Source organism: Nicotiana tabacum, chromosome 22, assembly GCF_000715075.1.
Source record: "Nicotiana tabacum cultivar K326 chromosome 22, ASM71507v2, whole genome shotgun sequence".
Lineage (NCBI taxonomy): Eukaryota > Viridiplantae > Streptophyta > Magnoliopsida > Solanales > Solanaceae > Nicotiana > Nicotiana tabacum.
In genome coordinates this window covers 198,822,498-198,966,676 of record NC_134101.1, presented here as the reverse complement: position 1 = coordinate 198,966,676, position 144,179 = coordinate 198,822,498, and the positions used below count along the sequence as shown (strand labels likewise).

At 37.9% G+C, this 144,179-nt stretch overlaps 5 protein-coding genes and 1 long non-coding RNA gene across 15 annotated transcripts in view; 5 read left to right on the top strand and 1 right to left on the bottom strand.

Moving 5' to 3' along the window:
• The window catches only part of LOC107827442 (5-methyltetrahydropteroyltriglutamate--homocysteine methyltransferase), a 5,442-nt gene extending 3,220 nt beyond the window's left edge, over positions 1 to 2,222 (top strand). The window contains exons 6-12 of the mRNA XM_016654585.2: positions 1 to 121; positions 304 to 384; positions 477 to 643; positions 722 to 827; positions 956 to 1,206; positions 1,312 to 1,513; positions 1,603 to 2,222. The exon at positions 1 to 121 is cut by the window's left edge and continues 43 nt beyond it. Coding sequence (XP_016510071.1) covers positions 1 to 121; positions 304 to 384; positions 477 to 643; positions 722 to 827; positions 956 to 1,206; positions 1,312 to 1,513; positions 1,603 to 1,971 — 1,297 coding nt within the window. The 3' untranslated portion in view covers positions 1,972 to 2,222. The remainder of the gene's footprint in view (positions 122 to 303; positions 385 to 476; positions 644 to 721; positions 828 to 955; positions 1,207 to 1,311; positions 1,514 to 1,602) is intronic.
• Positions 2,223 to 55,399: 53,177 nt separating this feature from the next.
• On the top strand, positions 55,400 to 79,305 carry LOC107827437 (double-stranded RNA-binding protein 1). Of its 5 annotated transcripts, none has more exons than XM_075244666.1 (8): positions 55,400 to 55,784; positions 60,825 to 61,060; positions 61,949 to 62,165; positions 62,600 to 62,773; positions 73,473 to 73,601; positions 74,648 to 75,970; positions 78,356 to 78,791; positions 78,885 to 79,305. In XM_075244666.1, the coding sequence occupies exons 1-6, from the start codon at positions 55,430 to 55,432 to the stop codon at positions 74,953 to 74,955; spliced, it is 1,419 nt and encodes a 472-aa protein (XP_075100767.1). In that variant the 5' UTR covers positions 55,400 to 55,429; the 3' UTR covers positions 74,956 to 75,970; positions 78,356 to 78,791; positions 78,885 to 79,305. The 5 variants fall into 5 exon arrangements, with proteins under 5 accessions (XP_075100767.1, XP_075100766.1, XP_075100769.1 ...); XM_075244669.1 differs by adding an exon at positions 56,878 to 57,014 and having other exon boundaries at positions 55,426 to 55,784; positions 78,356 to 79,305; XM_075244667.1 differs by adding an exon at positions 56,870 to 57,014 and having other exon boundaries at positions 55,469 to 55,784; positions 78,356 to 79,305.
• On the top strand, positions 62,780 to 73,601 carry LOC107827441 (uncharacterized). Its single transcript, XM_075244670.1, has 2 exons — positions 62,780 to 66,220; positions 66,315 to 73,601. The coding sequence occupies exons 1-2, from the start codon at positions 66,157 to 66,159 to the stop codon at positions 66,923 to 66,925; spliced, it is 675 nt and encodes a 224-aa protein (XP_075100771.1). The 5' UTR covers positions 62,780 to 66,156; the 3' UTR covers positions 66,926 to 73,601.
• Positions 79,306 to 79,398: 93 nt separating the features above from the next.
• LOC107827440 (uncharacterized) lies at positions 79,399 to 80,016 on the bottom strand. Its single transcript, XR_001657524.2, has 2 exons — positions 79,747 to 80,016; positions 79,399 to 79,658 (listed from the first exon to the last, which is right to left on the bottom strand). It is a non-coding gene; the product is annotated as an uncharacterized LOC107827440 (long non-coding RNA).
• A 9,609-nt stretch (positions 80,017 to 89,625) lies between these two features.
• LOC107816520 (uncharacterized) lies at positions 89,626 to 111,618 on the top strand. 2 transcript variants are annotated; one of them, XR_012704830.1, is made up of 16 exons: positions 89,628 to 89,810; positions 89,978 to 90,134; positions 90,234 to 90,319; positions 90,907 to 92,056; positions 92,176 to 92,243; positions 94,401 to 94,483; positions 95,214 to 95,313; positions 95,522 to 95,607; positions 97,357 to 97,439; positions 98,174 to 98,301; positions 98,410 to 98,511; positions 106,617 to 106,910; positions 107,070 to 107,192; positions 107,868 to 108,247; positions 110,024 to 110,152; positions 111,161 to 111,618. XR_012704830.1 is itself a non-coding variant. In XM_075243511.1 (14 exons), the coding sequence occupies exons 2-14, from the start codon at positions 90,131 to 90,133 to the stop codon at positions 108,249 to 108,251; spliced, it is 2,691 nt and encodes an 896-aa protein (XP_075099612.1). In that variant the 5' UTR covers positions 89,626 to 89,810; positions 89,978 to 90,130. The 2 variants fall into 2 exon arrangements, 1 of the variants encoding a protein (XP_075099612.1); XM_075243511.1 differs by lacking the exons at positions 110,024 to 110,152; positions 111,161 to 111,618 and having other exon boundaries at positions 89,626 to 89,810; positions 107,868 to 108,251.
• A 329-nt stretch (positions 111,619 to 111,947) lies between these two features.
• On the top strand, positions 111,948 to 119,332 carry LOC142176332 (uncharacterized). 5 transcript variants are annotated; one of them, XR_012704832.1, is made up of 5 exons: positions 111,948 to 112,104; positions 113,881 to 114,009; positions 115,018 to 115,961; positions 117,738 to 117,866; positions 118,875 to 119,332. XR_012704832.1 is itself a non-coding variant. In XM_075243513.1 (3 exons), exons 1-3 carry the CDS (start codon positions 115,943 to 115,945, stop codon positions 119,180 to 119,182), a joined length of 456 nt encoding a protein of 151 aa, XP_075099614.1. In that variant the 5' UTR covers positions 115,805 to 115,942; the 3' UTR covers positions 119,183 to 119,332. The 5 variants fall into 5 exon arrangements, 2 of the variants coding, with proteins under 2 accessions (XP_075099614.1, XP_075099613.1); XR_012704831.1 differs by lacking the exon at positions 111,948 to 112,104 and having other exon boundaries at positions 113,753 to 114,009; XM_075243513.1 differs by lacking the exons at positions 111,948 to 112,104; positions 113,881 to 114,009 and having other exon boundaries at positions 115,805 to 115,961.
• The last annotated feature ends 24,847 nt before the right edge of the window (positions 119,333 to 144,179 follow it).

Genomic DNA, 144,179 nt, shown 5'->3' with positions numbered 1-144,179 from the left:
TGTTGATCTTGTCAATGAGACTAAGCTAGATGATGAAATCAAGTCATGGTTGGCATTTGCTGCCCAAAAAGTCGTTGAAGTTAACGCTTTGGCCAAGGCATTAGCTGGTCACAAGGATGAGGTATAGTTGATCTTAACTAAGTCATCTTTAAAAAAGTGGCTCCCAAAAATATATCTTTGTCCATTCTTATATAAAACATATTGAGAAAAGCGACTTCCAATAACTAAAGTTATTTTATTAACTCTTGTTATATGTGAAATGGTATCTCTTTCATGGTTAAATTTCTTGGATTTTACTTTCAGGCGTTCTTCTCTGCAAATGCTGCCGCTCAGGCTTCCAGGAAATCCTCTCCCAGAGTGACAAATGAAGCTGTCCAAAAGGCTGTAAGTGAAGAACTAAGAGATTGTTAACTCCTGATGACCTTGTTTTGAGGATCACGTTGTACTTACCAATTTATGCTCTTTTGATTTCTCAGGCTACTGCTCTTAAGGGTTCCGACCACCGCCGTGCTACAAATGTCAGTGCTAGACTTGATGCCCAACAAAAGAAACTTAACCTCCCAGTTCTCCCAACCACCACCATTGGGTCCTTCCCTCAGACGGTGGAGCTTAGGAGAGTTCGCCGTGAATACAAGGCCAAGAAGTGAGTATTATCACCTGTTATTTACTTGTCGTTGTCAGATTCCTGGAACCTGGCTTCTGATAATGTCTTATGCTCTAGGATCTCTGAGGAAGAGTATGTTAAGGCCATCAAGGAAGAAATCAAGAAGGTTGTTGTTCTCCAGGAAGAGCTCGACATCGATGTGTTGGTTCACGGAGAGCCCGAGGTAAGGCAAATTACCTTGATTTACTGGCAAAGCTAAGCTGTACTTTACTCCTTATTACTTTCATGCCTATTTTCCTGCCTTAATCTTTTTTATGGATTTTAGTAACTCTGGATGTTCAATGCTTACAGAGGAATGATATGGTTGAATACTTCGGGGAGCAGCTTTCTGGTTTTGCCTTCACTGCTAATGGATGGGTTCAATCTTATGGATCTCGATGTGTGAAGCCACCAATTATCTATGGTGATGTGAGCCGCCCCAACCCAATGACCGTATTCTGGTCCACAACAGCTCAGAGCATGACCAAGCGCCCAATGAAGGGAATGCTTACCGGACCAGTTACCATTCTCAACTGGTCTTTTGTCAGAAATGATCAGCCAAGGTAACCTTTTACCTCCTTATAAGTTGGGAACAGGGGAGAAGATTTCTTATAATAAATTCTTATAGTGTTACAAGTCAATGTTGATTTGTATATCTCCGTTTCCAGATTTGAAACTTGCTACCAGATTGCTTTGGCCATTAAGGATGAAGTGGAAGATTTGGAGAAGGCAGGCATCACTGTTATCCAAATTGATGAAGCGGCTTTGAGAGAGGGGTTGCCTCTAAGGAAGGCTGAGCACGCTTTTTACTTGAACTGGGCTGTCCACTCCTTCAGAATCACCAACGTAGGCATTCAAGACACCACCCAGGTCCTCAATCTGACATTGTTACTTCAACTTTGAACTTGTTTATTATTATCTCTGCTTCTTGTTCACGAGACGTTTTTTATGTCCTTCAGATCCACACACACATGTGCTACTCCAACTTCAATGACATTATCCACTCTATCATTAACATGGATGCTGATGTGATCACAATTGAGAACTCACGATCCGATGAGAAGCTTCTCTCAGTTTTCAGGGAGGGGGTGAAGTATGGTGCTGGAATTGGCCCCGGTGTCTATGACATCCACTCCCCTAGAATACCATCAACGGAGGAGATTGCTGACAGAGTTAACAAGATGCTTGCTGTTCTTGACACCAACATCTTGTGGGTCAACCCAGATTGTGGTCTCAAGACTCGCAAGTACGCTGAGGTAAAGCCAGCCCTCGAGAACATGGTTTCTGCTGCCAAGGCCATCCGCACCCAACTTGCCAGCACCAAGTGAGTCAGATGAAGGAGTCGCGACATATCAAGATTCCCTTTTTCATGAAGCAGAAAATTCTATGTTGATTTTTAATCATTGTGTTGGCAACAAAATATTGTTGTGTAGGTTAGCTCTGCCCGCTGGGCATTTTCTTCTTGTCTTTGAGCCATTTCCTTTTCGGAAGAAATTATATCCAATGTATTATGATGTTTATGGGTCGATTTTGTTACTATGCGTTATTTCATACATTTTGATAGTGACATTTTCATTCATATTGCAATCTCTCACCCACAATCCCCTCATATCAAGGTGGATTGCAATCTAACTTATGCAGTTGCTCCTTGATTCTCTACTACTCATATCAATCAAAAAACTTATTCCTAGTTTAGGGAATTGTGGTATCCGTACATGTATCAACCCCTAAAAATTAGTTTGCATTGGTTTCCTCACGGCCTTAACTATACCATGTCCTGCAAATCCTTAATTACTTAACGCACTTCTTAAGAATGAAGACTTTCAATTAATGTGGTTATAAAATCATATCAACCTTTAATATATAAATGTCATTCCTTTTTAAAATAGGCTAAAAGGAATGGTGTCACATACGATAGAACAAAGAGATTTTCTTAAAATTAGCTCTATTTCAGTAGACCAAAAATTTTAGAGTGCGGAAATTCGTTTTTTCTTTTGATTAATTAGAGTTTCTTTTGACAATAATGTTGTGCTAAAAAACAAGTTAGTTTGCTCAAAAATAAAAAATAAAAAATAAATCTACTTTTACAAAGATTAAATAAGTTTCGTTAACCCTGAAATTGGTAGAAGCTACAAATGTGATAATGAGTAAAGACCGTAAGAGACGAATTCTTATTAGCAGTCCCCCTTTCGACATGCATAATATTTGCATCAACAACAACAACAACATACCCATTATAACCTTACAGGTAAAGTCTGAAACGGATAATGTGTACGTAGACCTTATCCCTATCTAGAGAGGTAAAGGGGTTATTTCCAATAGGCCTTCGGCTCAAAAAAGGTGGAAAGAAAGAAAAGGGAAGAAGAAGAAAGAAGGGGAAGAAAGAAAGAAGAGGGAGACAAAAGACGATAAGGAAAAAAAGGAGAAAAAGTAGCATCAAATAGTAATAAGGAGCAACAATTTTCAGTAAAAGGAGAGAAAAAGTAGCATCAAATAGTACAATCAAGGAGCAACAATTTTGAGTAGCAGTTTTCAAAAACAATGGACATGGTTGCTAAGCACTAGATATAATAACAAACTAGAAGGAATTATCTTTCAACCAACAACAAGAATATTACTAGTACTATTAGTAAACCTAGGAGAAACTCACAACTACTTGTCAATCCATCACCTTAATCTTCGACCTCCACACCTTCTTATCGCTAGTCATGTCCTTCGTTAGGTGAAGCACCGACATGTCCTGCTTAGTCACTTCTCCCCAATATTTCTTTGGCCTACCCCTGCCCTTCCTCAAGCTCGTCATGGTCAATTTCTCACACCTCCTGAGCGGGACATCTATGTCTATCCTCCTGACATGCCCAAACCATTATAGTCTCGATTCCCGCAACTTATCTTCTACTGGTGTCACTTCCACCTTGTTCCTAATAACTTCTTTCTAATCTCTGTCTTTCCTAACTTGAAAACCATCACATGCATAATATTTGCAAATACTGGAGAAAAGTATTTGAAAATTTCATGTATGTTTCACAAATTAGAAGGAATTTTCAGCTTCAGCTTGAAACTGAAATGGGTTTTCTGAATCAAAATATTTCAACTACAATAATAATGTTCACGTAAGGCCACTTAGAGAATTTTTCAATAGTACATACTAGGTTATAGATTTTTTATGTATTTATTTAATTATTTATTTTATATATTTACTAGAAAAATTAATACCTTTTCTATCTCAATTTATGTAAAACACTTTTTTTAATCTAGGTTGTTTACCATTAAAATGAGTAATAATTAAATCTGTACAAGATTAAAGATACGTGATTTAATTTAATATGAATGATCTATGAACAGAAAATAATTAAAGTACACAGAAGCAAAATGATCAAACCAAACGTGATGAACAATTAAGTCTGGCTTTCAGATGAACACTAAAGATTGACTTCGGTCCAGCCCTCGAGACGGGCTCGGTTGCAGCCAAATAATTAAGCAGCTGAAGAACACTATTAACATTAACTAGAGAACAAAAATAAACTTTTATTGCTTTGATATGTGTGCCAATAATGGTTTTAAAATAAAAAGGTTATTCCCTTTATATAGCAGGAGAGTTTCAATCCTAGTACAAGTCTAAATAAGGTAAAAATCTTCTCTTCCCAGTAAATGATGATTTGTAGTTGATATCGGGTAGGATTTACATCATTATATCATGTTGATAGAGGATATTACGGCTCTCCGCTTATCGTGCTTAACCATTTTTTCCCTTAATCTCGAACCTTCACTCTGCTTGGACCAGATGTTCAGTCGTATGCGGTCCTAGGTGCACCATTCGTCCTCCCCTAGTTCTGAGATGTGGAACCCCTCGATTTTACTTGAGGTCATACCAGATCATGCTTCCCTCTCGTTTCTTTACCAGGAAATCGGAGGTAACTTTATCCCCGATTTTACCCACACATAGATAGTCCCCGCACTTTTCGAAGATCAGATTTATCGAAATGACGAAAAGTGATTAATTGACCCCGGTTCCTTCCTCCGTACGTTACAATCGCGTCAACGAGATAGTGAAACATCCCATCAATCGAGTCGTTCTAACTTCGGACACATGTCAGTCGTCGATTGACCGTCCTCGAATGCGAAACGTCACACATTAATTACCTCCCTCCTATAAAAGCTTTGGTTCTTTTTTCACTTTTTTACTTTCCGATTTCAAACCTTCTTAAGTTACCCCCGAACTTTTTACTTGCTCATAATTCCTTCAAATCTTCATACATTGTTCTTCACGTCTTATATCTTCATCTCCCATCTTCATATTTTGTCTTTGAATCTAAGTTTTACCTTTATATCTTCATACTCTTCTTCAAACCTTTATATCCGCCTTCAAACATTCATATTCCCAAAATTCGATGGCGAAAACCTTGAGATTCGTGCCTCATAATACCGCCCCTTCAGCTGCCACCCCAGTCGCTGGCATTGAAGCGACTTCACCGGCAGCAGCCCCAGAACCTCCCCTTAAAGACTTTATTCCCGGAGGCCTGCTCCATAGACAATGATTTTAAAGTTGAGAAGGCCTCCAAACAAGGGGATTGTGGTGAAGAGGTGTGGAGGTATATCTGCTCTATAACCGAAGAAATGCTCTCAACGGTCCGAGAGGACTGCAAGTGGGAAGGTAAGGAAATAGTCATCCCCGATCCCAACGAGGACATTACAACTTACGTGGAGAGGTACTTAAGCATTTATACGTTCCCCTTCACGTTTGGCCCTATGGACCTAGTGGTCCTCGACTTTTGTAAAAGGTACTAGGTGTGCCTCGGGCAAATCTATCCATCTTTTTGGAGGATCGTGATCCTCCTATGTAACTTTGTTAATAACACGGAGGAGTCCCAGTTCACTATCGACCATTTACTCTATATCTATGTCCCCCGAATCTTTCGAGGGAAGTTGATCAAGCTTGCCCGACGGGCAAAGAAGGCTCGCTTCTCAAGCATTGATGAAGATAAGGATTGAGGCTGGCAGGAGAGATTCGTTTAAGTGAAGATCGAGGATCTCATTCCCTCTAATTTCATGTCGTTCCCTGAGAAGTGGAGCTCAAAACGTAAGTTTGTCTCCTCATGAGTTGTTAAAATAGTTCTTTGATTTTATTCTTGTTTCTCATTACCTAGTTTTCCCGTTGTGCAGCGATCGCCCGAGTCCCAATGCAATTCCCTATTTCAAGGAGTGGGTCGATAGAATCTGCAAGAAATTAATGTACTTCAAGCGTGAGTGGTGCAAACTCTCAAAAGGCAAGTGGGAGGCCCGTTCCCATGGTGAGTGTCATTCTTCCCTCGATTGAATTTCCTTTTAGTTTTATTGCCGTTTTGACTGGGTCACTTTTTTTCTTCTATAGATTTGCCCAAGACCACCAAGCTACATGTAGTGGATAAGGACGAGGCCTTTTCCCCATCTACAAAACCCTCCCCGTCGAGACAGCCTACCGCCGAAGGCGCTGTGAAGAAGGAGGAGAAGAAGACAAGAAAGAAGGGGTCTTCTGGCTCTCTGGATGCGGACGCCGAGGCCAAGAAAAAGGGTTGTGATCAGGGTCCGAAAGAGCAACAAAAAGAGTACTCGGGTCAAGGTACTGGACCGTGATTCCCTTTACCAGCTCAGGGACTACCCTGAAGATGACAACTTGGAGTTTGTTGCTCACAAGCCGGAAATCCCTGCAGAGGAATGGGTGGCGCCGGAGGCAAGCGACCGTATGACCGAACCCTCTTCAGCTCGGGAGCCCAAGGAAAAGCCTGTGGCCATGGCCTCTCGAGAAACTGCTCCTGCTTCGAGAGAAGTCTCCGACATCATTGACATCCCGGAGTCGCCGTCTCATACGGAGTCTCTATTTGACGAGGCTCAGGCCATTAAAGAAAAGCCAACCAAGACATCCAGGCCGTAGATGAGGCCCGCAACCTGTTCTTTGAAGGCAAGGACAACGGTGCGCTAGAGGACTACTCTGGGTTTGGATACCTAGTGATCCAGAAAAAGGATGTGTTGTTGGAGTTATACGGGCTGAGCTCGAGCCCAAATCAGGTAAAGCAGTTCCCCACCCTGAGCGTGGATCTCAACCGTAAAAGAACGATCATGTTTACAATCCTGGTGGATACGGGAGTGTTTTCTGGGCCGGTTGCACTGCCAGCTAACTTCGTTGCTTAGTGACCGAAGAGGACCAAACGAAGATGAACGAAATGGATGCACCAAGCCTTTTTCAACGAGGCACAATAGGCGTTGAACAGGGTATATTCCTTTTATCCCCTAAAGGGTTCATTTAACCTTAGCATATTTTTATGATTTCATCATTTATGTTTCTCACGCCTTGGTGCTTCATCATGAGAGCTTTCATCGATCTCGGATGGAGGTGAGCCATCTCGAATTTGAGCTCAATGAGCAGGTCTCGCAGAAGGACATGTACAAAGCTATTAGTGAGCAAAGATATGAGGCCATCAAGGGTCTCCCCATCCTCCAAACCAAACTGGAAAAAAACTTAAAAGGAGGCATCGTCGGTAAAACAGCAGCACGGTGTTGTTGCCAAAAAGGTAAGGGTGTTTGAGATTAATAACGAGAGGCTAAGTGCAACTGCTAACACCATAACCTAGTAGGTCCAAGAGAAGATAGACCTGATCGACCAGCTCTGGTTCGAAATGAACGAAGTCCAAGCCTCGACCAAGGCGTTGAGGAGCAAGATGGATCTTCTAACCTTAGAAAAGGAGGCCACCAAAGAGGATTTGGCATCTAACAAGGACCGGCTCTAGGTGATGAAGGATAAATCCTACAAATGATCTCGGTTGAATGATGAGCTCCGAGCACAATTGGAATCGACCGTCTCGGAACGGGACACCCTTGGCCGAGAGTACACTGCACTGAAGTATAAGCTAGAGATGTCTTCGAATGAGTCTTCAGAGGTCCAGGATATGCTGGCTCAATATAAGAATGATATGGAGGTGGCCAAGGCTTATATAATAACAAAGGCTGAGTATGTGAAGCGGTTATCCCCGAGGGAGACCCTCAAGGAGATTCATGCCCGGGTGTTCGATCTAACGGCCGAGATCGAAGAGGCGAAGAGGTCGAGGCTAAGGAGATATACGAGCTCGAAGGTTCGGGCAGCGAGTCGGGATCCGGCGAAGACTAGGCGGAAAATGCCTTAGTTGATTTTTTGTTTTCCTTAGTACACTTTTTTATTATTATTTTGGGGTTGCCTCATAGTGCCTCGGTAAATACTTTTGATATATGTAAAAAAATCCCTTCAGCTATATTGTGTCCTTTACTTTTCAGCGTTTGCTTACAACTTTTTATTTAAAATATGCCATTAATGCCTTAGTGTAATAATTTGACATAACTTAGAGTGTTCGTTCCCCTAGAGCCCGAATGAGGCCTGGTTTAGGTAACAACTCTGAGTTTCTTTGATTTCGGAATATCTAATAAAAATGAAGTCTTTAACATACTTGAATATTTTGACCGGACCCGACTATTCTTTGTCGATGGTGGCTTTTTTTATGGTCAATTATGAAGTATTCTTTTCATAGGTTTTAATCACGCGTAAGGACCTTACTTTCTATGTATGGACTCGGACGTCTCCGAGCCATTTTAAGTTGGTTGTAGCCTTTAATATTTGGGCCTTGCCTAATAAGCTTGGTGCTTTTGGGACTTGGTAGCCCAAATTGTCCGACCTTATTGTATGATAGTAGTCCCCGATTCGGGGAGGCCTGTGAGCTTTAGGTCTTTGAACCTACTATTTGTTCTAAGTAACTTAACGATAATATCGCAGGTGCAAATATGAACTGACGAAATATAGAAGGCAAACTTCTTTTATTACTTTGAATGTAAAGTACATAATCAAGGTACAAAAGCTTTCTGCCATGGCAAGAATGAGCTACACGGGCACTGTTTGTTTGACTGCTTGGCCCTTACAATTGATTCTAATATTCAAGCCTTGGCTTTCAATATCAAATAAAAAATGCCTTCTATGTTTTTGAACTCAGGATCTTGACTTAGGGTGTGATGGCCCCCCTAGTATTCAAGACCGAGCTCGTGAGGGCTCAAATACTATTGATTCAATACAGGTGATCTGCAATCCCGGCCTCAGGTCGGTCTTCAAAACTAGTATAACATATTTTACTATTGCCCCATTAAAAACCTTCGTAAAACCCACTTCGGGAAAAAACCGGTCCAAGGGAAAGAGAGTGCAACACGTGCTTTCAGACTAAATCCTCAAATTTGACCTCGACCGAATACCTACACGGGTTAGTTCAAAGAATAATAAACTACAAAGGAGATCATGTTCGTACCTTAGCAGTAGTATGATAAGTGTGGATTTGGACCACTTATTAGTCATTTTTACTTTTGTTTTAGACCGAAAGTGTTGATTTATGTTCCCAAAACTAATGAAAGTGTGCAAATTACAGGAATGTTGGAAATTTGGGCTCTAATGAAGAAATCCAACTCAAAAAGAAGTGTTCCGACTCACAAGGCAAGAAGGGGCATAGCAGACTAGAAGTGCGATCCGCAAAAGTATTTGTGCGGTCGCAAAAGCAAGTGCAGACCGCAGAATTCTCTCTGCGACTGCAAATCTGATAAAGAAGTCCAGAAGTAATTGAGGCTGAAGTGCGGACTACATATAAATTGTGTGGCGGCAGAACATGGTCCGCATTAATAAGAATTCAAAAAGTTCAGAGAGTGTGCAAAATGATCAAGACTGAAGCCTTGCCAGAAGTGTGAATCCCACATGAATTGTGCGGCCGCGGAAGCTGAATGGCAGCCGCCGATTGAAATGTGCGGCCGCAGAATCATTTCCCCTGCAAACTTAACCAATATGCAGACCGTACATGGAATTGTGTAGCCGCAGAACCTCCCGAGGGGCATTTTTATCAGCAAATTTTGGGCCACTATAAATAGACGAGAATCACATTTTTAAGTCAAGTTTTGAAATTTATCAGTTGTAGCCGTTGTAGTAGGAAATTTGTGATTATTTGGGGATAAAAACATCATAGTTTATCATTTTAATTTAGTATTATGTCTTTAATTAGTATTTCTTCTTTGTTTTATTTATTTTCTACTATGAGTAGCTAAACATTTACTAGGGTTGTGACTCAACTCTAGTGTTAAACCCTTATAGGTATTTAATTTATTGCTTGTTTATGATTGAGTGTTTGTTATTTAGCCTTGTTCATGCTTTAATTTTAGAATTAATGGTTGCAAACATTGATTCATTCCTTTTTGACTTGGTCTTTACTTGAGAAAGAGGGACCTAGTCTACGAAAATTTGGCTAACAAGAAATTGGGCTAGTTAAGGATATAACTAGCCTAATTAAAGGGTTTGAACTAGAAATAGGAAAAACCCGACTTGAGCTCATATCAACTATTTATCTTTATACCTATTTGCATTTGAGAAAGCCAAATTGAGCAAAATCACTATATGACCGAGAGGTATTGATTGGGTAACTTAGAATTGAGAGAAATAATACACCCCAATAAATAAAATAAGTGTTAATGTACTTAACCTATTAGGCGAACACCTAGGTGAAGGTTACATCCCTAGACTTTTACCTATTTGAAAACAACCAAAAACAATTAGGCAATTTCTAGTTTCATTTCTCTTATTGAGCATTGATTGTATAGTTGATAGTAATAGATTGCAAAACCAACGTGATTGGAAGTGTATTTAAGTTGTTTCATCTTCACGCATCAAGTGTACACTCTAACATCCATTGTTAAATCCTTGTGGAAATCGATCCCGACTTATAGTTGCGTACTATTATTCCAACGACCTCTTCCACTCATCGTTGAGTGAGGTTTGGGAGTGGACCAATTTTTAGCGTCGTTAACGGGGAGTTAAAATAGTGTTAGCTATATATTTGAGTGTGTTTTTGGAAAATCTTCTTTCCTTTATGTGTTACTAATTTGTTTAAGAAATTTTGGGTACAAACATGGCGAACAATAAGCTTGAAAATTTGCCTTTGGGGGAGTTGGACGGCGAGGAGGAACAAGTAGAAGAGGTACCTCAAGAGCCACAAGTCAATCGGGGAGGCTGGGTACCACATGACAATATTCCCGTTCCTCCCCCACCTCCACCAAGAGCGGCTCAACAACAGATATTACCCAACTAAGGTTATGCTAGTGCAATAGTCCCTCCCCGTATTAGGGCGGGCAACTTCCAAATCACCAATGTGATGCTCACTTTACTTGAGCAACGGGGTTTCTTTACCGATTCTCTAACTCAAAATACTTATAAACATTTGAAGGGATTTGTGGATACATGTTGGGATAGCAAGCAAACTAATGTTTCGGAGGATGCATTGAGGCTAAGCCTTTTTCCCTTCTCTTTACGGGTGAAGCTTCAGATTGGTTGGAACGATTGCCGAACCATTCAATTCACACTTGGGATGAGTTGGCGGGAAAGTTCATTGCTAAGTTTTACTCTCTCGGGCACATGGCTACACTTCGAGATGAGATCTTGGCATTCAAGCAAGAGCCGAATGAGCCACTACATGAAATATGGGAGCGATATACAACAATGGTTAAGGAATGTCCCAACAATGATATGAAGAAAAACATAATTCAACAAACCTATTATCGTGGGATTAACACAACCAACCAATATATAGTGAATCAACTAGTTGGTGGGAACTTTATGACTACACCTTATGTGGAGGCGTGGAAAATCTAAGATGAGATAGAGGAAACATCATCGGCTTGGCAGTCCCGGGCCAATGTTCTGAAAGGTGATCCGAATATGATCCACCTTCACAAAGGATTGCAAGACCATGGGCAAGCCATTGCCAAATTGACCACTACCATGACTCAACTAGCAAAGGCCCAAATAAATCAAGTGCAAGCCCCTAAGCAAGTTAATGCTATGGAGGGGGTGAATATTTTGGTGAACAAGAGGAGGACCAAGGTTCCACAATGGCAAACCTGAGTGGAGAACTATGTGAAAGATTGTGGTGGTTTTGAGCAAGATGATTCTTATAATGAGCAAGAGGAGGAAATGCAATATGTGAACAATTTTCAAGGGCAAAGAAACAACTTCCAAGGCCCAAACCAACAACAATGGAAACCGCAAAACAATCGTGACAATTGGAATTCTAACAATTAGGGTAATTGGCATAATAACAACAATCAAGGAAATTAGAGTGGAAACAACCAAAGAAATTGGGGAGGCAACAACCAAGGGGGTTGGAGTAACAATTAAGGCAACCGAGGGTCAAGTTTTCAAAGGCCTATCAACAACCGAGAAACCCACCTCCTTATCCTTCCCATGGTTCAAGTTCTTTAAACAATGAGATGGGCCATATTGAGAATATGTTCAAGAAAATGATGGAAAAGAATTCCAATTTGGATGCCCAAATTTCCTTACACAACACATCAATCCACAATCTAGAAGTTCAAATGGGGCAAATTTCTCAAGCTCTAAATTCTCATCCTAAGGGTGCACTACCTAGTAACACGGTACTGAACCCAAATGGTGGTAACAATACGGGGCATGCTATGGTGGTTATTACAAGAAGTTGAAGAGGAGGGAATGCACCCACCTTAAGTGGAAGGCGACTTGTTGATGATGACCAAGTAATGCAAGAAGAAGAGATCCCAAAAAATGTTGTTCAACCTAATGAGGAAGTTTAGATTGACATTGATAATAGTGTGGAAGAGACTCAATTGGAGGTGAACTCATGTAACACATTATTGACATACTGAAGCCAATAGTGCAAAAGGTAAAGGCACTATTGCCTAAGCCTCCATACCCTCAAAGACTTGCCAAGCAAAATACTGAGAATCAATTCAAGAAGTTCATTCTAATGATAAAGTCTTTTAATCAATGTGTCATTGGTCGAAGATTTGGATCAAATGACCGCTTATGAAAAGTTTATGAAAGATCTTGTGACAAAGAAGCGATCAATGAATTTTGAGACTATCAAAGTCACTCATCAAGTGAGTGCAATTGTTCATTCAATGGCTCCTAAGTTGGAGGATCCTGGTACTTTCACAGTTCCTTATACAATTGGAAGTGTCAAGTTTGCTAAAGCTCTTTGTGATCTTGGGGCAAGTATAAATTTGATGCCTTATTCGATTTTCAAGACTTTAGGGATTGTGAAGCCAAGACCCACCTCTATGAGATTTCAAATGGCCGATTGTACCATAAAACGGTTGTTGGGTGTCATTGAAGATGTTTTGGTCCGGGTTGATAAATTCATTCTTTCGGAGGAATTTGTCATTCTAGATTGTGAAGTTGATTATGAAGTGCCAATCATTCTTGGGAGAACTTTCCTTGCTATAGGTAAGGCTCTTTGTGATGTTGAAGCCGAAGAACTTACTTTCCTGGTTGGTGATGAAAAAGTGGTATTCCATATGTGTAAGTCCATGCGGCAACCAAATAGAAATGAGGTGTGTTCTTTTGTGGATTTTGTGACCGATATCATTGTTGATGATACAAGTGCTACTATTAATGTTGGTGATATGTTGGAGGCTGCCTTGCTCAACTTTGATGATGACGAGATGGATGGTTTTATGGAATATGTGAACTCCTTGCAAGGAATGGGGTCGTACAACTATGCACCCCAAAAATTGTCTTTGGAACTTGAAAATATGACTCCTCCTTCTCCTACAAAGCCTTCTATTGAAGAGCCATCCACTTTGGAGTTGAATCCATTGCCTCCACATCTTTGGTATGAATTTCTTGGCCCATGTAATGCTTTACCAGTTATTCTCTCCTCTTGGTGTACTAGCGTGCAGGTAAATTTCACATTGGCAGTATTACAAAAGAGGAAGAAGGCTATTGGTTGGACCTTGGCGGATATTCGGGGTATAAGTCCCGGCTTTTGCATGCATAAGATCAAGTTGGAGGATGGTGCCAAACCATCTATTAAAGATCAAAGAAGACTCAATGAGGCTATGCAAGAAGTTGTCAAGAAGGAGATTATCAAGTGGTTGGATGTCGGGGTTGTCTACCCCATCTCCAATAGTTCATGGACTTCTCCAGTTCAATGTGTCTCAAATAAGGGAGGGCATGAAGGTGGTCACAAATTACAAGAATGAATTGATTCCTACAAGAACGGTGACCGGTTGGAGGGTGTGTATGGATTATCGCAAGCTCAACAAAGTAACAAGAAAGGATCACTTTCCACTTCCTTTCTTAGATCAAATGCTCGATATATTGGTTGGTCGTGCTTTCTATTACTTTCTTGATGGGTACTCGGGCTACAACCAAATTCTCATTATTCCTGAAGATCAAGAAAAAACAACCTTTACATGCCCTTAAGGTCCTTTTGCTTTCAAGCAGATGCCTTTTGGTTTGTGCAATGCACCGACAACTTTTTAGTAGTGTATGATGGCTATTTTCATGGACATGGTGGAAGACTACCTTGAAGTTCGTGTGGATGACTTCTTAGTGGTTGGGGATTATTGTCCACATGGATCATGCGGTGCTTCGTTATCTTATGAGCAAAAAGGGCTCCAAGGCTCGGTTGATGAGACGGGTACTCCTGCTACAAGAATTTGAAATTGACATCCATGATAGGAAAATGTAGTGAAAACCAAGTTGCGGACCACTTGTCTTGTTTGGAGGAGGAGGGGAGGCAGCATGATGGCCTTGAAATCAATGACTTCTTCCCCTATGAGCAACTTTTGGCTATTTCAATGAAAGAGTTGCCTTGGTTTGCGGACTTGGCAAATTTTCTTGTGTGTGGAATCATTCCGGATGAGTTCTCTTCAAGCGAAAGAAAGAAGCTCAAAAGGGATTGTCAAGATTATTATTGGGATGAACCATACCTTTTCCAGATTTGTATGGATGGGGTGATTAGGAGGTGTGTACCGGAAGAAGAGCAAGGTGATATTCTTCGGGCTTGTCATTCCTCGCCATATGGGGGAGCAAGCACGACAGTCAAAGTGCTTAGTTGTAGTTTCTATTGGCATACCCTTTACAAGGATGCTAGCGATTTGGTGAAAAGATGTGATGAATGTCAACGGACCGGTGGAATCTCAAAGAAAAATGAAATGCCTCTCACAACCATCTTGGAGATTGATATTCTTTATGCTTAGGGCATTGACTTCATGTGCCCTTTTGTGAGTTCTTGTGGAAACACCTACATCTTGGTCGCAATGGATTATGTGTCCAGATGGGTTGAGGTCATTGCTTTACCCAACAAAGAGGCGAGGAGTGTAGTGGCCTTCTTGAAGAAGAATATTTTCACAAGATTTGGTACTCGACGTGCAATCATAAGTGATGGGGGTCATACTTTTGCAACAAAGCTTTTGACACTTTACATAGCAAGTATGATGTTACTTACAAGGTCACTACTCCCTATCATCCACAAGCTAGTGGGCAAGTGGAAGTCTCCAACAGGGAGATAAAGAGTGTGAGCACGTGATTTTTGCCCTACGAGAACTACTCCCAGAAAATTCAAAATAAAATAAATTTTGTGTTATTTGCAATTGTTGTGAATTTTTGTATTGTCTGCATTCGTTCGTGCCTGTTTATTTGTTAAGTTAAGAATAAAATCACAAAAAATATGTACTTTGCATTTTAGACATTTAAGGTCTAGTTGTGTGATCTTATATTTTAATTGGTACTTAATCATGTTTGATAATTATTATTAAGAGCTAATTAGTATTTTAATAAGTTAATTTAATTTATAATTCAACTTAGAATTTTAGTTTTTAAAAGAAAAAGAAAATAAAATAAAGAAGAAAACAAGAAAATTTTCGGATTGGGCCAGCTTTACAAGAAAACAGCCCAGACCCAATGTCACCCCCCCAATCCAGCTCGTCTCCAGCCTCAACCAAACGACGTCGTTTCAGGCACTTCCATCAGGACCGTTGATCTCAACTGATCAAACGGTCCCAAAGCCTTGACCAAACCCGACCCCGACCCGTCACTCCAATACCCAGACCGCCCTAGTACTACTCCAAACGACACCGTTTGAGTTAAGTGAACTGATCTGGACCCTCGATCTCTCTTGATCGAACGGTCAAAATCAAACCACCCCCCACTATATAAATGAAACCCTCATACCCAGCCCCCCAGTCCAAACCCTGTTCATCATCGTCTCAGAGACGAAGCCCTTCCCCCAAACCCTAGCCGCCATGGCATTCCTTCGCCTGAAACCGGCAGCAACGACGCCGGCGGCCACCAAAATAACACCCCTGAACCTCCTAACCACCCCTAATCCAAATCCAGTACCCGTTTGTTTCGAATCTTCCTCAAACTTCTCGAATCTTCATTTGAAGATTCGAGCAAAGCCTGGACCTACCCCAATCCGCTTTAAACTCACACCAAGGCACCCCCTGACCACCCTCGTTACGGATCTGTTGATTGCTTGCCTCTAATCAACCTCCAACTTCTTAAATCTTCAATCAAAGATTCGAGCAGGACATAGATCTACCCCAACCAGTCCCAAACTTATACCAGGCATGTCCCTGACCTCCCTCGTCACCAAACCACCGTGGGTTTGGTTCGAATCTGACCAGAACCGTTCGAACCCCAAATCAAACCCCCAAGAACCCTAGCAAGTCAGAGGGTGAAATCTGTCCCAACTAAAGGAGGGTTTGGGGTATAACCGACTTTAGTCGAAGTGTTCTCAGTTGAGAACACTCGATTAAGGTCAGTTCGACCTCAAAAAGTTCGAGTTTGAGTTCGATTCAGGGTTCTCCAGGTCCCGAGTTCTTGAGGTATTTTCCATTTCATATTTGTCCCAATTTGTGTTTGTTTATTCTGTTTATTTATTTAGTTTAGTTTTATTGGTTTTTCAATTTCTTTTGTCGATTGTCTAGTTCTTCTCCCTCAGACCTTTTATTTGGTCGAATTTGTTTCTGTTCGTTGTTAATTATAGGCTGTGTAGTAATTGCTGTCAATTGTTGCAGACAATCGTTTAATCAGTTATCATCGATTAAGTCAAGTTTTATTAGTAGTTTCGTAAAATGATTTAAGGTCGAATGTTGTGTGTGCTTGATCTGTGGACATTTAGCTTCAGGGCATTGTCAATAGGCTGACAATGAACCTGCATTCATGTTACCTGCATTCATGTTCATTTTTGGTTCAGTTTCAATTTAAGTTATAATGATTCTGTTGAGTTCTGTGTTGTGATTCAAATTCAGTCCATGGGTTTCAATGGGAACTCGACCTTAATCATTCAGTTTGTTAGGAGAACTGGTTATAGCTATTAATCAAAATTAGTTTTAGATAATTGCTAGTTTGAACAGATTTTAGAATTAAAAGTTTTAATACAGTTGAATAATTGTATTAGGGGCAGTAATATTAAGGGGTTTCAGGGGTGATTTGGGAATGAAACAGTTAGGATAATATTTTAATGTTAGTGTTTTGATTAGTGGGATATTAGTGTCTTTAAATTAATGTGGTAATGGGGAACAAAAGGGAATGGGGGGCTGAAAATAAGGAAAAGTTTTCCTTAGTGGGATTTAAAGTGAAAAAATTCAGATTTTTAGTGGAAGAAGGGGACGGGCAGTAAGTTTGAAAGGAGGGCAGGTCTGTATAAAAAGGAAGGAGGTCTGTAAAAGGAAAAAAAAAGAAGAGGGAATTTTTGAGAGCTTGGGAGTTGAAAAGAATAGCCATTATTTTCATTGCATCACTTAGAACTTGAAATAACTAGAACATTTCTTCTTTATACTTCTGCTCTATACTTGGGGAGGTTTATAACTGCTGATTTTGTTGTTGCACTGCTGTTGCAATTGCTGTTTGTTACTACTGCTGCTGCTGATCCTTTTCTTCCTTCTTCTTGTCCTGTTTTTGTTTTTCCAATCCAGGTACACTTTTCGAATCGCCTTGATGTAGCTCTTTGAAAGTTGAAAAATGGAAGTATTCACATATTTGTGTTCATTTGTAGGTTGCATGTTGTTTACAATTAGATGAATTGTTAGTTAATTATACCTAGTCGGTATTGGATATGTGTTTTGTATTATGTGAACAGTGGAGACATACGGTTTGTAATTAAGAGCTAACTAAACTGCTATGCTCATGCTGACATGCTATTAGTTTACAAATTTTAGCTGCTAGGTTGTCAGTTCGCCTCACCTAAACATGATTTGAGTTAGAGTTTGTGGTTATAACTACTGCGCCGGTATTTTAGGAGTGAGTTTACTTAAAGGATGATTTTGTAATTGTTGGCATTAGAACGTATTCAGCCATTGTTTAGCGTATCTGTTTGTTGGTGATCTTGAGGTAGAACTCAATTATTATAAGGTTTTGTTGGCCTTCTTGATTAGTTGGAAGTTTGATTCCTATTATGGCTCCACCTTGGTGACTGATTGAAATATGTTTGTGATTTATTGCTTACTGCTAATTGACAAAGGGTACAATCTATTGCTTCTATTTCTATACCATGTTCTTTTCAGAAGTCCAGGCAACAAAATCCATTAAAAATGAAATATAACAACCCACTTCTTTATGCTTGAACACTAGTTGATTATTGTTACAAAAAAAAAGCTCATGTCTAATAAGCGACGAAAACAGAGGCGAACGAACTTGAGATTTTGAATGATGTCATATAATATTTGTTTGGTTGCACTGATTTTGATTCCGAATTATCCTGTTAATAAGCCGTTTCGATAATTGTTTAAGCCATAAGGCCATTGTGAAACAAGGAATGTATAGCCTTGCAACTCATTTGGGTCAGATGCCAGCACAATGCCATTTCAGCTGAACACCTAGCTTCAATTTAACACAAGCCCAATAGTTATTTAGTTAGCTTGAACATTAGCCTAAAATAATTAAAATTCCTTTGAGCTCTCCTTAATTAATTAGGCTCTTGCGATTGGTTTAAGATGTGCCATATTAGCCAAGCCAACAATTATGGCCCTCACTTAATTAACTTTAATCCTTTAGAAATCCAGGTGTGCCATAAAGAAGAATTTTTTCATGGCCTCGCAAAGTTAAAAATGCATAGTGGCTTTTAAGGGCAATATTTTAATAAAGTTATTTTCGTAAATTTGGGTGCGCATTTATGTGACCCAAATCCAAATCTCAACGGAATCGAAATGTGTCGCTAATCACGGGTACATTGATTGTGACGTGGTTCGAGATGCATTTCCACGATGTTGCAAATTCCTTTTAAATAATGAATGAGACGAGCCTCGACAAACAAGAATACACAAACTGTGGGGCCCTCAACGGACAGTTATTTTAAATGAATAGATTTCGAGACAGGCCACATAGCAAACTTTACGGCTTTTTCTCAAAATAACAACGTGTTAGTATCTTTAGGCGCGTATTTAATAATGTTATCTTCCTAAATCCGGGTGCACATTTATGTGACCCAAATCCAAATCTCAACGAAGTTGGAACGTATCGAAAATTGCGGGTACATTTATGTGGCGCAATTCGAGATGCATTCTCACGACGTTGCAATTCTTCGAATAAATAATAACAAAAACGGTAAATAGTTAAAATTTGCACATAGGTTCATAATTGTATAAAATCAGATAATTAAGCCGAATATGACAATTGAGCGACCGTGCTAGAACCACGGAACTCGGGAATACCTAACACCTTCTCCCGAGTTAACAGAATTCCTTATCCAGATTTTTGGTGCGCGGACTGTTAAACAGAGTCATTCTTTTCCTCAATTCGAGATTAAAATCGGTGACTTAGGACACCATAAATCTCCCCAGTAGAGACTCTGAAATAAATAAATAAATTCTGTTTCGATTTTCCTTTAATCGGAAAAAACTCCCTTTACGTCCCTTAGAGGGGGTGTAGCAGAAAAAGGAGGTGTGACAGCTCTGGCGACTCTGCTGGGGACCGAACCCAGAATCTCTAGTTCAGGGTTCAGAATTCTAGCTTATAATAATTGTTATATCTGGCTTTGTTTATTATCTGATTTTATTACATGTTTGAGCCTAATGTGCTAAATGTTGCTTTTACCACTTTGATATTATCCGAACTGTATATATAAACTGCTACGAAATCCCTCTCTTCTCTCTCTTGAGGAGTGCACGCCGGTCGTGACTTCTTTCTGTTAGTATCCTATCCCAAAATAGAATGAGGATTCGGAGGAGTTGCAAAACCGGATGATTTTTTGATTACCGGTATGCAGTTCCCATCCTCGGCTTGAGTTGTCCGCTCGGGTAAGCCAGGTCTAGAACAAACACCCAGGATAAACCTAGTATAACAAAACCTCATGCCGAATCCCTAGTAGGAGCGCTTATTTGCATCATGTGCACTTGACTTAGGGGACTCAACACAGGGGTTGGGTCCGTCTAGGACAAGCGACCTGAAATGAAAAAGACCATCCTGCTGCATCCTCTTTGTTTTATGCATTTATTTGATGCAGACTTGCATGCTGACCGGCTTCTGAAAATACTGGGAAAAAAAAAGAAAACAAAATAGCAGTATAGAGAGATAATTCTGAGTTACCGGCGAACTCTGCCAAAATTTTGTGAAAATGAAAAAAAAATGTTTTTTTTAGTGTAATTTGTTTAAACAAGTCTTGTTGTCAGAATTAGTTTGTTATCGTGGCCCGAACTACGCCGGTTTGATTCTCACAGGTTGTGAGATACGTAGGCAGCCCTCATCGGGTCCAACCTCCCCTTTTGCAAAAATAGCCAAAAAATGTCAAAAATTTTAAATCTTTTGTCATAAATAAGTCGGGTGATTCCATTCTTGTAAAAATAGCCGAATGTCCCTAAAAAGACACCGGAAGGCTGTTTTTGCGAAAATAGCCGCTTTTGGTCATTTTCAAGATTTTGTCCGGTTGGTAAAAACAACCTTTAAATCTTCTTCGAAGTGCTGAAAGGCCGTATTGACAAGATCGGAGTTTTATTTAAATGTGTGTCAATTTTAGTTTTTTCTTTTTTTTTAGTCCAATAAGTATTAATCACCCCAATCAAACATACAGAATGATCCCAGGTCCAAGTTTGCCGATAATAGTTATGAGCAAGATCCCTTTGGAGTTGCGCTTGTGGTGGGAGGATTTGGAAAAGTCAGAGCGAGATAAGATCAAAGCACATCTGGGAGGTCTAACCATTTTGTTGAACGTCAGACCCAGATGTGACATCATAAAAGCTTTGGTTACATTTTGGGACCCGGCCCACAACGTATTCCACTTCTCGAATTTTGAACTCACCCCAACCTTAGAAGAGGTAGCAGGTTATATGGACATTACTGAGGGGCTAAGGCACAAATATCTGATTGCTCCAAGAGCCGTCAATTCGCACAAGTTCATGGATCTGCTGAAGATAAGCAAGGGAGTCCCGTACTCTAAATTGGATAGGGGTTTTTCTACTCTGCAGTTCATATACCAGAGGTATGGGCATATAGGAGGGTTCGACGATCTGGAAAGCGGGGTTTGCAGCAGAGGGAATCGGGCAAAATGGGATGAACATAGGCGGTTCGCCTTCATGGTAGCGTTCTTGGGCATTGTGGTGTTTCCTCGGAAAGACAGAAATATTGATTTGAAGGTGACTGGAGTCATCAAGGTCCTAATTACCAACAACAAAAGCACGCTTGCCCCTATGATAGTGTCCGAGATATACCGAGCTCTCACAGCCTGTAAAGCCGGGGCAGATTTTTTCGAAGGATGCAATTTGTTATTGCAAATATGGATGATCGAGCACTTGTGTCAGCATCCTCAGTATATAAGCTATAGATCTACAAATGAAGGTTGCATTGAAGGATATAACACGAGGGTTTCAGGGCTCAAATTGCCATAAGGGTCTGAAGACTGGGTATCTTGACTTCGCGCCATCACTGCAGCACAAATAGGGTGGACATTGGGTTGGCTTCCTATTGAAGAAATTGTGTACATGCCCGCCACGGTTCCTTACTTCCTCTTAATGGGACTCTGAGGCATTCAGCCTTATGCGCCTTACCGGGTGATGAGACAGTTAGGGAGGTGTCAAGTGGTACACCCAGATGAAGATCTCAGTGTTTATGCAATCGAGGTTAGCACCAACGGCCAATTTCATGAAGAAGCCGTTCGTTCTATATGGAATGAATACCAGTATTTAACTGTAAACACTCGAGTGCGTGACCTATCCAGAGGTGAAGTCTCATCGGCTTATATTGCCTGGTACAGGAAAAGAGATATTGTAATATATGAGCCAGAACGGCCAACCAAAAAACCTCACATTCAAGAGTTCGTTGAGGCGTCACAAGAACCGTGGGACTGGTTGGCCAAAGAGCGCGAATACCGGGCCGAAATAGGCAAGCTGAAACAACAGATTAAGGATCTGAAATTTGAGAACAAGGTGCAAGTTGATGCCGATGAAGGAGAGAAGAACAAAATAGCTCGGGGAAGCGAGGTCCTTAAAGCTCAAATCCGGGAAATGAAAATCGCTGCCAGAAACCCGAAGAGAAGCCGGGCTGATGAAAAACTCATAAATGGTCTAAAGAAGAAAGTCCTCGAGTATCAAGAAGACTTGGAAAAATCTAAAGCTGGTCTAGCGAGAATCTAGGTGAAATGGATAAAGAAGGCAGAAGAGCAAGCACGGTTTATGCAACAAATGAAGAGGGACTACGAAAGGAGCATTGCTTTATTGAGAGAAGCAATATCCACTCTCGAAGAGCGGATCTTCAGACAAGCCCGAGATGCCAGAGCAGATAGGAAGCACTGCTATGATCTAATGGCCCGAATGGAGAAACAGATGAATGAGTTTTAGGATCAACTCCTTTACAACGCGCAAATGCTGGGGACGCGGAATCAACAAATAGAGCGATTGCTTATGGAAAGGGACAGAATCAAGGGAAGAATCGACGATATCGGGCACTACATCACCATAAAGTGCCTAGCTTGTGAGGATATATCCCGTACCACCTTCTTTGCTTTAATAATGATTTATGTCCACCAGATCATGGAAGATTTGGAAGATCTGCAAAGGGGCCTTGCACCAAAACCCGCGGCGAGGCCAAACGACGCCCCGCGGGCGCTAAAATTCAAAACTCTAAAGCATTCATAGTTTGAGTCTATATTTTCCTTGTCTTCAGAGTCTGTTGTCCGTCGGAGTTTGTATTTCCCTTTTTGGCATAAAAGTCTGTAGTCTGTATCAAGTTTGTCAATTTTCTTTCAAAAATGTTTTGTCTTGTAATAAAACGTTTTGCTAGTAAAGGTTGAAAAATCCAAAAATGGTGTCTTTATTTTCCGCACTTGTGGCAGAACTACGCCCGGTCTGATTCATGCAGGGACATGATACGTAGGCAATCCACATAAGATTCGACCATCACTAAAAAGGGAAAGTTTGGAGGCACTTAAAAGAAGTCGGAATGACGCATGCAGTCAGAACAAAGACATGATAGAAATGGTTAAACTGCTTAGGAACATTGCATCCCAAATGTGAAATTGCAATATGTGTTAAACTCTAATGCTAACAAGTTTGTTGTTGATCCAGAGATTTCGAAACAATTAGCTCGTTAGAACCTTCTGGCAGATTACCATTACCACACAAGATCTAAAGGGCCCATTCCGGAAAGTATGTCTGGTTCGGACAAAAGTGTTGAGGAGGAAAAGACAGAGATGCAAATGATGAAGGAGGAAGTAGACGGGTTGAGACAAGAGATAGCTGGGATGCACTTAGCCTGGGCTAAGGGACAAACATCACCAATACTTCCCCCTACTCCTACCCTCTCACCGGCTCGGACTCCGGAACACCCTTCCATTGGTCCATCAACGAGCTTCCCCATTGCCCAATACTATCAGGGGGAAACTTCCTATAATCCCCAAGCTCCACCACCTAAACAAAACCCTCCTCCACCAACTGTTCCTATTTTTGTGGCACCTCCACCCGCCACATTGCAAAAATCATCCGATGAAACAGTGTTTCAGGTTCACGACAACCAATACTATCCTCCCGAACTCACCTTCAAAGCACCCGATCCATACACTTACACCCCTCACCTTCAGCTCCCGGCGGAAACTGAGATACCGGCTAAGAATCCGGAGCATGACGAAGTGCTTCGTAAAGTGAAAAGCCTAGAGCAATCCTTCAGGAATATGCATGGATTAGGCAGCCAAGTTAGTGTGGCCTACAAAGATCTGTGTCCCTTCCCCGATGTTCAATTGTCGGCAGGTTTTAAGATGCCAAAGTTTGATCTATATGAGGGACATGGTGATCCCATGGCACATCTACGAGGTTTCTGTAGTAAGATGAGAGGGGAAGGTTGAAAGGATGAGCTGCTGATAGCCTGTTTTGGTCAAAGTTTAAGCGGGTCCGCACTGGAATGGTACACGAGGCAGGATCCTAGTAGGTGGTATACTTGGGACGATCTAGCACAAGTATTTGCATGTCACTTCCAGTATAACCTTGAGATCGTCCCTGACCGTCTCACACTGTTGAAACTTGAGAAAAAGCCTGGAGAGAGCTTCAGGGAATTCGGATTCCGTTGGAGAGAACAAGCAGCAAGAGTCGATCCACCAATGAGGGAATGAGAAATAGTGGACTACTTCTTACAAACTTTGGAGCCAATTTACTTTGGTCACCTGGTGACGTCAGTTGGTAAATCTTTCAACAAAGTAGTAAAAATGGGCGGTATGGTTGAAGAGGGACTCAGGTCCAACAAGATAATGAGTTATTCGTCAATCAAGGCCACAACTCAGGCTATCCAAAGCGGCACAGGAGGTGCGCTCGGGAAAAAGAAGAGAGAGGAGGTCGCAACAGTCGAAGCAGGTACTTGGTCTAGATCTAGAGGTCCTTCCCCTCGCTACCAACCCATACCCCATCACCCAAATTACCCACACACTCCATTCAAGCCTCCACAACCCTATTATCCACCACAAGAACCACATTTCTCCGTCCATCACGCCCAAACTTACACCCAGCCTCCAGCTCGCCCACAATGGCGTGCGCCATTTCCCCAAAATACATATCCACCTCCACAAAACACATACCCACCTCCGCAAAGCACATATCCACCACTAAGGACCTACAGGAATCCTTTGGGGCCAGGCTTCCGTGGGTATCAGACTTTCAGGAATGAAAGGGTGCAGAGGTCGAGAATATTCACTCCGTTGGGAGAAACCTATACTACTCTGTTCCACAAATTGAGGCAGTTAGGCCTATTGAGTCCTGTTGAGCCCAAATTGCCAAATCCCCTACCCAAAATTCTGGACCACTCGGTAAGTTGCGAATATTGTTCGGGGGCTCCCGGGCATGATACTGAGAAGTGTTGGAAGTTGAAGACTGTCGTACAAGATCTTATTGACACAAATAGGATCAAGGTTCAGGCACCAGAGGCACCCAACATCAATGAGAACCCGTTGCCGGTGCACCATGAGGCCCACATGATCAAACTAGTGCACGAAGGAGGGGAGCCCAAGAAACCCTCATAGACGGTAATGATGATTCGTGCCAGTCCAAACGAAAAACCGACCAGTGGAAAGGCAGTGGTACAGTTGGGAAGGGTAGATGACAAGCCAGTTGTGGTAATGGGGAAAGGTGCGTCTGTTGTTGCAAAGAAGCCAGAGTCGGTCAAGGTAGTGCTGCAGGGAGTACCAAACACACCAGTGTTAGTTGTGAAGGCGGCCCACGTAGAACCAGTTGTTATCAGGCCAGTAATGTAGTTGCCGATAACAAGTGAGAAAGTTGTGCCATGGAACTACAGTCAAGTGACGGTGATGCATAAGGGGAAGGAGGTTGTGGAAGAAGTATGTGAGGCCCAGGGGTTAACTCGTTCGGGAAGGTGTTTTGCTCCCACAGAATTAAGAAGGGTCAATCCTATAACAATAAAGAAGCCAGTGACGGAGGAAGAAGCATAGGAGTTTTTGAAGAAGATGAAGGCACAAGACTACTCCATTGTAGAGCAGTTGAGGAAGACCCCGGCCCAAATTTTGTTGTTATCCTTATTGATCCATTCAAGCGATCATTTTCGGGCATTAATGAAGATTCTGAACGAAGCCCATGTTCCGGACAAGCTCTCAGTGAACCATTTGGAGAAAATAGTGCACAAAATCTTCGAGGTAAATCAAGTGACATTTTCTGACGATGAGTTGCCATTAGAGGGTACAGAACACAATAAAGCACTCTATTTGACTGCAAAATGCGAAGACTCGGTGGTCACTCGAGTACTGATTGATAATGGGTCCAGTGCCAATATCTGTCCTCTGGCCACGCTGAACAAACTGAAAGTTGATGATGATAGGATTCACAAGAACTGCGTCTGCGTCCGAGGTTTTGATGGGGGTGATACTGACACAGTGGGTGATATCATGCTGGAATTGACAATTGGTCCGGTCGAGTTCACCATGGAATTTCAAGTGATAGACGTGGCGGTGTCGTATAATCTTCTGTTGGGGTGACCCTGGATCCATGCAGCCAAAGCAGTGCCTTCTACACTTCATCAGATGGTCAAATTTGAATGGGATAGACAAGAGATTGTGGTACATGGGGATGATGGTACATGCGCCGTTAATGATGTCATTGTGCCCTTCATAGAAACCGACGACGACAAAGGCCCATGGGTTTATCAGATTTTTGACGCAGTCTTAGTGAACAAAATTCTTGATGGCGGGGGCCTTCCACTTCCCAGAATAGCAGCTACAACCTTCATGATAGCCTCGGAAATGTTAAACAACGGGTTTATACCAGGAAAGGGTTTGGGGGTTGATCTGTAGGGTATTGTCCAGCCAGTTTCTTTGACCAAGAACTTGGATACTTTTGGGCTGGGATTCAAGCCTACGACAACAGATGTAAAGCGAGCCCGCAAGTTGAAGAAAAGAGTCTGGGTCCTTCCCAATCCAATCCCGTGCTTATCCAGATCATTTGTCAGAGCGGGTATCAGAAAGCTGTCGATCCCGAAAGTTCTCAGACCACTAATCGGGCCGAATAGAGATTTGAATGAGGGCTTTGAAAGGCTGTTCGCCGAAGTCAACATGATAGAAGCTAGAGAAGGTTCCAGTAAGGCAGACATATAGTTTGTGGGGCCTAGAGCCAATGTCAACAATTGGACGGCTACTCCTCTTCCTACTCGGAGGGAGTCTTGGTAGTTGGCTCTGATTTTCCTTCCTGTTTTCTGGATTATTTCAGGGTTGTAATCCAGATTTTCTTTTTATTTTTATTGTGTTCATCAAAGTGTGAAACCTTGTTATCCCGTAATTCAATAAAATAAAAAGTTTCTTCTTCATTCCTTATTTTATTTATTTTAATTTTGTTTTCTTCTTTTCTTTTTCTGTACAGTTCTCTTTATACTAGTCTTAATGACATGGCGTGCATAAGGAATTCTCAGCCCAGTCTTAAAAATCAATCTGATTCTGAAATGATAGTTTAAGAAGTAGATTGTGATTACGAAGCAGAGTATGATGATGAGGATGAAGCGTTCGAAGAAATTAGTAAGGAGTTAATTTACTTCGAAGAAAAACCGAAACACAATCTGAATGACACAGAAACCATCAATTTAGGGGACACAGACAATATCCGAGAGACTAAAATAAGTGTCCACCTCGAGCCAAAAATCCGGGAAGAGTTAATCAAAACACTCATTGAGTACAAAGATGTTTTTGCATGGTCATATGACGACATGCCAGGGTTAAGCACTGATTTAGTGGTCCACAAATTGCCCACTGATCCAGCGTTCCCTCCCGTCAAGCAAAAGTTGAGGAAATTCAAAACTAATATGAGTGTGAAGATTAAAGAAGAGGTTACCAAACAGTTGGATGCAAAGGTTATCCGGGTCACCCGATATCCTGTTTGGTTGGCTAATGTCGTGCCTGTGCCGAAGAAGGATGGCAAGATCAGAGTATGCGTCGATTACCGCAATCTCAACAAAGCAAGTCCGAAGGATAACTTCCCACTACCCAATATCCATATTTTGATCGATAATTGTGCCAAGCGTGAGATTGGATCTTTTGTGGATTGTTATGCCGGGTATCATCAGGTTCTAATGGATGAAGAAGATGCAGAAAAGATGGCATTCATCACACCCTAGGGAACTTATTGCTACCGAGTAATGCCATTTGGTTTAAAGAATGTTGGGGCAACCTATATGAGGGCAATGACTATTGTGTTTCATGATATGATACATAAGGAGATTGAGGTATATGTAGATGATGTGATCATAAAATCAAAGCATCAGTCCGACCACGTCAAGGATCTGAGGAAATTCTTCCAGAGGCTTCGCAGGTACAACCTCAAGCTCAACCCCGCCAAGTGTGCATTTGGTGTTTCATCCGGAAAACTGTTGGGATTCATAGTCAGTCGGCGAGGCATCGAGCTGGACCCATCAAAGATCAAAGCCATACAAGATTTGCCCCCTCCGAGGAACAAGACCGAAGTGATGAGTCTGTTAGGAAGGCTGAACTACATCAGCAGGTTTATTGCTCAGCTCACGACAACTTGTGAGCCTATTTTCAAGTTGTTGAGGAAGGACGCTGCGATCAAGTGGACTGATGAGTGTCAAGAAGTGTTTGACAAGATAAAAGGTTACTTGACAAACCCACTTGTGCTGGTTCTGCCAGAACCAAGGAGGCCTTTGATTCTTTACTTGACAATCTTGGAAAATTCATTTGGATGTGTACTAGGGCAGCATGACGTCACCGGCAGGAAGGAGCAGGCCATTTATTATCTTAGCAAGAAGTTCACAGCTTATGAGGTTAAGTACACTCACCTGGAAAGGACATGTTGCGCCTTAACTTGGGTGGCACAGAAGTTGAAACATTATTTGTCATCCTACACTACTTACCTCATTTCACGCTTGGATCCATTGAAGTATATCTTTCAAAAGCCTATGCCGATAGGCAGACTGGCAAAATGGCAGATTTTGCTCACAGAGTTTGACATAATCTATGTGACTCGGACTGCGATGAAAGCTCAGGCATTGGCCGATCATTTGGCCGAGAACCCGGTCGATAGAGAGTATGAGCCACTGAGGACTTATTTTCCCGATGAAGAGCTGATGTACATTGATGAACTAGAACAGGCCGAAAAACCAGGTTAGAAGCTCTTCTTTGATGGAGCCGCGAATGCGAAAGGAGTTGGAATAGGAGCAGTACTTATTTCTGAAACAGGACACCATTATCCTGTTACGGCTCAGCTACGTTTCTATTGTACCAATAATATGGCTGAATATGAGGCATGCATTTTGGGTTTAAGGTTAGCTACAGACATGGATGTCCAGGACGTCTTGGTCTTGGGAGACTCGGACCTCCTGGTGCATCAGATTCAGGGTGAATGAGAAACACGGGATTTGAAGCTCATACCATATCGACAATGTTTGCATAATCTGAGCAAGCGATTTCGATCAGTGGAGTTCAGACACATCCCAAGAGTTCACAATGAGGTTGCCGATGCTTTGGCCACTTTAGCATCGATGTTGCACCACCCAAACAAAATTCATGTTGACCCGTTGCATATCCAGGTTCGTGATCAGCATGCTTATTGCAACATGATAGAGGAAGAAATGGATGGCGAGCCATAGTTCTATGATGTCAAAGAATACCTCAGGATGGGGATATACCCGGAGCAGGCCACCGGAGATCAAAAGAGAACCATTCGGCGATTGGCCAATGGATTTTTCCTCAGTGGAGGAGTGTTGTACAAAAGAACCCCAGATTTGGGATTGCTGAGAAGCATAGATGCTAGTCAAGCCACGACAGCTATAACAGAGGTACATGCTGGAGCTTGTGGGCCACATATGAGCGGATATGTATTGGCAAAGAAGATTCTTCGAGCAGGGTACTATTGGCTCACTATGGAGCGCGATTGTATTAGTTTTGTACGGAAATGCCATCAGTGTCAGATACACGGAGATCTGATTCATTCTCCACCAACAGAATTACATACAATGTCAGCACCATGGCCATTTGTTGCCTGGGGCATGGATGTCATTGGACCTATTGAGCCGGCAGATACCAACGGTCATAGGTTCATTCTGGTGACCATCGATTATTTCACTAAGTGGGTTGAAGCTAAGACTTTCAAGTCGGTAACTAAGAAGGCAGTGGTAGATTTTGTTCACTCCCATATCATCTGTAGATTCAGAATTCCAAAGGTAATCATCACGGATAATGGTGCTAATCTTAACAGCAATTTGATGAAAGAGGTATGTCAGCAGTTTAAGATTACACATCGTAATTCCACACCATATCGTCCCAAGGCGAATGGAACAGTTGAGGCAGCCAACAAGAACATAAAGAAGATACTGAGGAAGATGGTAGAAGGATCCAGACAATGGCATGAAAAATTACCATTTGCATTGTTGGGTTATCGCACTACTGTCCGTACTTCAGTAGGTGCAACTCCTTATTTGTTGGTATACGAAACTGAAGCAGTAATACCGGCGGAAGTTGAAATTCCATCCCTTCGGATTATCGCTGAGGCTGGGATTGATGACGATGAATGGGTCAAAGCCCGATTGGAGCAGTTGAGCTAGATTGATGAAAAAATATTGGCAGCAGTATGTCATGGCCAACTGTATCAAAGGAGAATGGCAAGAGCCTACAACAAGAAAGTGTGCCCCAGAAAATTTGAAGTAGGACAGCAGGTGCTGAACCAAATCTTGCCACATCAGGCCGAAGCAAAAGGCAAGTTTGCCCCGAACTGGCAAGGGCCATTCATTGTAACCAGAGTGTTGTCCAATGGCACTTTATGTTTAACAGATATCGAAGGAAGATGCGTCGACATGGATATCAATTCTGACGCAGTTAAGAGATATTATATATGATTTCTTTTAATTGTAATTGTTGTTTGTTTTTTTATACTTGGCATTTATCGGAGAATGAAATGATGGAGGCAATTCTTTCTTCTATCCAAACACTTTAACCTTTGCTCCCCCCTTTGAGCCTTATTTATTCTTTCATACCCCTCTTTTGGAATCAGTAATGAAAATGAAAGAAAAGAGAAGAAAAAAGATAATGATAATAAAGACAAAAGAAAAGTCACAAGAAAAACAAAGGAATTGGGAACTACGTTTGACCTGATTCCTCAAAGAAGGATACGTAGGCGCCTCACAGCTCGGTCATAATGTAACACAGTGCGCATAATGCAACATAGTGTAACAAAAAATAAAAATCCTCAAGCAAGAAAAACTGGGGCAGAAGTTTATGTTTGTAATTTTGGAAAGAAAGTGTGATTCCAAGAGTTGTACTGTTTTACCCCTCAAAATTATTTTGAACTCTTGATACCCCTTTTTCCTTAGACATACACGAAAACCCATATTGATGTCCAAAAAAGACTTCCCGATCAGCTTCCGAGAAGAGTCAAGTCAAGCAAACGGAAGTCGGAAATAACACTCTGATCCCCAGCAGAGAAAAGGATCATAAACTGGAAATGAATTGATAGCCGAAAAGAATCCCCAGCAAAGAGAGTCATATCGGTAGCACTCCAATCCCCAGCTGAAAAATAAAATAAAATGAGAGAGTCTTATCGGTGAAAATCTTCCAGGCACCATAAGGCGACAGGAGTTGAGAGAAATAAGAGAGTCTTATTAGTGAAAACCCCTCGAAGGGCACTATGAGGCGACAAGGCAAGATTGACGGAAAGGGTCCGCATTTGGCAAAGAGTTGAGTGTTTGTTTATCCCCAGCAAGATGAAGTTGTACGAAAGATTGATTGATACGAATAGACTGGGTTGATTAATCCGGAATGCACGACATGATCGTTGGGATCGGTTATATCATTCAGATAAGTTCTTTTCTTTCTTTTTCCCCAGCATTTGTTCAGAAAGACTTCTTCTTTTTCTATTTTTTGAAATCATCACTTTTTCATTTCTTGGTTTAAAGACTTTACCTCCCCAGCAGTTTGTTTTTGAAAAGGATTTTCAGAGCTTACTACCAGTTGCCAAAATGGTACAAAACAAAATGCGAATAGGACATGCCAAAGATAAGGCGACAAAGCGAAAAGAAGTTGGTCACAAGACCAAATGATGAATGGGTCTAGATCCCAAGAGGACCAAATTTCCAGGGGAAGTTGGAGAAAAATGGAAAAGCAATAGTTAAAAGGTTATGAGGATCCCCCAGCAGATTTGCGAGATACAGGAACAACTCCGACAGATTCTCGACCAAGTTCCGGAATGGTCGGACAACACAGAGCGGGGAGGGAAGGAAAAAGAAAAACCATCCCCAGCAGGAATATCATCCCCAGTAGGAATATCATCCCCAGCGAATAATATCATCCCCAGCAAGTTTTTGTAATAAAATGCAAAGCAGGGAAAGGAAGAAGGGAAAACCATCCCCGGCAGGAGTGGCACGACCACTCACCACGTTTTAAACTAACAAATTTTTCTTTGATTTGAAGTAGGGAAGTGAAATATTATTGATAGCAGGAAGACATGGCCACAAAGAAGATTATCAAACTGGGGCAGAAAATTTTCTCTCATTACGAAAATTTTCTTGAAATCAGATAGCCATTTGGGAAAGAGAGAAGATAACACAAGTTTTGAAAGAAGTAAAATCCCCAGCAGTATACGAGAATGGAGATACAAGTTTTAAAGAAAAGCAATCTTGGAAGAAGCAAGATAACCCAAAGTTTTAAAAGTAGTGGCCTTTGAATCAGTATCATCCCCACCATTGTTTAAAGGAGGAGAGTAACTGGTCTTAAAGGAGGAAGATAATTCCCCAGCAGTGTTATTCTCGGCAGGTTTCAGGGAAGTGAAAGCACCGGCTTTAAAGGAAGTGGTCTTTGAAGAAGGAAAATAACATATTTGTGAATAAAATATCGGTGTTATCCCCAGCAGTTTTCAGAGGAATAAAATACCAGTTTTGAGGGAAGCAGTTGAAAGAAGATGATTCAAGTTAAAGGAGTCAGGAGCTCGCCTAGAGAATGGTGGCTGATTTATTTTCAAAGTTGTTGTTGAAGTCAGGAGCCCGCCTGGAGAATGGAGGTGTTACATTTTAAGAAATAGTTGAAGTCAGGAGCCCGCCTGGAGAATGAAGGTGTTATGTTTTAAGAAATAGTTGAAGTTAGGAGCCCGCCTGGAGAATGGAGATGTTACATTTTGAAAAAGTTGTTGAAGTCAGGAGCCCGCCTGGAGAATGGAGGCTGAATTATTTTCAAAGTTGCTGTTGAAGTCAAGAGCCCGCCTGGAGAATGGAGGTGTTAAAATTTTTAAGTTGTTGAAGTCAGGAGCCCGCCTGGAGAATGGAGGTGTTATGTTTTAAGAAATAGTTGAAGTCAGGAGCCCGCCTGGAGAATGGAGGTGTTATGTTTTAACAAATAGTTGATGTCAGGAGCCCGCCTGGAGAATGGAGGTGTTATATTTTGAAAAAGTTGTTGAAGTCAGGAGCCCGCCTGGAGAATGGAGGTGTTACATTTTAAGAAATTGTTGAAGTCAGGAGCCCGCCTAGAGAATGGAGGTGTTATGTTTTAAGAAATAGTTGAAGTCAGGAGCCCACCTGGAGAATGGAGGTGTTATGTTTTAAGAAATAGTTGAAGTCAGGAGCCCGCCTGGAGAATGGAGGTGTTATATTTTGAAAAAGTTGTTGAAGTCAGGAGCCCGCCTGGAGAATGGAGGCTGAATTATTTTTTTAAAGAAGTTGTTGAAGTCAGGAGCCTGCCTGGAGAATAGAGGTGTTACATTTAAGAAGTTATTGAAGTCAGGAGCCCGCCTGGAGAATGGAGGTGTTATATTTTAAGAAGTAATTGTTGTTGAAGTCAGTAAAGCATCGGGGAACAACAAAATCCCCAGCAGAGAAAGGCAGTTCAAGATTCAAAGGAAAATAACGTGAAGCTCACAAGAAGGAAATAAACAGTTTGAGATTGGCGGCAACACCAGTTCGAGAATACAAGTCAAGTCAGAAGTAAAAGCAACATCAGAGGAAACACAATGCAACGAGGCAACACCAGTCAAATAAATAGTTAGAGAATAAAATTTTGTAATGCATAGATCATAGCTTAGTATAACTTCTTTATCTTTCAGCAATGGTGTAATAAGGAGGTCGAAAAGCAGTAGCAACAGCATGCAGCAGCAGTAACAACAAAAGGCAGTCTCATGGTAGTCCCAGCTACCAAAATTTTCCGAACTACATTAACCTGATTCCCTTCTAGCCAGGGATATGTAGGAAAACTTTGAAGCAAAGGTTCGGTAAAATTTTGTCAAAAAAAAAATGCTTCACATGGAGTATTCCAACGGGCAAAAATTGCTCATATCCGCTCACTTTATCTTTGCACGAAAACTCTTTGTGTTTTCGGACAAAGAGGGGCAGCTGTGAGCACGTGATTTTTGCCCTACGAGAACTACTCCCAGAAAATTCAAAATAAAATAAATTTTGTGTTATTTGCAATTGTTGTGAATTTTTGTATTGTCTGCATTCGTTCGTGCCTGTTTATTTGTTAAGTTAAGAATAAAATCACAAAAAATATGTACTTTGAATTGTAGGCATTTAAGGTCTAGTTGCGTGATCTTATATTTTAATTGGTACTTAATCATGTTTGATAATTATTATTAAGAGCTAATTAGTATTTTAATAAGTTAATTTAATTTATAATTCAACTTAGAATTTTAGTTTTTAAAAGAAAAAGAAAATAAAAGAAAGAAGAAAATAAGAAAAATTTCGGATTGGACCAGCTTTACAAGAAAACAGCCCAGGCCCAATGTCACCCCCCCCAATCCAGCCCGTCTCCAGCCTCAACCAAACGATGTCGTTTCAGGCACTTCCATCAGGACCGTTGATCTCAACTGATCAAACGGTCCCAAAGCCTTGACCAAACCCGACCCCGACCCGTCACTCCAATACCCAGACCGCCCCAGTACTACTCCAAACGACACCGTTTGAGTTAAGTGAACTGATCTGGACCCTCGATCTCTCTTGATCGAACGGCCAAAATCAAACCACCCCCACTATATAAATGAAACCCTCATACCCAGCCCCCCAGTCCAAACCCTATTCATCATCGTCTCAGAGACGAAGCCCTTTCCCCAAACCCTAGCCGCCATGGCATTCCTTCGCCTGAAACCCGGTGGCAACGACGCCACCGGCCACCAAAATAACACCCCTGAACCTCCTAACCACCCCCAATCCAAATCCAGTACCCGTTTGTTTCGAATCATCCTCAAACTTCTCGAATCTTCATTTGAAGATTCGAGCAAAGCCTGGACCTACCCCAATCCGCCTTAAACTCACACCAAGGCACCCCCTGACCACCCTCGTTACAGATCTGTTGATTTCTTGCCTCGATTCAACCTCCAACTTCTCGAATCTTCAATCGAAGATTCGAGCAGGACCTAGATCTACCCCAACCAGTCCCAAACTCATACCAGGCATGTCCCTGACCTCCCTCGTCACCAAACCACCGTGGGTTTGGTTCGAATCTGACCAGAACCGTTCGAACCCCAAATCAAACCCCCAAGAACCCTAGCAAGTCAGAGGGTGAAATCTGTCCCAACTAAAGGAGGGTTTGGGGTCTAACCGACTTTAGTCGAAGTGTTCTCAGTTGAGAACACTCGATTAAGGTCAGTTCGACCTCAAAAAGTTCGAGTTTGAGTTCGATTCAGGGTTCTCCAGGTCCCGAGTTCTTGAGGTATTTTCAATTTCATATTTGTCCCAGTTTGTGTTTGTTTATTCTATTTATTTATTTAGTTTAGTTTTATTGGTTTTTCAATTTCTTTTGTCGATTGTCCAGTTCTTCTCCCTCGGACCTTTTATTTGGTCGAATTTGTTTCTGTTCGTTGTTAATTATAGGCTGTGTAGTTGATTCGAATAAGTTCGTCAATTAGTCTAGCTTTATTATAAATCCTTGTTCTTGTCATTGTTACTTGAATGGCCTGATTATCTATTTCTGAGTAATTGCTGTCAATTGTTGTAGGCAATCGTTTAATCAGTTATCATCGATTAAATCAAGTTTTATCAGTAGTTTCGTAAAATGATTTAAGGTCGAATGTTGTGTGTGCTTGATCTGTGGACATTTAGCTTCAGGGCATTGTCAATAGGCTGACAATGAACCTGCATTCATGTTACCTGCATTCATGTTCATTTTGGGTTCAGTTTCAATTTCAGTTATAATGATTCTGTTGAGTTCTGTGTTGTAATTCAAATTCAGTCCATGGGTTTCAATGGGAACTCGACCTTAATCATTCAGTTTGTTAGGGGAACTGGTTATAGCTTTTAATCGAAATTAGTTTTAGATAATTGCTAGTTTGAACAGATTTTAGAATTAAAAGTTTTAATACAGTTGAATAATTGTATTAGGGGCAGTAATATTAAGGGGTTTCAGGGGTGATTTGGGAATGAAACAGTTAGGATAATATTTTAATGTTAGTGTTTTGATTAGTGGGATATTAGTGTCTTTAAATTAATGTGGTAATGGGGAACAAAAGGGAATGGGGGGCTGAAAATAAGGAAAAGTTTTCCTTAGTGGGATTTAAAGTGAAAAAATTCAGATTTTTAGTGGAAGAAGGGGGTCGGGCAGTAAGTTTGAAAGGAGGGCAGGTCTGTATAAAAAGGAAGGAGGTCTGTAAAAGGAAAAAAAAAGAAGAGGGAATTTTTGAGAGCTTGGGAGTTGAAAAGAATAGCCATTGTTTTCATTGCATCACTTAGAACTTTGAATAACTAGAACATTTCTTCTTTATACTTCTGCTCTATACTTGGGGAGGTTTATAGCTGCTGATTTTGTTGTTGCACTGCTGTTGCAACTGCTGTTTGTTACTACTGTTGCTGTTGATCCTTTTCTTCCTTCTTCTTGTCCTGTTTTTTTCCAATCTAGGTACACTTTTTGAATCGCCTTGATGTAGCTCTTTGAAAGTTGAAAAATGGAAGTATTCACATATTTGTGTTCATTTGTAGGTTGCCTGCTCTTTGGTGACTGATTGAAATATGTTTGTGATTTATTGATTACTGCTAATTGACAAAGGGTACAATCTATTGCTTCTATTTCTATACCATGTTCTTTCCAGAAGTCCAGGCAACAAAATCCATTAAAAAGGAAATATAACAACCCACTTCTTTATGCTTGAACACTAGTTGATTATTGTTACAAAAAAAACCTCATGTCTAATAAGCGACGAAAACAGAGGCGAATGAACTTGAGATTTTGAATGATGTCATATAATATTTGTTTGGTTGTACTGATTTTGATTCCGAATTATCCTGTTAATAAGCCGTTTCGATAATGGTTTAAGCCACAAGGCCACTGTGAAACAAGGAATGTATAGCCTTGCAACTCATTTGGGTCAGCTGCCAGCCCAATGCCATTTCAGTTGAACGCTTAGCTTCAATTTAACACAAGCCCAATAGTTATTAAGTTAGCTTGAACATCAGCCTAAAATAATTAGAATTCGTTTAAGCTCTCCTTAATTAATTAGGCTCTTGCGATTGGTTTAAGATGTTCCATATTAGCCAAGCCAACAATTATGGCCCTCACTTAATTAACTTTAATCCTTTAGAAATCGAGGTGTGCCATAAAGAAGAATTTTTTCATGGCCTCGCAAAGTTAAAAATGCGTAGTGACTTTTAAGGGCAATATTTTAATAAAGTTAGTTTCGTAAATTTGGGTGCGCATTTATGTGACCCAAATCCAAATCTCAACGGAATCGAAATGTGTCGCTAATCACGGGTACATTGATTGTGACGTGGTTCGAGATGCATTTCCACGATGTTGCAAATTCCTTTTAAATAATGAATGAGATGAGCCTCGACAAACAAGAATACATAAACTATGGGGCCCTGAACGGACAGTTATTTTAAATGATTAGATTTCGAGACAGGCCGCATAGCAAACTTTACGGCTTTTTCTCAAAATAACAACGTGTTAATATCTTTAGGCGCGTATTTAATAATGTTATCTTCCTAAACCCGGGTGCACATTTATGTGACCCAAATCCAAATCTCAACGAAGTTAGAACGTATCGAAAATTGCGGGTACATTTATGTGGCGCAATACGAGATGCATTCTCACGACATTGCAATTCTTCGAATAAATAATAACAAAAGCGGTAAACAGTTAAAATTTGCACATAAGTTCATAATTGTATAAAATTAGATAATTAAGCCGAATATGACAATTGAGCGACCGTGCTAGAACCACGGAACTCGGAAATGCCTAACATCTTCTCCCGGGTTAACAGAATTCCTTATCCGGATTTCTGGTGCGTGGACTGTTAAACAGAGTCATTCTTTTCCTCGATTCGGGATTAAAACCGGTGACTTGGGACAACATAAATCTCCCAAGTGGTGACTCTGAAATAAATAAATAAATCCCATTTTGATTGTCCTTTAATCGGAAAAAACTCCCTTTACGTCCCTTAGTGGGGGTGTAGAATAAAAAGGAGGTGTGACAAAGAGTATCTTGTCTAAAACAGTGAATGCTAATCGGAGATTGGTCCAAGAATTATGATGATATGTTATGGGCTTATCGGACGGCTTACAAAACACCTATCAGAATGTCTCCATACCGGTTAGTGTTCGGGAAAGCTTGTCATTTTCCGGTGGAACTAGAGCACAAGGCAATGTGGGCTCAAAAGAAGTCGAATCTTGATTGGGATGTAGCCGCTAACTTGAGGGTTGCACAATTAAATGAATTGGATGAGTTCCAGTACCATGCATATGCGAGTTCGTCCTTGTACAAAGAAAAGATGAAATATCTTCATGACAAATAAATTTAGAGGAAAGAGTTCAAGGTGGGCAATCTTGTATTGTTCTTTAACTCAAGGTTGGGAATGTTTCCGAGGAAGCTAAAATCCAAGTGGAGTGGTCCATTTGAAATTGTTGATGTAACACCTTTTGGTGCATTATACTTAAATAAAAAACAATGAAGTATTCCGAGTCAATGGTCACCGGGTGAAGCACAACTTGAGAAAGGTTGGAGATAACCACGTGGTGGCGGTGACTCACTTCACTTGAGGGTATTTTGCGTCGTGTCATGACGTTAAATCAAACGCTTCTTGGGAGGCAACCCGTGTTCTTTTCTTTTATTTTCTTTTTGTATTTAGGCGTTATTTGTGTTATAACTTGATTTAAAGTGTGCTACAAGGATAAGTGTAACTTGCAAGAAAGGTGGAAAAAAATATAGCTAAGTGTTCAAACGATTTGCGGACCGCACTTTATCTGTGCAGACCTCACAATTATGTGTACCACAGCAGGAAGGCAGTCGTGACCGCATTTTTCTCCCACGGACCGTACAATTAGAACCTTACAAAAGTGTGAAAATATTAACTCTTTGAAGTTTGAGCTAGTCAGTGCGGAGGCTGATTTGAGACCGCACGTGTACTAATTCATAAAAAGAAAAGTTCATTATGGTAAGAGCATAAAAAGTATCCCCAGCAGAGTCATCATGCTGTCGCGCCCCCTTTTTCCCTCCGCGGAGAGAAGTCCGGGTTCCGACGTTCATGGAGGGTAATAACTCATTTTCTTTTGGGATTTGGGTATTTGAAGAGTTGCTAGCTAATGGATTATGGTGTGTTAGGGCACCTAGAGCGATTAACTCTTAGACTAGTTTGCATTTCCAGAGATTTAGGGTAAGGGCTCGTAATAACCTTGAGGGAAAGGTGTTAGGCACCCCTCGCGGTCCATAACGGTGGGTCCCGACCGAACTTATACTCATGTAAATTAGTCCTTTTAGCAAAATACTTTAAATACAAACTTGCAAATAAAGGCGTGTTTTGGACATTGTATGACTTCAAGTAATAATACAAAAGAAAAAGATTTGAACGAGTTGCATATATAGAGAAAAGTAAAGTTTAAACATCGGGAATTGGAAAGAGGGGTCCTAGGTTGGTTATCCTACAGAATCGCCCCACACAATGTCCGGTAATCACTCCTCAATGAGAGGCTACACGTGACATTAGCGCGTAGTCATCATATCCTTACTACCCAATTCCCTCCCCTTGGTCATAGCCTAAAGCATTCTAATAACCTTGACAGATGTCCTATGCATGCACTACCCGTCCCTTCCTTGTGGTCCTGGAGGAATTTAGGACCTCTAACTAGGGTAGTTCTAGAACTTCCTAAAGTTTTAAAGGATAAAAGTCTAGACGTCAACCAAAAACAATTAGGACTGCATTTAAAGAGAACAAATTACAGGCTCACAGTCACGTCCACAAATATAACAAGTAAATGCACGTCTTCAAACAACAGTCAGGTATTTAAGAGAAAATCCTAGAACATGATATCTAGGTGAGTAGGGATTATACAGTATTGACTTAGGACAAAGTGTCAAAGACCTATTGAGCTTACCTACTGACTTTAGACCTGTTAAATCTTGAACATTCTCAAATAATAAAGCATAGTTTTATAGTTGCAGAATTTTAATCGACCTAGAGGCTTGCCTAAACGCATAACAGTGACGTCCTAAAAGCATGGTATCTATGTTGATTAGGAATGCAGTAAGACAGTAAAACGACAACTTGAGATCCTATAGGCATGCTTTCTAGCAGATTAACTTAAGGAAGCGTTTGAAAACTTATTAAAGAAGCGATAGATTAATTAACTAAACCAATCCAGAATAAACTAACGTGAATTAAACTGTTTTCTAATTAAACTGGTTTTAAGTTCTATAGGCAAGATTTCTATTAGAACTGATTTTAACCCCTATTGGCATGATCTCTATTATTAAAGTCATTTAGATCCTATAGACATGGTTTCTAATATTATGGAAGTAAAGCAAACATAGCAAACACATTTGAATCAACACGACCCTATAGGCATGGTATCTACCCAATTTACCCAACATATATATAACTACCCACCCTTTTTTACTAATCACCCCAATATTGTTTACAATAATTATTACAAACCAATGAATTAAATAAAAATACATAAATGAACATGCGTTAATCTATAGGGAGCCTGTTGTAGGCCCAAATGACTTACAAGCCTCCAATAGCCTCAAATGCCAAAATTCCATAGACAATATCATGTCTAGGTGTGTCATAGTTCCCTACGGACCTCAAGGATCCTGAGCAGTGCTCACACCTAGACCTTTTCTCAAACAATAACTGATTTAGGTGTAGTGTAGAAAGGCCAGCTCTGACATGCCAGAGTTTAGAGAGATCTCAAGGGTCTCAAGGCAGTACACATATCAGAGGGGCAGAACCTAGTATCCTAAGAGTAAAGTGAGAGTGCTTGACATAGTTTTGTTTTGAAAATAGTACAGAGATGATTTTAGAAGTAGAAATGTTTTCAGAAACAGGAAATAACTTGGTGGTAAAAGACAGTTTGAAAAGAGTACCAAAACAGCAGACAATCAATTGATCATAAAAGACATCCAGATTCAGAAAAGAACACTTAACAAACAGACCTCACATGGGCATAAATAGATTATGGCACATAAGAGTCACATTAGGTTACATGGATAGGGTATAGAGGAAACATATAGTCAACAAACTGTATGCAACACTTAGGATCTTAGAGACTTAGCAGGCTAATCATGGACAGTAAGTAGTTAAGACATAGATAATAGTTGGCATGTCTTGAACAATATTAAACATACAGTTTGGACATGCTAGGTGAAGAAGTAAATAGGAAAAAGTGTAGAGTATAATGCATGCATTGAATAGGACAGAGTTTAGACATGCTGAGCAAAGAAGTAAACAGGAATACAAGTTGAATTCATAACTGATGAACTAGTGCAGGAATGAAACACATAGGGTTTGGATTTAAAAACTTAATTAGAGACATACTAGTTGAAGAAAAGGGTGCAGAATATAAAGCAAATAAAGTTCCAATATCTAGCCTTGGCTTTCAGCCGGCTAGATCAGTGAGTATCACAAGGAGCAGAAGAGAAAGAGAACTTTAGAGTGTAAGGAGTAATGATTTTTGAACTAATGTTGTTGTCCAGAAATTAAAATAAGAGGGGTTTATATAGTAATCAAAAGCTTAACAAATAAGGTAAGAGATCAATTAAGTAGCAAATCATGGAAGTTTGTGGAATCAATCACATACGTAAATCAGCAATTCCTTCCCTTAATCAAGGGATAATCAAATCAACGGTAAAGCATGCTAGGTATTTATGGAAAAGAATCAAGTAAAGCTTGGGTATAGAATAGATAATTAGGGGTAAATGAACAGACGTTTCAGTTAAGGAAACAATCAGTAAGAATCAGTGAAATATAAACAAGGCCAGGGAAAATTAATTAAGGCAAGTAATTCAACCAAATCGAGTAGAGAGGTAAGAAAGTTTAAGGGAAAGTGTTTGAATCAAACCAGAAAATAAGGAATTTGGAATAATTAAAGGTTCAATCAAAGAGAAAATCATGAAAGAGTCAGCAAGTTTAGCAATAAAATAAGGCAAGACATGAATAGCCAAGAATCGGCTCATAACTTTAACAAAAAAAAAAAGTTAAACAACACTGATTCAATGAGAAAGATACAAGTCTTGACATGAATAGTCAGGATGAGCACAAGCATATAGAATTAGTGAAAGGGTTGAACTAAGAAATTTAGTAGAAGCATATTAGGACAAGAAAATCACGAGAAATCACAAGAACCCGAAGCAAGAACACACTTAGATGTACCAGTACTCAGAAACCAAACGAAGAGCCCTAAAAATTAGGGCTTTTAGTACAAGCGAGCTAAGGTTGTAGTAGACTTACAAAATCAGTCAAAACATATGAGAAGCAGAAGATTAAACACAAAAAATCATCAACCATTTTGTAAAAAAGAAATTCTGGAAACCCCAGTTTAGGAAAAGATGAAAATCACTTGAAAATCACACGATTCTTGTAAAGAATCTCAAGGTTGTTGTAAAACTCACATAAAACAAGTCTAAATCCTCTCAGATCTGTACAGATCTAAGAGGTTCAGAAAAAGAAATTAGGGTTTTGAAGAGAACAAAACAGAGCTGAAGAAACATGCTTAGAAAACCATAGATCATAGTCAATATAGGATGATCTTACTCGGAATCTCACTGGAATGGCCTGAAACAGGCGAGAGAGGAACCATAGATGCAAGCCAACTAGTCCTGGTCCCTTGAGGGCCCTGGAGATGGAAAGATTAACGTGAGGGAGGCCATTGGAGGCCTGAGAGGTGGTGAGAGATCATCGTAGACAGCCATGGACGGGGGTCAATGAAGTTTGATTAGGGTTAGGTTTGAGAGAGTTTGAGAGTAGAGAGAGGTTTCAAGGCAGCGGGTAGTGTAAAATGATAGGGTTTGGGGGGGGGGGTCTTTTGGGTTTATTTTAGGAAGGATCATTTGTGGCCGTTGATCTTTATGATCAATGGTCGAGATTAAAGGGTATTGGGGGCCGGGTCGGATTTTTAGGGTTTAGGCTAGGTAATTTAATTGGGGATTGGGCTGGTAATTGGGTTAAATTGGGGTTGAATTTGAAAATAAAATAGGCTAGATTTTAAATAGACACGTTTAATAGTTATATAATTTATAAAAATAATAAATGATTTCAAAAAAATATTTTCGTGTACTAAAATGATTTAAAATAGTTATTTAAAATTTTAAAAATATAAAATACCACTTTATGCATCAATAATGTAATTAAACATTAACATGGGCTACTATTGCAAAGATATGCAATTTAGCCTAAAAATGGAAATATAATTACAAAAAATATACTAAAATGTTTAAAAACTATTTTGGCATAAATAAAGAATTTAGATGACTAAATCACCACAAAAATAATTGGAAAGATAATTATTGGAAATTTTATAGTTGAAAAAGAAGAAATAAATCAATTTGGAGCTTTTAAAATTATAGAAAAATTATAAAAATGCTTATACATGCTTATAACTATATATGTGCTATTTTAAAGTATATATATGTATTAAAAATATATGAAAAGAAATTGGGTATCAACACGGACCGCACATAGAATTGTGCGGTCGCACTCAAGTCTTTTGCCCTTTTAAAAACTCTTGGTATAAATAGAAGTTTCGAATTCATTTTTCACTTTTCAGTCTCTTAACAAACACTGTTGATTTTCTTGAGAGATTTTCCCTGCCCCACATACAACCACTTATGCTTATTCACCTGTGCACTCACTCTATCTGGTATGCTTTCATGTTAAATTTTTGTGTTAGTTTAATTTTTAGAATTTTAGTTTCTTTCTAGGCCATATGTTATTAGAGTTCATCCATGTATCCATGTGGGGTAGATTTGACCTGGGTAATCATAATACATGCTCTAATGGAATTGGGTTAATGAAATTTCATGTTTATACCATGTTGCCATGTCTATTTTGTGCAAGTAATTGAAAATTCTAAGTGGAAAAATTTGACTGTACATAGATTTTAAAACCTGCATCCGTACTTGAATTTGTGTGGTCCGCAGATTAGAATTTTTAGGCAACTTAATGAAGCAGTGTATCTACGACCGCACTTTAATTGTGCGGACTGCAGATGAGGCCACTTCATCTCACAGCACTTCTGAGGGGTCGGAGAGTGCTAGCTAGACCTCTGAGCTAGCAGCTATACCAGACATAAAGGCACAGACAGTACAGGATATTCCCGATAATGGTAGAGGGGGAGATGGTACAACTAGGGGTGTGGAAAGATCAAAGCAAAAGGAGATATGAGAGGATAGGTTTGTTAGCTCGGCTGCTTTCACTAATTTCCGCATGTGGTGGCCAGTGAGATCTTTAACACTTGAGCGACAGTTTCTATTGAAGGATTTGGAGAAATACAAATCGGCGGTGTTGAAGCAGTTCAGAGCAAGAAAAGGTTGGATGTGGTTTACTGAGAGAGTTGAGGATGCGAAGGAGTACCTCATCCGAGAATTCTACGCAAATGTTTCTCATATCAAGAAGGGGACGAAGGTGACCAAAGTACGCAGCCTCAAGGTGAGGTTTGATCAGCATACACTAAATGCGTACTTGGGGTTTGAGGACTTGGAGCCGAAGGAGTATCTAGAGAAATGTGCAATGAAGGAAGAAGTCTGACCTTGGCTAGCAGAGATATTAGTAGTACCAGGGCCACCACCACCATGGATTACTGCTGAGGTTCCCATTCAGCATAACATATTGAGCTTCGAGGCGAAGGGATGTCAGACCTTTGTTTGTAGCAGACTTGATCCACGCTAGAATGAGGTTCATCTACCTCTTTCTTGGGTTGTTCATGTGGCTTCCATAATGGACGGGTACCCATTTAATATGGGTGTCGTGATGCCGGCCAACATTTCATTGATAGCATAACAGACTAGCTCGACCTACCCTTATCCCAACACTATCACAGAGTACCTCACTGATGCAAAGGTAGAGCCGAGAACATTTGACACCAAGGTGAAATCGAAGAAAGCCATTTGACCGGTATTCATTGATGGATGAGACCAACCCAAAGAAGAGAGCTCAGCCTTCTACCACCACATGCAGTCCGATGAGCCGATAATAGTAGTTACTGAGACAGCTGACATTCCATCCACCTCGGTTGAGCCCTCTTCCAATGTTGCTGCTATGCCTCTGCCATCATCTTCAAATCCTACCACAGCCCTAGGGCAGCCCCTGCTCCAGCTCTGAGGACAGTTCTCATGCCTACAACTCCATTATATGCTCTACGAGTCTCCTAGATATTAGAGAGTCTCAACAACTGGATATAGATAACTATTTAAAAGTTGTCTGACTTATACTGTTGTAGTGCAGTCATCTACACAGGCACCGCAGGTCTCCTTTGATCTTGATAAGAGTTGAAAAAGATTCTGGACAGCAAGAAGATGATCATGGACACTCTAGTACAGCATGGGCCAGTTATTGAGGAGTTTGGCAAAGAAGTGAAGAAGATAATAAAGTCCCAAGCAAGCAAGAAATCAATTGACAAGCTCAGAAAGGAGGTGACCACACTTGCGACAGCTGGGGATCTACCCCTTTGATATGTTACTTGACCCAGACCCATCCACCTCATATCCATCAGCACCATCCACACCGGTTCCACCAGCTAGCCAGTTTGAGGAGCCAGACCTTACTGCTGACACTGTTGAGGCAGTGGGTGCGATGTTTACCACTCCCTCCATGCCTAGATTTGATGATGATGAGATATAGTTGGCTGACCCAACATGAGATGATATTGCTGGGGACACTAAGATGTCCAAAGATCCTTAGGGAGTTTTCTTCACCCTCTCCTTTCACTCTTATTTTGTTAAGCATTGGGGACAATGCTTACTCTTTTTCGGCAGAGAAAGAGTTTATTTGATTTGATATTGACACATTTCTGATACATTTGGACTGTAATAATTGGATGATTCTATTCCTTTTCTTATTTGTAGTTTATTCATCTTTAGTAGTTATTTTTCATTAGCTTCTTTATTTTTTACTTTAGTTTATATTTTGTTAGTAGCTTCTTTTTATGTTTCTCGTAGTAGTTGTTAATAAGCCTTTGGTTTTCTTAATACCATGATCTTTCCAAAGGTAGTTTGTGTGTGAACCGGGTGACTTGTCCCAACTATGGATGGCGTGAAAATTGTCATAAGGGATTGAGTCCGTTTTTGTATTTAGGTAATAACAATAGTAGTAGTACTAATGAATAAAAGGCCTAATCAAGTCATTCTTAAAAAAGAGTTATTCATGCTTCCATTAATACCAACACATTTAACTACGTGCTTATGGTTTGCAACAAGGTTTTTGAAAGAAAATAGCTCTAGTTAGTGAATTTGAGACTCTTGAGTTGACTTTGGTAATCATCGAGTTTTATTGGACCATAATGATCTTCATACTTGAGTGTGGTTGTTGTAGGCTCTCGACTCTATCTTCTTTTATAGTCTAGTTGCGTAAGGGGTGAGATGATTCATTTCTAGTCCAATTATTCGTGCGAATGGTCTAGAACTTGCCCCGAATGTGCTTCAAGGTGAATCCTAAGTTTTGCTTGGTTTGAGAAATGATTGTAGGCTTTCCTTGGCCAGTTTGAGCTTTCTATTGCCAACTAATGTCGTTATTCCTAGTCATCCCCCTTTGAGCCTCTAGCCTTTCTTATTTGATAACCATGTTTTAAGTCTTTACCTGTTTTGTCGTGATCATCTCTTGGCACCCGGACCTTCCTTAACACTCTTGAAATAAGTGTCTTAAGGTATAAGTTGGGGGGTGGGTGGGAGTTAAGGAATTTGAAAGAGGTATTAAGGCACTAAAAAGAAAAAATAAATGATCTCTATGAAAGTGAAGGCAAGAAAAGAAAAAGAACAAAAAGAAAAATGCAAAAAAGAGAATAAGTGGAAGGGTTGATGGATTCAAAAGCAGGTAATGATCCCTAACATGAGCATCAAGGGAGAAAAATAATGAAATGAACAAGAAAGAGTGATGTCAAGTCTCTCTAACCCCCCAAAAAAGAGAATGCCTCTAGGAATTGTAAATTATGAGCCAAGAAATAAAAATATAGAGTGCTTAAGGAGAGGTGTAACCACTTACCCATATGGTATCCTACCCTAATCCAAATTACTTCATTACAACCCGAAAGAAGTCCTACTTGATTTCGATCCGAGTGAGCTTACATTAGTGGTGATCTACATGAGGGGCAAGCCTATGGTACTTGAAGTCGTACTTGTGACATTCTCTTGTGAGGGAAAAGTGAACCTTTCATGAATCTTAAGATTGTGTGTTAACTTTTGAAGTGAGCTTGGCAGATGGAAGGTAGAGGAGGAAGAGATTGGAGTCCACCATAACCTACATGATAGAACAAGAGTTCTCGATGAGTAAAATCAATTCTTGAAGCTCAAATGTCACATTAGAACTAGATGTGCATGATATTTGACTTGTCAACCTATTGATAATGCATGAGTAGTGTGGGTAATTGTTGGTCCCAACTAAATATGAATGGCTCACCATTGACTCACTAAAATGACATTTCACTTTGAGGAGGTGGGAACTAATCTATTTGCTTGAAGACAAGAAAAAACTTAAGTTTGGGGGAGTTGATAAGTGTGGATTTGGACCATTTATTAGTATCTTTTTACTTTTGTTTTAGTCTGAAAGTATTGATTTATATTCCCAAAACTAATGAAAGTGTGTAGATTCATGAATGTTGGAAATTTGGGCTCTTATGAAGAAATCCGACTAAAAAAGGAGTGTCCCGACTCACAAGGCAAGAAGGGGCGCAACAGACTAGAAGTGCGGTGGGCAAAAGTATTTCTGCATCTGCAGAAGCAAGTGCAGACCACAGAATTCTCTCTGTGGCTGCAAATCTGATGAAGAAGCCCAAAAGTAATTGAGGCAAAAGTGTAGACCACAAAAAAATTGTGCAGCCGCAGAACATGATCTGCACTGGACAAGAATTCAGTATTATGGCATTAATTAGTATTTTTTTCTTTGTTTTATTTATTTTCTACTATGAGTAGCTAGACATTTACTAGAGTTGTGACCCAAACCTAGTGTTACCCTTATGGGTATTCAATTTAATACTTGTTTATGGTTGAGTGTTTGTTATTTAGCCTTGTTCATGCTTTAATTTTAGAATTAATGGTTGCAAATATTGATTCATGCCTTTTTGACTTGATCTTTACTTGAGAAAGATAAACCTAGTCTATGAAAATTTGTCTAACAAGAAATTGGGGTAGTGAAGGATTTAACTAGCCTAATTAAAGGGTTTGAACTAGAGATAGGGAAAACCCAACTTGAGCTCATATCAACTATTTAACTTGATACCCATTTAAGCTTGAGAAATCCAAATTGAGCAAAATCACTCTATGACCGAGAGGTATTGAATGAGTAACTTAGAATTGAGAGTTAAATACACCCCAATCAATAAAACATGTGTGAACGTACTTAACCCATTAGGCGAACACCTAGGTGAAGGTTCCATCCCTATGCTTTTTACCTATTTGAAAATAACCAAAAATAATTAGTCAATTTATAGTTTCGTTTCTCTTATTGAGCATTGATAGTATCGCTGATAGAAGTAGATTGCAAAACCAACGTGATTGAAAGTGTATTTAAGTTGTTTCATTTTCATGCATCAAGTGTACACTCTAACACCCATTGTTATCTCCTTGTGAAAATCGACCCCGACTCATAGTTGGGTGTTGTTCTTCCAACGACTTATTCTACTCATTGTTGAGTGTGGATTAGCAGTGGATCATAGTACCGCTTTAAGTGTGCCACATTCTAGTTGTTGGGTAGTTGTACACTATTCCCTGACTCGAGCTTATATGAGCCTTTCTCGGTTATACCGGTGACTTTGTAAAGACCTTCCCAGTTTAGGCCTACCTTCCCTTTGTTTAGGTTCTTGGTATGCAGTGTAACTTTCCTTAGTACCAAGTCCCCGACTTGGAAGGGTCGAAGGTTAGCCCTTCGGTTGTAGTGTCTACTCATTTTCGCTTCTTGTGGCCACTAACCAGACTAGGGCGGCTTCTCGCCTTTCGTCTGATAAGTCTAAGCTCGTGGTTATTGCCTCATCATTCGATGTTTCGGTAGCGTATAAGAACCTCAGGATCGGTTTTCCTACTTTGACCAGGATCAAAGCTTTCACACCCTAGAATAAAGAGAACGGTGTTGCACTGGTGCTTGACTTCGAAGTTGTTCTGAATGCCCATAAGACCTCGAGCAGAATTTCATTCCACTTTCCCTTTGTGTCGATCAATCTCTTCTTCAGGTTCTAGAGTACAGTTTGTTTTTTTATTTTGCTTAACCATTCTCACTAGGGTGGTAGGGTGTCGACAAGATCTTTTTAATTTTGTGGTCTTCGAGAAACTTACTAACCTTGTCGCCGATGAACTGTATCCCTCCGTCGCAAGTGATTTCTGCTGGAATTCTGAAATGGCATATTATATGATCCCAAATGAAGTCAATGGCCTCTTTTTCCCGAATCGTTTTGAATGCATGTGCTTCGACCCAATTGGAGAATAGTCGGTCAAGAGAAATATGTATTAGGCTTTGACGGGTGCCATGGAAATGGACCGACGATGTCCATCTCCCATTTCATAAAAGGCTACGGGATAAGATCGGGTGAAGCATTTCCCTCGGTTGATAAATTATTAGGGCGTGCCTCTGGCATTTGTTACACGTTCGAACGAAGTCTTTTGCATCCTTTTTCGATTTCTTCCAGTAATAATCGGCTCTAACCAATTTCCGAACCAAGGATTCCGCTCCGGAATGGTTTCCACAAGTACTCTCGTGTACTTCGCTCATCACGTAGTCGGTATCCCCTGGTCCCATGCACCTTGCTAATGGCCCAAAAAATGATCTTCAATATAATTTTCCACCAACCAAGCAAAACTTGGCAGCCTTAGTATGTAGGGCCCTCGATTCCTTGGGATCCGACGGCAATTTCCCTTTCTGAAGGTAGTCTATGTATTTGTTTCTCCAATCCCAAGTCAAGTTTGTCGAGTTTACCTCGGCGTGACCTTTCTCTATTACTGATTTCATCAATTGCACTACGGCTCCAGAATTGAATTCGCCGGAGTCGACCGACGACTGTAGATTGGCCAATGCATAGACCTCGTTATTTTGATCTTGAGGTACGTGATGTAGAATCCATTCTTTGAATTGGTGTAAGGTCACCTGCAACTTATCTAAGTATCTCCACATCTGTTCCTCTTTTACTTCAAACATTTTGTTGACTTGCTTGACAACGAGAAGGGAGTCACATTTGGCCTCAATCACCTCGGTCCACTAGCTTTTAGCCAGTTCTAGACGTGAAATCATAGCCTCGTATTTTTATTTGTTGTTAGTCAATTTCATAGTTATAATAGACTACCTTATTACCTTACCCGTAGATGGTTTTAATATGATGCCTAGCCTGGGCCCCTTTGCGTTGGAAGCACCATATGTGAATAGGGTCCAGACCCCCGAGGCGAGCTGTAATTCCTTCTCAACCTCGGGAATTAAGGCCGGCATAAAGTCGGCCACAAAGTCTACCAAAATCTGGGATTTTATGGTAGTCCGAGGTTTGTACTCGTTATCATACCTATTGATCTTTATGGCCTATTTGGCCAGCCGTCCCGAGAGCTCGGGGTTTATGCATAACATTCCTTAGTGGGTATGAGGTCATAACACATATGGGGTAACACTGAAAGTACAGTTTAATTTCCTAGATGCTCTCAATAAGGCGAGTGCTAATATTTCTAAGTGTAGATACCTTGTTTCGGCATCGTCTAGGGTTCCACTAACATAATAAATAGGAAATTGCATACCTTCTTCTTCCCGAACCAGGACACCACTTACCGCTACCTCAGAAACTGCCAAGCAGAGGTATAACTGCTTGTTCACCTTCGGAGTGTGCAGCAAGAGAGGGCTCGATAGGTACCGTTTGAGTTCTTCTAAAGCTTGTTGATATTCTGGGGTCCAAGAGAAGTCGTTCTTCTTCTTTAGTAACGAGAAGAATCACTTGCTCTTGTCTGATGAACTCGAAATAAACCGGCCCAATGCGGCTATCGATCATTCGGTCGATGTTAGGCAAAGGAAATGAATCCTTTGGACATTACTTGTTTGGGTCCTTATAATCCACACTCATTCTGAGTTTGTTTTCTTTTTTAGGTATGACTACTACGTTAGCTAGCTAATCTGGGTATTTAACTTCCCGGATGGAACCTATTTTCAAAAGTTTAGATACCTCGTCTTTGAAGAATGCGTGTTTGACTTCGGACTGCGGCCTCCTCTTCTATTTGACCGGGTGGAATTTTTGGATCCAAGCTCAAATTGTGAGTTGTCACCTCTGATGTGATCCTTGTCATATATAAGTGGGACCAGACAAAACAATCGGCATTAACTTTAAGGAAATCAATAAGTTTTTCCTGAGCTCGGGAGTTAACCCCGTGCCCAAGTATACCTTTCGATATGGTAGGTACTCGATCAGTATGACATGTTCTAATTCCTCAATTGTTGATTTAGTGGCATCGGTGTCATCGGGTTCTATAAAGAATCTCGGGACACCATAATCATCCCCTTCATTTGTTGTGTGCTCCTCCTATTTTTTAGCCCGATTGGGGTCGAGATCATTGATTGCTATTTGTTTTCCTTCTCTTCGACCAGACCCCTATTTTTTGATGTCAAGACCGCAGGCACCAGATTACTTTATCGACAACGAACATCTCCTTTGTGGCTGATTGTTCTGCGTAGACCGTTTTGATTTCTCCCGGAATGGGAAATTTCAATGCTTGATGAAGGGTTGAAGGCACCGCCCTCATGTTGTGAAACCATGGCCTTCCAAATAAGGCATTGTACCTCATATCCCCCTCGATCGCGTAGAATTTTGTTTCCTAGGTGGTCCCGACAGTGTTTACTAGTAGGGTTATTTCACCCTTCATCATATCGCATGCCATGTTGAACCTGTTCAATACTGGTACTACTGGTATGATTTGTTTCAATAATCCCAATTGTTCTACGACCCTCCAACGAATGATGTTGGCTAAGCTACTTGGATTAACTAACACACGTTTAACTAAAGATTTATTAATAAGTACTGATATTACCAGTGTATTATTGTGAGGCTGGATGATGCCCTTGGCATCCTCATCATAGACCCCTCTAAGACGTAATCTCGTGTGCATTTTTCCCTCGTGATAGAAACTTTGGTACATTTTATCATTGACCATTGTGGGGCATCCACTCCCCCAATGATCATGTTGATCACTTGTAGAAGCTCCTCTTGCTCGATCTGTTTGTTGGCGTCCCTATTTTTGGAATGACTTTTGGCCTGTTCACTTAGGAATTCCCGAAGGTGCCCATTGTTGAATAGCTGAGCCATTTACTCCCTTAGCTGTCGACAATTTTCGGTCATATGACCATGAGTACCATGGTATTTGCATACCAAGTTGTGATCCTTTTGTGCCATATCGGACTGAAGTGGCCTAGGGCATTTAGTCTTTTTTATGTGGCTGATGACTGACATTATACTTGCAACATTCACGTTTAAGTAATACTCTGATAGTCTTGGTGCTTTCCTACCCCTAAGTGATCTATCAAAACCATTTTTATTCATAAGACCCCGGTTGTTAGGTCCTTGATCGCTTCCCCCGTCATTACTAGTTAAGTGGGGACCGGTTTCCCCTTATGTACGAGCTGTATGGCTGGTACCAATCTCGGACCGACCTTGGCTACTGGTCCATAATTCTTTTAGATATGTCGTTTTCTCTATTGGGGTAAACAAATCCCGAGGGCCCCCCCAGCCAGTCATCCTCGACTCTAATCTTTGACTGGTACCTGTTATAGATATCGACCCAATTAATCGTCGGGTACTCTACCACGTTTTGCTTCAATTGCTGAGAAGCGACGGAACTTCAGGGGTTGAGCCCTTGAGTGAGCGCCTGAACATCTCGTTGAGTGAAGCGACCGGGGGCAGATCCATTTGCTCCATCTAGAACCTTGACACAAACTCCCTAAGCATCTCGTTGTCTCTTGTCTTTACTTTGAAGAGGTTCGATTTCCTCGTGTCGACTTGATAGTTCCAACATGGGCCTTAACGAAGGTATCTGCAAGCATAGAAAATGAAACAATTGAATTCGGAGGCAAGTTATGGTACCATATCATCGCCCCTTTGGATTGGGTTTACCCAAATTTCTTCAATAAAACCGACTCGATCTCGTCGTCTTTTAGGTTGTTGCCTTTTATCGCGCATGTGTAGGAAGTTGCATGCTCGTTTGGGTCTGTGGTCCCGTTATATTTGGGAAAATTCGGGCATTCAAAATCTCTTCGAAATTGGCTTCAGGGCCGCACTCGAGGGGAAAGGCTTCTGAATAATTTTTTTGGAATCCAACTCGTTCAATATTGGAGGCGCTCCCGAGATCTGATCGATCCTCGAATTGTAAGTTTCCATCTTCTTTTCATTTGTCTCTATCTTTTTCTCACCAGACTCCACCCGCTTTGTTAGTGTTTCGAGCATTTTCATCACCTCGGAAGTTTCCCCGATCGTCCGGTTCCACGGTAATTTGTTCATCCCTTCGAGCATTTTCTCTAACCCGCTCGGGCTCGGTCCTGTTCTGGGCGTGACTTTGGTCTGTTGTTGTGCTATTGCCACTTGTTGAGCTTGTAACGTTTCGAAGATCAATCGCAAGCTAACTCCATCACCTTTCTCTTCGGCTGTTTCTCGAGCTGATGGTCGGGGTGCCCCGTGGAAGCTATTTTCGGGGTTGGTTGGAAGGTTGATGTTGATGGAAACATGTGAGTTAGCGTCAACCGGGTCAACAATTGGGACACCTTTGGATCAACAAGAGGTACGTCATTGCTGGGTACTACGTTATTATTTTCACCGTGGTGGCCCGACTCGGCGTCAATGTTCAAGTGAGTAGACTGAGAATTTGACATTTTTAGATTAACCTAAAATCAAACTTCAAAGAGCAAGTGTAAAGTAGGGTGCATTATGGAGATTCATATTAAATCACCACTATTATCCTTAGCCCGTGGGTACCAAACTGTTTACTCTTAAAATGAGTAACAATTAAATTTGTACGAGGCTAAGGATGCGTTATTTAATTTAACACGAATGATCTATGAACATAAAATAATTATAGTAAAGAGAAGCAAAATGATCAAAGCAAATGCGATGAACAACTAAGCATGGCTTTCAGATGAACACTAAAGATTGACTTCAGTCAAGCCCTCGAGACGGGCTCAGTTGCAACCAAATAATTAAGCAGTTGAAAAATACTGTGAACAGTAACTAGAGAACAAAAATAAACTTTTATTGCTTTGATATGCATGCCAACAATGGATTTAAAATAAAAAAGTTCTTCCCTTTATATAGTAGGGGAGTTTCAATCCTAGTACAAGTCTAAATAAGGTAAAAATCTTCTTTTCCTAGTAAATGATGATTTGTAGTTGATATCGGGCAGGATTCACGCTGTAATATTCGGTTGAGGGCAGATATTACGGCTCCCTGCTGATCGTGCTTAACATTTTTTCCCCTTAGTCTCGAACCTTCACTCTGCTCGGGCACGATGTTCAGCCGTATCGGTTCCACGTGCACCATTCGTCCTCCCCGGGTTCTGAGACGTGGAACCCCTTGGTTTTATTCGAGGTCATACTATATCGTGCCTCCCTCTCGTTTCTTTCCGAAAAAATCAAGGGTAACTTTATCCCCGATTTTACCCGCACACATGGGTGAAAAATGACATCTTTCTATACTATAAATAATTTAAATTTAAATATTTTATTTATCCTTACATATATGATTCCATATCTACATGATCCTCATAAATGTCTATAACGTATTTTAGACCATAAATATTGAAAGTCCTTTTTTTGTTGAATTATGTCCGATCATGACCTTTACCTAAAGTAGAACGGATAAAATAACAATTTTAGTCCAAAAATATGTGGGATTGAGAAATAAGTCCTAAGTATTACTAGTTCATTAAATTATTTAAAAGGGATGCAACTTATAGCCTATTCGGCCAAGCTTTTGCGCTAGTCAAAAATGCTCCTTTTTTTTTCTTCAAAAAAAAGTGCTTTCTTTTTTCTTTTCAAATTGAGGTGTTTGACCAAGTTTTTTTGGGAAAAAAAAATCTTTTGGCTAGAAGCAGAAATAGTTTTTAAGAAGCATAAAAAAGTAACTTCTTCCGGAAGCAGAAGTACAACCAATTTTGACTTTTCTTCCTACTCAAAATTCCCTTAGCAAAATATTATATATACCAAAATTACCTTACTTGGTTTAAACTATTAAGTAATATATAATGACTTTTGGGTGAGCTTTCGTATTTATTAGATGATTTTTTGATATATTTAAATTATCTTGAAAGAATAAAATATTTTTTAACTTTATTTTTATATTTTACTTAAATAAATAAAAAGCTTAATTATTATCTTTAATAATAAATATTTGTAATTATTTATCTATTTATATAACATTAACTATTAAGCAAATCTCTTCGTGTACTTATTCATAATTTGATACTTAAAAGTATTTTTTGAAAAGTTTGAGCAAACATAAATTGTTGTCCAAAAATAATTTTTAAATTAATTAGCCAAAAATAAACTGCTTTTTAATCACTTTTGGAAAAATCACTTGCTGATTTCTCCCATTAATGTGATTATTTGAAGAGTATAAAAAATAAATCACCGTTTCCCATTCGCATTTTAATGGTCATTTATTATGCCCCTACTCCAAAAAGAAAGAAATATATGTACAACTCCACGGAACCTCCCATCACTCCTTGCCCCTACTCCCTCAAGACGCAAAGAATGTTCAAAACGAAGCTACAAGAGCTTTGCCACCAGTACGGGTGGAATTTGCCAGAGTACGGGACAGAGAAAGAGGGACCTGATCACAATCCTCGTTTCACAGCCACTGTTACCGTCAATGGATTCTCCTTTGCGTCACCCAAGGACCATTGCCGATCCTCCAAAGAAGCCCAAAATCTTGCTGCCCATATCGCCTTTGACCATTTCACTTCCCCCAAATCCGCCCAGGCCATCTCACATCACAACATTCCTTCACCTTCACCTGCTGCTGCACTACCAATCTCCTCTTCTTCTGGTTAGTTCCTAACTGATTGGGCTATTATATGGAATTTAAAGTGTATATTTAGTCATTTTTTATGTAAGTAATTAATTTGCGACCAGTTTTGATTGTTCTTCTTGGGTTTTGAAGTTCTCTGATAGTATAAGGTTATGGTTATGGGTGCTGTTTTTGCTGTTGTACTTCATGCTGTAGTTGCCGTACGTTGTGCTTTGGTGTCGTACTTTTACGATAAGGTTACGACTCCCTCCGTCCAAGTTTATGTGGTGGTATTTGATTAAGCAGAGTGGTCTACAATAATCCATATACATCTATGTGGCCATAACTCATCTGACAGTAAGGGTAAACTGAGAAGTTTAAAGTTGTATTATTTTTAAATTTACATAGGTCTCATTTCTCCTGAGACAGATTAAAAAAGAAAACGTGTCTTATAAAATGGGAACAAAGGGAGTACTTTTTATTTCCCAATGTAGACGTCTCATTTTATTTGGGAATGCTTAAGTTAAAGAGTTGACAATTACTTATGCATTGAGGAATTTATTCATGTCTAAGTTTTCGGAATATGGTCAAGTTTTGATCACTAAAAGGTAATCGGGAACAATGTCTGAGGGAGGAGTTGTTTACCTAACTGGTTTGGTACTTTCCTTTTTTTTTTTAAAAAGGAACAGACAACCTAGTGCAGTAAGCCTCAGCTATGCGCAGGAAGGGTCAAACCACGTCGGGTCTATTGTATGCAGCCCGACCTTGCATTTCTTCCGGAGGTTGTTTCAACAGCATGAACCCTTGACCTCCTGGTTACATTACTTTGTTAGAACATGGGGACAAATATCCAAGTTCTTTTCATGTTTTGAAAATATTTTTTTGTTTTACCAATTAGTAAATTGAATTAACTGAATAAGAATATAATTTTACTATTGTTATTTTTGCTGCTTGTCTAACTGTTTAAGCCAAAGCTTGTGCTGTGTCTCTATCTTTGATGATCAAGTTAGTCAACTGAAAAAAAGAACCACACAAGAAAAAATATTCGTTTTCATTTAATGGGAATACTTATGCGGTATTTGGAAAATTGCCTTGATATTGTTAATTTGTTACATTTTACTTAGTTGGGCAGGCGCTTCAACATCAAGCAGAAGGTGGATGTTAGACCTCCAAATATGGATATTTTCCAGCAAAGACAGAATAACGTTGGACAACCTTCTCGTGTCAATGGAACTCCATTGGCTGGTAGGGACGCTAATACCTCGAAAGGTTAGAATAAAACATTCACCTCGTTTTCATTCATTTTTTTTGGATAGAATGTGGATTTTATTGCTAGGCACCAAGAATGTGCTAATATGTATAGAAACAAGCATTTCTAGACCCTCAAATCTGTATGGAGTTTAGAATGCCCACAAAAGCATTTACACCTTAAGTATCTCTCATATTACAGCAAGATTATAGAGACTGCAAAACACTAAATTGTGTACATGGTAGGGATGAATATTTGATTTTCAAAACACCTATAGTTCCTCTCCTTCCAAATTATAGAAAAATGCATAGAGGCACTGTCTTCCAGATGCATTTGAGCTCCCTTCTGATCTACTGATCACTCCAGCTTCTTGCTGCATCTGCTATTTATAAAGGGGCCACCCATTTCACCCCAAAATATATTCAAGAACATGGGCCATTCTTCCCATGAATATCTACATTGCAATAACAAGTGTTCCCGCGATTCAGCTTGTAATTACATAAATAGCCTCTTTGCTAAATGTTATATCCTCTACTTTGTAGGTTGTCTTGTGTTAGGCAGGCAACACTAATAGCAATTCAACCAAAACTGCAGCTCTAGCTGGTCTTCATATTGCCTTACAAGGCCTATTCTCTTCTGCATTTAGTCCTTTTGACAGAATATTGTAGGAGTTTATAGTGAACTGCACTTCTTGTCCCCTTTCCATGACAGAGGATCTTAATTGTCTGGCAGCAACCTTAGACGTCCAATTGTTTCCATCAGGAAGCCACTCTTTCTGCGCCTCGGTAAAATAAATTTCCTTCTCAAACCCAGATTCAAACCCTCTCCTTGTTTTCATTTTCCACATTTTTTGTGCAATTGTTTCTATTCAGTTCGCTTGCAATTTCTTTTATTCCACATTCAGTTCAGCTTTCAATTTCTTTTGGGCAGGCAATACTAATAGCAATCTAACCAAAAACTGCAACTCTGGATACGGCTCTAGTGTTCATACTGCCTTCCAAGGCCTATTTTCTTTTGCATTTGGTCCTTTTGGCAGAATGTTGTAGCATTTTGTAGTGAACTTTGCACTTCTTGTCCATTTTGTAAATAAGGCGTATCTTGTCTAGGCAAAATTTTGGAAATGATACCTTTATTTCTGTGTCTTCCAGCTACTTTATCGCCTACTTTGATTTCACGTTTCTGTAAAATGTATACACGAATTGTTTCGGGACTATAACTAGAACCACCCTTACACTAGCCCTGCTGAGTTCATAATGAGAATATTTTCATCGTTGATTCTTTTTTGATTCTATGTATTATTCTCATTATGCACATACGGGAGGAGCTGTATGAGGTGAAAATCTCATGTACGGTTCTGTAGAGAGATGCTTTCAATTGAATGACAACCGTAACGAATGTCGGCTCAATCTGAAGGAAATTCGATTCTTGAATAATCCACATCACTTCTGCTTCTATTGGAACACAAGATGCCCGTATCAATAATTCTGATTTTACGTATGGATAATTCCTCAATATCTTGTTCATTCGCAACAAAATACTTTCTTTGTGCGTTGGTAAAAAAAAAAAAAAGCAGTCCCCTTTCCATGACAGAGGATCTTCTTTGTCAGGCAACAACCTCAGACTTCCAATTGTTTTCCATCAGGAAGCCACTCTTTCTTCCTGTTAAAAAAAATTCCTTCTCAAACCCAGATTCAAACCCTCTCCTTGTTTTCATTTTTCCACATTTTTTGTACAATTGTTTCCATTCAGTTCAGCTTGCAATTTCCTTTATTCCACATTTATTAAGCCAATGTCTCTGTCCATCTTAGTGAGCAAGTGTTTTGATCATGTAAAACTTCACGAGCAGTTCGTCTGTTTTCTAAATGGTCAGTCATGGTGCCCTATTTTTATCTAAGATGTTTTTTCTCATTCATGTAATTTCATCTCGATCCCCCCGTTCATAATCAGCTTTTTTCTCCTGATATAGTAAGCGAATGAAATGTAAAAATCATATGAATTTCTACAATTTGGTGAATAACTTTTGATTGCAATCTATTTGGCTTCTTTGGAAAAGCTATGAAGAAACAAAAAGTCTATGTTTTCATGACAAAAGTTTTAAATATTTGTCAAAAGGGTAAATGATAACGACAAGAGTAACTGTGAATGCTTTGTCAAAAGGGAATAATAATAACAATAAAAGAGTTAAATGTGAATGTACCACAGTGAAAATGATGAGGTCAAAGTTGGTTCCAGTGCATTGAAGATGTGATGAAATGGTCCGGCTTCCTCTCCGGCTAACCCTCTAAAGTTAAATGCAATGCTAATTATGTTCATTGCTTGATGTTATAGTTGATAGTTCTGGATGGGATTTGTTGTATATGACTAAGGACCAGTAATTACTGGTTAAGCAATTTATTTTATTTGTGTGATTATGTTGCTTATTAATGGTGTATTTATTCTCTATATGTTTTGCACATATTGCATTTAAACGCTGAGCTACTATCAGGAACTTGAAAAAAGGAACAAGGCCATTAAAGAAACAGTAGATTTCATGCTTCTCAACCATACTTTGATACTAGTATACTTGAGGTTTTTGGAGGCTGTATTGGTTCTAAGGTTATGTTCTGCGGCATAGAAGTCGATGATTATTTGCCCTGCTGAGTTGCATCTTTCTCACTATTTTCTCTTCTTTTAGCTCTGTTTCGTGTTGGTTTTTTGTATTACTGCTGTGGCAATTGTCCTTACTATCTTGTTGTTTTTATTCTACTTTTGTATGGCTTTTTGGTACTGTCCCTTCTTGTCTATATTTTTATTAATCTGGTGCTTATGCTTTCCTGAGTCGAGGGTCTATTGGAAACAGCCTCTCTATCCTCACAAGCTAGGGGTAAAGTCTGCGTACACACTACCCTCCCCAGATCCCACGGTGTGGGATAATGCTGGGTATGTTGTTGTTGTTGCTGTGGCAATTGTACAATATTCTACCTAATCCTTTAAAAGCTTCAAACTGAATACATGCCACTTAAAACTGAGGTAAATCACTCTGACAAGAAGAGCGATAAACCTACAGTTATGGGTGAAAGCATAAGTCCATTCAGCAAATTGGAACACCTGGTAAATGGATCTTTTTCCTTCTGGATTTTATGAGTTATTACTTCATCAGTACCTGGAAGAAAGCATGTGTAAGCAGTTGAGATTTGACATATACAGCCTAAACCTGGAAAGGAAATTTTTGGGAATGTCGCTTACTTCTAATTCTGGATAAGTAGAAGGTTCAACCTATCCGTCAACTGGACCAATGTAACTTTTTCAATCTATATCAGCATGCAGTTGATGGTCCAGTGCAATAGTGTTCTTGGTATCTCTATCTTGTGAGCACATTAATTTTATATGGTGGCTTTAGTGGATCTTAAATGATATCTCTTAGCAATTTCTTTCAGATGTTCCTTCCTTCCATTGTGCTTTTAAAAATATTTTGTTCTTCTTGCTGTACTTGATTACTCATTGCTCGCATATTTATAATTCATCTTCTTATCAAAATGAGAGTTGGCATGTGAGGGAATTTACCAGTGATTGAATTCCGTGAATCTCTACAGAGCTTCAAATTCATAAGAGAAAGTTGCTGAAGAAGACGGATAATGTTTTGATCTTATCGTAGCTAAACAGTAATATATTTGCTTGGAAGCTTTGTGAGATATTGTTGAAGAATTTCATATTTCATATTTCTGGATGCCTCATTTCTGAACAACTCTTCAAGAATGTGCGAATGCCTTTAAGTTCATCTGACTGACTTTAGATATTTCTCATACTTTTATGTCAAGTTTCTAACTCTTACAACTTCATCCATGTTGCAGGGATGCTTCATCTATACAAGAATCGATTACAACAGTATGCCCAAAAGCAAAATCTCACTTTACCCGTGTATTCTTCTGAACTTGATGGCCCTCCGCACGCCCATCGGTTTAGGTCAAAAGTGACTATTGATGGAAAAACTTATGAAACTCAGGAGTTCTTCTCTACATTGAAGGAAGCTGAACATGCAGCTGCAAAAGTTGCTTTTGAGTCATTAGCGCTGAATGACATTCAGGAGGTTAGTCTCTTCCAGTTAATGTAACACTCTTTGCTCTTTGGTGCGAAATATTTGATCCATTCTATTTCTGTGCAACTTTCAAAACTTCAACATTCAAATTCTTTTTTTAATAATCGTGGTGTCCGGACCAGCTTGTGCGCACTTCGGCTAATTTCACGGGGTAGTATTTTCTCTTATCAAATTGGTTTTTCAACCATTATTTTAATATGTTCTTCTATTACTAATATGACGTGTAAGTCAACTTAGCACATTAAACTCCGTGTCCATTAAAACACCATCAAGTAAAATGGGAAGGGAGGGGGGGGAGTATTTAAACAGTCTTTGTTTTACTTTGTGCTGGGAGATCATTCGTGCACTACATTTCTTAGTTCTTCTATGGGATGAAGTTAACGGGCTGGTGGCGGGTTGGGATTTTTCGGGTTCTATAGGGCCCGTACGGGTTCGGGCCTAGCGGGTTCGGGCGGGTCGGGCTTTCATTTTTTTTATTATTATTATTTTTAACTATCTTATATTTTTCTTTTAACGGTCAGATTTAATTTAAAATACAAAATAAAAAAATTAGGCGGTTTTGCGGGCTGTCGCGGGCTGCGGCCCGTTAAGAATCCGTTAAGGGATTAACGGGTTGTGGCGGGTTCGGGTACCCGTTTGGCGGAAACTTAACGTTACTAGCCCGCCCCCTGTCCAACCCGTCCCAACCCGCACACATATGCACAGTAACGGGCTGGACCGGGCTGACCCGGGTTGAACCGGGTTGTAGCGGGTCAGCCCGGCCCAATTAACACCTCTAATTTAAACAGTCTTTGTTTTACTTTGTGCTGGGAGATCATTCGTGCACTACATTTCTTAGTTCTTCTATGTATTTATATATTTATTTTTTGAATACATCAGGATGAAGGTTTATACAAGACACTTTTGCAAGAACTGGCTCAAAAAGAGGGTTTACTTTTTCCAGTTTATGATACAGCCAGAGCTGGCCCACCTCATGCACCAACATTCAGCTCAACGGTGGAAGTTGGAGGTGGGACATTTGAAGGCCAAGAAGCTAAAACCAAGAAGCAAGCAGAGATGAATGCTGCAAAGGTTGCTTACAATGCCCTTGTGAAACGTAAGGAAGATATACACTCAGTATCACAATTGCTAGTTTTCTTGACAATCAATGATTTTCTTTTTGTGGGGCAAGGAAGAATCACATGGAATTTTATTTCTGATGAGGAAACATGATCTTCTTAAAGACAATATAAAACTAAGCAGGAGGACATGGTGTTCCGAACCACAGAAATTTATAAACTAGGAAAACTATGCACACCAATCAAGTTGGAGTTTCGTTACAGCTGGTTTTCAAGAACCTACATTTGCACCTATGAAAGGATGCTTTACGCGAGTGGAGATATTAAGATTTATTTGTGACTGAAATATTTTGTTTAGACCTAGCAATATTTCCAGCATCTTATAGGTTTTAAAGACTTGCAGCTTCCTGTTGTTCTGTTGTGAATATGAATGTTCAATATCTGATGGAATAACATTGCCATCTCCTTTCAGGTAAGGGTAGTCAAATTGATCTCCTTGATGGTAATTTGAAGAGTATCTTAGGGGGGGTTGCATCTTCTAGCTCGCAGTCAACTATCAAAGATAGTGCAAAGCACGCAATCAGGGCAAATGAAGTTGAAAACAAGGCTTGTAATAGGAGGCATACTGACGTGTCTGTTAATAAAGGTAGCATTCATGATTTATTAGCATGCCCCTCTCCCCGTGAAAAGAAAATGAAAATAAAGGCCATGAGAACCAACTAGTAGAAAGTGGAGTCTACTATTTATGGAGAAAGTGGAGAAAGTGGTGTCTCCTATTTTCTGTAAAAAGTCACACAGGACCCTTTTTGAACCTTTGGGCATGTATAAATGGTCTGATTATTGATGGTTGGTAAATACGGGAAACAAAACCTGTAAATGGGGTGGTTGCCTGTTCCTGGTTTATCTCACTTGTCCACTCTAGAGTGTGAGTCATGTCAGCTCGGTAAGCATACTCACTCCCATTTCCTTCGGCGTCCTGATAATCGAGCATAGTCACCTTTCACTTTAGTTGATTCAAATGTTTGGGTTCCTATCGGGCCAATTCTACCTTGGGATTTCGCTACTTTGTCAGTTTCATTGATGATTATTCGAGGTGCACTTGGATATTTTGGTGAAAAATCGATTCGAATTATTTTCTTTTCCAGCCCTTCCACATTGAAATTCAAAATTAATTTGGGGTTTCTATCTGCATATTTCGTTGTGATAATGCCCTAGAGTATTTGTCTTCCCTATTTCAATAGTTTATGAACTTTCGTGGGATTTTTCATCAAACATATTATCCATACACATCTCAACAAAATGGGGTAGCTGTAAAAAAGAACATAGAAACTGCTTGACCCTACTCATACAATCTCATATTCCATTGCGTTTTTGTAGGCTGCAGTTCTTACATCTTGTTATCTTATTAATCGTATGTCATCCCCAGCTATCCAGAATCAAGTTTCATTCTCTGTCTTGTTTCCCTAGTTCTCTCTTCAACCCTGTTTCTTTGGAAGAACGTGTTTTGTTCATAACCTTACTATAGAAAAAGATAAGTTAGCTCCTCGTGCTTTTAATTGTGTATTTCTGGGTTACTCGAGGACGCAAAAGGATATCGATGCTATAAACCTGACCTCAGCGGTACCTAATGTCTGCTGATGTTACCTTCTTTGAAACCCAATCATATTTCATAGGTCCAGGTAATCACTTAGATATTTCTGAGGTGCCACCAGTTCCATCTTTGGGAGATTCAGTCACTATCTCCCATTGATCTTCGTCTACAACTCCCACTCACCACCTACAACTCCAATTCCAGCTCCTCCACCTATAGCGCCAGTTCGATCACCTAGTCCAGTTCAACCTTCTACGACTCCACCGCTCCTGACTTATCATTGTCGTCCGCGCCCTGCATCAGGCCCAGCTAGTTCACGTCCTGCACCTGACCTTGCTCCTACTGTGTACTTGTCTCCTTCTAGTCAACCGATTGCACTTCAGAAAGGTATACGGTTCACACTTAATCTTAATCCCCATTATGTCGGTTTACGTTGCCATCGTCTGTCATCACCTCGTTATGCGTTTGTGTCATCTTTGTTCCCTGTTTCCATCCTTAAAGTTACAGGTGAAACACTGTTTCATCGAGGATGGCGACAAACTATGATTGGCGAGATGTCTGCTTTATATACGAGTAGTACTTGGGAGCTTGTTCCTCCTCCGTCACGTAAATCTACCATTAGTTGTTGGGTGTGTGCAGTCAAAGTTGGTCCAGATGGACAGGTTGATCGACTTAAAGCTCGTCTTGTTGCCAAAAGGTATACCTAGATCAGTGTTTTAAGTAGCGAGCGCGACGTCGCTAATAGCGTGTAGTAAAGCGACGCGAGGCATTAGCGCTTTTTTGCTGTGTCGTGTTGCGATTCAGAAATGGTGCGCGCCTTTGCCTGTGTAGCGAGAGAAGGTGTGAAGCGACACTATTTGGAAAAAAAAGGAAGAAAAGGCAGCGATTTAGATTAAAATACAAAATTAGGGCTTGGATTTCACTTCTTCTCCTTCAGAGACCGAGCAACGACCATTTCTCAGCAGCAGAGAAATTAGGGCTTCATTTCTTCTTCTTCTTCTATCGTCAGCCATCAGCACAGTAACCCAGGCATGTTACTTTCTTTTCTTTTCTTCTTCTTCTCCTTTCTTCTTCTTCTTCTTCTATTTCAGCTGTCTTTTTTTTCGACAGTTCGACTTCACCACTGCTGTCTATTTCAGTTGTCTTTTTTTTCTTCGACAGTTCGACTTCACCACTGCTGTCTATTTCAGTTGTCTTTTTTTTCTTCGACAGTTCGACTTCACCACTGTTATCTTCTTCTTTTTTCTTTTTCTTCTTCAGTGATCGGCTCTTTCTTCATTTTTCTTCTTGTCTTTTTTTTTGCTCTGTTTTCGACTAGCAGCAGAGGCAGTAGCTCTTTCTTTCTTCCCTTCCTCTTTCTTCTTCTCTTATTCTTTTTGGCTCTGTTTTTCGACCAGCAGCAGAAGCAGTAGCTCTTTCTTTTTAGGCTTTGTTTTGTTCGCTCTGTTTTTTCAATTATATTCTTATAGTCTTATAGAGTAAAATTAATTGCATATTGACTTGATAATTTTTTTCTATAAAACAACATTGAAATGGCGTCATTCGATAGTAATAAACGAAATGATAGCTTGGAATTATGCTATACAAGGCTCGTCAAGATCCGCAATTAAATGTGTGTTTTGTGAAAAAACATATCATGGTAGAATAACTTGTCACAAGCAACATTTGATAGGTGGATTTAAAAATGTAGTACAATGTCCTCTTTGTCCGTCCGAGGTCAGGGAGGAAGTAAAAGCATTCGTTGAGAAGAAAAATGTGACAAGAACACAAATGAATTATGAAACATCGGTGCCCCAAAACTCAAAAGATATCTTCAAATAGTTCTAGTGGGTCATCCACGGCACGTACGGTGACAAAAGGTCCTCTCAATCTTTATTTCTCGGCAAAACAACAAGAAAAAGGAAAAGGTGATTATGGTTCAGGTTTAGAAGCCAAGAAGATTTTGAGGGATCGCGCCGTAAGTGCCTTTGCAAGATGGATGTACGATGCAGGGCTTCCTTTCAACTGTGTTAACTACAAAACTTTTGATAAATTCATTGAGGTCGTAGGACAATATGACCCAGGAATGATGCCTCCTAGCTATCATGAAGTTAGAGTAACTCATCTTAGAAAAGAGGTGAAGATGATAGACCAAATTATTGAGGAGCATAAAGTGGAATGGAACAAGTTTGGATGTTCCATTATGATGGATAAATGGACAACACGAAATGGAAAAATGGTCATAAATGTGTTTGTGAACCCTCCAAGAGGGAGTGTTTTTCTTGAATCTTACGATGCTAGCAACTCTTCTATGGTGAAAGCAAAATGTATAGCTTGTTTAGAAAGACTATTGATAAAATTGGAAAGGAAAATATTGTACAAGTTACCGATAATGCTAGTGAGAATGCTAGTGCGGGTAAGATGATGGAAGCTATGTATCCACACATTTATTGGACTCCATGTGCTGCTATTGTATCAACTTGATGTTTGGTGACATATTCAAGGAAAACCCATATGCTTCAGGTAACTTAATATAGTTATCTTTGAAGCTTTAACTTTATTTATACTTATGTCCTATTAAGTATCAACTATAAAATTATTATTGTTACTTTTACAGATTTCACTAAGGCCGTCAAGATATATTCTTACATCAGTCAGAGGCCGTTGCTGTTGAATTTGATGAGGAAATTCACAAATGAAAGAAATTTGGTGAGACCGGCCAAGACTAGATTTGCAACGACTTTCTTAACTTTGCATAGTTTTTACTTGCAAAAGAAAAACTTGAGAAAGCTAGTTCTTTCAAATGAACGGAAAGATAATAGATATGCAAAGGAAGCTGCGGGGAAAGAAACTGCCAAAGTTCTTATTTCTCCATCATTCTGGAATGACGACGTTCAGGCTCTTAAAGTTGGTGGTCTTTTGATTAGGGTGCTTCATATGGTGGATGGGGAGAGAAAAGCACCAATGGGCTATCTTTATGAAGCTGTGAATAGAGCCAAAGAGACTATTGAAGCGTCATTTGAGAGAGATGTTAGGAAATACGAGAAAGTTTTTAAGATTATTGATAGCAGGTGGTCGAATCAACTCCATCTACCTTTGCATGCAGCAGGCCATCCTCTGAACCCGCATTATTTTACAAGAACACTAGATATGACACTTTGGATTCAGAGGTGTGGGTTGGATACCATCAATGTCTTGAGAAGTTGGTCCCCGATTCAGCGATGGTAGATCAAATAGGGGAGGAGTTTGGTAGGTACTCACAAGCAGATGGCCTATTTGGTTTACAGGCGGTCATCAGAGCCAGAGACATAAGGTCGCCGGGTAACTAACTTTAATATAGATATCCTTATAGCTTTAATTTAATTTATTTAATTTATACTTATTAACTTTTAAAATATTTTTCTATAGTTGAATGGTGGATGCAATTTGGACATCAAACTCCAAACTTGAAAAAGTTTGCCATCAAAGTACTAAGCGTAACTTGTAATGCATCTGGATGCAAGAGAAATTGGAGCATATTTGAGCATTTGAGCATGTAAGAAGCATATTTATTATATTAATATATTCTATATTGTATTATTATTAGTATCTATTAATTAATCTAAACAATTTATGCGCAGATTCACTCTAAGAAAAGGAATAGGCTTGAGCTATCGCATCTCAATGATCTAGTGTATATTAAATACAATAGAACATTGAGGCGACGTTATGAAGCTCGCGATACCATTGATCCAAGTTTGTTGGATAACATTGACAAGGCAAATGAATGGTTAACTGGAGCCCCCCAAAATCATGAAGATGAACAAGTGTATGTAGGAGATGATCTTGATTGGGGTACTGTTTCAATGGCGGCTGGAGTTGAGGAGAATATCTATGGTCTTCGAGGGAGTTCTTCAAGCTTAAATTACAAGGGAAAGGGAGTAGCAAGTTCAAGCCGGTCCCTAATTGATGAAGACTCCGGGGATGAAGAAGATAATAGCCAATATAATGCTAACATTCTTGAAGTTCTAGAATTTGAAAATCTTGAAGAAGAATTGATGTTGCTTGTTTTAGACTTTTAAACTTAAGTTTATGAATCTACTATAACTATCCGTTGAGTTTTTAATTTTTGAATTGATATATTTATTAATATATTATTGTTATTGAGTTTTTAGTTATATATATATTGTCGCTTCACATCAAAAAGGCAAGCGCGCCTCTCGCCTCAGTGAAGCGGGCCCTCGTCACTATTTGTTGCCGCACGCTATCCAAAACACTGACTCAAAAATTTGGGTTTGATTGCAGTGATACTTTCTTCACGTGGCTAAAATAACATCAGTCTGCCTTTTTTAATCCATGGTTGTTGTTCGCCATTGGCTTCTCTATCAGTTGGACATTAAGAATGCTTTTCTTCATGGTGACCTTGAGAATGAGGTTTATATGGAACAACCACTTGGTTTTGTTGCTCAGCGGGAGTCTAGTGATCTTGTATGTCGGTTGCGTCGGTCCCTCTATGGTCTAAAGTAGTCTCCTCGAGTCTGATTTGGTGGTTTAGCCAGTTATTCAGGAGTTTGGCATGACTCGTAGTGAAGTTGATCGCTCTGTGTTTAATCGGCATTATGCTTTAAATCTATGTATTTATCTGGTGGTTTATGTTGATGATATTGTTATTACCGGCAATGATCAAGATGATATTACTAAGTTGAAGCAACATCTCTTTCAGCACTTTCTGACTAAGGATCTGGACAGATTAAAGTATTTTCTAGGTATTGAGGTCGCTCAATCTAGCTCAGGTATTGTGATCTCACACGAAAATATGCATTAGAAATCCTGCAAGATATAGGCGGCTGGGTAAATTCAATTACCTCACAATAACTAGACTTGACAATTCCTTTCCTGTGAGTGTGGAGAATCAATTTATGAATTCTCTCTGTGATAGTTATTGGGATGCAGTTGTTCGCATTCTTCGATATATAAAATCAGCTCCAGGCAAAAGATTATTGTTTGAACATAGAGGCCATGGGCAAATTGTTGTGTACTCAAATGCTGACGGCGCAGGATCACCTTCTGATAGACGTTCTACTTTTGGATGTTGTGTTTTAGTAGGAGGTAGTTTGGTGTCTTGGAAGAGCAAGAAACACAATGTGGTTGCTAGGTCTAGTGCAGAAGCAGAATATCGAGCAACGACTGTGGGAACATGTGAGCTGGTTTGGATCAAACATTTGCTCAAGGAGTTGAAATTTGGTGAGATCAACAAGATGGAATTTGTGTGTGATAATCAAGTTTCCCTCATATTGGATCAAATATGGTGTTTCACGAGAGAACTAAACACATTGAGATTGATTGTCACTTCGTTAGAGAAAAGATACTCTCAGGATATATTGCTACAAAGTTTGTGAAGTCGAATGATCAGCTTGCAGATATTTTCACCAAGTCTCTCACTAGTCCTCGTATTGGTTATAGAAAGAATTACAAGAAAATACACATGACTTCACACCATAACAAAAAATGACCCATGTTTTTAAGTTTTACCCGACCTAGCCCATATTGTACATATTTTGAAAGCACTAGCAAATTCAAAATTTGTGTTCTTACAACCATTGCTTCTAAAAGCTATGGAGTTACATATGTGTTCTCACAATCATTGCTTTCACTCCCTCTTCTTCTAATATCTTCTACATATGCTTCAAGGGCCCGTATATTTTCTGCTTCTCCTCTTATGTCACTTGGTTGCAATGTAAGAAAATTGAAGAGTAGAAGTCCACCATTGAAGACCGTTCAAAGCTTTGCTTTCGAATATAGGATTTTTTGAGTTTGTTAGTTGTTTGGATTGGGTGTTGTTCCAATTGATTGAAAATATCAAAAAAGGAATTCAAAATTTAAGTTTGAAGTGATTTGGGGTAGATTTGAACACGATTGGAGTTAAATTTCAGAAAAGACGCAAGAAAGAAGACGAAGTCAGTTTTTTGTATAATTATGTATAATCTTATATAATAGTGTATATGAGTGTATAAACACATCTTATACACTATTATACACCTTTATACACTTTTATACAAGCGTCTGTGGACGAACTTCTTCCACGATTTTCAGTTGCAATTCTTGTTCAAAACCAGTTCAAATTTCTATTAAATGACTTCAAATTTTATATACAACCTCCTTAGACTATTTGTAACAAGTCTGAATAACACACTCCAAATTTCTCACAAAATCAAATTTGGAATCTAAACCCACATACTTAAGCTTGTTAAAAATCTAATTTTCACCACCCAATGGATTTGGTTTATTGAACTAATATTTGAGTCACAGTTACTGACTCAAAAATTAACTTAAAAGCTTGAGAAATCTTTTTTTTTAAAATTAAATAGTAATTTTGAGAACCTATTAGAGTTGATATTAAATCTTAGCCTATTATTCTTGGGCTAGTTGGTGTTAAATTGAAATACGGGCTATAAAATTGAAAAGTAGGTAGCCCAGTTGTTCTTATGTGAAATTTTCCCTTAGTTATATATGTAACAAGCTCGGTACGTATGATTTGTATGCACCGGCTTGAGTGAGAGTGATAGATAGTTATGTTAATAACCCTAGTCCCACATGGAATAGGAGTTGAATATGTATTGTGTATAGTTATAAATCTGGCTATTGTAAATACTTAATAGATATATTTATCTCTCGTGCTTTCTCACAACTAATATACTAAGCATATCAGTTGTTTTCCTTCTTATCAGCTAAAATGCACCAAAGCTCCATTACTGCCTCGTCATTATTAGTTTGATCTGTTCAATCCGCATAAGCTACCATGGCATTGTGTCTCTTCTTTTTGGGCTACATTTGCGTGAAAAAAATATGATAATGTCGTTTTGCTTGAGGATGATGTGAACAAGATACTATATTGCTTTTACATCATTAAATGAGATTAGTTTGTTCAATCACTTGTGTGGAAAGTTTGCAAGGACATAAAGTACTTCGCAGCTTCTGTTTACTCACAATATTACAATATTTGATGAAAGTGCCCGTTCAATACTTGCGTCAATACCCATTTCTTGGTGTATTGTAAGGTTGTTGAACTTAAAGCAAGATGATAATTACATCCTTTTTAACTTTTACTCGGACTAGCTTTGACGACAACAACAACAACAATAAACTTAGTGTAATCTCACAAGTGGGATCTAGGGAGGGTAGTGTATACGCAGACCTTACTCCTATTAAGAAGGAAGAGTCAGAGTAGCTTTGAAAGTAAACAAAATAAAAGAAAAAGAAAAAACACTTGCTCAACAACAACAATAACAAATCTAGTGTAATCCCACAAGTGGAGTCTGGGGAGGGTAGTGTGTACGTAAACCTTACCTTTACCCTGAGTAGGTAGGGCTAGTTCCAATAGACCCTCGGCTCAAGGATGAAAAAAGAAGCGGTAGCAACAGACATTAATAACAACAAGATAGTAAGAAGCCGAAGCATAAGAAACAACAAATAATAATAATAGAAATCTAAAAATAAGAAAGTACAAGACTAACACTAATACTACTGGTATGGACAAGGAAAACTCACGACTACCCGCTAACCTTGTACCCTAATTCTCGACATCCACACTCTCCTAGCAAGGGTCATGTCCTCGGCAAGCTGAAGCAGCACCATGTATGTCCTGCCTAATCACCTCTCCCCAATACTTCACCTCGTTTTAGACCCACCACGTCCAACATCTAACACATCCTTACTAGGGCATCAGTGTCTCTCCTCTTCACATGCACGAACCATCTAAGCTTCGCTTCTCGCATCTTTTCCTCCACTGAGGTCACACCCATCTTATCCCGAATATCTTCATTACTAATTTTATCTATCCTAGTATGCCTGCACATCCATCCCAACATCCTCATTTTTGTCACCTTTATGTTTTGTACATGAGAGTTTTCGACTGGCCAACACTCTGCCCCATACAACATAGTTGGTCTAACTACCTCTTTGTAGAACTTATCTTTAAGTCTTAGTGGGACATTCTTATCACACAAAGCACCGGATGCGAGTCTTCATTCATCCATCCCACTCCAATATGATGTGCGGCATACTCGTCAATCTCTCTATTTCCTTGGATTACTTACCCAAGATACTTGAAACTTCCTCTTCCAGGGATCACTTGAGTATCAAGCCTCGCGTCCACATCCGCTTCATGAATCACCTCACTGAACTTGTACTCAAAGTATTCTATCTTGTTCTTCCTCAACTTGAAACCTTTAGACTTCAGGTCTGTCTTCAACCAATCTCACGTTAACACTGCGTCGCGTCTCGTCAATCAGTACAATATCATCCGTAAATAACATGCACCATGACGCCTCTCTTTGCATGTGACGCGTCAGTTCGTCTATCCCCAAGGGAAATAAAAATGGACAGTAGAAGATTGACAACTCATAGAAACATATTTCTTTAATTACTAATTAAAGCTTATTTTTTAGAATAAGCAAAATGTCTTGTTCCTTCAAATCCCTGAATCCTTGGTTGAGAACGACCACATACTGTTTAATCAGCAAGTGTTCGAAAATCATAGTCATTTAGATTTTGTGATCCGGAGATACTAAAGTGGTAAAATACTAAGTTGACTATGAATATATTAATAACCTCAGTGCTGGCTGTTTTTACCAGGAGAAATACACATGGCTTCTGCTATTCACCTTTCTTTCCTATAAATAGGGGCATTAGAAAGTTGCTAAAACTTTTTTTGCTTTTATTTTAAAAGCGCTCCACAAGATATATGAATCCGATGGTTCTGAGGTGATTTCTTTCTAATCTACATGTCATTTTATTTGAACTTCTTTCGGCTGATCCTAGACTGGATACCTTTTTTCTTTTTTTTGAAAAGGTAACATATTTTTGGTGTAACCAGGAGTATTTAGAAGAGTCCACAAGATATATAAATCCGATGGTTCTGAGGTGATTTCTTTCTAATCTACATGTCATTTTATTTGAACTTCTTTCGGCTGATCCTAGACTGGATACATTTTTTTTTTTTTGAAAAGGTTACATATTTGTATTGACTATAAAGGTGGCTACACTAAATCAGTGTAACCATCCATAATTACAAGGAGAGTACCAGAAGAAAACACTAAATCACTGTAAGGCTCATAACTGGTCTAAAACATCAAAAATACAATCACTCTCTTCTAAGTACTCCTGTTTACACCAAAATAAAAGAGCATTAAACAGCTCATCTTCAACTTTTGTATAGAACTGTGGTTGTCCTCAAAACATCTTTGATTCCTTTCTTTCCATATTGTCTACCATATACAAGCAGGGACAATCTTCCATCTCTCCTTCTGACTGGAATGTTCACCATCTCTTTTCCAGCTAGTTAGAACTTCCTTGATTTTCCCTGGCATAACCCATCGGATCCCCCTCAGGTTGATGAATATCTTCCATAATTGATAGTGACACTGCAGTGTAAAAAGAGATGGTTGACTGTCTCCTCACGAGCTTCACATAGATGACATCTGGACCCCAACTGGTATCCTCTCTTAATGAGATTATCTTGAGTCTGGACTGCTTCTCTTGCTAAAAGCCAAGTAAAACATGCAATTTTTGTATGGGATACATTTTCCCACTTCACCATTCAATTATCCTGCATTTATCCAAATATTTCTGCTCAATTATCAGGTTATTTACTCAATCGTTATGTTCTTTATTTCCTGTAACTTAAAGGAAATATCTTTTGTTTCTCTTCCGAAGCCAACACCGTGAACCTCGGAAGGGTTGGGTTCATTGGCAAGTTCTAAGTCAGGTATGCAATTTCATACTTTTTGTGTTACAGACGGTCAACTAGGTGAATCTCTTAAGGTCCTTCCAGCTAGTTCAGGATGTGCTGCTACTGATGTACCACAACCAGTTGTTCAGCAGAAAACCAAATTGATAATTGAAGAACTAAATCTGCAAAAAGAAGGTGCTTTCTGTAATCTGAAACCCATTGACATCATTTATTTAACTCGATTTTTTTACTTTGACTTTCTTCAGTTTTGGTGTGATAGCTTTCTTGTCTGTGGAAGCTCTTTATCGAACAAAATATACGGGTATCGCGTTACCAGCTGTGTCACTGTAACTTCATGTATTGGAAAGGAAAAATATTGTCACAAGTTTGTTTTGGTCATTCTTAGCTGTAGAGGGTTTTGTTATGTCTTGGAAAGTAGTTGAAGTCAAGATAAAGAAAGATAAAAGTCTTAGATGGTATTATCAAACTTTAAATATGGTAATTCCTGTGAAGTCCAAATTCATTAATTGAACCAAGCATTTGGACATGAGATTTTCTCACTCAATTCGTGTAAAGCAGGTAAGCTGTGTTGGACCCTCATGGTATTTCGTTAATATTGCTGATAGAATCAAACTGAGTATCGCTGACATTGAAATTCTTGTTAATGATTTGTTTCTTTTAAGGAAGCTGTATAATTTCTTAATGCATCACTGCAAAAGTAGACATGGAAAACATTTTTCTAAACTTTTCAGCAAACAAAACAAAGCGCTGCCTTTTTAAATTAATGTATAATAGGTTTGATCAGTAACATGCATATCATGATATCAAGTTGGGAACTGTGATATGGCTCTACATCTTTTGGGCCAAATACCTTTTTTGCTCAATATCTCAAAACAATGTCGTTATGAGGGTTTCTTTTAGTTAGGCTGTATATAATTGAGGTCAATATCAGGGAATATCCATTTATAGAGCAGCAGCCTATTTGGTCTTATTGGAAACATCAATTAGTAATCACATTAATTCTTTAGAAGTAAAGAGCTGCATTTTGTCCAACTCAGTTTTCTACTGTCTTGGAGCCATGCATCTTGGTTCTGGCTTTTAGTCTTTACAACTTAAACAACAAGGTTATATAGGCATATTATCTACGCACACTTTGTGTTTCTTCCAATTTATCAGCTGCATCATTTAGTCTATTCCAGTTATGTTATGTGCCAGTACTCATTATTTGGCCTGATCTGCAGAAATAGATACAAATGCAAAAAGACACAGATGCTCAACTGCAACCAAAACATATTCTGTTATCAGGGATCCATGTCCTGCTGCCTCCTGCTCGCCTGATGGGCAGTCTTCTGCTTCAGCGGTCTTTGATCATTCAATTGCGGAGTCTGTTGATTCTGGTACATATGCTGGGACCAGTATTTTGCCAAACGAGAAGATTTTCATTTTCCCCCGGAATGAAAACATGGAGCTTCCGAATGGTGCTTGTGTTTTGCCTTGCAGCGATGAAAAATGGGTTGCTGCTAGCTTAGAATTGAATCGAAATCGCTAATTGCAGAAACTTACTTTTGTGATGCTTTTTGATGAATCTTGTTGATAAGCGTAACTCAGATAATGCTGCTTTCTTTTGTAGGAGTACTACTATATATTTGTGTAAAAGAAACCATCTTTGGACAATTGATATAGAAACTAATCTAGGCTATCTCGTCTGAGTATGCTTATGAAGAAATTTCTAGATGCCGTAATACTTTTTAGAAAACGGGCAAAATGTTAGTTTGCGAAGCAAGAAAACACAAGAGTAAACAGTTTAACCAATTCTGAGATATCCTTTGCTGGCACTCTTTAGCCCTATGTCTCTTATGGCTAGGAGGTTCAAATTATTGCTTTTGAATCTAACATTTGCCAGATCAATTTTGGATATTATGCGGAGTCATACTTGTGTTCCGATCTAAACGAGCACAATTGGATCAATTGGCAGTCACTTCAAAGTTGAGAATTTTTAACTTTTTTGTTCAATCATCTGGTATTTGATCGCTAGATTTGGCTAATCTCAGTTTGCCTCAGATAAATAGTACCTTCTAACTTTGTTTTTTCTACTATATTAGAAGTGCGAGTAAGTAGTGAAACTGACAGCACTTCGTCGACATCCCTGCTTGCCGACAGACAGTATTTGGTAATTTTTCGGTTTAAAATGTCATCCATGCCCTTCTAATATTGAATTTTTGCGCCTCCGAAAAGGATTTTATGGTAATTTGCACGTAAGCCGAAAAGGTCGCCGCTTCAAGTTTGCGTTTATCCTTTCCTCTGCGTTTCTTCTTCCGCAGTTTTCTCTGATTTTCGTTTGGATTTACATAGCTTCTTCCTACTGATTTCCACACTTCTCACCAAAAAAAAAAATTAATTCAACTTGGATTTGTTAATCTCAAGTTGCGCAATTGAGGTTTGCAGTGATTATTTACTTTCAGTCGTTGATTTCTCTGAAGAACATAGTTCTAATACTCAGACAGTTACAGAATCTTTTGGCTCAAAAAATATTCAACTACTTATATATCCTTATCCATTTAATTGTAAGTTTTTCAACTTCTTTGTGCTTCTTGTATTAATTCCAGTTGCAAAGCAAAAGATTATTTCTTTAGTATTGTGTGCTTCATCAATTCAATTTTCCCAGTTTGATTGATTAAGATATTTAAGAACAGTTAAATGAGCTAGTCCATCAGTCAAAATTCGATGACGTCCATTAACATATAAAATTGCTTCCTTTGACTCATCTCCCATCCTTTCCATTTTACTCTCACCCATCAATGAACCCATTTTTCAAAAATTTGATTTTTTCTAGCTTTGATGATTGAAGGAGACAAAAGAAAGAAAAGTATAGTTTATATTTACTGGAGAAAAAAATTTAAAAAAAGAGTCATATGTTACATGTAAGTTACATAGGATTTTATTTGAATCATAGTCGGTTGGTCCAGTAGATAGAAATGAGCTATCCAATTATGCTATACAATACTACAATTAATTAACACGGAGGATCGTGATGGGAGGATTATGAATTTTTTACTCTCAAGTCTTAATTAAGTATTACGAGTTCGAGTCGTAAATATGGTTTCTTCACTCTTACTCAAACATTCCGGCTTCAAGCGATGAGGGCAAAACTAAATTTGCTTAGCTCTGCTTCTATTTAAGATATCCATGTTTTAACTTTTGATGCCTGCTAAATTACTTTGTTTTAACACGTTTTATCGATAATTCATATCAGCGTTTTGCACCTTGCCTTATGTACCTCCACAAAAGAAAAGTAAGTGTTGAAGTGATAGCACAATGAAGATTCTTCCTGTTAAGGACTTAGCTTAGTGAAGACATACACTTATATTTTGTTTTAGTATGTTTTGTTTATTATTACCATAATGAGTAATGATATTAATTACTTTGTAGTGCATATATTTTACTTCAAAATTTTTATTTGTTTTAGCATTTTCTGTTTATTATCTTTCTACTATATTAGAAGTGCGAGTAAGTAGGTGAAATTGACAGCACTTCGTCGACATCCCTGCTTGCCGACAGACAATATTTTGGTATTTTTTTCGATTTAAAATTTCAATTATGCCCTTCTAATATTGGATTTTTGCGCCTCCGAAAAGGATTTTATGGTAATTTGCACATAAGCCGAAAAGGTTGCCGCTTCAAGTTTGTGTTTATCCTTTCCTTTGCGTTTCTTCTTCCGTAGTTTTCTCTTGTTTTCGTTTGGATTTACATAGCTTCTTCCTACTGATTTCCACACTTCTCACCAAAAAAAAAAAAATCAACTTGGAGTTGTTAATCTCAAGTTGCGCAATCGAGGTTTGCAATGATTATTTACTTTCAGTCACTGATTTCTCTGAAGAACAGAGTTCTAATACTCAGACAGTTACAGAATCTTTTGGATGTTTTCTTCTCGGAAAATATTCAACTACTTATATATCCTTATCCATTTAATTGTAAGTTTTTCAACTTCTTCGTGCTTCTTGGATTAATTCCAGTTGCAAAAATAGCAGCAAAAGATTATTTCTTTAGTATTGTGTGATTCATTAGTTCAATTTTCCCAGTTTGATTGATTAAGATATTTAAGAAGAGTTAAATGAGCTAATCCATCAGGCAAAACTCGATGATGTCCATTAACATATAAAATTGCTTCCTTTGACTCATCTCCCATCCTTTCTATTTTTTACTCTCATCCATCAATGAACCCATTTTTCAAAGATTTGATTTTTTTCAGTAATGAAAAATTATTTTAGCTTTGATGATTGAAGGAGACAAAAGAAAGAAAAGTTTAGTTTATATTACTGAAAAAAAGATTTGAAAAGAGTAATATGTTACATGTAAGTTACATAGGATTTTATTTGAATCATAGTCGGTTGGTCCAGTAGATAGAAATGAGCTATCCAATTATGCTATACAATACTACAATTAATTAACACGGAGGATCGTGATGGGAGGATTATGAATTTTTTACTCTCAAGTCTTAATTAAGTATTACGAGTTCGAGTCGTAAATATGGTTTCTTCACTCTTACTCAAACATCCCGGCTTCAAGCGATGAGGGCAAAAATAAATTTGCTTAGCTCTGCTTCTATTTAAGATATCCATGTTTTAACTTTTGATGCCTGCTAAATTACTTTGTTTTAACACGTTTTATCGATAATTCATATCAGCGTTTTGCACCTTGCCTTATGTACCTCCACAAAAGTAAAGTAAGTGTTGAAGTGATAGTACAATGAAGATTCTTCTTGTTGAGGACTTAGCTTAGTGAAGACATACACCTATATTTTGTTTTAGTATGTTTTGTTTATTATTACCATAATGAGTGCTGATATTGATTGCTTTATAGTGCATATATTTTACTCCAGAGTTTTTATATGTTTTAGCATGTTCTGTTTATTATCACCATAATGAGTGCTGATATTTATTGGTTTGTAGTGCATATATTTTACTCCTAAGTTTTGATTTGGCATATGTGAAACTTATGCATACCAAATTAACGAGATGTCAAATTTTAAAAAAACCCGTGGATTCAACGTGCTGGAAACAAAAAAGGAAACGTCAATGCGCTGAAGAAGGAAGGGAGTGGCTCACTCACAAAAATCAACCTCTAAAAAGAGATCAAAGGCTGACTCCCAAGCATTTACTAGTAAGAAGAATGCTAAAGCTAAGGGTGGTAAAGGAAGAAGCAATAGCAGCATGGTGCAGAACTCACAAAACTTAGATGTGCAATAATCTCAAGTTTCAGATGTCCAGCATTCTCAGGTTTCAGATGTGCAACAATCTCAAGCAAGCAACAGAGATGCTCTTACTGCATTTAAGAGGCCAAGAGCAGTGGGACATGGAATATTTGTCAGCAAAAGTGGCTATACATGTATTGAGGCAATTAGCAGTTTGGTTGCTAGTTTTGAGGTTGCAGGTTAAACTCTATTGTTTGATATCTGTTTTTTTAAAACTTAATTTGCAGCAAGGTAGGCCTGTTAATAGGGTAATCGACAGTTGAAGGAACAATGGAGCAGTTGAAAGTTCAGCTATAGTGACCAGTGATCTTGATTATAAACCAAGTAAAAGGCCTGAAATGGAAAGGAAAACAAGCAATCACAACTAGACAACTTCAACATAGAAGTGCTTTACTACAGTATTTAAGGACAAAATCACCAAAAGCTAATGAAAAAACTGGAGGTGTTTGAGCTTCAACACTACTCTATTGGGAACTGTTGTATGCCGATACTATGATTGTGTTTTGGATAATATTTTTGTGGTGCAAGTTATGATGTAATATGATGTAAACTATTAAAGCTTGTTTTACTTCAATGCACCTTATGGGATGTAATGTAAAACTAATCAATTGTAGGCCTTTTGAGCTCTAATACAATGTGTTATTTCTAGCTTTCCTTGTATTTTTAATTATGCGAAACTATCAAATATATAGCAATGACAGTACACTTCCTAGCATTTGAAATAAAAGCAACAACCAAGTCTTAGATTACACTTCCTAGCATTTGAAACAAAACCAACAACCAAGTTTCAGATTACACAACACTTCCTAGCATTTGAACAACCAAAAATACACATTGAAACATATACTAATAATAAGCAACATCTTCCAAAAAAAAAAATTCTTCAATTCAGCCTCAAGTTCCATTTTATCCTTCTGTAAGCCAAGAATTATCACCTTCGATTGGCCAGGAAATTATGGATCATACCACTGGAAAAATCCATAAGCCACACGATCCTTAGCCTGAAAATTTTAACCAAACCATTAAAAATAAAAGCAAAATTTAGCCATATTATATCACATAAAATATGAGGATTTGAAAGATGATTACCCCGTAGTACTTGCATCCAAAAAAACGTCTTCCTGGGTTAACATTTGTCGTTGATGTTCTCAAGGAAGCAGGCTGCCCATAACCACAAAATACATTAAACCTCATTACTCTTTTACAATGGGTGTTCTTCTTTTAAAATTAATTTGGGTAATAATGAAGGATGAATAAAATAAAAAAAAAGATAAAAAATAAACTTAATAAACAGAGAGAGAATTTAAAATGGATTAAGATGAAGAAAGAGATAAACTGGGTGAAGAAAGGTAAAGGAATGGAGAAGATGGTGTTATCTATTTATATTTATATTTATTTATATTATTATAAAAGTGGAAATCCCAAAAGTTAAAAGTTGAATTACCAAAATGCCCTTCTAAATAACATAAACATTTTAATTCTAAATAAGTACTATTGTTTAATAATAATTTTTAAATGATATTAATATTTAAATTTGATTTGTCTTTCTAGAAAAGTTGTGACCCTCCAATTTTGCAACTAACCGTTTAGTTCAAAAATTAATTATTGGTGACTTGTAATGAAAAGTCACGTTCATATATAGAAGTTCTTGTGAGCCAATGAATTGTGAAAAAAAACCACGTCTTAATCTGCATTAAGAAAACCTCAATGTCACGTTTTTAAGAAACTCAAAGTCCGTTTATTATTGTAATTTTAATTATACCTCTTAAGAACTGGGAGATGTATCATCTGACCTTTTCTCACGGAATACTTCATGACGGGTAATTAAGTCAAAGCTTCGTATAGAACAGGATCATATGTGTAAGAAGGTGGCCAAGTAATTATGTTCTCACTTTTATGAATCACTTTTTCTGAATTGTCAAAGAATTATATCATTTGGAATGTAGGAAGACATATATGACACCACAAATAGCACAAGCAAAAAAGTAATATGCTTATGGAAATACAAAATCTTATCTTATATCTTATTCCTGACTATCTACTAACTAATGTTGATTTTATGGTGTCATTAAGTTTTCTTAGGTTTTATGTGTGTAATATATCATTTTCTTTTGGTTTCGTGTTTCAAATAAAGATCAATTCTGAAATTGTATTTATGGTGTTTGGTTTCAAAACCGACTAAATTGGCATCATATTTGTTCTTTTTTTCCTTTTGTCATCGTCTGTATTTCAATTAATTTTCCTTGCTCTTTTTTCCTATTCTATTATAGTGCTATTAAGTTAATTTTGGTTCCAAGTTTCAAATAAAGATTACTTATGTTTCAAAACTATATTTTGTGGTGTTTGGTTTCATAACCAACAAAATTATTATCGCATTTGATTTTTTTCCTGTCCTTTGTATTTCAATTGATCTCTTGCTCTTTTTTTCATTTTATTCCATTTATATGGTGAAAACTACCGATTCTTATGCATTTACTTAGTTAATTTAATCATTCAATCATATCTTTTGATAGTTATCCTTTCCAAGTTTATAAATCTCAAGAACTCAATCACGAGCATAAAATCACTATGAAATAACCAATTTTATTATTTATTTTTAGATATTGGAGCCATTGGTTAAGGACACATTATTTGTGGTAGATTTAGAAAGTTTTCAAGTTAGCATATGAGTGGGGAAAAGTTTTCTCAGTCCATAATTTTTGTGTTGCACCAAATTAATATTTGTCTGACTATTATTAATATCCCCTTTCTTTTTAATATTTTATATTTAGACTATCAAAAGATTTTATAAAGAGAATTTCCCTGATAGATGGTTTGTTTAAGGGATAACTGTTGCTGCCTTCGTTTAAAAAATATTGGTACTATTTTCTTATTAGTCCCTTTTAATACGATTAGCGCATTCCTATATTTCTTTAATGAAAATTTTGTATAATCAGACAAATAATATGACTTATTTAAGACCACAAGTTTCAAAAGTTTTATAGCCACACAAATGTTATGGCGTACTTAAGATCACAAGTTTCAAAAGTGTTCATTTATGTGTTAAACTTTATGTCAAGTCAAACTAAACCTAACAAATTAAAATAGACGGACTATGTAGATATTGTTATAAAATAAAAGTAATGCAGTAAAATTTAAATAAGAAGAGATAGAAAGAAGGGAGAAGTGTTTTCTTCTTTCACTTTGGTGTATTTTTCCATTGCAATTACATGACCTTTTGTAGGCATAAAAAGTAAAGATGATGGACATAAAGTAGAAAATTTAATCTTTAAGTTATTCACAACATGGGCATCCAATGTAGTATCCAATGTAGTATCTAAAGTAATATCTAATGTACAAACTATTCATAACACTCCCCCTTGGATGTCTATGTAAGATAATGTGCCTCATTAAAAACTTACAAAAAAAATATTGGGATGTACATAGTTATTTATAATATGCATTGCTTGCTGCCTCATTAAAAACCTTACCAGGAAAACCCAATGGAACAAAACCTTGGTTAAGGAAAAGAGTGCAGCGTGTAGTTACTCCCCCTGATGAAAAATCACTTAATATCTCGAAGACGTCGCATTCCAATATTATATATCAGCTTTTCAAATATTGAGGTTGGTAACGCCTTAGTGAACAAATCAGTCAAATTATCACTTGAACGAACTTGTTGTACATCTATTTCACCATTCTTCTGAAGATCATGAGTGAAAAAGAATTTCGGTGAAATGTGTTTTGTTCTATCTCCTTTGATATATCGTCCTTTCAATTGAGCTATGCATGTAGCATTGTCTTCATACAATATTGTTGGAATATTCTCTTTCGAAGAAAGACCACATGTTTGCTGAATGTGTTGAGTTATAGATCTTAACCAAACGCATTCTCGACTTGCTTCGTGAATGGCTATTATCTCTGCATGATTTGAAGAAGTAGCAACCATAGTTTGTTTTGTCGAACGTCATGATATGGTTGTACCTCCACTTGTAAATAAATAGCCTGTCTGAGATCGACCTTTGTGTGGATCAGACAAATATCCTGCATCTGCATAACCAATCAATGATGGCTTGGATTCATTTGAATAAAATAAACCCATATCAATGGTCCCTTGGAGGTATCTGAATATATGTTTAATACCATTCCAGTGTCTTTGTGTTGGCGAAGTACTAAATCTTGCCAATAAGCTTACTGAGAAAGCTATATTTGGTCGGGAATTATTGGCAAGATACATTAATGCCCCAATTGCACTAAGATATGGTACTTCGGCACCAAGAAGCTCTTCATCATTTTCATGAGGTCGGAATGGATCTTTCTTTATATCAAGTGATCTCACAACCATCGGGGTACTCAATGGATGTGCTTTATCCATATAGAATCGCTTTAAAATCTTTTCAGTGTATGTTGATTGATGGACAAATATTTCATCTTTCATATAATCAATTTGTAGACCAAGACAAAATTTTGTCTTTCCAAGATCTTTCATTTCAAATTCTTTCTTCAAACAGTCTACTATTTTTGGAAGCTCTCCAGAGTTCCAATGATATTTAAATCATCAACATACACGGTGATTATAACAAATTCAAATCAAGACCTTTTTATAAAGACACAAGGACAAATTGGATCATTATTGTACCCTTTTTTCAACAGGTATTCACTCAAGCGATTGTACCACATACGACCTGATTGTTTCAATCCGTATAAAGATTTCTGAAGCTTTATTGAACAAGCTTCTCGAAAACTTTTATATGCTTCTGGCACTTTAAATCCCTCAGGTACTTTCATACAAATTTCGTTGTCTAATGATCCATATAAATAGGTTGTAACAACATCCATTAGATGCATAACAAGTTTTTCTTGCACTGCCATATTTATGAGATACCTGAAGGTGATAGCATTCACTACATGAGAATATGTCTCCATATAATCAATTCTAGGCCTTTGGAAAAACCCTTGTGCCACAAGTCGCGCTTTATATCTAACGACTTCATTTTTATCATTTTGTTTTCACACAAAAACTCATTTATACCCTACTGGCTTTATGCCTTCGGGTGTTCGAACTATGGGTCCGAAGACTTCACGTTTTCCAAGTGAAGTTAACTCTGCCTAGATAGCGTCTTTCCATTTTGGCCAATCATTTCTCTATCTACATTCATTGACAGATTTTGGTTCAAGATCCTCATCTTGTTGCATTATTTCAACAATAACATTATAAGCAAAAATGTTTCGATAACAATATTATTTCGGTTTCATCTTTTCCCGGTTGAGACATAACTTATTGATATCTCTTCATTTTCATTATTTTTAGGTACCTGGACCTCTCCTAAGATCTTATCATTTGTTACGTCTTGGGGCTCTTCTTGAGCCACTACCTATGTGTTATGTTCACTTTGATCACTTGCTCCTTTTCTTCTTCGAGGATTTTTATCTTTAGAACCGATTGGTCTACCACGTTTCAAGCATGGCTTAGACTCATTTGCTTTAATTAATTGTCCTGCCGGGATATCAACTCGAATTGGAGCATTAGCAGCTGGAATATGTGACTTAGTCACCCTTGGTAGGTCAGTGAATGCATCTGGCAATTGATTTGCAATATTTTGTAAATGAATAATCTTTTGAACCTCTTGTTCACATTGATTTGTTCGAGGATCTAAATGAGACAGTGATAATGCATTCCAATCTATCTTCTTTTTCAGCTGCTTATTTTCTCCCCCTAATGTTGGATATACTGATTCATCAAAATGGCAATCAGAAAATCTTGCCGTAAATAAATCTCCAGTCATCGGCTCTAGATATTTTATAATAGAAGGAGATTCATATCCAACATATATCCCCAACCTTCTTTGAGGACCCATCTTTGTGCGTTGTGCTGGAGCAATTGGAACATATATCGCACAACCAAAGATCCTAAGATGGGAAATATTTGGCTCCTGACTAAAAGCCAATTGCAATGGGGAGACTTTATGATAACTTGCGGGCCTTATCCGCACAAGTGCTTCTACGTGCAAAATAGCATGACCCCATAGTGAAATGAGAAGTTTTGTTCTCATAAGCATTGGTCTAGCAATTAATTGGAGACGTTTGATCAATGATTCTGCTAGACCATTTTGTGTATGAACATGAACAACCGGATGCTCAATTGTTATCCCAGTTGAAATACAATAATCATTAAAGGCTTGGGATGTAAACTCACCAGCATTATCAAGACGAATTGTCTTAATTGCATAATCTGGAAATTGTGCTCTTAGCTTTATTATTTGAGCCAACAATCTCGCAAATGCCATATTGCGAGTTGATAGTAAGCACACATGTGACCATCTTGTAGATGCATCTACCAAAACCATATAATATTTGAATGGTCCACATGGAGGGTGAATGGGCCCACATATATCACCCTGTATACGTTCCAGAAATGCAGGGGATTTCATCCTAACTTTAATAGTTGATGGTCTAATAATTAATTTTCCTTGAGAACATGCAACACAAGAGAATTCCTTAAATTGAAGAATCTTCTGATTCTTCATTGCATGTCCATGTGAATTCTCAATTATTTTACGCATCATATTAGAACTAGGATGGCCCAACCGGTCATGCCAAATAATAAAATTATCTTGATTAGTAAACTTCTCGTTTACTATGGCATGTGTTTCAATCCTGCTAATACTAGTGTAGTATAAGCCGGAGGAAAGAGCAGGTAACATTTCAAGCACATATTTCTTACCAGACATTATTGTAGTAATATAAAGATATTCAATCTTTTCATCATTTGTAGTCTCAATATGATAGCCATTTTGGCGAAGATCTTTGAAACTTAATAAGTTTCTTTAATATAGTGTTTCATCACTAGCCAAATTTGTTCCTCCTGGTAGTAATAAATTGTCTCTTCCAAAACCTTCAATTAATCTTGTACTGCTGGATATTGTATTAATATTCGCTTCTTTCATTACCAAATAAGAGAAATATCTCTTATCTTTTAAAATAGCGTGTGTTGTAGCACTATCCAGAAGACATATATCATCTTTATTAATCTTGAGTCCAACTGAAGATTGGAGAATTTTCATATTCTTCATAAAAAAAAAAATAATACATCATAAGAAATATGAAAGACAAGCAGAAAAAAACATTAAGAAATACATTAGGAATGTAGAAACTAGCAACAAATGATGCATTAGGAAAATACACTCAAGAAAAATAAACTAGTTGCAAACATAAAAATAACAACTTTTATAGCTTCATTCCCCAGTAAGATGATTAGTTCTTCAATCAATATCCTCAAAGAAGTCTCCAACTTCTAAATGAGTAATATTTGTTAGGCCTTCAAAATCATCATCTTTATATGCAAGATGTGCCTTAGAATCATATTTATTTGAGGGACCTGCTTCATCATCATTATTTTGAAAAGTCAAGTGTGCCTCCACATTATTTTCTTTTTTCTTGAGGGAGGCTTGATAAAGTTTGACAAAATGTTCTGGCGTACGACAAATGCGTGCCCAATGACCTCTCATACCACATCAGTGACACATACTAGCTTTACTTTTTGAATGATTAATTTGATAACCCTTATTGTTCTCCAATTTATTTCCACCATAATGACGATAATTGTTTCGCCCCCTGCCACGTCCACGTTTACGACCATGTCCACGACCACGGTAATTATTTTATTTTCTTTCAAACTTATCATATGTTGCTACAACATTCACTTCCGAAAATGGAGTTGACCCAGTGGGACGAACTTCATTGATTTTTCATTAATAGTGTATTATTCTGCTCAGACACAAGTAGGCATGTGATTAACTCAGAATATTTCTTAAAACCTTTTTCACGGCATTGTTGTTGTAGCACCACATTTGAAGCGTGAAAAGTAGAAAATATTTTTTCCAATAAGTCCTCATCTGTGATAGTGTCTCCACATAATTTTAATAGAGAACCTACTTTAAAGATAACAGAATTATACTCACTTACGATTTTAAAGTCTTGCAACCTTAAATGTATCCACTCATACCGAGCTTTTAGTAATACCGTAAGTTTTAGGTGGTCATATCGATCCTTCAAATTAATCCATAATTCAAGTGGATCTTTTACGGTTAAATATTCAGTTTTTAACCCTTCATGTAGATGATGACGAAGGAAAATCATGACCTTCGCTTTATCCTGATTTGATGCTCCATTTCCTTGTATAATAGTATTTTCAAGACCTTTAGCGTCAAGGTGAATTTCAGCATCAAGAACCCATAATAAATAGTTCCTTCCGGTGATGTCAAGTGCCACAAATTCAAGTTTTGATAAATTTGACATAGTGAAAACTATCATAAAAGATGAATAAGTTAGATAAATAATTATAATAATAAATAATTAATGAAAACAAAATGATTAAGTTAAACGAAATGAAAATAGAGCTATATCATGTTAACAATCTACTATTTCATTTTATTCTTGCCATAAAGTAGAAATTACATACTTGTTTCATTTCACTTATTATTGATATATATGTGTTAATAGAATTAAACGTGACTAACATTATTTATATGTTCCAATAAATATAAAGTAATTAAAAAAATTATCTTGTCAATTCATTTCTCACAGTTCTTCAAAATGCCTTAAAGATATATTTTGATCCAGGAAGTCCATGACATTAGTGCATAGCTAGTTTGATGACTTTGAGGTCCTCTAAGAATTGAGCATGGAAGGAAGTAGTTATTTAATCAATGTAATGTACTTAAACTATTTAAGATGCCCAAGCGCACAAGTAATCTGCAAACAGTGAGCATATGATATGTACCGCCATAAATAAGATGATTATAATGATACATACCTTAATAAAATATGACTCAACTTAGCGGGAGTTAAAGAATAAAATTAGAGCTTCGTGGTGATAACGTGTTATAAAATAAAAGTAATGCAGTAAAATGTAAATAAGAAGAGATAGAAAGAAGGGAGAAGTGTTTTCTTCTTTCACTTTGGTGTATTTTTCCATTGCAATTACATGGCCTTTTATAGACATAAAAAGTAAAGATGATGGACATAAAGTAGGAAATTTAATCTTTAAGTTATTCACAACAATGGACCAAATCCCTGCTACACACTTTCTGTGCACTCAAATAATATTACACACTTAACCTTTTAAAAGTGTGTCTAATACACATCGCTTTTGACCAGGACTCAGCATGTGTAAAACACCACGATAGAAGTGCGTCTACTAATAAAAATATAATCTAATTATTTATTTTATGCCATGTGTCTGCAATCTCCTCATCTTCCCCACCCTTCCTCTATCTCTCTCTTCCGCCAGCCAACACCTCCCCCCACCAAATCCCTTCTTTTTCTTTTTCTTTCAGATTTTCTCTTAAATATACATATTTTGCATTAATCTCAAGCTTCCAATCTATTTTGAAGAGGAGGTTGAATTTTTTATTCTGAAATTGGTGTTGGCGATGGCGGAAATGACAAACAAAATTTTGGAAGAGAGCTATAAATGAAAATAGTCCGTTTATGTCTTTGTTGATGTAGATAAGCTTCAATAGATATGGTACCCAAGCAGTTGTAATTTTCGATCTACCTTTGCCATTGTTGCATTTTTTTTAACAATGACCTTGTTGTGGTGATGATATGGTGGTGTGAGCCATGACTTATTGGCTTTTGATGTTTTTATTTCTTTCTGGGATTAAATCACTTGGGCTTCTAATTTTTGGGTTGAATTGTGTGTTCTAATGTTTTGGGTGGTCCGTGGAGGAGGAGATGGAGTTGGAGAAGATGAGGGTATATGTGTAATTTTATATTTTTTGTTTTATTTATTTATGTTAATGACACGTGTCACGACCTTATTGGTGCGTGACATTACCCATATTTAGGTAAAGTGGTCAAGAAAAAAGTGGGGTGTATTAGACACACTTTTAAAAGGTTGAGTGTGTAATATTATTTGTGTCCACAGAAAGTGTGTAACAGGGATTTGGTCCATTGTTCGGGTGCCAACTTATGTATTTTGCCATCTATGTATTAAACTCATGTTGTATAGAAATTACTTACCTCAAAGTGCTGGGTGAAAACCCTCTTCCAAAAGCTCCAAAAATTGCCCAAATCCGAGACTCAAAACTCAAAAATGAGTAAAAAATGGCTGACTCCCGTATTTAGGCAATGTTCTAACTCTATTATATTGGTTCATACACCTTTCAAAATATGACCTACTATAATATTTTGATAAGTTAAATATTCTTGGTGTTTGTGATGCTATTTACAAAAAAATTGATTATTCATCTTTGTAGATTCCGACAATATCCAATCTTTTTTACCTACAAATAATTCATCATACGATGAATCATTGATTACTCACAAAAACTATATTTTAGTACTTATGTATATTTATTTATTCAAATGTTTGCTTTTATAATAAATATTGCTATTATTACAAAAATTATATAATATGACTTGGCATACACGTGCAACGCACGTAGCGAGAGACTAGTATAAAGAAAATGGGATAAAATATAAGTTTTTTAAATAAATGGGCTAATTAGCCTTTATTCAAGTTGTCAGGTGGGCCCATTTTCATGCTAATTTTCATTGTTCACGCGCTCTTGCGCAACTGATTTCACACAATATGCTATATAAGCGATGAGAGTTTTATTATGAAGGGGATATAGTTCACGAGGTTTTCAGGACACTCGATAATTTAGGTAGGAAACTGACAAAAATCGTATAATTTAGACGGGTTTGAGGGTATTAACTCAATGTATAATTGACAAAGTTATATAGTGTATATATACTGTTATATATACACTAGGACCCCTTAAATAATTTATCTGCTTAGTAACCAAAAGCAAGGCAGACGAGTTTGTTTTGTAGCTTGCTCAAGCACTTCAGTTACCTGAAGGATTCGGGTTAGAAACCTGCCTCCTGCTCTTTTTATTTTTTAAAATTATTTTAGTCAAGTGGTTTTTTATTTTATTTTTTTGAATTCTTAAATACTTGTACATAATAGTTAACCTAAAGTCTTACTTTTATCCTTTTCCAAACTAAAAAACAAAACCAACGCCTCCCCGCCTAAACCCTTTAGCTAATAAACAAAACCTTTTTTTCAATTAACCCTTTTCCGCTTCTGCTCGAGCTCAAATTCGGCGACCGGCAGTCCGAATCGCCGGCGGCTACTGGATTGAAGCTCTACTTCAACTGATATTGTAAGTTTCTTTGAGTAAAATCTTGATTTTACTTGAGTAAGTTTTTTCTTTCTTTTGAAAATATTAACTTAGCAAAGTAAGTTGGTATCAAAATTTTGCTTTTTCTATTCTACTGCTAAAATAAGTGATAATTTTAGCTAAAAGCTCGTTAATGTCTTAACTTGCAGCCCAACTACGCCGCTCCTGCTCCTGCTCCTGCTCGGCCACCCTCTGTTCGCTGATACTCACATACAAACCCTAATTCCCTAATTCTCTCTTTCTATATATTCACATTAACACCATTACACTTTTTTTTGGATTGCTAGAAGCGGAATTGGATAATGGGTAAGTCTGTTTCTGTGTTAAATAATCTGTTTTTCAGATTTTCCTTTATAAGTTCGATCTTTTTTTGTTGATGGGGGTGCTTTTGTGTTGTGATTTCAGATAAGAGGACGTCTCGTAAGGAAATTAGAAAAGAAGCTCGGTCGGCTAAAAAGCAGAAGAAGTTTGATTCATGGCTCCAACATCAAGTAAATTATTTTTTTCTGATGTACAATTAATTCTTTTATTCAGGATGTAGCTTGAAAAACATTGAAAATATGCATATTGTTTTATTTTAGCCTGGTAGTATATAGGAAGAGATTTTGGTTGAGTTTTAGGAATAGCAATTTAGAGATATCAAGTTAAAATCCTAACTACAACATCAGTGTGATTCAGCCCTGGTGGGCATAATTAGCGAACACTTGTTGTGGACTGTAACAGGCTGCCTGGTGATTAGCCTGAGGTGCAGCCAAGCTGGCCGGACATCACTATTATTATTAAAGCATCTTATCTTAAAAGCTTCTATTACTAGGTTGTTGTTAGAGCATAAGCACCTTCTTCCTTTTTTTTTGAGGGGGTGGGGATGTGTGGTTTCTAATTAATGAGGATGTTCATGAAAAACCGACAAATGGCATTTGATGAGGCGAAACACTAATGTAGATATAGAATATTTATTTATGCAGATGTTTTTCTATTTGACATAAGGTTTAACTATTACTTTAGATCCACGATAAAGCATGGAAATTCACCTTGACTGGATTTTTTTTCTGACACTGGCTTCTGTTTTTGGTTGTAGCAAACACAAAAAATGCGGAGATCATTGCCAAATTTAAAATCAACACAGGCAATCCAGTCACGGAAGAATAGCCAAGCTCAAAGACATGAACATCTTCCTTCCTTAAATTCCAGCGTTCGAGTTAAGAAAGACTTAGAAACTTTTCCACGGGTAGATGCTTCTAAAGTGGAAAATAGGAGCTTGAAAAGGACAGAAGGCTCAAATAGAAAAGCAAAGACCTCTATGGAGTCCAGTGTTGACTTGCAGGCATCTCCACGGTTGGAATCTTCTAAGGTGGAAAATAGGAGTTTGAAAAGAAAGGATGCCTCAAATAAAAATTCAAAGACAATATTTATGGAGTACCTTGAAATGGAAAAGAAGGGAGAAGCTACCTCCGCAGACATAGATTTGAGATTGGAGAGAAAACACGCTAAGAAACTCAAGGTGAAGAATGAGAAATTGCAAGGAGATGATGATATTGATATGTTACTTGAAGGAAGTGAATCTTTGGAGGGTACTGATATTGACACTTCGCGCAAGAAACAGATAAAGAAGTCGGTGGATGAAGTTTTAAATGGTAAATTTGTTCCTGAGGATGGGAAGTTTGATCCTTCATGTGTTAGCGATGTTGATCACGGAAACACAGATTTACAGACCAAGCAAAAAGAGTCAAAGAAGATGAAAAGAAAGAAAACGAAGTTTGAGGAGTATCTTGAAACTGAAATGCGTGGAAGGGTTATTTCAGCAGATGATGATCTGGCTTTGGAAAGAAAGCTTGCGAAGAAGCTCAAGGTGAAGGGAGGGAGATTACAGGGGGGTGATGATGAAATGAATATGTTATTTGAGGGAATATCTTCAGTTCTAGATTCTTGTGAGGATGAAAATAGACAACTTGCTGGAGAAGTGTCTCCAAGGAGTGATAAGAGCTCCTCAAATAAAAGATATAAAGAGAAAAAATATAATAAAGAAGCACAAGGAGAAGATCAAGAACAGGAGGGAGAGCAGAAAGCTGAGAGCACTCTATGCTGTACAGATGCGAAGGCAACAGCTGGAGAAGTTTTATCTGCTGGATCCGCTGCCAAAGGAAATGGAAAATACGTTGCTCCACACCTGAGGTCACACCTCAGAAGTGAATCAGAAGAGCATGCTCAAATTCGTCGACGACTAAGAGGTATGATGTTTGGTAAACTTGCATTCGTGTTGCTTGACTTTGTAAACTTATTTTTTTTTTGCAAAATGATCTGTGTTTCTTGCACCCTGAAGACCATTAACTGAGTCAATTTCTTTCAGGTCTTCTGAATAGGATGTCCGAGGCTAATGTTGAATCGATCACTAGTGAAATTTCCACGATCTACCAGGTATGCTACTGATTCTAATCCAATTTTTTTGAATGAACTAGTTTATTCACGAAAACAATATATTCCGTATTTACATGACTTCACTAGTAGGTAAAATCATCAACCATAGTTTGTCCAAGAGTTTTTCACACTTAAAACTCAAATCACAGTATCACATCACTTAGTCGAAGCTAGAGAGATCACAGCAATAACATGATCTCAAAACATTGCCAAACTAAGAAATAAAATTCAACAAGAGGTGTTGTAGTAGTAGGTATAAGATTTCTTGCTTGTGGGAAGGAGGAGATATCACCTCTATCTGGACTAGACAACTTCCTATAAATGACCTTGAGCTTACTTTCTGTAGCACCTAAGTGATATCTAACCAATTGCTTTTGCGCATTCCATCAACCAGTGTTATTAAAAGCGCTCGCTTCTCGCTTTAAGCGTTGAAGCGATGCGAGGCTCTGTTCTATCGCGACTCACATAAAAAAAGCGCACGCTTTAACCGCTTAAGCGAGAAGCGCTGTGATGGAAAAAGCGCAAAAAAGCGTGCTTAAGCGATATGAAGGCATCTGCTAGGTTTTTTTTTTTAAAAATTTTGGCAAATAAACCGTCAGTTGCCAAATAAACATATGCTCTTCTGCTGCTCCAACGACTGCTGCTCCAACGACTGCTTCTTCTCCAGTTCTCTGTAAGTTTTTTCTTCTCTCTTCTTCTCTTCTTCTTCTTCTTCTTCTTTTTCTGTTCTTCTTCTGTTCTTCTTCTTCTTCTTCTGTTCGACTCCTTTTTTCTCTTTTTCTTTCTCTTTTTTTCACTTTCTATTGCTCTGTTTTAGACATCTAATTTATGCTCTGTTCTTCTGCCCTATTTTTCTCTTCTTCTTTCTATTTTTTCCACTTTTTATTGCTCTGTTTTTGTGCCCTAAAACTATGCTCTGTTTTTGTGCCCTAAAACTATGCTTTGTTTTTCTGGTTTATGCTCTGTTTTTCTGGTTTTATTGCTCTGTTTTCTGTTTTTTTGTTTTCTGCTAGTGCTCACTGCTCTGGTTCTTCAAAATTAACTGCTAGTGCTTAATATGTTATTTTTAATGAGTTCTTAGCCATTTATCTATGCCTATTTTTTTATTTTTTTATTTATGTATTAAATTGCGCTTCACATGAAAAAAGCACGCGCTTCGCTTCGCGCTTCTCGCTCGTCGCTTTTTTGCGCTTAACGCTTTCCAAAACACTGCCATCAACTGAGTTTCTGAGAAGCCAGTATGGTGCTGCAGAGTTTGAGTCCATAGTTGAGAGTGCTTCGAGCAGCATAAACAGAGGATTCTGCTAACATTGTTGGGCAGTATGCTATTGTGGTTTAATAGTTCATTAAACCAAGTTCAGAAAAGAAGAAAGCCATGTTCTCCATCTCCTGATTATCAGATGGTGTTGAAGCTTTTATGTACCTAACCGGAAAAACATAGGGAGATGACTGCTACGGGCTACCTGCCTTCTGTAATTTGGGTTGCCACTGTTTCTTTCTTCTGCAAAGTTTCTTTCTTTATTATTTTGTTGGAGTTCCTTCAGAAATTTGTGAGTTTCTTCACCAATATTCTGACTGATTTCTTGTATGAACATTCTATCACCAACTGCACTGTCCACACTCCACAGTGCTGTTCCATTTACCTGTTGCTAAGATAGGGATCCATAATTTATAGTGAAATATATGGCTGAGACAATTTATTGGTGTATATGTCTTTGAGGTTTCAGATTACCCCTACTGCGTTTGGACTCAGTGGTTCTGATAAAGCCGTTAGTGACTTCTTTAATTACATTTAGCAATTCGGGAGTTAGATCCTAAGAATCTAGTGGGAACTCACTGGGTTTGTTGTTGCTACCATTCAGAGGATAGAGAGATCATTGACGTCGCTTGTTGTCTTTACAGTTAACACTTGTGGCTGTTACATTCAGATATCTTTAGCTACCTATACAAGCTTCTCAGGAATATTTGTTTCATACTGTCATATTGATATTTATTGATTTGTTAGTTTCTTGATCACAACAGCATACCTTTTCTTTTAAAAATATCCTGACCAGTGAGACTATACCTAAACATAAATTATTTTCTTGTTCTATTGTCGTGAATTAGAAAATGACTTACTTGGATTTACACCTAACGTTAGTGTTTCCCCCTTGGCAGTCTGTTGGTCGAACTTTTGGTTCTCAGATTATCAGTGAAGAGGTTTTGGCATCATGTTCTAGAGGTCCTCGTGGCAATGAACAGTAAGCATTTGCCTTGTCTTTTCTGAAGTCAATTTATCCAGTCTAATTTTCTAGAGAAAGCTTATTTCTGAATAATTTTCTAGAGAACAGTGATTTCAAAGCTGGAACCAACATTAGCTTAATTTTCTTGTATCATTTTCTGTCAACGTTGCTTCAAGATGCTTGTTTCCTAACAAGGGTTTCACAGAAGCTAAGTGGACTGAGTGTTTGAAAATAGTACTGATAAAAATTTTGTTTGTCAAAATTTGATTGAAGATGGACTTAAGTCTGCAAATCAGAGAAACCTTTTTGATGTTTTGTGGCACAAAGCAATCTTTCTGGTGATCTGTATATTGATTTTAGTTATTTCAGCTTGTTACACCTGCAGAAGTCCGACAATAGTTAGCACCTTTTTAGTACTCCTTGAGCCTTAATGCCTTATTGTTTTCTCTCATTATGCTCTGAGTTACATTTATTTGCTTATGTGATGGCTGGTTGTAGTTTAGCAAACATCATAAGTGGATGGCATATCAGGGTATGCAGTCTCTTTGAGTTTTGTCACCCACCATTTTATTTCCTTTTCTAACACTTGAAGATTGGTGATGGCCAACTAGCTAGTTGTTAGTGCTATCTGACTATCCTCTTACTAATGACATGTTTCCGTTATAACTGATATACCTCGACTTTCCATCTTCTGGTGCTGAATTTTGCACTCTCAATTCACTTATTTCTTTTACTTTTTGTGTAAAAGGTATGCAGCAGTTTTTGCTGCTTTTGTTGCTGGCATGACATGTTTGGTTGGGATGGATTTTGGCGCAAAACTTCTGGCATCTCTGGCTAAATGTTTTGAGGTATCGACACATTTACAAGTGGTAGTTTTATGGATCAAAGAACTTTTTCCAAAAAAAAGGAGTTGGAATTTAGTGGAGGCGCATTTAATCTTCTTAAAGTCTATGTTATGTAGTAATGTTTAAAAGCATATGTTGCTTGTCCCATCTCACATAACTTCAAAACAAAATAAATTTACAACGTAAATAACTTGTTGTATGTTTTATTTAGGATGAGTATCTGAATGAAGATAACCTGTCTGTTAGGAACCTGATGCTTCTGCTCTCGTACTTGTACACTTTTGGAGTTTGCTTAAGGTAACCACTAAATCTGAATCGATTACTCTCTGACTTGATTATTAGGTGGACAACCTTGGCATTGTACACATGCCTCCATATCTCCTTTGTTTCTTTTACTCTTGTTGTTAGATTTTCTATGGTGCTTTCCTTCAATATATTTGCTGTAACTTGTAAAGTTGCTAAATATATGAGGAGACGAGTAGGAAATTAGCTCATTCTTGTGGGATCAGATAGATCTAGACTTCTCTGATGTTCTTGCATAAGTGAACCTCAGGAAACAAAGTTAATATATGGATTGAAGACGGGCCCCTAATATTCCAAAAATAATTTGACACCCCATGTTAAATTGTTCAAAAATTAAGCCTTTTTAGCCATTCACGAATTTACCTTATTCCGGTAGAAGAACATTCAGCCGGGCTCCTATGATTCAGGTCTTACCATAATTTGCAGTTGCTAAAACGTGTGATGTGTATTAGATTAAACAAGAATGTATATGATGCTTTTATGATAAAAGAAGAGATGTTCTTCTGAGGAAAATGCATTTTGGAGACAAATCATGAAGGCTAAACATGGCGAAGAAGATTATTGGCACACTAAAACAGTCCAAGCATCACATGGAATTAACCCATGGAAATTTATAAGTAAGCTATGGGATGAATATAGAAACAATACCCAACTCAAGCCAGGAATGGTGAATATGTCAGATTCTGGGAAGACAAATGGCTGGGTTCTAGTACTCTTAAAGGATGAATTCCAGCAGTTATATAAGCTGATACTCTCACATGCCTCTGCTAATCAATGCAGTAGAGGTGGAAACTGGAGTTTATTCCTTGGAAGAAACATTCAAGATTGGGAACTAGAGGTGTTGTAAATCTTTTGTGGAAACCTGGTGTGGAGTTGCAGCAGTAATGGTTTATTTGCTGTGAAGTCATGCTACCTGAAATTGTCCAGTAGCAGTAACATCATAGAGAATTGGCTTTGGAAGTTAGTGTAGAAAATTAAGATTCTTACCAAGATTGCATGTTTCACTTGGACAGCCCTCTCTGGAGGATGTTTAACACATGACAAGTTAACAAAGAGGGGTTTCCTCACTCAGCAATAGATGCTATATGTGCACAACTATCTGAAGATGCTTCTCACCTCCTACTTCACTGTCAAATGGTGAGAGGAATATGGTCCATAATCTTCTTCTTTTGGGGGTACGTGGTGTAGTCGTCTACAACATCAAGGAAGCCTACAGAAGTCTACAACATCACGGAAGCCTACAGAAGTGGTGGTCAATAGAAAGTTGGAAAATCTATCCGGAAGATTATGCTCACTTTATTTGTTATGCCTGCATCTACTTGGTGCTTCTTTAATGAAGTTCCGTTTACCTTATCAGAAAAGATACAAGAGATGTTATTTGCAAATAAATTAAGGAGAGCAACATAGAGAAAGATGTTTGTAATACTTACCACTTTCCACATGTCAAGCAAATGACTACTCTTCGTCCCCCTGTGGGTAAGAGGCAATATTGACAATCTTCTCTCTCCTCCCTCTCCTTGCATGCCCTGTATGTGCTACCGTAAATAAACAAAAAGGAGAATACCCTCACTTAGATTTCAAAGGAGCAACAAGAGCTGCAGTGAATTTTGGCAACTTGTGTCCTTTTTCTTCTTTATATTTTAATCATGATGTGAATCCTTGTAGAATTAAGAGAAGTAGTCTGTAGTTACTTTCATATATTCGTACCCTCATTAATTCAATTGTATTTCTTATGCTTCTCAGTGACTTGATATATGATTTCCTGGTGACGTTGAGCAATAGATTGACAGAAGTGGATGTTTCTACCATATTGACAGTCCTACAAGGTAATAAACTTACCTTCTGACTGTGGCTTTCTTTGTTGGAATAATCTGATCATCATCATCCAATTACTTTCTCCTTCTTTACTCCTGGCCTGTTCTCTCTTCCTTGAATAATAGTGAGAAATTAAAACAAATTATTCATGAGTTACCGGGCAGTGTTAATTCGTGGTGACTTATTTCCCTTCATCTCTTATAACTCTATGATTTAACATTCTTTTCACCAAAAAAAAAGTTTTCTTAACTTGGGCAAATGTTTTTTCTTGCTATCTTTGTATGTTCCAAACGTGAAGAATGCTCCACTTTTTTCAACATTTTAAATTAAAATTTTTGTTGTCAGCTTTTATGCTAAAAAGAGTATAGATAAGATGACCTTTATTTGGGCTCATATGATACCTCTATAGGGTGTCTTACCAAAATTTTTACCACAAAGTGGTATGTAAAAGCTTTAAATTTGTTATCTAATTCCTTCGTTCGTGTTGCGTAGAATGCAAAATAAGCATTAGAAAATCAATTATAAGGATAGAAAAATTTGACCAATGAATATCAGAAGGAATAAGTCGTATAAACTGTGAAATTACTCGCATTATCATGGGAATGTTTTAGTAATTTCCTTGAAGCTAACTGGTTCTTGTATCAATGTGGCAAAACACAATGTATTTTGGCAACTGATTTTTTTTCCAGTTCTGATTAGTCCGAGTATTATATAGTATTTAATCCTACATGATTTTGCTGAACAGCTTGTGGGATGAAATTGAGAGGTGATGATCCCGTTGGCATGAAGAACTTTATAGTTAGCGTTCAGAATAGGGTGAATGAATTGAAAGCTTCATCTGGAGAAGGGCAATCAAACACTATCGGAAAAAGGGTATGCTAATGCTTTGTTAAAAAGATTGCTTCTTATTCTACCTCTGCTGACCACATAAGTTTCTGGAACCTCGTTAATCTGTATATTTGCGTACTGGTTTTGTGGCAGATGGAGTTCATGCTTGAGATGATATGTGATATCAAAAACAATAAAAAAAGGACCAAGGAGGATACCTTGCAGCTTACCCGAATAAAGAAATGGCTACAAAAGGTGCTTGTTGGATTCAGCTGTTTTGGATGAATAATTATCTATTGGCACATTTTAATCATTTGATCTTGGTCCCCTTTGCATTGAGCATTTCATCTATCTTATAAATTCCTTTTTTTTATTTATGAAAAAGGTAAATTATTTTATTAAAGAGTGTACTAAGAAGTTAACCAAAAGGATTGCGATAGAGAAGCTTTCCTTCTGTATGTTGAAGGAAGGCAAAAGATCTAACATAGAGTTCATGTCAGATTTTATTAAAGAATGTACTAAGAAGGTAACCAAAAGGATTACGACAGAGAAGCTTTCCTTCTGTATGTTGAAGGAACGCAAAAGATCTAACATAGAGTTCATGTCAGATACAATATCCTTCCTGCACCATAAGTAAAGACTCTTTAAACGTGTAGATTCTCTCCTACCATTAGAACATCTGTTGCTCTTTCCTGCCAGATATTCCAGAAAATGCAAGTAGGAATTGCTTTCCAATATAATCTTATGTTCTTAGTAGAGTACTGCTCATACCAGCTACTTACAGCAAGTTTAATGCACCCTGGCATGACCCACTGAACTCCAAAAATGGCCAGAAATTTGCCCAAATCTGCTTGGTAAAGGTACAGTGAAGCAAAAGATGATTCATGACCAACTATCATAATTTCCTTCCATTCTCCCCAAGAGTTTTGTATAACATGTCTCGACTGTGATCCTGCCATCTTTCTGAAATTTCTATCTCAAAGTATCAGTCACATGAACACTAAGAGATGCTGTTTCCAAATTTTGGATCAAATCATTAATGCCATCGATTTCCCAGTCAAATAGCTTTCTTTTCAAATGAAGATTCCATCCCTAGGTGGAGTAGCAGTCTGCTACAGTGCAGCCAACTTTTATTTGTACAGATTTCATAAAGGTCTGGAAATTGTTCTTCTAAAGGAATATCGTCAAGCCACCTGTCAGTCGACGTCTTCACCTTCCTTCAATTCCCATCTTTCAGCTTGAGGCTATCAAAAAATTCATCCCAAAGGTTCCTGGTGTACTTCCAGACAGACACACCATACGCCTTTTTAGCACCAACACATTCCTCACTTTTAACATATTTAACAGTAAATAACATCTTTTCATAGGCCGTTACCGTTATCATTAAGCCTCCAGTGCCACTTCAGTAACAAACTTTTATTCTGCAACTTTAAATTCTTTTTTTCCCAGACCACCAGATTTTACAATTCCCCATTTTACCAAATGGGCCTTCTTTTTTTCTTGGCTACCGTCCCACAAGACATTTCTCCTTAACCTGTCTAGTTATTATTTTCACTTTCACAGGCATGGGAAATAGGGTCATTATGTGTGTGGAAACCCCATCTAAGACACTGTTCATTAGTGTCAGCCTACCCTAAAACAAATGAACTGCTTCCATGGTGTCACTTTCTTTCACATTTCTCAATCACCCGTTGCCTGACATTAGCATCATCATTTCTTCTCCTAAAGGAATACCAAGGTAAATGGTAGGGGAACTCTCAATCCTACAACACAAGATAGCAGCCAGCTTGTGAATGATGTGATCAGAATTTACTGAAAATATGCTGGTTTTTTGCCCAATTTACACGCAAACCAGAAATAGGGTCAAAAGCTAACAGTATTGCTTTCAGATGCAAGAGTTTCCTTTATCTGCACTAGTGTTTTTGAGAGCGAGAGGCACAAAAAAGCGACAGGGGCTCGCCTCGCTTCAAAAGCAAAGCACAAAGCGAAGCGCACACTTCATTGAAGTGAAGCGCAATTCTTAAAATACATATAATATATATAATAATTAATTTTATAAACTGAAATACACATTAAAAAAATCAAATAAACTAAAATATAACATATATATATATATATATATATATATATATATAAAATATATATATAATAATGAATTTTCTAAAATGAAATACATATAAAATTAATCAAATAAACTGAAAATATAACATATATATAATAATTAATTTTATATACTGAAATATACACTAAAGAAATCAAAAAAACTGAAAAATATAACATATATAAATAATGGAAGAAACAAGGAAAAAGGAAGCAGAAGAATCAAACAAGCGCTGGACTCCAGCGACTGGTCAGAACTTAGAAGAAAAAAGAAAGAATAAGGAAGAAGAAGGAAGAAAGAAAGAAGGAAAAAGAAAGAAAAAATAGGAGCATCTGGATGGGAACAAGAAGAAGAAAGAAAGAAGAAAGAAAAAAATGAGAAGAAGAAAGGAGAAGAAGAAAATTACCTGGAAACCCTAGTTTTGTCGATGAAGAAGAGAGAAGGGGTCTTTGTTTTGTTGAGCAATTATAGAAGCGAGCTTAGGGGTCTGTTTTGTATAATTTACAAACAGACCCAATTTTTTTTTTTTTATTTTAAAAAAGGGCCCAACTGCGATTTTTTAACAGAAGCGATCGCTTTATCGCTTTATCGCTTCGACGCTTTGTCGATTTGTCCACTGAAGCGTGCGCTTCACACGGTCGAGTCGCCTCTCTCTGGGAAAATCAATGCTTTGTTGCTTCGCGTCGCTTCGCGCTTAAAGCGACGAAGCGATCGCTTTTTCAAACACTAATCTGCACTACACAAAACAAGGGTGTCATCAGCGTAAAAGATATGCGACACTTCCACTTTATTTCCATTTCTGCCTTGTGCTTGAAAACCTTCGATCCATTTTAATTCTGTGGCCCTTTTAAGCATCAGGCTGAGAACTTCCATTGCGAGTATAAAAAGATAAAGGTGAGTGAATCGTCTTGCCTCAAACATTTCTGTGTGGGGAAGAAACATTGTGGAGAGCCATTGATGATGGATACTCTAACAGCAGTAATGCAGTACTTGATGTATTGTATCCATTTGGCTCCAACTCCCATTAAATCCATCAGCTTAAATAAGAATTCCCAGTTTACGCCAGCAAAGGCTTTCCCAATGTCCAATTTGCATATCACCCCAGATTTCTTTCCCTTCTGTTAGTGATCAAGCCACTCATTTACCCAGCACAGCACTAATTGCTGTTTCCTTTAATAAATGCATTTTGGTTGCCGGAGACAAGCTTGCCAATAACCAGTTTCAATCTTTCGGCGAGCACCTTTGATATGATCTTTTAAATGCTGCCCAAAAGACTTATAGGCCTGAAATCCTTGATTTCCATAGCTCCTTTCTTTTTCGGGATGAGGATCATGAAAGTTGCATTGAAACTTCTCTCCAGATTGCCTTCATAGTAAAATTGCTCATCAAACTTAAAGACATCGTCTCTCAGAATGTGCCAACATTTTTGAAAGAAAGTCATGTCGAAGCCATCCAGCTCAGGTGCCTTGTCACCAACTAACATCTTTACCACTGCATCAAGCTCTTCCAAGTTGAAAGGCCTTTGCAACCATTCTCTATCTTCCAGAGATAAAGTCAAGATGCTGCTGTCACTCCAATGCTCCTTTTCAGTAAACAAGTTCCTAAAACTTTATTGTATGCCATCTGATATCATCAGATTTATCTTCAAGCTCCTTTGGTCTGCAGCTTATCAATAGAGTTATACCTCTATGAGCAGTCGCCACATCATGGAAATAACTTGTGTTCTTGTCTCCTTTTTGGATCCACAGCCTAGATTTTTGCCTCCAGGAAGTCTCCTCCGTGTTAGCATTCAAGTTCTCTAAGAATTTCACCCCTTTCCAATAAATTCCCAGTTGCTGCAGGAACACCCAACTCAGAAACATACAGTTCTTCCAACTTGTTGAGGGATTTAGCTTTTCTTTCCTCCAGTCTACCAAATACTTTTTTATTCCATTCTTTAATATCTTTCTTCAACTTTTCAGCTTTCTGGCTAACATTTTGTCTGGTTTCCCATGAATATCAGAGGATTTCCACCAGTTTCCAACCAAGTCAATGAAAGATTCATCTTCGAGCCACACATTCTCGAACTTAAAATAGGAGTTGTTCTTTTCAAATTCACCAGATTCCAGCATGATTGGGCAGCGATCCTGCACTGTCCTAGGTTGGGTTCTTGAAAACAATACAAGTCAACATTCCGTCTTTTCACCAGCATTTTAATTGTTTTCCTCCTTTTGTGATTGTTTATACCCCTGTTATTCCAGCTACAAATTTTCATCTTCATCTTCGATTTATACAGCTGCCTTCCCTGCTGCTCCCTTTTGAGTCTTCTCCAATTTTGATATCTGAAATCAAGGCATTGAGTTCCCCTTGACCTTTGGGTCTGGAGGATAGAGTTGGAATGCTAATTTTGGTACTGGTGTCTTTCTCAGGAAATAATAAAGATAGGTTTCAACTAGTCATGCAACACTCTCCTTCAATTGTAATTGAGTTGAATATAAAGATGAAAAACATGAAATAGTCTAGCAATACTTTGAGATTGCTTGGGAAATGATTCGTGTGAATTAAGCAAGCATTGCGTTGAATGTTCTATTCATCTTCTCATCTAAGTTGCTCGGATACGAGTGTGGGTGTTTGACACGGGTGCAGATCTAGAGGTCGGATCATTTGAAATGTAAATTCTAAGATTCAGGGATACAAATATTAGTACAAATACGGGTGCGGGGATCCGGCTGAAAAGATTTCAAAAAATATAAAAAATATCTCTAAATTATGAGAAATTTTGTGGAATACTTATGTATAGCTTGTAAAACGTGAATTTCTTTTTTACTCTCAAGTTGTAGATAAGTAAAGAATTCATTCGCAGATAAAGTATGCTACTTTCTTCAAATTTACCCTAGTGTTGGTTCTGATTTCGGGAATCAAATTGTATCTCGTCTCGAATTTTTCCTTTCGTTGTGGTCAAAGTACCCAAAATTGTTTGACCAGATTCGGTACGGATCCCATACCCATACCCATTTTAGTGTCGTGTCTACACGGGTGCGGAAACTAAATTGCCATGTCGGGGCAACTTAGCTTCTCATTGTTATGGGTGTCAAGGTCTCTGTCAGTGCTTATATGAAATTTTGGAGAATGGTTGGCCCCTAGAATTGGTTTAGGCACAGGGGCTTCCTAGTTTTCTCCTACAAATTCTTGATAACGACTCTCTAACAGTCCAACTTGCATCCAGCTCTCCAATTGCCAAATTATCACTTCTGATTTATGGTCACAAATGCCTTTATTGCTTCATACCAAGAAAAAGTTGATTTTTTTGAATTAAGAGTGTATTCTCTTTGTTGAGAGAAAAAAAGGGTCTTTTTGGAAACACATGATAGATTGCCCTTGAACTACTCCTCTCTAGGAGACCCATGATAGTGCACAGGCACATCAAAGGTAGGAGAGACAACTGGTCTATTTGGTTGATGATTAGTAACAAAGAAGAGATTGCACATGATGGATTGGTTGCTACTTAACTATTTGAAAGCTATAAAAGGTAGAACATACTTTTTTTTTTGGTGGATGACGTCAAATCACAAATCCAACAATCTAGTCAAGCCTATGCTCTAGTTCAAATCTTATTTTTCTTCATAATACGTACTTTGACCTTATGCATAAAGTACCGTAATCATCAAATTGTGCAATAAAGGAGATCTTTCAATTATATGTGCACGTGTGTGTGTCTAAACCTTGGGAGACAGGGTTACCCGTAATGTGTTGGTGGGAGGTAGCAAATGCCCGGTAGAACTAGTCGAGGTGGCGCAAGCTAGTCCGAACACTACCACCATAAAAAAGAAGTGTGTATTATCAAGATGAAGAGGGAAGAATTGGAAGGATCATGTTTGGAGAAGGAGCTGTCACTTGTGTGAAAACAATAGTAGGAGATACAGAGGAGTTTCCCATAACAATTGATTTATACCAAGGTTCGGCATTGAGCCCCCTACTTGTTTACCCTAGTTATAGCTGAGCTAACCAACACGATATAAGATGATGTCTCATGGTGTGTGCTATTTGTTTTTGATATTGTGTTAATTGATGATTGTCTCATTACCTTGTTGTTGCTATTGTTTTCGTATTGCTTCATTTTTAATGTTCTTGAGTCGAGGGTCTTTCGGAAACAGTCTTTCTACCTTCATTAGGTACGTGTAAGGCATACGTACACACTACCCTTCCCAGACCCCACTTGTGGGATTTTACTGGGTTTGTTGTTGTTGTTGTTGTATTGTGTTAATTGATGAAATTAGCGAGGGTGTCAAACCAAAAGCTTGAGCTATGGAGAAGCACCTTATAGAATAAAGGCTTTAGGATGAGTAGAAGTAAGACTGAATACATGCACGGTAAGTTTAGTCAGCATGAGAAGAACGAAGTTGAGGTGAGATTAAATGGTATGGCGGTGCCAAAGTGTAAACAATTTAGATATCCAGGCTTGTTGTTTTAAGAGAATGGAATGATAGATGAAGATGTTACTTATTGGATTATAATTAGATGGTTGAAATAGTGAAGTGCTACCGGGGTGTTATGTGATAAAAGGATGCTTACCAAAGTGAAAAGTAAGTTCTATAGAATAGCTATAAGACTGGTAATGTTATATAGAGTGAATGTTGGGCTAAAGTCCAATATATTCACTACATGAGTGTTGCAGAGATACATATGCTAAGATGAATGTGCGTCCATACAAGATTAGATAAGATTGAAAATGACCACATTCACTAGAAGGTGCAAGTATATATTAGATTGTTTGGTCATGTCCTGCATCGACCTACAGATGCATCGGTCCATAGGTGTGAAACTATGGTGAGTGAAACTGTTAAAATGAGACGGGTAGACCTAAAATCACATGGAAGGAAGTGATCTCGAAAGACCTATAAATCCTTGGAACCAATGAAGATTTGGCTTTTAAGATAGGGCACGATAGAAGAAAAAGATCCATATAGGTGATACCTCCTAGTTGGAAATATGTTTTAGACTTGCTAGTGAACTTGTAATATTATTATTATATATATATATATTCACTTTCAGTTTTATTTTATTTTGGTATGATGAAGATATCAGTTGAGCTTAAAGAAAGAAGCAAGGATTCATGTCACTAGCCCCAACTTGTTTGGGACTGAGGCATAGTTGTTTTTGTTGTATGTATATGGAGATCGAAAAAGTGAATTTCCTCGGTGAGTAGCAAAGCTGCCCGATAAGTCATTTGCACCTTTTCCTTTCAGATGAACCTTTCCTGATCATTCTCCGAAAGTATACTTAATAGAAAGCTCTCCCTTTCTTTCTTCTTTCTGAGCCAGTATCTATATGGTTCAACCGACTCACTTCTTCATTTCCAATTCTGGAACTTTTTTGTTGATTCCTCCACCTCCCTTTTCCCCTCTTCTAGTATCTTTTCTTTTTGGAGTTATAAATTTGTTTGTCCCTTGTGAGTACTAAAAGAACTCATGTTTTACTTACTGTGTCTATATTTTAACTAACTCTATATCTGGTAATTGGATATGCAGAAGAAATATTTAAATGCTCCAGGACTGATATTACATCATTCTTAACCAGAATGTCATTGGTCATCTATTGATGCAAGGCTTTACCTGCTAGTCTTACTATACCAGTCATCTTTTTCGTATGTCATATTCTGTATTTCATATCTATTGTATTGCTATTATTTTATTATGCATTTTTATGGTACTAATATATCGGCTTCTGTTGCTTTATGAGTCGAGGGTCTCCTGGAAACAGCCTCTCTACCCTTCGGGGTAGGGGTAAGGTCTGCGTACATATTACCCTCCCCAGACCCCACGTGTGGGATTATACTGGGTTGTTGTTGTTGTTGTTGTCTTAACCAGATATGAGATCCATTTTATGTCCAATCTTTATTTTACTTTAATGCAAAAATTGGTTCATGATTGGATTTTGTGGAAGATGGCCTTTTAAATCTAGTGAAAATGTGCTGGCTTGCGCTCTAGAGAAACTAATGGATATATTTGTCGATCTAGTAGTGGTAGAACACTACTCTTGCAAGATTCAATAATTTTCTGCGAAAGATAAATGTAGAGGGCAAAAAATACTCTGTAAATAAGTTGCAAAGCTATTCTTTTGTTATTTGGATGGACAAAAGCAACACGTGATGGTAATAAGCTTGCCAAATTCCATTAAATTTGACATTCCTTAGATTACCACACTCACCATTGTCTCATCATCTGTCATCCTTGGATGTACATGTTAATTTCGTTATGTGCTTTGCTAATCTTAATCGCAGCTTAGAATAGATGATATATTGATTCGTGGATTGAAGTGGAGCAAGCTTCTTGATCCTTACAAGAGAGGCCAATGGTGGATAGCTGGGAATATTGATTCCACAACAACTGATATTCAAGATGTTGCCAACACAATTGACTTGGAGGTCACTGAGGCTCAAAAGATGCTCCAGCTTGCCGCTGCTCAGAGGATGAACACTGATGCAAGAAGGGCAATATTCTGCGTAATAATGAGTGGGGAGGACTATATTGATGCATTTGAGAAACTTCTAAGATTGGATTTGTCAGGCAAGCAGGTTGGCACCCCTTGGTTGAACACTAGGTAGGGGTAAGGTCTGCGTACACTCTACCGTCCCCAAACCACACTTGTGGGATCACACTGGCTTTGTTGTTGTTGTTGTTGTTGTTATTGTTGTGCTTCAAGTGTGCAAATTCTTTAATATCTATACATGCAGGATAGGGAAATCATGAGAGTTTTGGTAGAATGCTGTTTACAGGAGAAAGCTTTTAACAAATACTATTGTGCTCTAGCTTCCAAGTTATGCAGCCATGACAAAAACCATAAGTTCACTCTGCAGGTATGCCTTTTGCTCAAATGTATCCTTGCCAAGTTGTTTTACGTGATCGTTTGCACCTGGGGAATCGGGGAGGGGGGCGGGGGTTCAATTGTTACATCCCCTAATCTCTAGAAAGGGAAAACTTACATCTCATCTTGACGCAAGTCGGAAAAAAAGAAAAGACAAATGAAGATAGAACAGTGCAAATTTCTTGTGCTTTTTGTTTCCTGCTTGGATTGATGTATGCAGTTAGAGGTTCAAAGTTTTTCTTAGTAATAGTCTATTTCTGACCTGTGACTCAAGTTAATAGTGTGTTAAATTGAGACCTTAGTGGTGGTTCAAGAATTTCCTTGATACATAAAATAGTACTATTTGAGATCATATGCTCATTTTAGCTATAAAGGATGAATATGAAGAGACTATGGACAGACAGTTTTTACTCTTTCTGTCTCACCCCATTGGTCCTCATTTTCCCTTTTTATTTGTTTTGGGGTGGGGTGGGGTGGGGTGGGGGGTTTATGTTTGAGAATCATCTGAAAAATGGTACTCACATGAGCTGATGGTTGCACCCAACAAAATTACACGCACTAACCTCCTAATGGTAGTGCAACTTATTAAGTGTAATTAGTTCCAAAGAACAGGGTATTACATACTAATGTCAAAACCATAACCATGCTAATCCAATGTCATTTGCAGTACTGCCTCTGGGATCATTTCAAGGAGCTCGACTCGATGCAGCTGATCAGATCAATGCACCTATCCAAGTTTGTGGCGGAGATGGTTGCTTCTTTTAGCCTTTCACTTGCTATATTAAAGGTTATTGATCTCAGCGATTCTTCACAACTGACTCCAAAAAGAATCATGCATTTCCGGATGCTATTCGAGACCATCTTGGAATTTCCTGAAAAGCTTGTGTGGAACATTTTTACTCGAATTGCTGTTATGCCAGAGTATGAATCCCTTCGAGATGGGATTGTCTTGTTTATCCGCAAGTACGTTGTGGATGACCAAAAGTCTCTGGCAGATAAATTCAAGATTGCAAAGAAAGCCCTTAACAATGTTGAAGGAGTCATCATGTAAGTCTCTGCATAATGTATTCTAGCTTTAGGATTTTGCAGGAATGGTTAGTTACTGGAATGTCATTAACCCATTTTTGGTTGAGGGTTTTCTTGATTTCCGAAATCATTTATTTAACCAACTTACATAGGATATATGTGACGAGAATTTCAGTGTAGAAGTGTCCTAGCTCATATTTGGAATTGCATAATGTCTCACTTGTGAACCTTTCTCAGGAGCTCATATTTGATTCCAGTCACGGCCTACTACTTTTTAATTACCTATTTATGCATTATTGTCCTCCAATGACAAAAAGAAAGAATTTTAAAACCCAACCAGTTAATTAATGAAAAGGCAATCTGGTATTTTTAAGTGGAGAAGGAATGAGAAGTTGTTTATCATTCACCCAGATTTGAAATTGGAACAGCGAATTCTCAGTCACAAAATAAAGAAAAGTATTAAAAGATGAAAAGGAACACACTAGCTAAAGGACTCACCATTATAACGGGATATGTTTGTTCTTTTCAAAGTAACTCCTCATCCTTATAGGCATGAATTTGGATTTAGTGGGATCCAATCCGAGCATTGGATATCGGGTGTAAAACCAAAAAAAAAAAAAAAACTCTTCAATTAACCTTTACCATTTTAAAAATGTTAGAATGTCGGGAACGGAATAGCAACTTATGAAAAGTTCTAATACCATCAAAAGCTTTTAATTCTAGCTTTCTTCCCTTCCATCCCACTTTCATTCTACTATCTTCGCTTCCATCGCAATTCACGGGTGTGTCTTTCTAATAAAAATCAAAGAATATAAAAAATATTAAGAGGGTGTTTGGATTGCCTTTTAAGTTGGTCAGATCAACTTTGAAGCTCTTTTTAATATTTTAGTGTTTGACAAGTCAAAAAGTACGTAAATAAGTTAAAAATTACTTAAAACAAGCTAAAAGCAATAAGCTGGGCAACCTCAATTTTTTTTTTTGGCTTATAAGCTATTTGTGCGGCACTTTTTTTTTTAATTCAATCCAACCAGGCTCTAAATTGTAGTTGTTGAATTCAATATGATATACTTCCTTTTCTATTTGTTGAGACTCTCTTGGGGCTCGCCCCAAGTTAGGCACTAACGCCCCAAGACTCACGTGTGGAACTCTTTGTTCACGAGGCTTATGCTCCAGGCACCCGATTGCGTGCCCCCTATAGGCGACGCTTAGCGCCTAGAACTCACCTAACAGCTCTTGCAGAAATTACGTTGTAAATTCCTTACTTAACATCACAACAACAACAAACTTAGTGTAATCCCACATGTGAGGTCTAGGGAGATATGTGTGTGTAGACTTTACTCCTAACTTGTGAAGGTAGAAGAGCTGTTTTCCATAGATCCTCGACTCAAGAAACAATGAAAATAAAGCAACGAACAGTAGCAATAACAATGAAATAGGGTAACAGAAGCGAATAACACAACATGTAATAATAAAGAACACGGAATACGAAAAATACAAGAAAAATACTAGTACTACTGGTAAGCCAAAGAGAAACTAACAACTACCTGTCAAACTTCTTTCGGCTGATCCTAGACTGGATACATTTTCCCACTTCACAATTTAATTATCCTGCATTTATCCAAATATTTCTGCTCAATTATCAGGTTATTTACTCAATCGTTATGTTCTTTATTTCCTGTAACTTAAAGAAAATATCTTTTGTTTCTCTTCCGAAGCCAACACCGTTAACCTCGGAAGGGTTGGGTTCATTGGCAAGTTCTAAGTCAGGTATGCAATTTCATACTTTTTGTGTTTCAGGCGGTCAACTAGGTGAATCTCTTAAGGTCCTTCCAGCTGGTTCAGGATGTGCTGCTACTGATGTACCACAACCAGTTGTTCAGCAGAAAACCAAATTGATAATTGAAGAACTAAATCTGCAAAAAGAAGGTGCTAACTCGATTTTTTTACTCTGACTTTCTTCAGTTTTGGTGTGATAGCTTTCTTGTCTGTGGAAGCTCTTTATCGAACAAAATATACGGGTATCGCGTTACCAGCTGTGTCACTGTAACTTCATGTATTGGAAAGGAAAAATATTGTCACAAGTTTGTTTTGGTCATTCTTAGCTGTAGAGGGTTTTGTTATGTCATGGAAAGTAGTTGAAGTCAAGATAAAGAAAGATAAAAGTCTTAGATGGTATTATCAAACTTTAAATATGGTAATTCCTGTGAAGTCCAAATTCATTAATTGAACCAAGCATTTGGACATGAGATTTTCTCACTCAATTCGTGTAAAGCAGGTAAGCTGTGTTGGACCCTCATGGTATTTCGTTAATATTGCTGATAGAATCAAACTGAGTATCGCTGACATTGAAATTCTTGTTAATGATTTGTTTCTTTTAAGGAAGCTGTATAATTTCTTAATGCATCACTGCAAAAGTAGACATGGAAAACATTTTTCTAAACTTTTCAGCAAACAAAACAAAGCGCTGCCTTTTTAAATTAATGTATAATAGGTTTGATCAGTAACATGCATATCATGATATCAAGTTGGGAACTGTGATATGGCTCTACATCTTTTGGGCCAAATACCTTTTTTGCTCAATATCTCAAAACAATGTCGTTATGAGGGTTTCTTTTAGTTAGGCTGTATATAATTGAGGTCAATATCAGGGAATATCCATTTATAGAGCAGCAGCCTATTTAGTCTTATTGGAAACATCAATTAGTAATCACATTAATTCTTTAGAAGTAAAGAGCTGCATTTTGTCCAACTCAGTTTTCTACTGTCTTGGAGCCATGCATCTTGGTTCTGGCTTTTAGTCTTTACAACTTAAACAAGGTTATATAGGCATATTATCTACGCACACTTTGTGTTTCTTCCAATTTATCAGCTGCATCATTTAGTCTATTCCAGTTATGTTATGTGCCAGTACTCATTATTTGGCCTGATCTGCAGAAATAGATACAAATGCAAAAAGACACAGATGCTCAACTGCAACCAAAACATATTCTGTTATCAGGGATCCATGTCCTGCTGCCTCCTGCTCGCCTGATGGGCAGTCTTCTGCTTCAGCGGTCTTTGATCATTCAATTGCGGAGTCTGTTGATTCTGGTACATATGCTGGGACCAGTATTTTGCCAAACGAGAAGATTTTCATTTTCCCCCGGAATGAAAACATGGAGCTTCCGAATGGTGCTTGTGTTTTGCCTTGCAGCGATGAAAAATGGGTTGCTGCTAGCTTAGAATTGAATCGAAATCGCTAATTGCAGAAACTTACTTTTGTGATGCTTTTTGATGAATCTTGTTGATAAGCGTAACTCAGATAATGCTGCTTTCTTTTGTAGGAGTACTACTATATATTTGTGTAAAAGAAACCATCTTTGGACAATTGATATAGAAACTAATCTAGGCTATCTCGTCTGAGTATGCTTATGAAGAAATTTCTAGATGCCGTAATACTTTTTAGAAAACGGGCAAAATGTTAGTTTGCGAAGCAAGAAAACACAAGAGTAAACAGTTTAACCAATTCTGAGATATCCTTTGCTGGCACTCTTTAGCCCTATGTCTCTTATGGCTAGGAGGTTCAAATTATTGCTTTTGAATCTAACATTTGCCAGATCAATTTTGGATATTATGCGGAGTCATACTTGTGTTCCGATCTAAACGAGCACAATTGGATCAATTGACAGTCACTTCAAAGTTGAGAATTTTTAACTTTTTGTCCAATTATCTGGTATTTGATCACTAGATTTGGCTAATCTCAGTTTGCCCCCGAGTATGAATCCCTTCGAGATGGGATTGTCTTGTTTATCCGCAAGTACGTCGTGGATGACCAAAATTCTGGCAGATAAATTCAAGATTGCAAAGAAAGCCCTTAACAATGTTGAAGGAGTCATCATGTAAGTCTCTGCATAATGTATTCTAGCTTTAGGATTTTGCAGGAATGGTTAGTTACTGGAATGTCATTAACCCATTTTTGGTTGAGGGTTTTCTTGATTTCCGAAATCATTTATTTAACCAACTTACATAGGATATATGTGACGAGAATTTCAGTGTAGAAGTGTCCTAGCTCATATTTGGAATTGCATAATGTCTCACTTGTGAACCTTTCTCAGGAGCTCATATTTGATTCCAGTCACGGCCTACTACTTTTTAATTACCTATTTATGCATTATTGTCCTCCAATGACAAAAAGAAAGAATTTTAAAACCCAACCAGTTAATTAATGAAAAGGCAATCTGGTATTTTTAAGTGGAGAAGGAATGAGAAGTTGTTTATCATTCACCCAGATTTGAAATTGGAACAGCGAATTCTCAGTCACAAAATAAAGAAAAGTATTAAAAGATGAAAAGGAACACACTAGCTAAAGGACTCACCATTATAACGGGATATGTTTGTTCTTTTCAAAGTAACTCCTCATCCTTATAGGCATGAATTTGGATTTAGTGGGATCCAATCCGAGCATTGGATATCGGGTGTAAAACCAAAAAAAAAAAAAAAACTCTTCAATTAACCTTTACCATTTTAAAAATGTTAGAATGTCGGGAACGGAATAGCAACTTATGAAAAGTTCTAATACCATCAAAAGCTTTTAATTCTAGCTTTCTTCCCTTCCATCCCACTTTCATTCTACTATCTTCGCTTCCATCGCAATTCACGGGTGTGTCTTTCTAATAAAAATCAAAGAATATAAAAAATATTAAGAGGGTGTTTGGATTGCCTTTTAAGTTGGTCAGATCAACTTTGAAGCTCTTTTTAATATTTTAGTGTTTGACAAGTCAAAAAGTACGTAAATAAGTTAAAAATTACTTAAAACAAGCTAAAAGCAATAAGCTGGACAACCTCAATTTTTTTTTTTGGCTTATAAGCTATTTGTGCGGCACTTTTTTTTTTAATTCAATCCAACCAGGCTCTAAATTGTAGTTGTTGAATTCAATATGATATACTTCCTTTTCTATTTGTTGAGACTCTCTTGGGGCTCGCCCCAAGTTAGGCACTAACGCCCCAAGACTCACGTGTGGAACTCTTTGTTCACGAGGCTTATGCTCCAGGCACCCGATTGCGTGCCCCCTATAGGCGACGCTTAGCGCCTAGAACTCACCTAACAGCTCTTGCAGAAATTACGTTGTAAATTCCTTACTTAACATCACAACAACAACAAACTTAGTGTAATCCCACATGTGAGGTCTAGGGAGATATGTGTGTGTAGACTTTACTCCTAACTTGTGAAGGTAGAAGAGCTGTTTTCCATAGATCCTCGACTCAAGAAACAATGAAAATAAAGCAACGAACAGTAGCAATAACAATGAAATAGGGTAACAGAAGCGAATAACACAACATGTAATAATAAAGAACACGGAATACGAAAAATACAAGAAAAATACTAGTACTACTGGTAAGCCAAAGAGAAACTAACAACTACCTGTCAAACTTCTTTCGGCTGATCCTAGACTGGATACATTTTCCCACTTCACAATTTAATTATCCTGCATTTATCCAAATATTTCTGCTCAATTATCAGGTTATTTACTCAATCGTTATGTTCTTTATTTCCTGTAACTTAAAGAAAATATCTTTTGTTTCTCTTCCGAAGCCAACACCGTTAACCTCGGAAGGGTTGGGTTCATTGGCAAGTTCTAAGTCAGGTATGCAATTTCATACTTTTTGTGTTTCAGGCGGTCAACTAGGTGAATCTCTTAAGGTCCTTCCAGCTGGTTCAGGATGTGCTGCTACTGATGTACCACAACCAGTTGTTCAGCAGAAAACCAAATTGATAATTGAAGAACTAAATCTGCAAAAAGAAGGTGCTAACTCGATTTTTTTACTCTGACTTTCTTCAGTTTTGGTGTGATAGCTTTCTTGTCTGTGGAAGCTCTTTATCGAACAAAATATACGGGTATCGCGTTACCAGCTGTGTCACTGTAACTTCATGTATTGGAAAGGAAAAATATTGTCACAAGTTTGTTTTGGTCATTCTTAGCTGTAGAGGGTTTTGTTATGTCATGGAAAGTAGTTGAAGTCAAGATAAAGAAAGATAAAAGTCTTAGATGGTATTATCAAACTTTAAATATGGTAATTCCTGTGAAGTCCAAATTCATTAATTGAACCAAGCATTTGGACATGAGATTTTCTCACTCAATTCGTGTAAAGCAGGTAAGCTGTGTTGGACCCTCATGGTATTTCGTTAATATTGCTGATAGAATCAAACTGAGTATCGCTGACATTGAAATTCTTGTTAATGATTTGTTTCTTTTAAGGAAGCTGTATAATTTCTTAATGCATCACTGCAAAAGTAGACATGGAAAACATTTTTCTAAACTTTTCAGCAAACAAAACAAAGCGCTGCCTTTTTAAATTAATGTATAATAGGTTTGATCAGTAACATGCATATCATGATATCAAGTTGGGAACTGTGATATGGCTCTACATCTTTTGGGCCAAATACCTTTTTTGCTCAATATCTCAAAACAATGTCGTTATGAGGGTTTCTTTTAGTTAGGCTGTATATAATTGAGGTCAATATCAGGGAATATCCATTTATAGAGCAGCAGCCTATTTAGTCTTATTGGAAACATCAATTAGTAATCACATTAATTCTTTAGAAGTAAAGAGCTGCATTTTGTCCAACTCAGTTTTCTACTGTCTTGGAGCCATGCATCTTGGTTCTGGCTTTTAGTCTTTACAACTTAAACAAGGTTATATAGGCATATTATCTACGCACACTTTGTGTTTCTTCCAATTTATCAGCTGCATCATTTAGTCTATTCCAGTTATGTTATGTGCCAGTACTCATTATTTGGCCTGATCTGCAGAAATAGATACAAATGCAAAAAGACACAGATGCTCAACTGCAACCAAAACATATTCTGTTATCAGGGATCCATGTCCTGCTGCCTCCTGCTCGCCTGATGGGCAGTCTTCTGCTTCAGCGGTCTTTGATCATTCAATTGCGGAGTCTGTTGATTCTGGTACATATGCTGGGACCAGTATTTTGCCAAACGAGAAGATTTTCATTTTCCCCCGGAATGAAAACATGGAGCTTCCGAATGGTGCTTGTGTTTTGCCTTGCAGCGATGAAAAATGGGTTGCTGCTAGCTTAGAATTGAATCGAAATCGCTAATTGCAGAAACTTACTTTTGTGATGCTTTTTGATGAATCTTGTTGATAAGCGTAACTCAGATAATGCTGCTTTCTTTTGTAGGAGTACTACTATATATTTGTGTAAAAGAAACCATCTTTGGACAATTGATATAGAAACTAATCTAGGCTATCTCGTCTGAGTATGCTTATGAAGAAATTTCTAGATGCCGTAATACTTTTTAGAAAACGGGCAAAATGTTAGTTTGCGAAGCAAGAAAACACAAGAGTAAACAGTTTAACCAATTCTGAGATATCCTTTGCTGGCACTCTTTAGCCCTATGTCTCTTATGGCTAGGAGGTTCAAATTATTGCTTTTGAATCTAACATTTGCCAGATCAATTTTGGATATTATGCGGAGTCATACTTGTGTTCCGATCTAAACGAGCACAATTGGATCAATTGACAGTCACTTCAAAGTTGAGAATTTTTAACTTTTTGTCCAATTATCTGGTATTTGATCACTAGATTTGGCTAATCTCAGTTTGCCCCCGAGTATGAATCCCTTCGAGATGGGATTGTCTTGTTTATCCGCAAGTACGTCGTGGATGACCAAAATTCTGGCAGATAAATTCAAGATTGCAAAGAAAGCCCTTAACAATGTTGAAGGAGTCATCATGTAAGTCTCTGCATAATGTATTCTAGCTTTAGGATTTTGCAGGAATGGTTAGTTACTGGAATGTCATTAACCCATTTTTGGTTGAGGGTTTTCTTGATTTCCGAAATCATTTATTTAACCAACTTACATAGGATATATGTGACGAGAATTTCAGTGTAGAAGTGTCCTAGCTCATATTTGGAATTGCATAATGTCTCACTTGTGAACCTTTCTCAGGAGCTCATATTTGATTCCAGTCACGGCCTACTACTTTTTAATTACCTATTTATGCATTATTGTCCTCCAATGACAAAAAGAAAGAATTTTAAAACCCAACCAGTTAATTAATGAAAAGGCAATCTGGTATTTTTAAGTGGAGAAGGAATGAGAAGTTGTTTATCATTCACCCAGATTTGAAATTGGAACAGCGAATTCTCAGTCACAAAATAAAGAAAAGTATTAAAAGATGAAAAGGAACACACTAGCTAAAGGACTCACCATTATAACGGGATATGTTTGTTCTTTTCAAAGTAACTCCTCATCCTTATAGGCATGAATTTGGATTTAGTGGGATCCAATCCGAGCATTGGATATCGGGTGTAAAACCAAAAAAAAAAAAAAAACTCTTCAATTAACCTTTACCATTTTAAAAATGTTAGAATGTCGGGAACGGAATAGCAACTTATGAAAAGTTCTAATACCATCAAAAGCTTTTAATTCTAGCTTTCTTCCCTTCCATCCCACTTTCATTCTACTATCTTCGCTTCCATCGCAATTCACGGGTGTGTCTTTCTAATAAAAATCAAAGAATATAAAAAATATTAAGAGGGTGTTTGGATTGCCTTTTAAGTTGGTCAGATCAACTTTGAAGCTCTTTTTAATATTTTAGTGTTTGACAAGTCAAAAAGTACGTAAATAAGTTAAAAATTACTTAAAACAAGCTAAAAGCAATAAGCTGGGCAACCTCAATTTTTTTTTTTGGCTTATAAGCTATTTGTGCGGCACTTTTTTTTTTAATTCAATCCAACCAGGCTCTAAATTGTAGTTGTTGAATTCAATATGATATACTTCCTTTTCTATTTGTTGAGACTCTCTTGGGGCTCGCCCCAAGTTAGGCACTAACGCCCCAAGACTCACGTGTGGAACTCTTTGTTCACGAGGCTTATGCTCCAGGCACCCGATTGCGTGCCCCCTATAGGCGACGCTTAGCGCCTAGAACTCACCTAACAGCTCTTGCAGAAATTACGTTGTAAATTCCTTACTTAACATCACAACAACAACAAACTTAGTGTAATCCCACATGTGAGGTCTAGGGAGATATGTGTGTGTAGACTTTACTCCTAACTTGTGAAGGTAGAAGAGCTGTTTTCCATAGATCCTCGACTCAAGAAACAATGAAAATAAAGCAACGAACAGTAGCAATAACAATGAAATAGGGTAACAGAAGCGAATAACACAACATGTAATAATAAAGAACACGGAATACGAAAAATACAAGAAAAATACTAGTACTACTGGTAAGCCAAAGAGAAACTAACAACTACCTGTCAAACTTCTTTCGGCTGATCCTAGACTGGATACATTTTCCCACTTCACAATTTAATTATCCTGCATTTATCCAAATATTTCTGCTCAATTATCAGGTTATTTACTCAATCGTTATGTTCTTTATTTCCTGTAACTTAAAGAAAATATCTTTTGTTTCTCTTCCGAAGCCAACACCGTTAACCTCGGAAGGGTTGGGTTCATTGGCAAGTTCTAAGTCAGGTATGCAATTTCATACTTTTTGTGTTTCAGGCGGTCAACTAGGTGAATCTCTTAAGGTCCTTCCAGCTGGTTCAGGATGTGCTGCTACTGATGTACCACAACCAGTTGTTCAGCAGAAAACCAAATTGATAATTGAAGAACTAAATCTGCAAAAAGAAGGTGCTAACTCGATTTTTTTACTCTGACTTTCTTCAGTTTTGGTGTGATAGCTTTCTTGTCTGTGGAAGCTCTTTATCGAACAAAATATACGGGTATCGCGTTACCAGCTGTGTCACTGTAACTTCATGTATTGGAAAGGAAAAATATTGTCACAAGTTTGTTTTGGTCATTCTTAGCTGTAGAGGGTTTTGTTATGTCATGGAAAGTAGTTGAAGTCAAGATAAAGAAAGATAAAAGTCTTAGATGGTATTATCAAACTTTAAATATGGTAATTCCTGTGAAGTCCAAATTCATTAATTGAACCAAGCATTTGGACATGAGATTTTCTCACTCAATTCGTGTAAAGCAGGTAAGCTGTGTTGGACCCTCATGGTATTTCGTTAATATTGCTGATAGAATCAAACTGAGTATCGCTGACATTGAAATTCTTGTTAATGATTTGTTTCTTTTAAGGAAGCTGTATAATTTCTTAATGCATCACTGCAAAAGTAGACATGGAAAACATTTTTCTAAACTTTTCAGCAAACAAAACAAAGCGCTGCCTTTTTAAATTAATGTATAATAGGTTTGATCAGTAACATGCATATCATGATATCAAGTTGGGAACTGTGATATGGCTCTACATCTTTTGGGCCAAATACCTTTTTTGCTCAATATCTCAAAACAATGTCGTTATGAGGGTTTCTTTTAGTTAGGCTGTATATAATTGAGGTCAATATCAGGGAATATCCATTTATAGAGCAGCAGCCTATTTAGTCTTATTGGAAACATCAATTAGTAATCACATTAATTCTTTAGAAGTAAAGAGCTGCATTTTGTCCAACTCAGTTTTCTACTGTCTTGGAGCCATGCATCTTGGTTCTGGCTTTTAGTCTTTACAACTTAAACAAGGTTATATAGGCATATTATCTACGCACACTTTGTGTTTCTTCCAATTTATCAGCTGCATCATTTAGTCTATTCCAGTTATGTTATGTGCCAGTACTCATTATTTGGCCTGATCTGCAGAAATAGATACAAATGCAAAAAGACACAGATGCTCAACTGCAACCAAAACATATTCTGTTATCAGGGATCCATGTCCTGCTGCCTCCTGCTCGCCTGATGGGCAGTCTTCTGCTTCAGCGGTCTTTGATCATTCAATTGCGGAGTCTGTTGATTCTGGTACATATGCTGGGACCAGTATTTTGCCAAACGAGAAGATTTTCATTTTCCCCCGGAATGAAAACATGGAGCTTCCGAATGGTGCTTGTGTTTTGCCTTGCAGCGATGAAAAATGGGTTGCTGCTAGCTTAGAATTGAATCGAAATCGCTAATTGCAGAAACTTACTTTTGTGATGCTTTTTGATGAATCTTGTTGATAAGCGTAACTCAGATAATGCTGCTTTCTTTTGTAGGAGTACTACTATATATTTGTGTAAAAGAAACCATCTTTGGACAATTGATATAGAAACTAATCTAGGCTATCTCGTCTGAGTATGCTTATGAAGAAATTTCTAGATGCCGTAATACTTTTTAGAAAACGGGCAAAATGTTAGTTTGCGAAGCAAGAAAACACAAGAGTAAACAGTTTAACCAATTCTGAGATATCCTTTGCTGGCACTCTTTAGCCCTATGTCTCTTATGGCTAGGAGGTTCAAATTATTGCTTTTGAATCTAACATTTGCCAGATCAATTTTGGATATTATGCGGAGTCATACTTGTGTTCCGATCTAAACGAGCACAATTGGATCAATTGACAGTCACTTCAAAGTTGAGAATTTTTAACTTTTTGTCCAATTATCTGGTATTTGATCACTAGATTTGGCTAATCTCAGTTTGCCCCCGAGTATGAATCCCTTCGAGATGGGATTGTCTTGTTTATCCGCAAGTACGTCGTGGATGACCAAAATTCTGGCAGATAAATTCAAGATTGCAAAGAAAGCCCTTAACAATGTTGAAGGAGTCATCATGTAAGTCTCTGCATAATGTATTCTAGCTTTAGGATTTTGCAGGAATGGTTAGTTACTGGAATGTCATTAACCCATTTTTGGTTGAGGGTTTTCTTGATTTCCGAAATCATTTATTTAACCAACTTACATAGGATATATGTGACGAGAATTTCAGTGTAGAAGTGTCCTAGCTCATATTTGGAATTGCATAATGTCTCACTTGTGAACCTTTCTCAGGAGCTCATATTTGATTCCAGTCACGGCCTACTACTTTTTAATTACCTATTTATGCATTATTGTCCTCCAATGACAAAAAGAAAGAATTTTAAAACCCAACCAGTTAATTAATGAAAAGGCAATCTGGTATTTTTAAGTGGAGAAGGAATGAGAAGTTGTTTATCATTCACCCAGATTTGAAATTGGAACAGCGAATTCTCAGTCACAAAATAAAGAAAAGTATTAAAAGATGAAAAGGAACACACTAGCTAAAGGACTCACCATTATAACGGGATATGTTTGTTCTTTTCAAAGTAACTCCTCATCCTTATAGGCATGAATTTGGATTTAGTGGGATCCAATCCGAGCATTGGATATCGGGTGTAAAACCAAAAAAAAAAAAAAAACTCTTCAATTAACCTTTACCATTTTAAAAATGTTAGAATGTCGGGAACGGAATAGCAACTTATGAAAAGTTCTAATACCATCAAAAGCTTTTAATTCTAGCTTTCTTCCCTTCCATCCCACTTTCATTCTACTATCTTCGCTTCCATCGCAATTCACGGGTGTGTCTTTCTAATAAAAATCAAAGAATATAAAAAATATTAAGAGGGTGTTTGGATTGCCTTTTAAGTTGGTCAGATCAGCTTTGAAGCTCTTTTTAATTTTTTCAGTGTTTGAGAAAGTCAAAAAGTGCTTAAATAAGTTAAAAATTACTTAAAACAAGCTAAAAACAATAAACTGGGCAACCTCGATTTTTTTTTGGCTTAAAAGCTATTTGTGCTGAAGAGTCACTTTTTTTTAATTCAATCCAAACATGCTCTAAATTGTAGTTGTTGAATTCAATGTGATATACTTCCTTTTCTATTTGTTGAGACTCTCTTGGGGCTCTCCCCAAGTTTGGCACTAACGCCCTAAGAGTCACGTGCGGAACTCTTGTTCACGAGGCTTATGCTCCAGGCACCCGATTGCGTGCCTCCTATAGGCGGCGCTTAGCGCCTAGAACTCACCTAACAACTCTTGCACAAATTACGTGCTAAATTCCTTACTTAACATCATAACAACAACAACAAACTTAGTGTAATCCCACATGTGAGGTCTAGGGAGGATATGTGTATGCAGACTTTACTCCTAATTTGTGAAGGTAGAACAGCTGTTTTCCATAGATACTCGACTCAAGAAACAGTGAAAATAAATCAACAACAATAGCAAGAACAATGAAATAGGGTAACAGAAGCGAATAACACAACATGTAATAATAAAAAACACAGAATACGAAAAATACAAGAAAAATACTAGTACTACTAGTAAGCCAAGGAGAAACTAACAACTACCTCTCAACCTTCACCCTTTCCTATCGAGGCTCATGTCTTCGGTAAGCTAAGCAATTGCATGTCTTGCATAATCACCTCACCCCAGTAATTATTTGGCCTACCCTACCTTTCCTCAAACTCGCCATGGTCAACCTCTCACACCTTCTGATCGGAGCATCTATATCTCTCCTATGTACATGGCCGAACCATCTTAGCCTCAATTCCCGCATTTTGTTCTCAGCAGAGACCACTCTCACCTTGTCCCTAATAACTTCGTTCCTAATCGCGTCTTTCATGGTATGACCACATATCTATCTCAACATCCTCATTTCAGCTACCTTTATCTTCTGGAGATGAACGTTTTTGACGGGACAACACTCAAACCCATACAACATAGTCAGTCTAACCACTACTTTGTAGAACTTTCCCTTAAGTCTCGGTGGCATATTCTTATCGCACAACACCCTAGAAGCGAGCCTCCATTTAATCCACCCGCTCCAATTCGATGAGTAGCATCCTGTCAATCTCCCCGTTGCCTTGGATTACAAACCAAGATACTTAAAACTATCACTTTTTTGGGATGACTTGTGTATTAATCTTTACTTTCACTAATGCTTCATGCATCCTATCACTGAACTTACACTCCAAGTACTCTATTTTCGACTTGCTCAACTTAAAACCTTGAGACTCCGACGTCTATCTCCAAACCTCTAACCTAGCGTTAACCCCACCTCGTGTTTCATCAATCAGTACTATGTAATCAGCAAATAGCATACATCGTGACACCTCCCCTTGTATGTGTTGCGTCATCACATCCCACGCCAGAGCGAACAAAAACAAGCTAAGAGTCGATCCTTGATCTAACCCCATATCTACTGGAAAATGTTTCCAATTCACCACCTGTAGACCTCACCCGAGTCTTAGATCCCTTGTACACGTCCTTAATTACTATTATATACTCTACAGGAACACCTCTAACCTCCAAATATCTTCATAGAACCTCACTTGGGAATTTGTCGTAGGCTTTCTCTAGTTAATGAGTACCATATACAAGTCATTTTTCCTTTCCCAATACTGCTCCACCAATCTCCTCACAAGGTGATGGCTTCAGTAGTTGACCGCCCAACATAAATTTGAACTGATTCTCGAAAATAGACACACTTTTTCTCACCCTTCTCTCCAGCACCCTCTCCCACTCAGAAGCTTGATACCCCTATAGTTATTGCAATTGTAGATATCATCTTTATTTTTGTACAACGGGATCATCCAACTCCACGCCAATCTTCGGGCATCTTCTTTGTCATGAAAATGATATTCAAGCCAGTAAGCTACTCCAAGCCTGTCCCGACCCGCACCCCTCTATAATTCCACCGTGATCTCTTCAGGCGCAGTTGCCTTATATCTAAACATCTTCCTCATTTCCCCCTCAACCTTCTTAACCTCAATACGCCTACAAAATCCAAAGTCACTCTGACTCTCTAAGTTTTCTAAATCACCGAACATGATATTTCCTTGTTCAAGAGTTTATGGAAGTACGTCTACCATCTACGCCTATTATACACCTCTTCCACCAGTACATTGCTATCCTCGTCTTTGATGTACCTCGCCTGGTCTAGATCCCGTTCCTCTCTCCATTTAATCTTGGCTAACCTACAACTCCTATCATCTTTGTCACAAGATCCCCATACAATCGTTCAAATGCTGCAGTCTAAGCCGCCGTGATCGCCAATTTCACCTCTTTCCTAGCCTTCTTATAACACTTTTTATATGTCCTTTTCTCCTCCTCGTCTTTGCTCTCCACTAACTTCAGATATGCCCATTTCTTTCCCTTCACTTTTTCTTGGACTTTCCCATTCCATCATCAGTCACCTTTGTGGCCTCCCGAGTACCCCTTCGTGCCCCCTAACACCACTATAGCAACTTCCCTAATGGAGTTCGCTATCGTGGTCCACATACTACTCCGTCCACATTACTCCTCCAGGCCCCAATATCCAACAACTTTTTCCCCAACTCCTGAGCTTTGTCCTTAGTCAAGCATCTCAACTTGATATTAGGCTAACCGTACACCGCTCTCTTCTTCCTTACTTTTTTTAATTTCAAATCCATAACCAATAGCCTATGTTGCGTCGATGGACTCTCAATCGGTATAACCTTGCAATCAATTCAAAGACCCTTATCACACCTCCTGAAGAGAAGGTAATCAATCAGAGTCTTGGCTACCTTACTCTAGAAAGTGACCAAGTGTTTCTCCCTCTTCCGAAAATATGTGTTACCTACCATCAAGTCAAAGCTCTAGAAAAACCCAATAACGAGGTTCCTCCCTCGTTCCTATCTCCAAAATTGAACCCGTCATACACTTTATCATAACCCCTAACAGTCTCCCCAATATGGCCATTAAAATCACCTCCATGAAAAGCTTCTCGGTGTGCAGAATATCATGCACAACCTCGTCCAAATCTTCCCAAAAGCGTCTTTTGACCTCCTCGTCCATGCTACTTGAGGTTTGTAAGCACTAATCCATTTGAAGTGAACCTACCAACCGCTAGCTTAATAGTCATCAACCAATTGTTCACTCTCCTAACGTCCACCCCTAGCTCCCTGAGATCCCTATCTAGTAAAATTCCTACCTTGTTCTTGCCCTTAGCACCAATTGGATACCACAATTTAAATCCGTTACCATCTCGAGCCTTCGTATTCACTTATCAAGTCTCTTAGACACGTGTTGTATTAATCTCCCTCTTCTGTAGAATCTTCCCTTTTTCTATAGACTTACCCATCAAAGTCCCTATATTCCAGGTTCCTATTCTCAGTCTAGCAGATTCCCTACCTCCCTTACAACCCTTGATCCCTGTCCCCCGTCCCACTATATAATGATCCATAAAAATGTTTAACTAATGTGAAGAAAAGAATAAATCAGATAAGAAGTAACTCCTTGTGTTAAATGATCGAAGTGCTATGTGAATCCACCTTTGATAGGAGGTTATAATATGTAGTTTGATAGCATTTCTTAATGAATTATGATGTTTTTCCTTGTGTTTCTAGAAAGTTAAGACACTGTAATTGACTTGTATCTCATTAAAACTTATATACTATTATATTGTTTACACTTATATGCGATAAATTTTTTAACTATTTTTTTTGGTAATTTCTCAATTTTATTGTATTTCTCATTTTTTGGTATATTATTTCATGTAAAATTTTCATGTGGCACCCAGTTTTGCGCCACCCATTAAATTTGTACTCACTTTTTAAAGAAAGTTTAACAGATATCCTATTTTTGGATAACTTCAGATGCATACGTTTTCTCTTCTTCTTTTGCTAATGTTTTCTGCTTCTTTGTGCTTAGAGTTTCTTTTTCTTCTTAGTTGCAAAATAAAATTATTAAACTTTTTGTTGTTTTGACAATTTAAAAATAGAGATTTGTTCTTTATGATATTTAAAAGTTATATTTCAAAATTGAGTTTATTTGGAGAAGATTTAGGCTTTGAATCGTATATTAGATTGTTGAATTTCGAAGAACATGTTAATGTATCAAAACTTAAGATTCAATCTGAAGTTGCATTCAACAGAATTTTTAAAGTTGTATTTGAAAGATAGAACTTCAGATTTGATTTTTGAAATTGTATTGAAGAGATTGAACTACTTCAGATCTGAGAGGGCATACTTTGTAAAATTTTGTGCAATACGGGTATAACTTCAATGGCAGCCCCAAAAGTGGGTATATATGAAAATGCCTCTTATTTTATAGTATTAGAATCTAAATATTTGCGGAGCATATGCTTCGCCTCATATTTGTAAATCCTCTGTAATGCCCCAATATTTTTAAATGAGGACATATTGAATATTTAGCAAATAATTTAAGTTTAAAAAAAAAAGAGGAACAAACTAATAAAACAAAACAAAATAAGGAAAAAGATAAAGAATGGACAAAAGAGCCGAAGCCCATTAGAAAACATTCTAAAGCAATAGGGATTTGGGGGAGGAAGAAGAAGAAGAAGAAGAAGAAGAAGAAGAAGAAGAAGAAGAAGAAGAAGAAGAAGAAGAAGAAAGAGGAGGAAAGAGGCTAGCAGCCTACTGCAATATTGTTGTTCCTAGCTACTGTTATTTCAGATTTTCAGGTATATTTTATTATCCTATTGACATGAGCATATTTAGTTATCCTGGGTTGAGTTACACATTGAGTTGATCTTTAATTGAATTGGAGACAAGAATACTATGAGCAAGATCAATTCCTTCATTCTAAGTAATTAAACAATATCCCGTTAGATACTCTACTGGAGAGATTGTGAGTGCTTGCAAATCACAATGTGAAATAGAACAAAAGTATTGATTTTGCAAGAAACACAAACTTCATTTTTCTTGCCTATTTATAATGACATACAAGGAAAATATAAAGTAGTTTCCTATCCCTTTTAGTACTACTTATGTGAATAACAGATAACCAATATTCATATTCTAGAGGAATTAAACAGAAAAATTAATTAAATGTAACAGGGCTGGGCCAGTTGCATTGCTAGTTCCCGAAGTTGATATATAGATTGGTTTTGTAATAATATAGGTGGTTGAAGAAGTTGAACCAAGTGCTCACAAGTGACAAGTTCAATATTTGGCACGAGTACTATAAGTATTAACCTTAACTCAATTTATGTTTCCATAACTTGCATGTTTTACACATGATTTTTAATATGAATATGTTCCGATTATTTTGAGTTTACATGTGGGACAAGTCCTTTACTTGATTTGGTACTGAATAGGTTACTTAAGATGTTTACAGTTATTTAAAAAATATTCTAACTGTTGCTAGACATGTTTTACTATTACTTGAGATATGATTACCGTTACCAAAATTGGATACATGATTTGATAAGAATTAAAATTTCCTTTACTATTTTGAAAATGCTTTCATGTGAATATTTACTGTTTAAAAAAAATAAATGAGAGGAGACTTTGAAGGGTCTCATAGTTAAAGGCGGGTTCGTTAGACCTGCACCTTATATTTAGAGATTACCGATTATAGTTATAGCCCTCACTGGTGAGAAGGTAGAACTAGCATAGAGTTATAGTTGCCCTTCGAGTAGGGACCTATAATTATATTTGACTCCTTTTACGAAGGGGTCTACACAGTGATACAGATTGTATGATCCTTTCTTGGAAACCTCCCAACATAAAGATTTTCTATGAGACAATGTTTACCAAAAAATTACATGAACAATGTGATTATATTTACCCTTTTAGAAAGGGCACTCTTATGATATTTTCTATTTGATATATTAGCATATTTTCTGACTTATCCCCAATAAAAATGGTTGTGGCTAAGTATTATTACTCACCGAGCTAGAGAATCACTCCCTGTTATTTTTTACAGAGACAACAATTGTCACAGGCGAGGATTTTGTTAGTTAGAGAGCATAGGTTGATAGTTCTTGGTGACCCCACACTTGTTCGCGTGGGCAAAGATTTTATTTGTTGTTATGGTCTTTTTTTGAGCTCTTAGAGTCTCTTCATAACGTTCTTTTGGTATCATAAATACTCTTTCGTTATTATAGACTTATATTGAGTATTGCACTTTCTTATCGAATTTGGATATAAATTAGTATTTCTGGTTGTTAGTGGGTGGACTGTTAATGGTTGAGACTTCTTTGGGTTAATTGGCGAAGTTATTGTTATTTGGATTGATACTAGGATGTTTGGTCGTTGATTTGAGACAGAAAACTTTTTGGATAGTCCAAAAATATGGATAATTATGTCCGATTTTCTGTTAAATACTGACGAGGCTTACTTGAGGGCACTTGCTCCAAAGTGCCGATTGTGATCCTAAATTGGGTCGTGACAAAGATGGCATTAGATCCACTCTTCTGTCAGCCTTGCCGATGGTGGGTCAAGGTTCAACTGAGTTTACGCAAATCCCGGTTAGGCAAGGCAAACTTAGTGCTGAGTAAGCCTGGAAATTGGGCCGGGCTGGGACTGGGAGTGGCCCAGGACAACGGGCTGGGACCGTTTGGCCCCCGAGAGGTGGGCTCGTGCCGGTCTCGTGAGCCAATTTTTAGCTAGGAACCATTAGGACCGAGCTCGTTTGTCCCGCCAAGGGACCGGAACCGGCCCCTTGGCAGGCCAAATGAGCTAAACGGGTGTATTTTAAAAAAAAAGAGATGTTTAGCTTTTGAAAAAAAGTAGCCGTTGGGTTTTTAAAAAATAGCCGCTGGATATTTAAAAAATAGCCATTTAACCTCCAACTAATTTTTAACCCCAAATTTTTATTATTACATTTTTTCCTATTTTCTACTATACATACCCCCTCATTCTTTCATTTTTCTTACAAAATTAATATCAATCTACCAAATATCTCTCTAATTTTCTTCTATACTTGCTACAATTGTTTACTTTATTAAAAAAAAATAGTGAAAAAATGGTGAGGTTGCTACTATTGCTTACTTATTTTAAAAAATAATCAAAAAATATTGAGGTTATTATAATTTGTGAAAATATTGTGAAGTTGGTGAATTGGAGTCTTCAAGTCTTTAACGATAATCAATTTTCAACAAGTTGTTCATCAATTTGGTAAACTCGTTCCAACTCTTAAGTCTTAATGTTATAGTTTTGTTTGTTTTATTTATTTTCTATTACTTGATTAACTAAGATGTCTTCCTGAAGAAATTTTTTTGGTAAGAATAAGGGAAAACCCAAGATTGGCGAATCTAATGGTACTGCTGTTCCTCCTCCACTTCCCCAGTCTCCCCAAACCAAACCCCATAGCCGTCCTTCAATTGTTATTCTTGATACCGATAATAGTTTATTACAATTTAGCGATACTGAAATTTGCCATAATATTTCACCCAGTGAATTTTAAATCATGAATTAATGAATGCTCTCTATTCTAATAATTATAATACTATGGATGAAAATGATGATGGGGAAGTTCATCTTGATGAAACTCAATCGGACGATGATACACGCACTAGTCCTGCTTCTGATATTGACCCAAATAGTGATAACGCTGCTAATCTAAATGATGACCCATCTGATACTCCAGTTACTGCCCCTACTTTTTCTAAAGAACCTACCAAACGGCAGGAAATATCTCCTGTTTGGTTATTTTTTTTACTCAACTAGTTTCAAAAAATAAGGTTAAGTATAAAAATTGTAGTATGGAGTTAGCTTTTAAATATGTGGGATCGCAGTAGGGGACAAGATCTTTGGCTAGACACATAAAAAATATCCTAAAGATAATGTCAAATATCAACGCCTGAAAGCTCTCCATGGGGAAAGTACACCTAGTCCTAGTCAGACTGACCTTAGTACCAGTTCAAATCAATTTCAACCAGGAATTAACACGGTTACTATTGGTATTTTATATTATGATCCAAGAAAATATCGGGAAGAATTGGCAAAATTGGTAACTGTTATGTGCTTACCCTATAGTTTTTCTTCTGACATTGCGTTTATGCATTACATTAGAAAAATTTATAATCCTACTTATAAAAGTTTTCCTCGCACAACTGTAAAGTACGATATTTATAAATATACACATGAGTATGAATAATATTTTTGCTATTTATTTACTCATATAAATTGTCGTGTTGCTATTACAACTGATATTGGTAGAAGTAACAACGACTATGATTACCTTACTGCTACATGTCATTGGATTGATGAGGATTGAATAATGCAAAAACGCATAACTACTTATAGAATAATTGTTTCATGGCACACACGGTAGTTTATTGCTAGCATAGTCATGAATATTTGCAGATATTATTGCATTAGTGATAAAATAATGTCGATTTCAATGGATAATGCTACTAATAATACAAATGCTATAGACTTGCTTACCACTAAATCCTATATTTAGTAACATTTTTCATGTTAGATGTATTTTTCATATTTATCATTTAATTGTGGGTGATGGTATGAGAATTTTAAATATTCAAATTGAAAAAGTTAAAATGGCTCTTAACTGGCTTTTTCATTCTAACCATAGAAGTATATTTAGAGAATATTTTAAAAGATGCGATGGTTGTGAACTAAGAGAAAGAAAGGTTCCTAAACCTTGTCCAACTATATGGAATACATGTATAAAAGTTTGGTTGTTGCATATGAATATAGAAACCCCATAAACTCAACGTTTAATGCACATGTAAGTGATGATGACAATTACCTTAAGAATGAGGATTGGGCTAATCTTAAAATGCTTGTTAATTTTTTAGAAATTTTTTATATTGCTACCAAAGAATTTTTGGGGCAATATTATCCTACTATTTCTAATTGTTTAGTTTGTATTGCAGAAATTGCAAATTTGCTTGCTCATTTTTTTAGAGTGAGGAAATTTATCAACTTGCTATTGATTCTATGATAACAAAGTTTAAAAAATAATTTTTTCCTATTCCCCAATTTATGGTATTGGTACTTTGTTAAATTCTCGTATGAAATTAGGAGGTCTTCAATTTTGGTATGAAACTGTTTATAATGGTTTAACATTTGAAGATGAGGAGTTGCCTAAACTTCCGGAAGCAATAACCTCAATAAGAACAAATGCAGAAACTATTTATAAAGCTTATCAAGTTGCATTAAATCATGCTAAACCAAATATTCCAACTCCTGCTTCTTATGATTCTCAATCTTCTAAAAGAACCGCGGGAGTAAAAAGACTCAGTGTTTGGGCGCAATTTAGGGGTCCCTTAGTTCTAGTAGTAATTATTTTTCACAACTAAATGAGTTTGAAGTTTATTTGTCGCAGAAACTTGAGGAAGTGAGTCCCGACGTCACCTTTGATATTTTGCAATGATGGAAGGACAAAGAAAAATACTTTCTGAATCTTTCAAGGATGGCCCGGGATATTTTAAGTATTCAAGCTTCAATAGTGGCATGAAGAGCGCTTTCAGTCAAGCAAGACTTCAAATCAGTGATCGTAGACAGTCTATGAGGGATAGCTTGGAAAAATCAGTACTTTTTAGAGATGGGAACCGTTCGGAAAGAAATTTTTTTGAACTTGTTGAATCACAGCCAGAGGTAGACGAAGCTTACGAAGAAATGCTAGCTGAACTTGCTGAGGAAGCCGCTTCGTCCGACAATTGAAATGACGATGAACAAGCTACTTTTACGCCACCACCAACGGAACTTCCTCCGAACCTTGAAGGATTTATGAAGTTTCTAAGAGATAGCATAACTTGTATGAACAAAAAATAGTATGCAATTTGTATTTTGTCACTTCTTGATTTGTTCCTTTTTCTTCTCAATGATGATATTAACACCTTATTATGCTCATTCCATAGGAAGGGGGAGGGGGGTGGGGAGAGGGGGAGACTAAGAAAGATATTGCCATGTTTTTTATTGCTATAATAAAATTACAAAGCATATTTTTACAATATTTTTGTCTTTTAAACTTGAATTAAAAAATTAGGTCACAATTCTATATAATAAAATTACAAGGCATTACCTTAGATATTTTTTTAACATCTTTTTGTCTCTAAATTCTATTTAATTAAAAAAATTACTGCTTAGCCCTTGGGCCCATTTAGCCCATTTGGACCGCGGGCCCATCCTGTTTAGCCCGGGACCATGAGTTAGTGGGCCCAGTCCTAAGCCGATTCCTAAAAAAAAATAGGTTTATCCCGGGACTATATAGCCCGTTTAGTTAGGGATCAGGACCGGCCAGGGACTGCGGCGCGCGAGACCGGTCTTTTTGGCCCATTTAGGCCTGATCCGACCCAATTGTCATCCTTAGTGTCGAGTCTATGTGAATCCCATGCTGTGGGATAAACCTTAGCGACTCCATAAGAGAGGGTGTATGTAACACCCTTGACTTTAGACAACACATCGGTAAACACAAAAAAGATGCTATGTATATAAGTTAGCAAATCGTAGACCCTAATAACGTGTTTTAAATTCGTGAAAATATATGCTCAGATCGGACAATATATTAACGGATTGGGCTGTTACATCCTCGCTTCATGTCATCGCCTTTAAAATATTAGTATACACAAAGAACAGAGCCTTGCTTGATTTATTTACACGGATGTCACACCTCCTTTTTCACCTATACCCCCGGAAAAGGGTATACGTAAAAGGAGTTTTTCCAATTAAAGGACAATCGAAACGGGATTTTATTTAAAGATTCAGAGTCGCCACTTAGGAGATTTGTGGTGTCCCAAGTCACCGGTTGAATTCCGAATCGAGGAAAAAAATGACTATGTTTAACAGTCTGCGCACCAGAAATCCGGATAAGGAATTCTGTTAACCTGGGAGAAGGTGTTAAGCATTCCCGAGTTCCGTGGTTCTAGCATGGTCGCTCAACTGTCATATTCGGCTTGATTATCTGATTTTATACAATTATGAACCTACGTGCAAATTTAACTGTTTACCGCTTTTGTTATTATTTATTCAAAGAATTGCAACGTCATGAGAATGCATCTCGAATTGCGCCACATAAATGTACCCACAATTTTCGATACGTTCCAACTTCGTTGAGATTTGGATTTGGGTCACATATTTGTGCACCCGAGTTTTGGAAGATAACATTATTAAATACGCGCCTAAAGATACTAACGCGTTGTTATTTTGAGAAAAGCCGTAAAGTTCGCTATGCGGCCTGTCTCGAAATCTAAGCATTTGAAACAACTGTCCGTTGAGGGCCCCACAGTTTGTGTATTCTTGTTTGTCGAGGCTCATCTCATTCATTATTTTTAAAGGAATTTGCAACGTCATGGAAATGCATCTCAAACCACGTCACAATCAATGTACCCGTGATTAACGACACATTTCAGTTCATTGAGATTTAGATTTGGGTCACATAAATGTGCACCCGAGTTTAAGAAAGTAAATTATTAAAGGCGCACCTAACAGTGACTAACGCGTTATTACTTTTGGGAAAAAAGGCCGTGAAATTCGCTAAGAGGGCGATCCCGGGTTCTAAGAATTTAATATATATACAATCGTGAGGGCCCCGCAATCGGTGAGTTTTACTAGGCGAGGCTCATCTCGTTTATTTTAAATGGACAATCCTAAAGTGACTACATTTTCTATTAAGTTCGTCTCTAAAATAAAAGAGAAGAGGTCCTAATTAGTTATATGTTTGTAAGCTCGTGCCTCTTATTATTTATTAGATTAAGACAAATGCAAACGGAAAATTGCAACAGAGCTTACTCAAGGGAGATTGTATCATTCCTTATTCTATTAGCTAATAACACTAAAGTTGAGATTATGAATAGAACACAAGATTGACACCCAGTAATATCAAAACAAACTAACTATTCTTTGATTAATTTAAACTAACATTATTAGATGAATTGAACTATTGGAATTAACTATGTGTAATACAAATCCATTTTTTTAAACTCTTTTTACGACTTGTCGAAGAAATGCGTCAATGCTTAAAAACTGACATCAGGCTAACATCAATCACTAACATTTGAGAATATTAGTTACTAACATTATTCACATTGCTATTTAAAATGATGTTACTTACTCAAGTGAGCTCGCAATTTCAGAACTAACCCTATTAAACCAACATGCCGATTTTCATGAACTATTTGAACCTGTTTTGTGGCATAACCTATTTGAAACTATTACACGACTACGGAAAAAAAATTAACTACACTATATTTCATAACTAGTAATCACAAACTAAGATTAATTACAATTGATATTCACATGTCTGTAGAAATAGATTCAACAGTTCAGTTTATGCATTCCAAAGTCATTCTAATACATACTATGCGATATCAAGTGAACTACTGCTTATACATTAAATTAAACACAAAGAAACAGGAGAAATTCAGAAATCCATTCCAACAACTCTTTACTTCTTTTCCTTTAAATTTGAGAGCTGTAGAACATGTACCTGGATAACGGAAATACAAGAAGATGAAGGAGCAGTCAACAACAGTAGTAACACAGCAAAACAACAACAAATCAATAGCAGCAATTCAAACCAAATTCGAGGCTCAGAAAAATTTGAAGAAAACCAAACAAGCTCGAAAGAACAGCTCCAAAAGTTTGTAAAAGACTAAACAACAACCACCAATGAAAACAGTAGCCAATAACCAATAGCAAACTCAGGAAGAACCAATTGAAACCGCAACAGTACTAGTTCCTCAAATTACTGAACTTTTAAATGTTAAAAATCCAGCCTAGACTCTCTGAAAAAAACTGAAAGAGAACTCGTTTTCTTTCTCCAAAAACCAGCCCCAAACTCTCTTAAAAAAATCCACCCTTATCCTCTCTCCAAAAACTCTCTCCTTTTTTTGGTCTTGAAATGACCCTATTTATAACAAAACTCTTGCCTTGAAAGACTTAAACTAATCCGAAATATTCTCCCCACACTTGCATGCCTTGTTCCCCACTACTGCATGCTTTGTCTCCCACTATATTAAACAAATACATTAATTCCCACCACCATATGTCTTGTCCCCCACTATATTAAATAATGCATTATTGCCCACTACCATATGTCTTGTCCCCCATTATGCACTAAATAATGTATTAATTCCCATCATCATGTTTTGTCCCCCACTTTATCCCCCACTATATTAAATAATGCATTATTGCCCACTACCATATGTCTTGTCCCCCATTATGCACTAAATAATGTATTAATTCCCACCATCATGTTTTGTCCCCCACTATGTATTAAATAATATATTATTTTAATATTTTTAGTACTTAGTGGACAGAGCACTCATTAATCATTTTTTTAAAACTTAAAATCCCGAAAATGCCCCTGAAAATACTGAAATTACCATTCTACTCCATCAGCTATATCCAATCCTCCTAAGTCAATTAACCAAACTTTAGCAGCTATAACCAATTCATCTAATCAATTTCCAATTAATAATCAAACTCTGAATAAACAAACTCGCCAAACAAACTCCTAATCGACAACGTTCATGAATTAATCAATAGAGTCAGATTCATATCCGAACAAACTTAACAGAGCAAGCGAGTAGATTTCAATCACTAACTTGAGCATCAATCGAACTCAAAATAGTAGGAAAGTCGTCCAAAACGCACACACACACAATTTCAACGAATATGCAGTGGGAATATCATGCGAAAATGTTCAAAAATGAAACCACATATTAAAGCGAAACCAAAGACAAAGCAACAAAAATTCGTGAACGAACTATGCTGACCTTTATGCTAACGATCCGACGTCGAACAATGTTGAACTTCCGATGAAACACAACTTCGTTCGCAACACTGTTTCGACGTTTGACTAACAGACACAGATTCGAACGGAACCTCGACGGACGGTGAAGACCTCAAACCAACCTCAGCTTAAAACTGCTTTGTGTGTGTGTTGGTTGGTGTTGCGACTGACTGGTCGTAAGCTGCTAGTCGTCAGCTGGACGACGAAGGATGAAGCAGCATCAACCCTGATGATGGGGACGAAGAAGATGCAGAAGGGCAGCCATGGGAGCTGGAGATGGAGGGGTCGTTTAGGACGAGGGATGAAGCAGCTGTGGCTTGGAGCTGTTGCTGCTCGACGGAAAAGAAGGAGGGGGTAGCTGGTGACGCTGACGAAGAAGAAGAAGCAGCGGCCATGGCGTTCGTCGCTTGGTTGCGACTAGAGGGCTGCCATGGGGCTGTAGGTTGGCGACGAGGAGAGGGCAGCCATGGGGGGGGGTCGTTTGAAGCTGGATCTGGAGGGGTCGTTCGGGGTAGATGGAGGGGAGAAGGGCAGCCATGGGACGTGAGGGGGAAGAGGGGGTGGTTTGGGGAAGGTGAAGAGGAGAGGGGGGTAGGTGGTTTTAGGGTTTTGGGGTTGGAAAAATGAAAAATGGAAGAGGGGGGGGGGTGTTTGCTTGGGGTTATAGGGAGGACCGGGTCGGGTCGACCGGGTGGGGGTTATTTGGTTTGGGCCTGGTTGATATAATTTAAAAAGGTGGCCCAATCCGATTTTCTTCTTATTTCCATTGCTTCTTTTTTCTTCTTTTATTTTTTCTTAAACTAAAACTAAATTCTAAAAAACCTAAATTATCCTATAAAACTAAATTAATTTATAAAATTGCTAATTAACTCTTAATAACAATTAACACACAATTAAATAGAAATTACGATAAAATCACACAATTTGGACATCAAATGCTAAAAATGCAACGTATATTATTTTTATGATTTTTTGTTCTTGTAAAACAAACTTAATTTCTCCTAATTGTAGAATTAAATCCTAAATTTAAATGCGACATATTTTTGTATTTTTTATTAATTTAACAAATAAACATGTACGGACAAATACAAATAATTATCCAAAAATTCCACGAAAATTTTCAAAATTGCACACAAAGGAAAATTGTTTTATTTTGAATTTTTGGGAGCAATTCTCACATAGGGCAAAAATCACGTGCTCACAGCTACCCCTCTTTGTCCGAAAACACAAAGAGTTTTCGTGCAAAGATAAAGTGAGCAGATACGAGCGATTTTTGCCCATCCGAGTACTCCATGTGAAGCAATTTTTTGAAAAGATTTAACCGAATCTTTACTTCAAAGGTTTCCTACATATCCCTGGCTAGAAGGGAATCCGATTAATGTAGTTCGGGAAGTTTTGGTAGCTGGGCCTACCATGGGACTGCAATGTTACTGCTGTTGCATGCTGTTATTACTGCTTGCCGACCTCCTTATTACACCATGCTGAAAGAAAACAAACAGCTAGACTAAACTATAGTCTATGAATTACAAAAACCTTATCTAGATCTTCAGTCGTGCTCTTGTATCTCTTGTTGCTTTGATGTCTCGGTGACTCCTCTGGTATTTCTTTGCTTCTAATTTGTCTTGTATTCTCCCTTGACTACCGATCTCGAACTGCTTATTTCCTTCTCGTGAGCTTCATATTATTTTTCCATCGAATCTTGAACTTCCTTCCTCTGCTGGGGATTTTTGTTATTTCCCGCTGGGGATTTCGGTTGTATTCCTCTCTGCTATTTCTTTACTTCTGGCTCGACTTGTGGTCTTCCTTCTGATTTCTGTTGGGTTTTTTTTTTGTAACCCTCCGCTTTACTGACTTCAAACTTCCATGTATTCCTCTGTTATATGGGCGGGCTCCCAACTTCCAGACTTGAAATGTAACGACTGAAATGTATTCCTCTGTTATATGGGCGGGCTCCCAACTTCTTCAACTTAAAATGTAAAAACTGAAATGTATTCCTCTGTTATATGGGCGGGCTCCCAACTTCTGGACTTGAAATTTAAAGACTGAAATGTATTCCTCTGTTATATGGGTGGGCTCCCAACCTCAACCAAAAACTTCAAAAAATAAATCGCCATTCCGTTCTTCAGGCAGGGCTCCTGACCTCAACAACAACTTCGAAAAATAAATCGCCATTCCTTTCTTCAGGCGGGCGAGACTTCAACAACAACTTCGAAAAATAAATCACCATTCCGTTCTTCAGGGGGGGATCCTGACCTCAATAACAACTTCGAAAAATAAATCGTCATTCCGTTCTTCATGGGGGGGGGCGAGACTTCAACAACAACTTCAAAAAATAAATCGCCATTCCGTTCTTCAGGCGGGGCTCCTGACCTCTTTTCCTTCTAACTTGAATTATCTTTCTTCAAAACTACTTCCCTCAAAACTGATGTCTCATTTCTATTCGAACTGCTGGGGATAACACTTTTTTTAAAAAAAATATGTTATCTTACTCATTCCAAGACTACTTCCCTTAAGACTGATGTTTCATTCTTCTGCAAACCGTTTCCTTTTGCAAAACTGGTCTTTTTTTTTTCTTCTATTTTTTTTTCTTCTTCTTTTTTTCTTCTTATTCCTTCGAAGACTACCTCCCTTAAAACTCGTGTTATCTTCCTCCTGACATTGCTTTTTTTTTTAAACTTGTTTTGCCTTCTCCCGAAAACTGCTGGGGATACCGCTTTTCACCAAACTTGTGTTAGACTTCCCGAAAATTTTCGAAATAAACGAAAATTTTCTGCCCCAGTTTGATAATCTTTCTTGTGGCGCATCTTTCCGTCGTCAGTAACATTCCCTATCCCTGCTTCAAATCAAAGAAAATTTGGTCAGTTTTAAAACGTGGTGGTTGGTTGTGATACTCCTGCTGGGGATGCTATCAACCATTTTCCCATCTATGCGTTGTCTGACCATCTTGCAGCTTGGCTGATACCTTCCGACTTTCTTGACAATTTCTTATTCACAAACCTCAAGTATTTTCATGACAACTGATTTCACTTGAAGATCTTGCATGTTCATTGATTAACCACTCCATCCATCGTCTGTGTTACTGAAATACCTTTTTCCGGTGCAGACCCAATATCTTCTTTTGCGGTACTGTCCGTGAACTGGCATTTCCCCAACCTTTGAGTTTCCTATGAATTTCCAAATTATGTCCACCGCTTTCCGCGTTGTTCTTTCTTGATTTTCTGCTGGCCTTGGCCTTATAACCCTCGATTTGCTGGGGATATCCTTCTCGACACTGGTCTATCCTTTTGTCAATCTCATCATCGAATATACCCTCGGTTCAATCCCCCTGGCCCTATTTTTGTTGCACTATCCCTGAATTGATATGGACCAATCTTGGGTATTTTGCGCCAACCTCAAAGCACGTTGACTATTACCAGCTCATTGCGCTTGTTCTTTCCTGACTTATACCACTTTGATGTACTAGTCAGATCTCGTCTTGCATAATTGGAAAGCTGATGGCAAATTTTGAAATCATTTCTCACTTGTTCTGACCAAAGAGACTCAAGAAGAAGAAATGACAAAGGTGAAAGGAACGGAGTAAAAGACAAAAGGAAGAGATGACTCCTAACGAGAAAAACTACAAAGTAAAACCTATCAGATGTGGATACCAACTCTATTGGCCATGACATGCACATGTGGCCTATCCTTCGTCGTTAATCGCCTTTCACAATCTTCGCCTGGTGCTTTCCTATTTGATTCTCAATCTTTATTCGACTTGTAGTGCCCGAAGGGTTTTCACTATCAAGCCTCTCTCATTTTGATTTTTCTCTCAACTTATAGCCGCCTCAAGGTGCCGTGAAGGTTTTCACCGATATGACTCTCATTTTATTACTTTTCTGTCGGGGATCAGAGTGTTATTCTCGACTTCCATTTGCATGACTTGGCATCTTTCGAAAACTGGTCAAAAGGTCTTTCTTTGGACCGTAACGTGGGGTTCTAGATAGGGCTAGAAAGAAAGGGTATTAGCGGCTCAAAGCGAATCAATTTGGGTTCAAAATTTACAACCTTCGGAACCAGGTTTCTTTACATTAAACACGACTTCTGCCCCAGTTTCTTGCTTGGGGATTTTTTTATTTTTGTTACACTATGTTACACTATGCACACTATGTTACACTATGTTACACTATGACCGAGCCGTGAGGCGCCTACGTATCCTTCTTTGAGGAATCAGGTCAAACGTAGTTCCCAGTTCCCCTTTTTTTTCCTTTCCACTTATTTATTATTTTCTTTTCTTTTTCTTTTTCTTTTTCTTTTTCTTTTTCTTTTTCTTTCTCTTTTGCACATTTCTCCTTTCTCTTTTGTTGTTTTGTTGTTTCTGTTGTTTTCTTTTCCTTTTATTTTCTTTATCTTCCATGCTTGTGTTTTCTAATCTTTGCTACTGATTCCGAAAGAGGGGTATGAAAGAAAACCAATAAGGCTCAAAGGGTTAACGAAGGATAAAGTGTTTAGATAGAAGAATAAAATGCCTTCGTCATTCCTGTCACACCTCCTTTTTCCGCCCCCGCGAGGGTACAGGGAGTTTTTTTTCAATTAAAGGACAATCGAAAGGGGATTTATTTGTTTATTTCAGAGTCGCCACTTGGGAGATTTAGAGTGTCCCAAGTCACCAATTTTAATCCCGAATCGAGGAAAAGAATGACTCCATATTACAATCTGCGTACCAGAAATCCGGATAAGGAATTCTGTTAACCCGGGAGAAGGTGTTAGGCATTCCCGACTTCCGTGGTTCTAGCACGGTCGCTCAACTCTTATATTCGGCTTGATTATCTGATTTTATACAAATATGAACTTATGTGCAAATTTTAACTTTTTACCGCTTTCATAATTATTATTATTATTTTTTACAAGGAATTGCAACGTTGTGAAAATGTATCTCGAACCGCGTTACAATCAATGTACCCGTGGTCGTCGACACACTTTGACTCCGTTGAGATTTGGATTTGGGTCACATCAATGTGCACCCGAGTTTAAGAAAATTAAATTATTAAAGGCGCGCCTAAAGCGACTAGCGTATCATCTACTTTGGGTAGGGCCGTGGAATTTTGCTAAACGGTCCATCCCGAAGTCTAAGCAATTTAAAGCAAATATTTACTGAGGGCCCCGCAATTTTGTATTTTTATTTGGTGAGGCTCATCTCATTCTTATTTTTAAAGATAAACCTATAGTGACTACATTTCTTCTATTAAGTTTGTCTCTAAAAATAAAAGAAAATTTCTCAATTAATTACATGCTGGAAAAAAACATAACTTATTAGTTATTAGTTTACGGCTAATGTGAATGGAAAATTGCGATCGAGTTTGTACAAAGAAAAATTGCTTTCATTCTATATTCTATTATTCAATAATATTGGAACATGAGATTGATACACCATAATATCAAAAACAAATTAACTAGTATTTGATTAATTTAAACTAACATTATTAGATGAAGAAGTTATACATATGCAAGCCCATTACTCATTAATTAATCAACTACATTTTTATACAAAGAAAAGAAAATTATATTCAAACACAAATCTAAATAGGAGGGATTCAACAGGAACAAAGCCTGATTAATATTTCATTTCGCTTCAAGCCGAGAGTGTACAAATGTGTACCTGGAAATGACAGTACAAGAAGAAGAAGATCAGCAAAGTAGTATGTAACACAGCAACATACAGCAGCAGAAAGCCCAACACAGTAGCTTCAACACCTCAGTCCAGAAATCCCAGCAACACGGAGAAAACTAGTAAAAATGGAGAAGACAAATAGTGCGGAAATCTCTCTTTATTTTTTCTTTCTAGATTTGAACTCTCTATGGTGTTCTTCCACTCTCAATATTTCAGAAAATTTGTTTCTATCTTTTTTACTCTCTCCAAAATGAATTCTGTCCCTGTATATTCTATGTATCCAGAGTATATATCGAGTGTATACGGCTCTCTCCGCCCCCTCTTTTTTTCTTCTCTTTATCTAGTTTTTCCTCTTTTTTCCACTCTCTTCTTCCTAAATTTTCTCTTCTATTTATAGCAAAATTTTCGAAATTTTCAGATTTATTTTTTTATTTTGTTTTATTTTTTTAATTAAAAGAAATCCCACTTACAAATTGCTTTTATTTTTTTAGAAAAAGAAATCCCACCTTTATTTACTTTTATTTTTAAAATTCCAACTTTAATTACTTTATCTTATTTAAAATCCCACTTTTTATTTTTTTAAAAGAGAATCTCACTTTATTTAACTTTTCTTTAAAAAAAACAAACCACTATCTTTTCTTTTTCTTTCAAAAATGCTACTTTCAATTACTTTAAAGTTTTTAAATTTTTAGATACCTTTATATTTATTTTTTAATTCCAACCTTCTTTTACTTTTTAATTTTTTAAAAATTTCCACAAAACTTTTTATTTTTTTAAATTTTCTACATTCTTTTACTTTTTTTTTTAAAAGAGAATTCCACCTATTTTTACTTTTATATTTTTTTTATTCAATACTTCCCTTTTTCTTATTTTTTTAAATTATTCCCGAAATTATTATTTTTGTTTCAAAAAAAATATTTACGGATTTTTTTTATATAAAAAAAACAAAAAATAATAATAAAAATATTAATAGTGATAATTCAGCTTTTAATTTTTTTGTATTTTTATCCTATAATAAAAAGTGTAATAAAGTTAAAATAATAGTAGGTTAAAACCCCCTAAAATATTTACATAAAAGAAGTGATAAAAAAAATTAAATGTTGTCAAAAATTAGGTGTTCACAGCTGCCCCTCTTTGCTCGAAAATACGAAGAGCTTTCGGGCAAAGATAAAGTGAACAATGCGACTAATTTTTGATCATATTGTTATTCAAAATAGGAAGAAAATAAAAAAGGAAAGGCGCAACCGAGTCCTGGTTTTGGACAACCTACATATCACTGGTTATAAGGGAATCAGGTCGCGTGTAGTTCAGAAAGTTTTGGTAGCTTGGACTACCGTGGGACTGCAATGTTACTGTTGTTGCATGCTATTACCAATGCTTACCGATCTCCTTGTTACACCGTGCTTAAAAGAAAACAAGAAGCTAGGCTAGACTACAATTTGTTCTTGTTGCCTTGCTTTCTTGTCTGCTTGCGTTTCTTCCAGTGCTTTTCTTCCGATGCTTTTCTTCCGAGGCTTCTGGCCCTTTGCTTTTCTGAATATCAGTTTACATCATTTTGTTCGATCCGATGGGGACATGGCTTTCTTTATTAAGCTTTTCGGCGGTTCCTCTGGGGATACGGCTTTCTCCATCAGATTTGTTATGCTGGGCATGATTTAACGTTCTCCAGCCGCTTCTTTCAAGACGCGTCCTTTCTTCCTTTTGACTCAGGCGCTTGAATTTGTGCTGGGACCTCTTGTTGCAACCTTCTGTTTCCCGGTGCTGAGGATTTTTATTGTTTCCTGCTGGGGATTCCTGTTGTAACCCTCTGTTTTACTGTCTTCTGACTTGATCTTGAAATGTATTCCTCTGTTGTATGGGCGGGCTCCCAACTTCAATACTTGAAAAGTAATACTTAAATGTATTCCTCTGTTATATGAGCGGGCTCCCAACTTCAACACTTGAAATGAAAAGACTGAAATGTATTCCTCTGTTATATGGGTGGGCTCCCAACTTCAACACTTGAAATGAAAAGACTGAAATGTATTCCTCTGTTCTATGGGCGGGCTCCCAACTTCAACACTTGAAATGAAAAGACTGAAATGTATTCCTCTATTCTATGGGCGGGCTCCCAACTTCAACACTTGAAATGAAAAGACTGAAATGTATTCCTCTGTTCTATGGGCGGGCTCCCAACTTCAACGCTTGAAATGTAAAGACTGAAATGTATTCCTCTGTTTTATGGGCGGGCTCCCAACTTCAACACTTGAAATGAAAAGGCTGAAATGTATTCCTCTGTTCTATGGGCGGGCTCCCAATTTCAACACTTGAAATGAAAAGACTGAAATGTATTCCTCTGTTCTATGGGCGGGCTCCCAATTTCAACACTTGAAAAGTAATACTGAATGTATTCCTCTGTTCTTATGGGCGGGCTCCCAACTTCAACGCTTGAAATGTAAAGACTGAAATGTATTCCTCTGTTCTATGGGCGGGCTCCCAACTTCAAACACTTGAAATGTAATACTGAATGTATTCCTCTGTTCTTATGGGCGGGCTCCCAACTTCAACGCTTGAAATGTAATACTGAAATGTATTCCTCTGTTCTATGGGCGGGCTCCCAACTTCAACACTTGAAAAGTAATACTAAATGTATTCCTCTGTTCTTATGGGCGGGCTCCCAACTTCAACGCTTGAAATGTAAAGACTGAAATGTATTCCTCTGTTCTATGGGCGGGCTCCCAACTTCAACACTTGAAATGTAATACTGAATGTATTCCTCTGTTCTTATGGGCGGGCTCCCAACTTCAACGCTTGAAATGTAATACTGAAATGTATTCCTCTGTTTTATGGGCGGGCTCCCAACTTCAACGCTTGAAATGTAAAGACTGAAACATATTCCTCTATTATATGGGCGGGCTCCCAACTTCAACACTTGAAATGTAATACTGAATGTATTCCTCTGTTATATGGGCGGGCTCCCAACTTCAACACTCCTTAAAGTATAACATTCTGTTGGCGTTATTCTCTCCTGCCTCCTTAGTCATATTTCCTTTTACTTGAATCATCTCCCTTCAGAACTTCTTTCCTCAAAATTAGTGTTTCATTCCTCCGAAAATTGCTGGGGATATCACTTTATCCAGACCTGCGTTGCCTTCCTTCCTTCCCCAAGTGGGTACCTGATTTTTGAGAAAATTTTCGCAATAAGAAAATTTTCTATCCCGGTTTGATGATCTTCTTTATGGCCTGTCTTTCCGCCATCTGTAACATTTCTTTTCCCTGCTTCAAATCAAAAAAAGATTTTGTTAGTTTAAAAAACATGGTGAGTGGTCGTGCCACTCCTGCTGGGGATGGTTTTTTCCTTTCTCCCTTCCCTGCTCGGTGTTCCATTACACTATCAGAACTTGCTGGGGATGATACTATTTATTGGGGATGATATTACTGTTGGGGATTACATTCCTGCTGGTGATCACATTCTCGCTGGGGGTGGTTTTCCCCCTCTTCTTTCCTCGCTCTGCGTTGTCCGACCCTTTTGGAACTTGGTCGATGATCGGCCAAGGATGCTCTTGCATCTCGATGATCTGCTGTGGATTTTCATGGAACTTCATCCTCAGATTTCTCAATTGTTGCTTTTCAGTTTTTTTTATCATTATACCCCCTTGACATTTAGACCAACTCATCATTTGGTCTTGCAACAAACGTCTTTTCCGTTTCATTGCCTTATATTTGGCATGTCCTGCTAGCCTTTTGCTTCGCACCATTTTGGCAATTAGTAGTAAGCTCTGAAAAAAATCCTTCTAAAAACAAACTACTGGAGAAAAACACTTTAAACCAAGAAATGAAAAGTGATGACTTCAAAAAGATAAAAGAAAAAGTCTTTCTGAACAAATGTTGGGGAAAGAAAAAGAAAAGAACTTATCTGAATGGTATAATCAATCCCAATGATCATGTCATGCATTTCCGGATTAACCAACCCAGTCTATTTATATCAATCAATTTTTCTGACGGCCTTACTTTGCTGGGGATGCGCAGAAGCCTAACTCTCACCGGATGCGGATCATTTTTGCCAGTCTTATCTTGCTAGCC

Bases quoted from the DNA above. Each gene is read 5' to 3' on its own strand.
- LOC107827437 (XM_075244666.1), top strand. From the start codon at position 55,430: ATGTACAACTCCACGGAACCTCCCATCACTCCTTGCCCCTACTCCCTC. The intron at 61,061-61,948 runs GTTAGTCTCTTC...TGAATACATCAG, and splicing joins CGCTGAATGACATTCAGGAG to GATGAAGGTTTATACAAGAC. The intron at 62,166-62,599 runs GTAAGGAAGATA...ATCTCCTTTCAG, and splicing joins TTACAATGCCCTTGTGAAAC to GTAAGGGTAGTCAAATTGAT.
- LOC107827441 (XM_075244670.1), top strand. From the start codon at position 66,157: ATGTGCTGCTATTGTATCAACTTGATGTTTGGTGACATATTCAAGGAA. The intron at 66,221-66,314 runs GTAACTTAATAT...TTACTTTTACAG, and splicing joins GGAAAACCCATATGCTTCAG to ATTTCACTAAGGCCGTCAAG.
- LOC107816520 (XM_075243511.1), top strand. The intron at 92,244-94,400 runs GTATGCTACTGA...CCCCCTTGGCAG, and splicing joins AAATTTCCACGATCTACCAG to TCTGTTGGTCGAACTTTTGG. The intron at 95,608-97,356 runs GTAACCACTAAA...TATGCTTCTCAG, and splicing joins ACTTTTGGAGTTTGCTTAAG to TGACTTGATATATGATTTCC.
- LOC142176332 (XM_075243512.1), top strand. From the start codon at position 117,710: ATGCAATTTCATACTTTTTGTGTTTCAGGCGGTCAACTAGGTGAATCT. The intron at 117,867-118,874 runs GTGCTAACTCGA...CCTGATCTGCAG, and splicing joins ACTAAATCTGCAAAAAGAAG to AAATAGATACAAATGCAAAA.